Raw genomic sequence first — 144,179 nt, 5'->3', positions numbered from 1 at the left:
CAAGAAAAATACTAAGACGTCATTCAAAAAACGAATTGATATTCAATACTTTGAAGAGTGTGCATCTTTATCTAGAGTGCATACTGTCAATGCATGATCTTTGAGCTCTGTGTCCCAATCATGGAAAAGAAAGAAAAAAATGCTTTGCCCTTTAAAGAAAGCTTCTCAGCCATAATTTCAAACCTTGGAACTCTTCCAACCAGATTTGGTGACGTTCTACCATCCACAGGAGGTCTATGTACTTAGAAATTTGTTACCCCTACCATAACACACTTACATACCCATGCCCAGGTACTTCAAACATAACTCCAGTACGAAATAGAACACCCAATTAGATAATGTTCTTTTGCCTAAGCTGTAACAAATAGGACCTTCTTTTTGTGAGAAGACATGGATCTTGGACATGGCTGTAGCTATGGAGGTTGAAAAGTAGTGATTAGAATCATTGCAACATGGACAAAGGACACTAGTTGTTACTTGAGTGAATTAGGTTCCAAGATTGAATGCTTGGACTCATAAACACAACCTCAAGTAGGACGTGACAATGGCACAGAGTGTAGTACAAAGTATGATAGCATTGCATTGAAAAAATGAATCAAGTACATATCTTTATAGCATTCACTACAAGGATTTAAACCTATAGTGATGGCGGGTAGCGACGTAGGTAGCGGCATCGCTATTGTGAAGCAGGTGGCGACGCAAATAGCGATGCCCCACAGGGAAAAAAATAGGTCGAAACCGAGCGCGGTTTCATTTCGTGCATTTTCGTCGATCGTTTTGAGAGGGAGAGCGATCGTCGTGAGAGAGGGAGAGGAAGAAGGCTTGCCGCCGCCACCGCTGCCGCCATTGTTCACGAAGGAGAGGAGGAGCCTTCATCGCGAAGAGGAGCCGCCAAACCCTCGCCATATCTCATTGGTGAGTCCATTCTCTCCTTCTTTTGCTTGTTTAGGGTTTAATTCTCTTTCTCTTTGCTTGTTTAGGAGAGGAAATGAGAGAGAAAGAGAGGGAGAGGGAGAGGGAGGGAGAGAAAGAGAAAGAGAAAGACAAAGAGAGGGAGGGGGAGGAAATGAGAGAGGGAGAGGGAGAGAAAGAGAGGGAGAGGAAGAGGGAGAGGGAGAGGGAGAGGGAGGAAATGATAGAGGGAGAGTGCATTCTCTCTCTTCCTCTCCCTTTTGCTTTTATAATTTGTGTATATATATTGAGAGAGGGAGAGGAAATGAGAGAGAAAGAGAGGGAGAGGGAGAGGGAGAGGGAGGGGGAGGGAGGAAATGGAAGAGGGAGGGGGATGAAATGAGAGAATAAGAGAGAGGGAGAGAAAGAGAAAGAGAAAGAGAAAGAGAAAGAGAAAGAGAGGGAGAGGGAGAGGGAGAGGGAGGGGGGAGGAAACGAGAGAGGGAGAGAAAGAGAAAGAGAGGGAGAGGGATGGGGAGGAAATGAGAGAGGGAGAGGGAGGGAGAGTCCATTCTCTCTCTCCCTCTCCCTTTTGCTTTTATAATTTGTGTATATATATTGAGAGAGGGAGAGGAAATGAGAGAGAAAGAGAGGGAGAGGGAGGAAATGGGGGAGGGAAGGAAAGGGGGAGGAAGAGAGAGTGAGAGGGAGGGAAAGGGAGAGGAAGGGAGAGTGAGAGGGAGGAAATGGAAGAGGGAGGGGGATGAAATGAGAGAACGAGAGAGAGGAAGAGTGTATTCTCTCTCTTATTTATTTAATTTTTGTATAATTTGTATATAATGTGAGAGGGAGAAGAAATGAGGGAGGGGGCGAGGGAGAAAGAGAGTGAAATTAAAGAGAGGGAGAGGAAGGAAATGGAAGAGGGAGGGGGAGGAAATGAGAGAGAAAGAGAGGAAGAGAGAGAGGGAATGAGAGAGGGAGAAGAAATGAGGGAGAGGGAGAGGGAGAAAGAGAGGGAAATTAAAGAGAGGGAGAGGGAGGGGGAGAGGAAATGAGAGAGGGAGGGAGAGGAAGAGAGAGAAAATGAGAGAGAGAGAGGGAGAGGGAGAGGGGGGAGAGACGAAAACATAATAGGGAAATGAGAGAGGGAGAGGGAGGGAGAAGAAATGAGAGAAGGAGAGGAAGAGAGCAAAAGGAAATGAGAGAGGGAGAGGAGAGAGAAAAAGGAAATGAGAGAGAGAGAGGAGAGATAAAAAGAGAAATATCATTAAACCTAATAGGGAAAGAGAGAAAGAGAGAGCGAGGGCGAGGGAGGGAGAGGAAGAGAGAAAACGAAATATTATGTGCTAGGTACTGAGTACTAGTAGGTACTAAATACTAGTGTTCTATGATACTATATGCTAGGTTATAGAAAAAGAGAGAGATGGAATGAGAGGATAACAATCTAAGAAAAGAAAAGAATGATAACAAAAACAAATTGTTTGTTGTAACGTAGACAAAATGGAAAACGAAAAAGGTCCTGTTGTTCAAGATTGCGAGGCGTATCTTAATCAGCGTGTCCCGTATCCTTGCTCTCAATGCAAGCTAGCAATTAGACGAAAACGCCGATTGTCTATAGAACACATACGACGATTTGGTGAGTTTCAATCTGAGATCATTGATCAGGCAATTGCAGATTTTCAGCAAACGATAATTTGAAGTTAATATCAATTATGCATTGTACTCGCAAGCTAATTGAATGCCATATACAATAAGATTGGGTCTCACTGGCAAATTTTCTATCCAGGGAGGTGATGTCTCGTCCCAAGGGGGAGTACACCCTTTGCGGCCAATTAGAAGAGTACGTGGGCGTGCGATGGATGGAGTGCAGAAGCCGATCCACCACTCGCAAGGCCAATCTATACCGTCAATGCTAGAGGAGACATGCAACCTTCCAGACCTACCTACAATCTTGGAGCCTGAGATGGAGGCAATGATCGATGCATTGATTCCCATGAATGTCGAGACTTCTGATCCACTTAGAGAAAAAGCATCCATACCATTATATGATGGGTGCCGAGTATCTCGGCTGAAGACACTGCTTGCACTCTTAAGTGTGCAAGCAAAATATGGGTGGAGCGATACGAGTGTGACCGAGTTGTTCAGGTACCTTGTACATACGCTTCATTGAATTTTTTTTTCGACACTATTATTACAAACATTTGTGCTTTTTCAAGGTGTTTTATAAATTTTTTAAGGTTATTGAAATATCATATATTACCACTTGCAAATACCATGCCTGAGTCTCGTTATGATGAACGATATATTTTACGGAAGCTTGGCATGGACTACAATAACATCCATGCATGTATCAACGATTGCATATTGTTTCGAGGAGAATATGAGACTATGGAGACATGTCCAAAGTGTGGTGCTCACAGGTATCGACAGGACTTGCAAGGGCAAACCATCCCTCAAAAAGTTCTCAGACACTTTTCGCTCATCTCTTGCATAAACCACATGTTTCGTACGTTCGGCATGGAGAGCTTGACAACGTGGCATGCGTAGAATAGGTCCACGGATGGAGTTCAACGAATATCAGCGGATTCGTGCGCATGAAGCTACATTGACTTAACCTTCCCAGGCTTTGCCCGAGAGCCAAGGAATCTTCGGCTCGGTCTTGCAATGGATGGCGTGAACCCATTCGGTTTGCGCTCAACTTCTTATAGTGTGTGGCCTATAGTCCTTATCAACTATAATATCCCTCCATGGCTTTCTACGAAGAAAGGACATCTCATCCTTAGCTTGCTCGTCCCAAGCCGCTACAAAGTAAGAAATATGGACATGTATCTTCGTCCATTAGTCGATGAGCTTAAGCTTTTGTGGGAGGAGGAGGTCACCCTGTAAGATATGAGCAGGCGCGATGGTTGGCGGTTAGCCAATATTAGAGCCATTCTCATGTGGACGATGCATGACTTTTCAGGATTGGGAGAGTGCTCAGGTGAGCAGGCCTCCATTCTCACTGGTAATATCTATATTTTATCTCGTTCAACCAAGTATTCACTAGGTCATGGTGTTGGAATAGGTTTGGTTACCTCAGGTTATCATGCATGTCCATTGTGAGGGCCACAGTTACACTCCTGAAGGTCACGAACAATGAAGAAGATGGTATATCAAGGATATACTGCTTTCTTGCTGGAGGATCATGAAGTTAGGGAAGGTTTCCTTGGACGACCTCCAACACGTATGAATGCCGCAAGTTTGTACGAGCTAAAAATGATCCACGCGGAATCATATCCAAATGGAATGCGACGATTCTCAGTTTTCTACGAGTTGCCATATTGGACCCACTTACAGGTCATCCCATGCATATTTTCAAGAATGTGGGCAGCTTGTTACGGGACCACATCACAGGAAAGAGAGACACTATAGGGGCATGAATGGATTTGAAGGAGGTAGGTAAGATGGAGGTGCTTTGGCCGCAGTTGAGTGCTGTTGGTCGTGTGCAGTTTTCTCGCACTCCTTGGGTTTTGTCCACTAAAGAAGAGTGCATTGTAAAGCAAGTAATCAAGTCTATCCGCACTCCGACGGGTATGATGCGTTCTCTTAGATCCGCATTTTCTAAAGGTGACCAATTATCAAGGCTAAAATCCCATGACTGACATAAGATATGTCAGGTTTGTACTACAAATGGATTGTAATTAGCATGGGAATTTTGCTATTTGGAATGTAACCATTATTCATAATGCTTTCTCATTTGTGGCAGTTTGTACTACCGATTGCGATCGCAAGATGTCTTACTCCATAAATACGCGGGGCCATTTATAGGTTGTCGACTTTGGTGCAATGGATCTCATAGAAGGAGATTAAGATGTCCTCTATTGAATTCGTAAGACGGGGAGCAGTGGAGACGGTCTGTCTCTTTGAGAAATACATGCCCACCAGCATGCTCACGATACAAATCCACCTTCTTGTGCATCTTGTGGATGAAGTGGAGATTGTTGGACGTGTTTATATGTGATGGATGTTCTTCTTGGAGCGCTTTATGAAAACCCTGAAAGGCTTTGTGCGACAATGAGCTCGGCTAGAAGGTAGCATGGTCGAAGGTTGGTTGGTGTTTGAGGCGCTAGTGCATATTTCACAATGGCTACCAACGGTGGAACCAGACAATGAAATGCTATGGTCGCTGAAGGACGATGATAGACTGACTGGAGATGTGGTGGTTGGAAATGGGATAGAAAAAAGAATGGATGTCTCAATGGAAGAGAAGGTGAATCGCTTTTGTATGTTGTACCACGCCTCTATGGAGACGTGGCTCAGATCGCTAGGCAAGATGGAGAGGAAGCGTGAGCTGAATTCTGATGTAGTACGCATCATCGACCGATTCGATATCCCGAAGGTATGGAGGAGATGCCGCGGTTTATGTCAATGCGATGGTTGCATAGAGCTTTGACCGCAACGTCTCGTGAAGGGACAGATGTCTCAATGGAGGAGTGGGAATTCTCGAGGGGATGTAGTCCAAAGGTGATGAGGGATTTAGAATTTATCGTATCTAAATTTTATATGCGATATCTAATTTGAGTGTTTCAATGTATACTACAAAATATACAGTGTAGCGTGGTCGCACGGACGGCATTTTTGCGTGGATCGTATTGACAAAATGTGCTCCACAATGGATTGTGGTATCATGGCAAGGTTCGAGCAAGAGAGCTGGCGACGAGCAACGGATCCAAACACGGTTGTGGATGAGATGGAGTATTTTAGAAACTTGCAAAGTATTGTTACGGTGGATTACCGTAGCTTCTCCATGATACTATTCGACGTGTAATGGTTCAAAGTGGTACTTGGAAGAGTTGGAGCAACAGTTTGACGAGGTCCATCTGGATTTCTCGAAATAGATTCTGAAAAAAAATGAATGGATTTGTGCAACACCTTTGTGTTGCCGGCCCATTGTGAACAGGTGCATGGACTCATTTGCTTGCTAATTGTATTACGACATGGTTTATGTCACAATGGTTTGAACTCTTTTGTATGTGTTTGTGAATATGTAATCTTCTATCCAATCCCCCGACAACCTCGATGGTGGTATGCTATACCGTCAACTCCTCGAAGTGCGAGAGTATATGATCAAAGCAATGTTTTGAGCATAGATGAAGATAACATGCAAATAGAGGGGTCGATATTGCAAGGGGTGGAGGCCGTCGAAAGCTTGGAGCCAGCATCGGCTAACAATGATGAAATACAGGAGTTCGAGAATTCTTTGAGAACGAGGCGGACTCATTCTTTTGTGGTAACATGTCTATCGACCTTCCAGTGTATGCGGAGTTGTGTCAGGAGATTAACATGGGACCATAGGATACTTCGTACTTGGAGCATCCACTTACTCAATTCGTTGACCAATCGCTTATAAGGGTACATAAGATATGTATTTAAGTGAGATTTTTTTAAATGATTTATATTACTGTGCTTTGTATGATTTAAATTGATTATTCTAACATCATTTTTTGTCTGTGCAGGTGACATTTTCAGGATGAGTCGAGGGATGAGTGATGAGGAGTTATAGGACATCTTCGCACACATGTCTTCAGACCAGATTGCCAGATTCAGAGAGATGGCAGACCAGGAGCTGTCTGGGTCTTCGTCAGGATGCTTTGCTAGATCTGCTTCAGCGTGATCGGATACTTCGGCTTTGAGCAGACGAGCTCGATGCTCACGACTTGGGCCAGAGGAAGGGAGTGCATCAGGATCAGGGGGATGTTGCAGAGATACAAAGGCAGTGAGCCTGCGGTCGACACGGGATACATGTGCGACTCCTCGCTCTCGTGGCTCTTCCAAGGAGTGTGCCTCAGGCTCAGGTGGATGCTGTGGAGACACGGACGCGGTGTCTTCGTCTCGTCGTTCAGCTGGAGCTGCATTACCTCCAGGATTTATCACACCTATGGGGACGTCTACTCCAGTTACTTCGGCTTTTGCGCAGTCGTCAGAGTAGGTGGCACTCTTGTAGGTGCCACTCTGAGAGATATTACTCCCGTCGGTACACCGGATGCACAAGGGTTTCCTGGATATGCTCAGGAGCGTGGACGCAGATGGGAGAGGACCCATCTTAGACAGACTCCAGGGGGTTATGGATATCTAGTCGATCGTAGGTCAGGAGCCATCGTCATGAATGATGAGGGGAGGAGGGTGATGGCTCGCATGAGAGAGTTGTGCCAACAAGTTTTTCGGCACAACTTCTTGGATCATTGGAAGAACATACCGGAGGGGAGCAAGGACTACATAGTAGCATCCTTGCACGAGGAGTTTCCGGTGCCAGCCGCAGTAGATAGATTCTCTACGGGTTGGATGATGGATTGCATGCATGCATACGTGTCACATAGACGATCCCATGCACGCAAGGCAATCAAGAGTGGGGCTGCAAAGCCCGAGTGGTTAGATGCAGACGACTGGCGCCGACTAAGAGAGAAGGCTACAAATTCTCCAGGACATTGGAGTTAGCAGCGCGAGGCGGCGAGCGCACGACTCGAGGCCGGAGTGGTCCATCATCTTGGGAGTGGCGGCCACATAATATATTTGGAAGACTTTATAAGTTTTTCTTTTGTTTTGCTTGTTTATTTTTTTGAAATATTCTTTGTATTGATAATCATGTTTCTAACAGTTAGTATTTTGTTTTCTTTGCAGCACTCCATTACAAATCGCGATCCGACTGGCCTTGAGACTCGATATGCATAGAAGCATGGTTTCACTGCATTGATCGACCGATTGTATAGACGCTGCGGCCCTGTAAGTCACTCATCTTTCTTGTCCGTAGTTACCATGAGATATTTGAATGCATTATTGTATGGTGGACTGATGTGTTGTTTCTTCTTCTATAGAGTCCGTTCGATGCTCCTTTGCGGCGGGACGAGTTTTCTGGGGACGAGGATTTGTAGCTCGCCCTTGGATCCCAGGAGCTCACACACCTTTATTTTTGAGTCGCTTGATCTATGTAGACATTTTCTATGTATTAGTGATATCCTATCATGGTTGTACCAATCGCTTTTTATGCGATTATGTATTCATTTCATGTATCAATTTTATGATTTCAGTATATATTGTTTTTGTTTGCAAGCGCATTGTACACAGTAGTGCAGAAGCTGCCATGCCACAATTTTTTTTTCCCTGTTACCGTCGCTATTAGCGTCACAAATTTTACTGCTCGCGTCGTTATTGGCGTTGTTATAGGCATCGCAAACCGTCGCTATTAGCGTCGGTATTGGCGTCGCATTTGCGACGCTGATAGCGATGCCAATACTGACGCTGATAGTGACGGTAATACCGACTGTTCTATGGCGTTGCCAATAACGACGTTTTTTGCGACGATGGGGGTAAATTTTGTTATTTGCATTTTCGTCGCTTTAAACGTCGGTATAAGACCTATATCTTGTAGTGATTCTAACTTCTCCACTATCCTCACTATGCATATGGGATTCAGGACAGCTCTTTCTGGAGCATACATCATTTGTCATTTCTCAACACCCCCCCCTCAAATGATGAATCTCTATCCTTGCTGGCTTTTGTCTCCCCCTATATGATGACATGGTTTGGGAGACTAGCTCTTTGGCAACCTAGTCAAGTTAAGGCTTGAAACTTTACATTTTTGGTAGGGTTTTTACAACATCCGCCATGGGAAACAAGATTCTTAGAACGATATGTTAGAGTTGTTGATGGTAGCGCAAGTATCTTTTTCTTCTTCTTCATTCATGAATTGACTTTGGTGGTGGTCATTTTGCATCTGCTGTGCTCTTTTCTTGTGGAAGCATTCACTAGCAATATGGCAAGTTTTACCATAGTTATGACATGCCATCTGACTTTTATTGTCGGTATTGAATCCTCGACCTCTTCCTTTGGGTCTAGTAGCTCCTTTGGTGTATATGAGATTTTCCCTTGAGCTACATCTTTGCTTTTAAATTTGCTTTCTCCATCAAGCAGTGAGTGCTCAATGTCTTTGAGTGAGAGACTGGGAACATTACTTAGTGTTGGCACAAGGTTCTCATACGGTTCATGATTAACATTGGCAAGTAGCACTACTATTGCCTCATCTTCATCAATGTTCTTTTTAAGAGTTGCTAGTTGAGTTTTAAGACTCTTGAATTTATTGATGTGTACAGCCATAGATGAACTGTCTTTTACATCTAACTTACAAAACTGCATAAGTCCTTTTATCTTTGAGTTCTTTGCTTATGTACCAAACATTTTATCAAGTTCCTCCCAAGCAGTTCTAGCATCTCTAATGCCAGAGATATGATGTAGCACATCATTACTTAGCTCCCATGCAATGATGCCTAGTGCCTTGTTATTCATCTTCTTCCATTCTTTGGTTTTAAACTGGTATTCTTCAACAAACCCATCTTCATCATCTTCCTTCTTGCTATCTGCATTAACTTCAAAGAAGTCCCACAAGTCCTTTCGCATAAGGTGATACATGGTCTTCTCCCTCCAGGCATGAAAGCCTTTACCATTAAACTTTGCTATCTATTCTAGTTCAATCATCTTAGAAGGAGGTCTTACCATGAGAACCCTCGAGTAGTGTCTGTTCTTTTACAATGAGATTAAGGCTTTCAAGGAATTGGAAAAATTTCAAATTATTACAAACTAAGTGTAGGCTTTGAAGCAGTTGAAATGAGATCACAAGATGATTTACTCTTGATTAAGTTAAAAAGCCTTAAGTGCTAAGAAGCACTTGTTGAGTATCAATAGATATTAGATCTTGATATTGGGCTTGATGTTGTTAGGTAATTTTTTGAGCTTCCTTGGGTACTTCCAGATTTTAGAGGTAATGCCAGAGAGTGATCAAAATCACTATTAATGATGACAGTGAAAAAGGAACAAGGTTGCCAAGCTTTTCAAGTTTCTGGCTATGGCTTCCTCTAGGGTTTCAGACAATTGACTGTTCTTTCCTTTCTAACAGCGCGAGCTATCAATGATTTGGGCTAAGAATTGGTAGGAAGATAGCCTATAGTATAGGCTTTGAATGCCCCATATACATAGGATGAATCATAGCATCCACAGGTAGCGTGGACTGTATGATTGTCATCAGACATAGATCTGACAGAGACGATGAATTTTCACAATGATGCTTCGAAGAAGGGCCAATGTTAGGGTTTATTGTGCCATGATGAAGCATCCTGAACTGGGGATGATGTCTCTAGAAGAAAGGTTGCAAGGATATGCTCTCTATTGAGAGATCCAGCTCCTCCAACAGAGCAGGGTGCTGTTGGCTATGACAGACAGAAGTAGAGAGTGTGAAGATGAAGTAGGAGATGAACTCAAATGCTTGAGCTGAGTTGACCAGAGATTGTGATGGACTGAGAGAGCAGTGATGAGGAAAGCTAGACCATGCCCACCATTGAGAAGACATGGATCTTGGACATGGCTGTAGCTATGGAGGTTGAAAAGTGGTGACTAGAATCATTGCAACATGGACAAAGGACACTAGTTGTTACTTGAGTGAATTAGGTTCCAGGATTGAATGCTTGGACTCATAAACACAATCTCAAGTAGGATGTGACAATGACACAGAGTGTAGTACAAAGTATGATAGCATTGCATTGAAAAAATGAATCAAGTACATGTCTTTATAGCATTCCAGCTTCTCCACTATCCTCACTGTGCATATGGGATTCAGGACAGCCCTTTCTGGAGCATATATCATTTGTCATTTCTCAACACGTTCAAACAAAGCTTGTGGTTTCAACAAATTGGATCTTCTTTTTCAAAGCTGGTAACTCATCAACGAGCAACAGGTAACTTATGAGTGCCAGGTAGCTCATCATTAGTAGGAGCAACAGGGAACTCCTCATCCACCACATGAAGGGTAAGCTGAACCAGCTCTTTAACGTGCTCAAAACCATCATCAATAACCACTTTAGCGGTATAGAAATCATCCATCGCATCACAGATAAACTTGTTCACATCCACCTCGATGGGTAACTAGGTTACCTTGTTCATCTATAATAATCTCTTTTGCCGGGTTGCCGCTAGTGGTGCACACCATATTCTTGCTGGCGGGGTGGACATCTGAGCATGCTTTTTCGAGCTCTCAAACAAGAAAGGGTAACAGCAAGATAAGTATGCAAACTAAGTGAAAAGGACATCCACATACCAACTGTTTTAATTCTTTCTTAAGTTGCTCACCCTGTTCGGTGTGATAGGCTAGCTCCTCTCTAAGTCTACATTTCCATGATTCCAACTCCTTGCCTAAGCACACATTATAAATGCATATCACGTGACAAACCAACATTCATAGATATACAAAACTAATATTATACCTGCACAGTCATATTCTGAAAGCTTGGCCGGCGGAACAAGTTTGGCCCTCTTTCGCTAGATGCACTATATGTTTGTCACACCAAGCCCCGTGGGCCTTATATATTCGATTCGACGTTCGCGAACATCATTCTGAACAGCTCGTCAGTCTCATTTCCTGCAGCGCGCTCAAAAACATGGCGGGCAACAAGAATGGTTCTAGAATATACAGCCCGCTCAAAAGGAAACGCTGCCATGCAGGGCCGGAGCCGCGGCGGACGTAGCCACCATCAACTTTGAAGCGCCTCCGTGAATGAGATTACTGCGATGCGACAAGAGATTAGTGCAACGCGGCAACAGATAAGTGCAATGGGATGCCGATTAAGAACTGGAAGGAAAACAGAAAATGTGGATTTGGTCATTGTGCAGATCAAAGGGAAGTCCCTGATTGATTTTCAGGTTGGTGCCATGCTTGCCTCGTTATCATATCCCATGATGGAAAATTTAATGGCAATAGAGAGCTCGGAGAAGCTTTAACCAGGGCGGGGACTATGCTCACTACACTCCAAACTGTCCTACTTTGCGAGTGTCTCCAGTATATCCTTTCAGGGAAAGCCTTAAATGTGGTTTGCTGCTGGTACCTAATCCATCTACCCCCCTTTATCTGAGCTTCATGGTGGACGTACCAGGTTTAGCGCTCGGACCCCAGCTTGGTGCAGGTCGGCGGACAAGTTTTAATGCTAAGCGGAAACATGTATGATGTCACCTTTAAAGATAGCTCTAGTACTACGGGAAAACGGTTTACGATATCAGAACAAGGCTGAGGGTCAGAGAGGATCACGGAGTATGATGGATATATTGTCGATGTTTTGCTGGATGTTGTGCTGCGTATCAGCTTTAGCCTATTTTGATGAGTAGCTTGTGCTTTTGAACATTTATCTTGCCCTTTACATCTAAACTGACCTTTTTGTGCCATATTGTATGTGTAACATTATTGGAATTAACATATCTAATATGCATAGAGAACACATAACATGTATATTATATTTAAGATGCATATTTGAGTGCATATTAGAACTTGTGTGTGTATGTAGGTATGTATGTATGTATGTACGTACGTACATATGTATGTATGTATGCATGTAATGAGAGGAACTAGGTTTTGAAAAATAGAAGAAGAGTAAGCCATGACATGAGGCCCCAAATTAAAATGCTTCGTAAGAAGAGCACACATTTACCAATGCAAGAAGAGCAGCTTACCAAGGTACAACATGCTTCATAAGAATGGGGCACAATTACAATGCTTCACAAGCAATACAAGGTAAGAGCAAACATTTCAAGCACAACATGCGGCCCATAACAAAATGCTTCACAAGTAGGGCACAATGCTTTTACATTGCTTCTCAACCAATAGCAGCCTAAGGGGAGCTCAAAGGCAGGTTCTACATTTCTAGAGCCCAACTCTATATGCACTTTTTGAACTCAGCAGAAACGAAGATGACTTGTGTGAAGTGGGTCTTTATTTAAGACCAACTACTAGGCTTGAACAAGCATAAGACAGGGCTTGTTGTTGCCAAGGGATTTGCTTAGATATGTGGCAGTGGCAGTGTTGGATTATTCCGAGACTTTTACATCTACAACTCAGATGTCTACCATGATTATTGTTTCAACAAATGACATGGACATTATTGTTCACTACATAAATGTATAATGATAATTCAGTGATGATTCAAATACAATAGTCTCACAATCCTACACACTAATGCTCTTTTTTAACACGAAGATATATGAAATATCATGCATGTATCACCGTGTGTAGGAGATTCCAAGGAAAAGTATGTCCAAAATAGAGGAAGCAATAGTACTAAAGTATCGCTACAGAAGAAAATATTCCAAACTTTTGCATCACCCAAAAAGAGTACAATATCTAGAAAGGTTCCAAGGTTGCTATACCCCAATCTTCTTTTACATTAAAAATGACATGCCACAGCCTCCTATTGGTGTGATCATGATGATGAGTGGGCCAAAACAGACGTGCTAAGCTTTGGGATTCCTGCATACAGGGCATATATTATGTGTTTGCCCTAACACAAACACAAGGTCAATGGGAGTTAGTGTAGGCTGATGTATGACAGTGTAGAGGTTGATGTATGACCATGTGGACCCTGGGTTGAAGGCCAAGTATGTGCATGTACACATAATACATATGTTTGCAGGCAAGAAATGCCTTTTGAGTAGATTCTCTTTTCGAAAATTAGAACAAGTGCATCTAGGCTCTTCTTTGATGTGTATATCATAAGAGCTCTTTGTCAAGACTCGAAATATTGAATGCTGCCTCTCAAGTTCCACACGATGGGCATCCCAATAGAAACAAAGATGATTGGTGTGAAGTCGATCTTTAAGACCAACTACTAGGCTTGAACAAGCATAAGACTAGGCTTGTTGTTGCCAAGGGATTTGCTCTAACAGGGCAATGTTGTTGGAATTCTTGCTTCTTCCACAAGCCTTGGCTTGTGGTAGTGGGAACTCTTTCCACACGGACATGACATCCATTCCCTCAACCCATTGGTGGCAGTGAGACAAATTTCATAACTATTCGTTGGGGGGGGGGAGTGCGGACCATTCCTCTATTACTAGATCGACAATACTCTTCTTTTTGTTTCCTTTTGAGGGTCTATTAGGATAACACTTTCAAGCCATGTCCTCACACATAGCCATGCACATGCAAGCATTTAGATATGTATACATATATACACATTTGTTTTCTTTTGTCAATGCCAATAACACTTATCACACAGGTGCACAACATGATTGTTTCACACGTAAATCACCCCACAAACATCCCAACAGAAGGGAAGATGATTGGTGTAAAGTGGATCTTCAAGACAAACAATTGATGGCTCCTTGAATGAGCATAAGGCTAGGCTTGTTGTTGCCTAGGGATTTGCATTGAGAGGGTAGGGTTGGATTATTCCAAGACTCTCACACACCTACAACTCAGATGTCTACTATGATTTGAACCATCTTGGATCTTACATTCCATTCATCATCAGGGACTAACAACCATGAGTCATGGCATGCTACCATCATAAACTATCACATGCTACAATCATGAACCATGATGAGCTAAAGATCTTTGCCCCTCCAATTGTCTTGCAACAACAATAGGGACTTATGTGAAGAATGCTTGTGAGGGCATTGTATCATGGTGGTCAAAATACAACTCTTGCTTCTTCCACAAGTCTTGGCTCATGGTAGTTGGAAGTCTTCTTAGACATGACATCCATCCCCTCACCCCATCGGTGAAACTTTTATAACCATTCGCGGGGAGTGTGGACAATTCCTCTATTACTAGATCGACAATCCTCTTCTTTTTGTTTCCTTTTGGGGGCCTATTAGGATTACACTTTCATAAGGCATATCCTCACACATAGCCATGCACATGCAAGCATTCAAATATGTATATATATACACACACACATTTTTTTTCTTTTGTCAATGCCAATAGCACTTATCACACATGTGCACCACATGATTGTTTCACATGTAAATCACCACAAACTGTCAGAGTGCAGCGATGCGGAAGCATGGGACCAAGACTGAGAGAGAGAGTGTGTGTAAACGCCCCGAACAACGTAGCATGCTTAACAATTATGATATTCTCTTATTTTCGAGATTTAATATAAAAGAGAATGAACACTTAAAGCTGAAAATAAAAATTACTCACAAAATTATAGCCATGAAAATGTAAAAGTAATGGAGACAAGATTGAGGGTTGAAGATGGGCAACCCCCTCGAAGGAATGAATTTCTGCTCGACCCAAGTCCCTTAGGGAAGAGCTCAGTTACAATCAACCTGAGAGTGAGAAGAAGTAATTCTCACTCTCACAAGATCATGCAAAGATGTACAAACACACATGCATTATCTATTATGCAATGATAAGAACTGATTTCTTTACAATATGAGAGAAGAAAAAGGGGAAATCAGCCTTTCTCCATCGTTGATCAACAGTACATGGATAGGGCTTGCTTCTTGTTGCTAAAATGGAAGAAAGAGCTCGAGAAGGAGATGCTGTAATGAATTTACAGGCTTGCTGTCCTGTAAAACAGCAGTGATAGAAGAGGGAATATGGAGGAATTTGATAATGGAGAAGTGGGGAATGATGATGTGGATGGATGGAGCCAGTTTCTGGCTATCTATGGGTGCTGTACATGAGTTTACAACAAAGAAAAATGATGTTGAATGAAGAAAAACGAGCTCTTATTTATAGGAGAGGGAAGAGCTAGTACAAAAGGGGAAAGTGGAGTAGCACAAGACAAGTGTCCAACCACATGTCATGAGATGTGACAAGTGGTGGGACACTTGGAAACTTGTGTGACAAGTGTCTTGACACTTGTCTCTTCTCTATGGCCTTCCTTTTTGGGTTGAATACTATCAAGAATAGAAACAACCAAATTTAGTAAGCACAGTCAGAGTACAGAACTTACTTATTTTTAGAATGACACCCCTATTTTTTAGGACTAGCATTTTTAGGCTAATTCGAGGCTCCTAAAATTTAGGGATCTCCTAAAATTTAGGGACCCCCCCAATATGGGTGTCATATGAAAGCTTTTTCCGTGTACATCGCAAAAATGGTATCCGGATCTTCATGTGACTTTCCTATGCAAAGAAATGTGCATTTCAAGTTTTCAGCCCACACATGCACATTATACAAGCATTTCATGATCATGTCATCTTGTTGATTGTAACTGTCTGTTCTGGTGGATCTAGCCCACACTTCAAGGCATCAATCCTTTTTGTGTGTGAGTCTAACCCTGATATGCGTGAGTTCTAGTCACAGGCGCCTAATCGGGCCATATAGGTGGAAGTGTGAACTATCTTTTCTCTAACCCACCGCGTGGGTCCACCATAACCTGTGACCACTCATCAGTGGCCAACTCCAATGCACTTTTCTTTATATCTAATTAGTACAAAGGAAATAAATTTAATAAATCATTATATAGACAAATTAATGAAAAATGATACAAATTCTGTTTCTATAGAGTTGTGACAGCCCTCTGGCTTTTATTCAGCTGTCCTCACCTGAAAAGCTTCTTGATATTACTGTAGAATATTTGGGTAATCCTTCATGAATATCAAGGGAAAAATATTCACCGTCAAAGGCGGCGGCTCGACCTAGGACGATTTTAAGCACTAAAGTGCTTTAAAGGTGCCCGAGCGACACTTGTTGATTTTTCATAATTTTTCAAACAATCGTGCGGGTTGAAACGAGCTACTGACCAATGCGGGATGCCAAGCCGGATGCCCAAGATTTTTCAGAGTTCAATTCCGAGTCCGGACGGGGAAATGGCCAAGGAAACGGTCAAGATTTGAAGAGGTGGACATTGGAGTGGCCAAAGTGGGCATGACCTTTGGGAGCCCAATTTTAAATGTCACATGAAAGAAAGGTGGAAAAGGAGATGAAGAAATCGTGGAGAGAGAGAGGAGAAGATCACGCCAGTTTTGCGCCGAAAAATGCGCCATTATGTGGGGAGATCAAGCATGCAGCCTGCAAACAAACTACCCAACAGACATTGGCCCTTGCTTTCCTCCTGAATGCTGACTCTATCGCCGTCCTTCGCTCCTCAATTGATGGCTTGAATGCTGAGATAGAAATCTAGCCTTTCTCTCTCCTCCCTCTCTCTCTTCTAAGGGGGAATTCATGTGTGAAGAGAAAGGAAGAAGAAATAATGATGGAGGCTTGTCCGGCATTGATCGGATTGCTCCACGGGCTGGAAATGGTGATTTGTGATCGTCATGAGCATGAAGTGCTGCTGATTTTCAGATTTGCAGCCATGGACATGAAACCCAAAACACGCAAATAAGCGGTAATTCAATTTTTTCAAAGGAAATTTGAGATTTCATGGCTTTTGATTGATAAAATGTTGTTCATGTGGGCTAAAAATTGTTTATGTTGCTGTTTTCCATGAGTACTTGTTGATCATAGTCAGAAAATCAGAAAACCATGCATCTTGTGACTCAAAATAATACACTAAAACATGTAAAATATGGAAAATCAAGGGAAAATGATGTTTTTGGGCATAAAAATGGAAGAATGAATAGGAACACCAACTAAATATTCATTTTTGTTGCAAGAAGGAACTAAGGTCCACAGCCCATAACCTATTTTGAATTTTCAGTAATTAAATAATGCAAAAAATAAGGAAAATAGAGAAAAACCACTAAAAATAGGGGAAAAATGCATTTTGGGTGTGGAAAATTAATGAAAATTAAGAACAATGTTCGTGAATGTTTGGGGGGACTGAAGCATGAGGATTTGCCTCAGTTCAGTCCCACCTTCTTGTTCTAGTGTATCTTTTTCCGCTTTTTACACATAAAATGATGGCAAAATGCCTTATAAATCTATACAATAATGCAACATTTGATCGATGGGAGGATAGAGTGGTTAAAATGTGTCTAAATGCGGAGTAAAATGATGAAAAGATTTCTGGCTTTTGTTTGCATGCCATATAGGTCGGTGAATAATTATAAAATAGGGGCCTAGTAGCACGAGGGTTTCCTGGATGCTAGGTATGTGCAACACCGCATAAGAACGGTAGTTGAAAATCATTGAAAGGATGTTTTCCACATGTGCACAATATTGATTTCATAATTGTTTGAGCAGTTAGCATCCACAATATGCATAAATCATGGAAATATTTAAAGGTATCAGAAATCTTGGATGCACAGCAATTGCTTTCATTAGGACCTTGACCCACGTTGAGTGAGAGACATGACACCCTAAGCCATAGGCTAGTCGTGGGGTCTAGGGGAAAGAGAAGTAAGGACAATGGTACATTTCTGTATACGATTAAATGGTACCTTGAGTGGATTTTGTACGGAATGTTTATATGTTGAGCGACGCATCGAGGGGCCAATCCCCAAGGTGTAGGAGAGTCGCAGAGGGGTGGCGGCATTCAGCCGTTGGAGGACCCCCTATGTCTGTGCTTCGTGCCATTAGGCAGTGTGTAAGGGACTCCCTCTGAGGAGTAGTGGGTGAGAGAAGAGTAGACTACAAACGACGTAATACAAATGCAAGATGTCTAAGAAGGCAATGTATGTGTCATCAACGCTCCTGGCCGCGAGGCCGTGGGGTTGTTGACCGCGTGAGATAGAGGTCCGGCTAGTGCACGAGCCAGTGCCGGCCCGTTCTAGGTTTTATCAGTGGTGCATCTGTCAGGAGCCGCTTAAAAGTGGCGGTCCTCGAATCCTGGTTGTCTAGGGTCCAACTAGCAGTTTATGCCAAAGGATACTGTGATTGATCCGTTATTTATCAATAAGCATCGTCTAGCGGAGATCCAAAAGCAAGAAAGAGACGAAAGAGCTAGGCGACGTGCTGAAATTTTTAGGAGATATTCCCCTAAGCGTAGTGGTGCTGAACCCTTACGGGGGAGTGGATCTAGTGGTCTTGGAGCCACAAGCAGTAAGTTAGGAGAAGGTGGAAGCTCTAGTGCTCCCCTTTCTTCCATAAGCCAGTCTATATCAAGTGCGGGAGGTGTAATCCCACCGTCCCCTATTCCTAGTGCAAATCCAATCCTCGTCATGGCGCAGCCTATTGCAATTCCTGCAGGAATGACGGATTTTCTGGCTCTAGGTTACCCGCTACCCATTTTTAATGGGCTAGTTGAGGAAGATGCGGAACTCCACATTAGGGAGTTTCAAAAGCTGATGTTTAACTGTCACATTCAAGAAGGACATTTAATGATGTTCTTCAACATGACTCTCAAAGGAAGAGCCGCTATATGGTATCATGGTTTAGAAGCCGGAACCATATTGAATATTGATTCATTTTATGGAGTTTTTCGAAGGGAGTTTGCCCCTGAAAGGGGTGGGCAATATTGGTTGCGTGTACTCAACGTGACCCGCCAAGAACCACACGAGGATATTTGTATTTATGCGAAGAAAATAAAAGAGGTTTTCCGTAAGTTGGACACCTCTATTCCTATCCCCGCAGCTGACCAATTGCAATATTTCCTTCATGGTTTGGACTTTAATATCCAATTGCAGTTGAGTAGTGTCCCCTTGGGGGATATAGATACTGCCATTACACGAGCACAAGAGGTGGAATCTCGACTACAAGCAGCCTATGCTTCTCGAGGCAATTCGAATATGGGTTTAGTATTGGGAAACAATGTGGCGATGGCCAATGGCAGTAGTGGCCAAGGGATAGTGATGGCTAACCCTAATGGGAGAGGGAACATGATGCAGAATGTCCCTTTATTACCAGCTCCCCCTAGCATGTCGATGCCTACGGGCAGTCAAATGGCTCCAAATGGTGGAGGCCAGGTGGTCAATTCTAATACCATGCCTGTGGCTCAACAACCAGTGCCTAATCGAATTGTTAGGCCGATGGAACGACATGGTAATGACTAAGGCTATGAGTCGAGCGCTTCCAATGTTCTTGGCGAGGTTAAGGACATGATGAAGCATTATACCGACATGATTACGGAGCAGTATCGGCAAATAGCCGTTGATGTCAACTTCCTTAAAAAACAACAAAATTTGATAGGAAGTAGATACCCAAATGAGGGTGCACCTTCGAGGTTTAGCTGCAAATGGTGTGGTGGGCAACACTATCCAAGAAATTGCCCAAATGTTAAGTGTGACATCTGTGGAAAATCCGGCCATTTAGCAACTACTTGTTGGAGTAAGATCAGTTCCCTCCAGCGCGGTAGTCGGCAGCCAGGGCCTGTTAATCATTGTGCGCAAGGAAATGATTCCCAGCGAGAAGATGGGCCTAAACAAATACTTCAATGACCAAAGACTATAGTGGAGGAGCTACCAAGTGGTAGTGGGGTTAGTTTGATTGAGGCTGTATGCATTAATGATGCTGAAACCTCTAATTTGCGAGCTGTTCTTACAAGAGGTCAAAAGGGTAGAGAAGCCAACAAGGATAAGCCTGTCGACGGAAACCCTAAACAAGGCGACAAAGGAACGCAAGTTTTGGATCCTGCCATGGAAGGGGGACCTTTGAAGCCCTTAGAAAGTAAAGCCGATAAGAAACCACCAAAGAAGAAGGTGAAAGTTAAGAAAGAGGCAATAAAGCCGGTTCAGCGACCTAAAGAGCGGATGGTTTGGCGTGAAAAGCGAGCTCTATCGAACTATCATGAATTCGATTTGGTGAGCTCTCTCTGCGAAGTCAAGCCGGATGTGAATCTTTTACAGCTTATTAAGCTTTTCCCAGGAGTACGCAAGGAATTTAGAAAGATCCTACGTATCGGGTATATCGTAGAACCTTTGGGTATTGCGCGAGTTGGTGATGATTGGCTCGAGCATGCTAAGAAGCATTGCCCAAGGGTTGCAGCCTATGTCGATGGGATATTAGTAGATTATGCCATTGTCGACACGGGATCATCTGTTAACATTATGAGTTCTGAACTAATGGAAAGGTTGGGTCTTGCGATCCAGAAAGATACCTCCACAATTCTCAGAATGGCAGATGATAGTTTGAGGCAGCCGGAAGGCTGCATTACTAAGGTCCATGTCACTGTTGCAAATGTAGAATGCCTGTTGGACTTTAGGGTGATTCGTTTTGCAGGCCGTCCAAGTTACCAAGTATTACTCGGACGACCTTGGATCTTGCAAGCGGACTGCCAAGTAGATATACCCGTCGGTCAACTAATATTCGGCAGAGGTGCCCAGCGTGTGGTGGTTGATGCTTATCATGGGTCCCCATAGAGTGAGAGAGCTTCTCTATCTTCTACAGAATTGGAGACATTAGAAGACTTATCTGCCAGTGAGACATCATCGAGTGATGAGTCCAAAGAGGGATCCACCACGGAAGACATCTATCAGATCACTTTGAACGAGCCGATAGAGGGCCAAGATCGTATAAGAGATGCAGATGTCATCGAGCTAGACCTTGGTACGCTTGATGATTCACGGCCAATCAAATTAGGTTCTATGCTCAGCACAGCAGAAAGGGAGGACTATGTGGCCTTGATTCAGGAATTCCGTGATATCTTTGCCTGGAGTTATGATGAGCTGAGAGGCATTCCTCCTAGTCTTGCTGTTCATACAATTCCGTTGAAAGAGGGCAGTCGTCCTGTATGACAGAAAGTAAGGCGTATGCCTTTCGAACTGAGGGACGGGCTATTTGAAGAATTACAGAAGCTTCGAAAAGCAGGTTTGATTTTTCCTGTGCAACACACGGAATGATGTTCGCCGGTTGTGATCAGAAAGAAGAAAAATAATCAAATTCGATTATGTGTAGACTTTAGGGAGCTGAATAAGCAGACAGTTAAGGACTACTACCCGTTGCCATTTATTGACCAGATTTTGGATCAATTAGTGGGTAGGGAGATATATTTGTTTATGGATTGCTTTGCAGGATATAACCAGATGGCAATTGCAGAAGAGGACAAGCTGAAAACAACTTTTATTACTGTATTTGGTACTTTTGCGTACCATGTGATGGCCTTTGGTTTATGCAATGCGCCTGGTTCGTGGCAACGAACAGCAGATAAGACATTCGGTGACATATCCCCTGAAGAGTTGAAGGTGTTTATTGATGACTTAGGGGCCGCCACCGTGAGAGAAAGGCAGTTGAGCATTCTAAGAAAATGCTTTGAGCGTTGTAGACAATTCTGCATCGCCCTAAACCCATGGAAGTGTGTTTTTGGAGTACCTTATGGGCTATTGCTGGGTCATGTGGTCAGTTCGGTAGGAATTGCGACAGACCCCGAGAAGGTCAAAGTTATAGTTGCCATGGGTCCACCACGCACTTCGAAAGAAGTGCATAGCTTTCTGTCTTCGGTTGGTTATTACCATAGATTCATAAACGCATTGGCAGAAAGAACGTTGCTGCTTACAAATTTATTGTCCTTTAGCTGTTTGTTTGAATGGGGTGACCCTTGTAAGGTAGCATTTGAGGATGTGAAACAAGAGCTAGCAAGAGCTCCCGTTTTAAAAGCACCTAAAAGAGGTGAGGTGTTCTATATATTCTCAGCAGCCACCATATATAGTATCAGTTGCTGTTTAGCCCAAATTTGGGAAGAGAAGTGGTACCACCCGATTGCTTTTGCTAGCCGAAAGCTGGGGGTATCCGAAATCAATTATACCTACATGGAGAAGTTGTGTCTAGCGATGGTCTTTGGGACCAAGAAATTCAGGCATTATATTCTCTATGAGAAAGTCGTGCTTTATACGAAGGCGGAGGGACTTCGATTATTGATGAATAAGCTACAGCCGCCTGATCATCTAGCAAAGTGGTTGATCACTTTGCAGGAATTTGATTATGAAATCCGTAGTAAGCCACCCAGGTTGCAAGGCATCGTGGAATGTCTTGTGGACTTTGGGGAGCCGAAAGAATCTGTGGCTGAAGGTAGTGATATAGAGTTGTTATTTAAAATAGATACGGCATCTATTCCCTCCTGGTATGCTGCAATAACGCATTATTTATCGACGGGAGAGGCGGGATCCGAATTATCTAAAGCTGAGAGAAGGAAAATTAAGCAGCAAGCGTTAAAGTTTGCCTTGATCGCAGGTACATTATATCGGCAAGGGGTTGATGACATCTATCACTGATGTGTGATGCCTGACGAGGTGCCATTTATTTTGGAAGAGTGCTATGATTCTGCTTGCGGTGGCCATTTTGCTGGACGGCTTACATCACAAAAGGCTTTAAGAGCAGGTTATTGGTGGCCTGCCATCTTCTAGGATGCGTTTGCTATGTTAGGAGATGCGATATTTGTCAACGACATGATAGTTGAGAGAATAGGAAACGACCACTTACCCCTATTATGGCGATACTTCCATTCGAAAAGTGGGGAATAGACTTTGTGGGTCCTATTACTCTGTCATCAACTGCGCAAAAGAGGTACATCATTGTAGCAACTGACTACTTCACAAAGTGGTCAGAAGCACGTGCAACAAGGAAAGATGATGCTAAAGAAACTGCTAGTTTACTTTTAGAGCAGATAATATGCCGTTTTGGTCCGCCGAAAGAATTAGTGTCGGACCGCGGAACCCATTTCCTGAATAAGGTGATCAAAAGTTTGACAGAGACTTGGCAAATCAAGCATAACAAGACAACCCCATATAACCCGCAAGCCAATGGGCAAGTTGAAAGCACCAACAAGCAGCTTGTGGGCATCCTGTCCAAAATTGTGTCGGAAAAGAAACGGGATTGGGATAAAAAGTTATACATGGCAGTGTGGGCCTATAATACGACCTTCAAACGAGCCATTGGCCATACCCCGTTTAAGTTAGTATATGGGGAGGAGTGTGTCTTGCCTTTAGAGATTGAGCTGCCGACTATTCGGTTTGCCATCAATCATTCTTTGAGTGACGAAGACGTGCTTTTTGAGTGCTTGACGACACTGGCACATTTAGATGAGCTTAAGCTGCAGAGCTTATTGCACCAAGAAGTGGCGAAGCGCCGAATGAAGCAGTTACACGACCTCAAAGCCAAGAAATACACCTTCAAGAAAGGATAGCTTGTTCTGTATTATGATGCACGACGTGAATTATTTCCAGGCAAGCTAGAGCCCAAATGGGACGGGCCCTATAGGATCGTTAGAATAGGAAAGAATAAATCCATAGTCTTGTTAGTTGACCTTGAGGGGGTAGAATTTAAAAATAAGGTTAATATTAATAAGATTAAACCTTATTATTTCTGATTGCACTAATACTATGACTGCTTGCAGGTCTAGGCGAGATCGATCAAATATCTACAAGGAAATCATGATAGAGGTTGATGGGTCATCTGATCCCTTATTTAGAACACCCATATTTAGAACAGAGGTATCATCAGGGAAAGCTCATTTGGTGGAGCAAAGGATATAAGGTGACTGAGCAAGAAGGCGGGACATTTATTTGGGAGATCAAGGTCTTCTGCCATCACTGCCTACAAATTTTGACGAGCATCCCTGTTGAATTCAATGATGATGGAGGGATGGAGCCTACAGTCCACCCGTTGAATATGCTGAATTTCGATTACCATAATTACGAGTAGAGTTCAAGATGGCGGGATATGTAAACCCTTTATGGACATACACCTTGTACTTTGATGGGGCATCCAAGGGTGCATGCAAAAAAGGAAGTGTAGGAGTTATCATCCGAGACCCTCAACGATGCATTGTCATGAAGTTAGCTGCTTATCTCGGGGTAAATTTTACCAATAATATGGCAGAATACAAAGCCCTAATTATGGGTTTGAATATTGCAAAGAATGGTGGTATCCGCCAGGTGTTGGTGAAAGGGGACTCTCAATTGGTTTTAAATCAACTCAATGGGACGTACATGGTACGAAACCCCATCCTTTGCATGTACCATCATACTGCCATAGTCCTGCTAGACGAATTTGATAGAGTGTCTTTTCAGTTGATTCCACGGAATTGGAATCAGTTTGCTGATTCATTGGCTAACCTTGCGTATGAAGAAGGCCTCTTCTTTAATTGTGGCCCTTGTCCCGATATATCTATTGATGGTGAGACAGGACCTGGTCGTTTGTGGGGTATGCTTTCTGAACATGCCCTCTTTGGCAGACGATGGTTGATCTAGGTGATGCAGAAGGTAGGTGAGACTCATCTGCCTTTATTATCTTGGACCCACAGATTGATTAGACGACATGTGATGCGAACACCTCTTGCGATATACATAGGAGGGATGGGTCATAATTTAATGCACCTAGTTTAGGGCTACGACCCCTGTTCCCCTGGGAATGGTATGCTTTGATGTCTATCATAGTTGTTTCCAGGAGGATGTTATGTGTAGTATTGGTTGATTTCATTAGGCCAAGAGGGCCGATTCAATTTTGTAGCAAAGTCATGTTTTATTTCATTAGGCCAAGAGGGCCATTTCCCTGTCTAGTGCGGATGCGTTTAATTGGGTTTTTGTTTTAAGTGTTGTGCTGGACAGGTTTTGTGATTCGTGAAATTTGGTGGAGCCCGGAGGAGCCTTTGCTGCGATGGAAGCTTCTTGTGGCCAATCCAGGTGATATCTCTCCTTTATGAGTACATTTCTTTTCTATTATATGTGTATTTTTACTTGTCGAGGGGATACATTTTTGTTGGGGACCGGCAACCAAGGCATGAAGTCCCAGGTTTAGGCTAAGTATGTTTGAGGGAGGTCGGAGTAGTCATTGCCTCCTGTAAAGACATTGTCAGGCATCGAAAGGCCTGTTTTAGAAGGAAGTCCTAGTGGCCCTGTTTTGCTAGCCTGCTAGGCAGCCGTTCTAGGAGTTCTTGTTAGTAGTGAGGTAGTTAGAGAAGCTTGCCATCAGATAATAATGATGATGCCAAGAAACCCTGAACATCCCAAAAGATGAATATAAATACGAAGGTGTGTAAAAAGGAGTTCTAACCCCTATCAAAGAAAAGAAAAGGAATGAAAATATATAAGCAGTTGATCATTGCCTTGCGAAGGCCTGGTAGGTTCCTGGGGACGAATCAGACTCGGGGCCAATACCTTGTCTTCCTAGGGGTGGCTTCTTGCTGGAAAAAAAAAATAAAAAAACAAGGAAGGTTGGAGCGAAAATAAAAGTGAGCATTATAAAAGGATTAAGTGTTGCCTTGCGAGGGCTTGGTAGGTTCTTGGGTGCCGAGACAGGTCCTGAGACCGATGCCCTGTTCTCCTTGGGTCACTACGCTCAGCTCCCTCCTTTTTACATGCCCAAGTATATTAATAAAATAAAAACCCTAAAAGAAGAAATGTATTGAAAGAAAATACTCCTTGATCAGGCTATCGGAGTCCTCGCCTTGTAGGAGCTCCTAGTTGTGTTGTCTTTAGTTGGTAAGTAGTTCAGACTACCACTTAGGGCAACCTCTTTGACAGATTTTTTAGTTTGGCTGTGTTGGAGCAGTTGGTTAGCGACTCACTTCGGATCTTCTATTAGATGATGCTAGGCCTACTCCTTTGAATGTCATGCCTTGGTTCTGTCCAGGGGTAGGGGGAGCATTGTGCTGAGTTTTATTATATATTTGTTTTGTATCAGTTTGATGCTTCTTTGGTTGTTTATGTGCAGATATGTTCGTGGATTCGACGGGCTGAGTCGCCCTATCCCGTGGTCGCTAATGAGAGTAGAATTTTGGTGCCGGGAATTGCTTAAAAATAGCTAAAAATTATGAATATCAAGGGAAAAATATTCACCGTCAAAGGCGGCTCGACCTAGGACGATTTTAAGCACTAAAGTGCTTTAAAGGTGCCCGAGCGACACTTGTTGATTTTTCATAATTTTTCAGACAGTCCTGCAGGTTGACACGAGCTACTGGCCAATGCGAGATGCCAAGCCGGACGCCTAGGATTTTTCAGAGTTCAATTCCGAGTCCGGACGGGGAAATGGCCAAGGAAACGGTCAAGGTTTGAAGAGGTGGACATTGGAGTGGCCAAAGTGGGCATGACCTTTGGGAGCCCAATTTTAAATGTCACATGAAAGAAAGGTGAAAAAGGAGATGAAGAAATCGTGGAGAGAGAGAGAGGAGAAGATCACGCCAGTTTTGCGCCGAAAAATGCGCCATCATGAGGGGAGATCAAGCATGCAGCCTGCAAACAACCTACCCAACAGACATTGGCCCTTGCTTCCCTCCTGAATGCTGAATCTATTGCCGTCCTTCGCTCCTCAATTGATGGCCTGAATGCCGAGATAGAGATCTAGTCTTTCTCTCTCCTCCCTCTCTCTCTTCTAAGGGGGAATTCATGTGTGAAGAGAAAGGAAGAAGAAATAATGATGGAGGCTTGTCCGACATTGATCGGATTGCTCCACGGGCTGGAAATGGTGATTTGTGATCGTCATGAGCATGAAGTGCTACTGATTTTCAGATTTGCAGCCATGGACATGAAACCCGAAACACGCAAATAAGCAGTAATTCAATTTTTTCAAAGGAAATTTGAGATTTCATGGCTTTTGATTGATAAAATGTTGTTCATGTGGGCTAAACATTGTTTATGTTGCTGTTTTCCATGAGTACTTGTTGATCATAGTCAGAAAATCAGAAAACCATGCATCTTGTGACTCAAAATAATACATTAAAACACATAAAATATGGAAAATCAAGGGAAAATGATGTTTTTGGGCATAAAAATGGAAGAATGAATAGGAACACCAACTAAATGTTCATTTTTGTTGCAAGAAGGAACTAAGGGCCACAGCCCATAATCTATTTTGAATTTTCAGTAATTAAATAATGCAAAAAATAAGGAAAAATACAAGGAAAATAGAGAAAAACCACTAAAAATAGGGAAAAAATGCACTTTGGGTGTGGAAAATTAATGAAAATTAAGAACAATGTTCGTGAATGTTTGGGGGGACTGAAGCATGAGGATTTGCCTCAGTTCAGCCCCACCTTCTTGTTCTAGTGCATCTTTTTCCGCTTTTTACACATAAAATGATGGCAAAATGCCTTATAAATCTATACAATAATGCAACATTTGATCGATGGGAGGGTAGAGTGGTGAAAATGTGTCTAAATGCGGAGTAAAATGATGAAAATATTGCTGGCTTTTGTTTGCATGCCATATAGGTCAGTGAATAATTATAAAATAAGGGCCTAGTAGCACGAGGGTTTCCTCAGTGCTAGGTATGTGCAACGCCGCATAAGAACGGTAGTTGAAAATCATTGAAAGGATGTTTTCCACATGTGCACAATATTGATTTCATTATTGTTTGAGAACTTAGCATCCACAATATGCATAAATCATGGAAATATTTAAAGGGATCAGAAATCTTGGATGCACAGCAATTGCTTTCATTAGGACCTTGACCCACATTGAGTGAGAGACATGACACCCTAAGCCATAGGCTAGTCATGGGGTCTAGGGGAAAGAGAAGTAAGGACAATGGTACATTCCTGTATACGATTAAATGGTACCTTGAGTGGATTTTGTACGGAATGTTTATATGTTGAGCGACGCATCGAGGGGCCAATCCCCATGGTGTAGGAGAGTCGCAGAGGGGTGGCGGCATTCAGCCATTGGAGGACCCCTAATGTCTGTGCTTCGTGCCATTAGGCAGTGTGTAAGGGACTCCCTCTGAGGAGTAGTGGGTGAGAGAAGAGTGGACTACAAACGATGTAATACAAACGCAAGATGTCTAGGAAGGCAATGTATGTGTCATCAACGCTCCTGGCCGTGAGGCCGTGGGGTTGTTGAGCGCGTGAGATAGAGGTCCGGCTAGTGCACGAGCCAGTGCCGGCCCTTTCTAGGTTCCATCACATTTATACATGTATACACACACACACACACACACACAAACACATTTGTTTTCTTTTGTCAATGCCAATAGCACTTATCACATAGGTGCACAACATGATCGTTTCACATGTAAATCACCCCACAAACATAACAACAGGAAGGGAAGATAGATGATGTGAAGTGGATCTTTAAGACAAAAAATTGATGGCTCCTTGAACAACCATAAGGCCAGGCTTGTTGTTGCTCCAGGGATTTGGTGAGACGGTAGGGTTGGATTATTCCAAGACTTTTGCACCTACAACAAGGATGTCTACTACAATTTGAGTTATCTTTGCTCTTGCATCCTATTCAATGACCATGAATCATCGCATGCTACCATCATAGACTATCACATGCTCTGTAATCATGACATGACATGGTATGCTAGCATGTCTTGTCTGGAACCACGTCAACCCCCCCATGATGCAATGTGATGCTCCCCTTGGTGTGATCCACACTACATTGTGTCGTCTCCCTTGACCTTGCTATTAGACAATGACATGACACTACCCCCACCATGGTACCCCTCCCCCCTTACACCATGGCACGAGATCCCCAAATCATGGTGTGTTATCCCATTCTGCAGTCAACCTTCAAGTACTTGTGGTCAACTTTGCAACTACACATTGTCATGCTGCTGCAAGTGCAAGTGAACAACCCCACAAGTCTCTGGAGTCACAACTCTTCCAAGTACCTTTTTTTTTGTAACTACATGTTGTCATGTTGCAAGTGCAAGTGAATAACCCCACAAGTCCTTGGAGTCACAACCCTTCAAGTACACCATGGCACAAGATTTCCATATCATGGTGTGTTATCCCATCCTGTAGTGTCAAGCCTTCAAGTACTTATGGTCAACTTTGCAACTATATGTTGTCATGTTGCAAGTGCAAGTGAACAACCCCACAAGTCCTTGGAGTTAGAAACCTTCAAGTCACAAGTCTCCTTGGAGTCACAACCCTTCAAGTACTTGTGGTCAACTTTTTTTCTTAGAAAAGCCTCAACTTGTATGTGGGGGGGGGGGGGGTCCTAGTACCTTTAAAAACTAACTTGTGGTCAACTTTACTCCTCACCAGAATGCACCCGCCGCCAAGTTCCTATGGTCAAAATAATGACCTCCCTCTCCATCAAATTGCCCTTTCCCCACCTTGATCGCAGCATGGCAACCCTCTCCCCCAAACTAGGGAATCGACCATGTTATCGAGGAGTGGGGTTTTTTGTGGTTTGGTGGTGGAGCAGGGTTTTTGGGGAAAGGGGAGGTGTGCCATATCATAGAGGGTGTGGGATTTTTTGGAGTTGGGTGGAGCGAGGATTTTGGGAAAGGGGGGGAAGGGGGATTTGTGTGCCATGTCATCATCGGAGAGTGTGGGTATTTTTGAGGTTGGGTGGAGTGGGGTTTTTGGGAGAAGGGAGTTGAGGGAGGAGGGGAGGGTGTGTGTGTGTGCCACATGGCAAAGTGGAGGTTGGGTGTAGAGGTTGTGCCGTGGTTTTTGGGAGACAGGGTATGTGTGCCATGTCGTGGGGGAGTGGGGTTTTTTGAGGTTGGGAGAAGTGGGTTTTTTTTTTTTTGGGGGGTGGGGGGATGGGGATGTCATGCCATGTTGTGGTGGGGGAGTGAGGTTTTTTAGGGTTGGGGGTGGAGCATGGTTTTTTTGGAAGAAAGAGGGGGGAATGTGCCATGTCGTGGTGTGCGATGTGGGTTTTTTTGGGGTTGGGTGGAGTGGGGTTTTTGGGAAGAGGGAAAATGTGTGCCATATCATGAGAGTGGATTTTTTCAAGTTGGGTGGAGCAGGATTTTTGAGAAAAGAGTGTTTGGGGGAGACAGGGATATGTGTGTGTATATGTGTGTCATGTTGTTGTGGTGGATTGGAGGTTGGATGCAAGGGTTGCGCCACAGTTTTTGAGGAGAGAGGGTGTGTGCCATATTTTGGGGGCGTGGGTGTGTGCCATATTGTGGGGGGGGGGAGTTGGATTTTTTGGGGTTCGAAAAAGTGCAGTTTTGTGAAAGAGGGTTGGGGATGGCTTGCCATCTTGAGGTAGGGGAGTGGGGATTTTTATGATTGGATGGAGCGGGATTTTTGGGAGCAGGAGGGGGGTTGTCGTGTGCTATGTCAAGGTGCGGTGTGGGATTTTTTGGAGTTGGTTGGACGAGGTTTTTGGGAAGAGGGGGGAGGTGTGCCCTTTTTTGGGTTTTGAAGAAGTGCTGAAATTTTTCATTGGGGGAGAGGTGGTGAGGTTTTCTTGGGTTTCGAAGAAGGGCCAAAATTTTGCATGGGGAGGAGGAGAGCATGTTGCGTCACAATATGGTGTGTTGTCTGGGGAGGCGGGGGAGATTTCGGGTTTAGAAGAAGGGGAGGCAAAAATTTTGCAAGCAGAGGGAGAAGGAGAGAGCACATCGCATTCGCAGTGTTATTAGTTGGGGGGGAGGGGGGGGCTATGAAGGTTTAGAAGAACAAAGGCCTAAATTTTGCAAGAGGAGGAGGGAGAGAGAGTGAGTCACATCACAATGCCAAAATTTTTAAGGGTAGAGAGGGGAAGGAGTGCATCACGTCATGGTGTTGAGGAGAGGGAATTGTGCCATAGTGAGAAAGGGGAGAGGGGATATCATAGCAAGGTCTAAGAAACACCGTGTCATGCCAAGTAGAGGTGCCTCATGTGGTATGGAGTAATGTCATGGTTGAAAGGAGGGGGTTGCCATGCCATGGTTGGGGTGGTGGGGTGACAAATGCCTTTCTCAAGCTCATCAGAGTGTAATCAATTTCTTGTATAGATCTCTCCCTTGAGAGACTAGCCATGATGCTGTCCACTTGTGTAGAAGTTCTAGGCTTTGCACCACATTTAGGTGTTGTAAAAATGCCCTTATTTGCCTCAATTTCATAGCTCTTTGCAGCCATGGTTTTCATATGTTCTTGTTTCGAATCATTAAGAACATCATGAGCTGATGACATGTTAGCATATGGGATTTCCACCACGATTTCTATACCATCAAGATTGTAAGCCAAAGGATATGTTGCCTCCGCAAACTTGCATATATCGCCATCCCTTCCCATCTCATCCAAACAAACCATGCCATCCTTCAGATTTGTGCCCATTGATTTCTCCTTCCTGCTATCACAGAAATCATGGGAACCTATGAATGTTTCACTGCTCAATCCCTCACAGCTCCATGCGCACTTCATTGTCAAGCTCTACTCTTGCTAGCTTGGTGGTGTACTCTTGCCAACTTGATGTCACAAGGGTGGCATATCTTTTAATAATGTTGTAAAGCCACAAGAGTGGTGTACTCTTGCTAGCTTGTTGTCAGGGTGTACTTTAGATAGGATGATGTTAGGGTGTATTCTTGTTGTTAGGGTAGTGTTTGAATAGACTCTTGCTAGTATGGTGTTAGGGTGTACTCTTGTTAGGTTAATGTCAATGTCTACTCTTGTTAGCTTGGTTTGAATCCTCCAGATATACTGATTATCATAGGAATAGGTTTGAAGCTATAAAGCTGTAAATCTACAAGGATGGTGTCAAGATGTACTCTTGCTAGCTTGGTTTCATGGTGTACTTTAGTTAAGGTGGTGTTACTGTATAATATTCTCGTTATGGTGTACACTTGTTAGTGTGTACTTTACTTAGGTGTACACCTTTTCAACTATTTTCGGTCATAAAGATCCTCACACTTATAGAGCGATTATATACTTTTTCTTGGTTGAATGATAGTGTTAGGCTATACTTTTGCTAGGTGTGCAAGTGCTTGAGAGTAAAGTTGTAAACCTTTGAAGGTGGAGGGGTGTATTCTTAACAGGTTTGCAGGGTGTACTCTCAACAGGTGTGTAGGTGTATGCTTTTAGAAATAGGTTTGAAGCTATAAAGTTGTAAGGTTGTAAGGTTGGTTTCAAGGTATACACTTGCTAGCTAGGTGTCAAGATGTAGTATTGCTAGCTTAGTATCAGGGTGTAGTCTTGTTAGGGTGGTGTTAGGGCATACTCTCGCTAGCTACGCACGTCTTTACACTTTACTATTTTATAAGGTTTACTCTTGCGAGGTGTGAAAGTGTATGCTTTTAAGAAAATGTGCAATGCTGTAAAGGTTGAAAGATAGTGTCAGGCTATACTTTTGCTAGGTGTGCACGTGTATGCAATGAGAGTAAAGTTGTAAACTTGTTAAGGTAGAAGGGTGGTCGCTAGTGTGTACTCTTGCTAGGTGTGTAGATGGAGGCTTTGAGGAATAGAAGGTGGAAATCTATAAAGGTGCAAGGGTGGTGTCAATGTGTGCTCTTTCTAGGTATGCAAGTGTATGCTTTTAGGTTCAAAACTAAAAGAAAATATGTAACATCGTAGAGCTGTGAGGATGCCTTACAATTCTTAAATTCCCTCATAGCTTCCCTTTAGTTATTTTATGTCATAAGGACACTCAGGCCTTCTAAGAAACCCTTACAACTTTACATCTTGACAGATTTATACCATGTTTTTGCATTATCCCTTTTTTACTTTACTATCATTTTGTCAGGCTCTATCTTGCTAGGTGTGTGGGGTGTATTCTTAGTAGGTGCATAGGTGTATGCTTTTAGGAATAGGTTTAAAGCTATAAAGTTGTAAAGCCACAAGTGTGGTGTAATCTTGCCATCTTGGTGTTAGGTTATACTTTAGCTAGGGTGATGTTAGGGCATATTCTTGTTAGGGTGGTATTTGAATACACTCTTTCTATCATAGTGTCACGGTGCACTCTTGTTAGAGTGGTGTTAGAGTCCACTCTTGCTAGCTTGGTGTCAAGGTGTAGTCTTGTCATGGTGGTGTTAGGGTGTAGTCCCACTAGTTGTACATGTGTATGCTTTGAGAGTAAATTTTTAAAGCTAGGAAGATGCAAGTGTGGTGTCTGGCAATACTTTTACTACGTGTTCATGTGTATGACCTTAGGGTGGTGTCATGGTGCACTCTTGCTAGGTGTAAAAGTGAAGGTAAATTTGTATAGTTGTAGTGCTACGAGGGTGCCTTAGAGTTCTTAAATTCTCTTACACCTCTTTTACTATTTTCTATCAGAAGGATCTCTTCAACTATTTTCAATCATAAGGATCCTCACACTTATATAGTGATTATATACTCTCTAATGTTTGATGAGACATGTACACCATGAGACATAAATTCCTTCTACTGAAAACAGGTTTGAAGTTGTAAAGCCACAAAGTCACTAAGATGCTATCAAGGTATACTCATGCTAGCTTGGTTTCGTGGTGTACTTTAGTTAGGGTGGTGTTAGTGTATAATATTCTCATTAGGGTGGTATTCAAGTATACTCTTGCTACCATGGAGTCAGGGTGTACTCTTGTTACGATGGTGTTAGAGTATACTCTTGCTAACTTGGCATTAGGGTGTAGTCTTGTCACGATGGTGTTAGGGTATAATGCTACTAGCTATGCATGTGTATGCTTTGAGAGTAAAGTGTAAAGATAGGAATCTGCACTCTTGCTAGGTATGTTGGTGTATGCTTTTAGGTGTAAAACTGAAAGTAAATGCATAAAGTTGTAGAGCTTAGAGGATGCCTTGCAATTCCTAAATACTCTTACACTTTTTCAACTGTTTTTAATCATAAGGATCCTCACACTTATAGAGTGATTATATACTTTCGGTGTCATCAAGGTGTACTCTTGCTAGATGTGTAGGTGTATGCTTTAAGGAGTAGATGGTGTAAGGGATTTATGCTTTAAGGAACTTATCAGGAGGGATTTATAAACCTTAGCAAAAATAGTATAATCACTTTATGTAAGGATGTAGAGTGTATAATGATTGTATAAGTCTACAATGAGTGTTGGTTCCCAAATTTACAAACTCTACTTTGAAAGCACACAAGCTATGAAGGTGCAAGGATGGTTTTAGTGTACTTTTACTACATGTTCAAGTGTATGACTTTAGGGTGGTGTTAGGGTGCACTCTTGCTAAACCCTAAAATCCTAAACCCTAAACCCTAAAATCCTAAACTATGTTTGTGCACTATCCCTTCTTACTTTACTTTGATTGTGTCAAGGTATACTCTTGTGATGCATGCTTTTAGGAATAGAATGTGTAAAGTTGTAAAGGTGCAAGGGTATACCTTTGCTAGATATGCACGTGTATGCTTTTAGAGTAAAGTTTGTAAATCTGTGAAGGGGCAAGAGTGTAAAACAAAAATAAAAGGTGTAAAGCTTTAGAGCTACGAGGATGCCTTACAATTCTTAAATTTTCTCACACCTTCCATTCGGCTAGTTTGTACTTTATTGGGCTTGCCCATGCCCATAGTGTTGAGTATGATCAAACATCTTTCCTTACTACTTTAAATGAAAAAAATTGAAAAATGTGTTCTTATTTTATAGTGTATGTAATTTCAAATCTTGAATTTCGACCTCCTCCACACGCACGGATGTGGGGCGGCCCCAAAGTGCCACCTCTCTCACTATCGCCTGTCTTCGACGAAGAGAGAGAAGGCATTGTTCTCACAGATGTGTGTCAATGATCCTTCTGCAAGTTTACCTACGGAAACCTTGTTACGACTTCTCCTTCCTCTAAATGATAAGGCTTAATAAACTTCTCACAACGTCATCGATGGCGGCAAACTATCAGCATCCCCACAAACCGAAAATTTCACTAGACCATTCAATCGGTAGGAGTGATGGGCAGTGTGTACAAAGGGCAGGGATGTAGTCAATGTGAGCTGATGACTCGCACTTACTTGGAATTCCTCATTGAAGATCAATAATTCAATGATCTATCCCCATCATGATGAAATTTCAAAAGATTACCTAGACCTCTTCGCCCAGGTGGTAAACTCATTGAATTCATCAATGTAGCGTGCGTGCGGCCCAGAACATCTAAGGGCATCACTCTATATGTGTGAGGATCCTTATGATTGAAAATAGTTGAAAACGTATAAGAGTATTTAAGAAATGTAAGGCATCCTTTGAACTCCACAACTTTACACATTTACTTTCCGTCTGACACCTAAAAGCATACACAAGTATACCTAGCAAGAGTGTAGATTCCTAGCTTTACACCTTTACTCTCAAAGCATACATGTGCACAACTAGCGGGAGTATACCCTAACACAACCGTGACAAGATTACACCCTGACACCAATTTAGCAAGGGTATAATCTAACATCACCCTAACAAGAGTATAGCCTCTGACACCATGCTAGCAAGAGTATAATTGAACACCACCCTAACTAAAGTACACCGTGAATTAAAGCTAGCGAGAGTATACCTTGACACTAGATGCTTGATGGCTTCACAACTTCAAACCTATTTTTAGTAGAAGGAATTTATGTCTCATGGTGTACATGTCTCATGTAATGTTGGAGAGTATGTAATCACTGTATAAGTGTGAGGATCCTTATGATTAAAAATAGTTGAAGAGGTGTAAGAGTATAGGTTGACACCATAAAAGTAAAGTAGAAAGGGGTAGATAAAAAACACAATGTAAATGAGTAAGGGTGTAAAGGTGTGAGGGTCCTTATGATAGAAAAAAGTAGAATGATGTGAGAGAATTTAAGAACTATAAGGCATCCTTGCAACTCTACAGTTGTACAGATTTACTTTCACTTTTATACCACCCTAGCTAAAGTACACTCGGACACCAAGCTGGCAAGAGTACACCACCCTTATGGCTTTATGGATTTATAGCTTTATAGCTTTAAACCTATTCCTAAAAGCATACACCTACACACCTATTAAGAATACACCCTGCACACCTAGCAGGAGTAGAGCTTGACAAAATAATAGTAAAGCAAAGAAGGAATAGTGCAAAAACATGGTGTAAATGTGTCAAGATGTAAAGTTGTAAGGGCTTATTATAAGCTTTAAGTGTCCTTATGATAGAAAATAAGTGAAGGGAAGCTCTGAGATTGTAAAAGTGGGAGAATCCTTATGATTGAAAATAGTTGAAGAGTGCACTCTAGCACCACCCTTGCACATTCCTAGCTTTACACATTTACTGTCAAAGCTTACACGTGCGCAACAAGCTAGAGTACACCCTAACACCGTAACAAGACTACACCCTAATACTAAGCTAGCAATAGCATACCTTGACACCTAGCTAGCAAGAGTATACCTTGAAACCATCCTTATAGCTTTACAAGTGTACAGCTTCAATCCTATTCCTAAAAGCATACACCTACACACCTATTAAGAGCACACCCTTCCACCTTCAAAGGTTTACAACTTTACTCTCAAAGCATACACTTGCACACCTAGCAAAAGTATATCCTAACACTATCGTTGAACTTAGCAAACATATATAATCACTCTATAAGTGTGAGGATCCTCATGATTGAAAATAGTTGAAAAGGTGTAAGAGTATTTAAGAATTGTAAGGCATCCTCTAATCTCTACAACTTTATGCATTTACTTTTAGTTTTACACCTAAAAGCATACACCGACATACCTAGCAGGAGTGCAAATTCATACCTTTACACCTTTACTCTCAAAGCATATATGTGCACAACTAGCGAGAGCATACCCTAACACCACCATGACAAGCCTACACCATGACACCAAGCTAGCTAGAGTATACTCTAACACCACCAACACAAGAGTACACCTTGACACTACCCTAACTAAAGTACACCCTAATAAGGTATACCCTGAAACCACCCTCACAGCTTTACAGATTTACAACTTCAAACCTATTCCTAAAAGCATATACATACACACCTATTAAGAGAAAACCCTACAAACCTATTAAGAGTATTTAGAATTGTAAGGCATCCTCTAAGCTCCACAACATTATACATTTACTTTTCCTTTTACACCTAAAAGAATACATAAGCATACCTAACAAGAGTGTAGATTCCTAGCTTTACACCTTTACTCTCAAACCATATAGATGCACAACTAGCGGGAGTATACCCTAACACCACAGTGACAAGACTACACCGTGATACCAAGTTAGCAAGAGCATGCTCTAACATCACCTTAACAAGAGTACACCTTGACACCACCCTAACTAAAGTAATTGAACACCACCCTAACTAAAGTACACTATGAAACCAAGCTAGCAAGAGTATACCTTGACACTACCCTTGTGACTTTATGGCTTTAAAGGTTCAAACCTATTCCTATGATAATCACTGTATTCCTATGATATAGCAAGAGTGTATTGGAACACCACCCTAACAAGAATACACCTTAACATCACCCTAGCTAAAGTACACCTTGACAACAAGCTGGCTGAGTACACCACCCTTGTGGCTTTACAACTTCATTGGAAGGTATACCACCCTTGTGACACCAAGATGGCAATAGTAAATCACCAAGCTAGCAAGAGTAGAGCTTGACAATGAAGTACGCATGGAGTTGTGAGAATTTGAGTAGTGAAGCAATCGGAGGTTCCCATGATTTCTATGAGAGTAGGAAGGAGGAGAAATCAATGGGCATGGATTTGAAGGCCATCATGGTTTGTGTGGAGGGCAATATTATTGTGAATGGAAATGCTCTTGTGGATATGTATGCCAAATGTGGTGCACTTGCAAAAGTGCATGAGGTCTTGGATGAGCTTCCAATTTGGGATGTAGTGTCTTGGAGTGCACTTATTGCACGATATCCACAACACAGGCAAGGGAAGGAAGCATTAAAATGTTTTGATAAGATGTGACATGAGGGGCACTCCCTCATTATATTTGTCTTTATTTGTGCCTTGAGAGCATATGTAGATGTCAAAGTAGTTGTAAAGGGTGAATAAATTCATAATGAGACAAATAGATTGGGGTGGTTGGAGAGAAATAGTATGCTTGGCAATTCAGTGGGTGAATATGTATGCCAAGTGTGGTGCATTTGCAAAAGCAATAGGAGCATTGGTATGAGCCACGTATGAGCTTCCTGTTAGGGATGTTGTCTCTTAGAGTTCATTGATTTGCAAGATATGTACAGCATGGGCAAGGTAAGGAAGCACTAAAATGTTTTGACAAGATGTTATGGGAGGATCACATTATTAATGCATGCCCTTTTTTTATCATCTTCAAAGCATGCTGATATAGGAGCCATTGACAAGGGTAAAGAAATTCATCATGACCATTGTCAATGGCTAGCTTTTCCTGCATTTGTTGGCCACTATATTGAGGGGTGCTTTGAAGGTGGCCTTTTATAGAGCAGCTGAGATCTTGACAATGATGCATGTGTACATGGCTTCGTCTATACCTTACAAGAAACTTTTGTACATGAATTTTGAAACCATAATACCCTACACCATACAACTAGCCACATTCTATTCACATGACACATAGTGAACCTAATTGCCTATACAAGAACCGAAGGTTGTCTTGGGGGGAAAGGGGAGAGAGATTGGCTCACTTTTTAATTTTTGGGATTGAATTGGAGAGGCGAGGTAATAGCAGTGCACAAAGTTGTTGTGCATGGAAAGTTGTTAAGAAGGCGGGCACTTGGAAGATTTGAGAGTTGATCTATTAACAATAGCAATGTGAGCTTCCTCCTACAGAAACATTGTCATCAAGGCCTCTGATCCCTCCATTGAGATAAAATTGAGGGCGTTTATTGCAGAATCCATCCCCCAAGGCTTCCAATGTAAGGTCAGCCATTCATTCTTTCTCTCATAATTTGTTCTTGTTTGGCATGTTTTTTGGTTGCCTTCCTTGTTGGGTAGCTAATCGTATGCCTTCCAAAAGTTATCAAATGTAGAAATTGCATAATCATAAACACTTGGGCTAACATAAACCTCAACACAAAACTAAACTAAGACTCTTCAAACAAAAAATAGTTGGTTTCATGTTGGTGTTAGTGTCACTGCTTGCCTACTATAAAGAATTGTACAGATTTACTTTCACTTTTACACCACCCTAGCTAGAGTACACCCTAACACCAAGCTAGCAAGAGTACACCACCCTTGTGACTTTATAGATTTACATCTTTAAACCCATTCCTAAAAGCATACACCTACACACTTATTAAGAATACAGCCCGTACACCTAGCAAGAGTACAATGTGACAAAATAATAGTAAAGTAAAAAAGGAATAGTGCAAAAAAATGGTGTAAATGTGTCAAGAAGTAAAGTTGTAAGGATTTATTAGAAGGTCCGAGTGTCCTTATGATAGAAATTAACTGAAGGGACGCTATGAGGAAATTTAAGAATTGTAAGGCATCCTCACTGGTATATAATCACTCTATAAGTGTGACAATCCTTATGATTGAAAATAGTTGAAGAGTGCACCCTAACAAGACTACATTCAATTACTAAGCTAGCAAGAGTACACCTTGACACCTAGCTAGCAAGAGTAATCCTTATAGCTTTACAACTTTATAGCTTCAAACCTATTCCTAAAAGCATACACCTACACACCTATTAAGAATACATCGCACACACCTAGAAAGAGTAGGGCTTAATAAAATAATAGTAAAGTAAAAAATAAATAGTGCAAAAAAATGGTGTAAATGTGTCAAGATGTAAAGTACACCCTAACAAGATTATACTTTGAAATCACCCTTACAAATGTAACCTTGTCAGGGTGGTGTTATACTCTCGTTAGCAAGAGTATACCTTGACAACATCTTGCCCCTTTACACAACCTATTCCTAAAAGCATACACTTGCACACCTAAGCAAGAATACACCTTGTATTTAGTGAGAGTATACCTTGAAAACATATAAGTAAAGTAGAAAAGGGATAGTGAAATAACTTGGTGTAAATTTGTTGAGGTGTAAAGATAAGCATAAAGCTATATGAGATTTCTTATACATCCTGAAACCATTATTCCACCTTTACAGCTTTACAATATCCTTGCACCCTTATAGATTTAGATATTGTATTTCTAAAAGCATACACTAGCAAGAGTACATGCAAACATTAGCCTTCCACACTTACAGCTTTACAGCTCCTACAAGCACACCTAGCAAGAGTATACCCTGACACCATCCTTGCTCCTTTACAGCACCTATTCCTAAAATCATACACTTGCAAAACTAGCAATAGTATACCCTAACACTATCCTTGCCACTTTATAATTCTTAAAAGGGCAATACCTCTATACCATCCCTTACATGCCTTATATAAGACCTCATAGAAGGACATGTATATGCTTCAAGTTGAAAAGGTGCAAGGATGGTGTCATGGTATCATTCAACCTAGCAAAGGCATATAATCACTCTATAGGTGTGAGGTTCCTTATGATTGAAAATAGTTAAAAAGGTGGAATAGCATTTAAGAAATTGTAAGGTATCCTCTAAACTCTACAACTTTATGCATTTACTTTCAGTTTTACACCTAAAAGAATACATCGGCATACGTCACAAGAGTGCAGATTCCTATTTACACCTTTACTCTTAAAGCATACACATGCGCAACTAATGAGTACACCTTAAGCACCACCCTGACACCAAGTTAGCAAGAGTATACTCTAACTGTCAAGATTGTGGGAGAGAAGGAAGGAGTCTCACTTGTAGCTTTCTTGCTTGCACAATGGGGGAATACACACAGAGGTGGAGGTTGAAAACAGTTTTCCTCTTCTTAGTTTGTGTAAGCCAAAAAAACTCGAGTACAAAGAAATAGAAGAACCCTATATATGGGTCTCAAAACCAAACTCAACTAACTAAGATGGCATACTAACTGAGCCACGAACTAGAGTAGATAAGGATAGCTGTCATGTAGCTATTATTCATGGGCGGTGTACCAACCGCATCTGCAACTGACAAGTCGGTGACATAAATGCACAACGGTCACCCTGGCATATCACGAGTGGAGCTCGATATCTCAACACTCCCCCTCGAGCTCAATCCCAATTCCTGCACACCAAGCAGGTCTCTGAACTTGCGCAGCTTCTCTGTGCCCAATGCCTTCGTGAATATGTCAGCTACCTGATCCTCTGTGCTGACATAAACTAGATCAATAAGACCTAGTAAAACCCTCTCCCGCACATAGTGATAATGCACCTCAATGTGCTTTGTTCAAGCATGATAGACTGGGTTATTTGCCAAGTGTATACTACTCATGTTGTCACAATAAATGACAACTGGCCCATTTGTAGACTGATGCATATCATAAAGTAGCTTATGCAACCAAGCTACCTCACATGCAGCCATTGCTGCACCCCTGTACTCAGCCTCTGTGCTGGACAAGGCAACTGTAGGCTGTTTCTTGCTGCTCCAAGTGACTGCAGCACTCCCAAAAGAGAACACATATCCACTAGTAAATCGTTTATCAGAAATGCTACCAGCCCAATCAGCATCAGTGTATCCATGCAACTGTATCTGAACCCCAATCTCATAAAATAGTCCATACTGCAATGTGGACTTCACATACCTGAGTATGCGTCTAGCCACATCCAAATGCGGTTTCCTTGGAGACTGCATAAACTGACTTACCAATCCAACATCATAGCTCAAATCTGGCCTGGTAATAGTCATATAAATCAAGCTTCCTACTATGCGTCTGTACATAGTAGGGTCTTCTAGAAGCTCACCTGCATCTGCACTCAGCTTCACATTCTGGTCCAAAGGAACTGAAATAGGCTTACAGCCTGTCATCCCATATTTGGACAGCATGTCCAATCCATACTGCCTCTACAAGAGCTGTATCCCACTTGGTGATCTAATCACCTCAATGCCCAAGAAATAACATAGCTCTCCCAAATCCTTCATCTCAAACTTCTTCTTCAATAGCATTTTCACATGAAGGATATCTTCATCACTGTCACCTATCATGATCAAATCATCAACATAAATGACAAGTAGCATAATACCTTTCTCTGTTTTTCTCACATAAAGTGAGAAATCTACCTTGGAAATCTGAAAGCCAATAGTGACAAGATACTGTCCTATCTTGTCAGACCATGCTCTAGGTGCTTGCTTCAAGCCATACAAGGCTTTCTTCAACCTGCAAACAAACTCAGGATGAACATCATGCACATAACCTGGTGGCTGCTCCATGTAGACCTCTTCTTGCAAATCACCATGCAAGAAGGCATTCTTTACATCCATCTAATATAAAGACCATCCCTTTGATGCAGCCATAGCAATGACTGCTCTTACGGTTGCCATCCTTGCAACCAGACTGAATGTTTCTTCATAGTCAATGCCATATGTTTGTGCATACCCCTTGACTGCTAATCTTGCCTTGTATCTGTTCACAGAACCATCTGCATTGTGCTTCACCTTATAAACCCACTTACAGCCAATTGCATTCTTACCTTTAGGCAAAGGTACCAATTCCCATGTAGCATTTGCTTCCAAGGCATCCATTTCTTCATCCATGGCTTTCTTCCATTTTTCTTTTCCCATGGCTTGCTCAAAAGAAGTGGGTTCTGGTTCCTGTATCACTTTGACCATATATGCATAGTGAATGGCTGTAAATCCATCATATTTCAGCCTATCCACAGGATACTTAACTCTGGTAGACCTACGCAAAGTAGGCTCACTTCCAGGTGCTCTCAAAACATCCCTAGTCTTCCTTACTCCAGGTGTAACAATAGAGGGGATACCCAACTCATCATCAATGCTCTGTTCTGAGCCACTGGATTCACCATCCACATAAGAGTGACCTGCATTCACATCAAACATGGGCTGATCAACCTTCTCTTTTCCTTTTCGTGTGACCTGCATACCACTATCTGCATTGCTTTGAGAAGATTCTCCTGATCTCAATCTGCCTGTCCATGGCGAAGAATGTGAACCACTGCTAGAGGACGCTCTAGGTCCACTAATATTTTGTGACTGCTACTGTGAATTCTGTGCAGCATTACCATTTTGTGCATCTACATCATCAATCACATTTACTGGTTTATACCAGTTACTCATCTCATAAAAAATAACATCTCTGCTCACTGTAAACTTACGAGTAGAAGGGTTATAGCATCTATACCCTTTTTGCTGCAGAGAGTAACCAATAAAGATGCACTTCTCAGCTTTTGGATCCAACTTGGATCTCAACTCATCTGGCACATGTACATAGGCAATGCAACCAAAATTTTTTAAATGAGAAATATCTGGTTTCCTACCAGTATACCTCTCCTCTGGAATCATCCCATGTATTGCTGCAGTGGGAGTCTTGTTCATTATGTAGACTGCTGTAGCAACTGCCTCAGCCCAATAAAAATATGGCAGGTCTTTTTCATTGAGCATGGCACGAGATACCTCTCCAATATGCCTAATTTTCCTTTCTGCAATTCCATTTTGTTGTGGGGTATGATTGCATGAATATTGCTGCTTTATGCCATGCTCCTGCAAGAACCTTGCAAACTCATTTGAGAGGTACTCTCCCCCTCCATCTGACCTTAGGCATTTTATTTGCAGGCCTGTTTCTTTTTCAACCATAGCTTTAAGAGTTTTGAAATGCCCAAAAACTTCACTTTTCTTTTTCATAAAATACACCCAAACTTTTCTGCTATAGTCATCAATAAAAGTGACAAAATAATGACAGCCTCCAAGAGATGCAGCTTTAGTAGTCCACACATCAGAGTGGATTAATTCCAATGGCTTCTTACTCTCTTGAACATGTCTAGAAAATGGTTTCCTTGCCTGTTTTCCAAACTAACAGGCTTCACATACCTTACGCATTTCTGCAACCTTGAATCTAGGCAATCCTGCAACAATATTTTGGGCCTGCATTGATTTAAGTCGCTGTACATTAACATGACCAATGCGTTTATGCCAGATATCAATATCTGCAACTACACCGGTCCCATGTGCAAACATTGCTGCACTCAATTCAGTCATGTCTGCATCCAACGTAAACATTCCGCCCTTCTTCTTTCCTTTTGCTATCAAGCGACCTTTATTTTTCATATCCTCAACAAAGCATCCATGAGGATTAAATCTGACCTGCAAGCCCTGCTCAACCATTTGACCAACGGAAACCAGATTCTTGGTGATATTTGGGACATGAAATACATCGGACAGGTATTTCTTTTTCCCATCCTGTATAGACAAAGGAATATTTCCAATCTGCACAATAGGATGTGCAGTATCATCACCAGTCTCCACAAATCCTGGTTTTTCCATTTTCCTTGCATCCTCCATCCATTCTGCATGACCTGTCATGTGGTTTGATGCACCTGAGTCAACATACCACACATCGTTGCTTTCTTCTGCATGACTTGTCATAGAATTGTTCATGTGCTGCACCATAAACAAATGCTCATTTCTGTCATCACCCTGTCTACTAGAAGATGCATAATTCCCTTGTTGCAATTTCCCATTCATGATGTCATTCTGCTTTTTATAGCAGTCTTTAGCCATATGACCCATTTTACCACAGTAGTAGCATTCAACATTGCTGTTTGCATTTTGGCCTCTTTGCCATCCACCACGACCTCTTTGGCTCCCCCTGCCTTTAGAGTTACCACGTCCTCCTCCATAGGACTGGTTTTCTTGAGTCTGCTGCATATTCTAATTTCTACCATAGCCTCCACATCGGCCTCCTCTACCTCTGCCTCTACCTCTTCCAGCATTTGAGTAGAAGACAGTTTCTTTTGAAGTTCCTCCTGAAGAAGATGCACCACCATTTCTCTGCTCCTCAGAAATTAGAAGAGCAATCAACTCCTCAAAATCAGGAAATCTTTCACGGACGAAAATGGATGTTCGGAACTGTGCATAATCCTTTCCTAGACCATTCAGGGTCACAGAAACTAAATCATCATCTTCCACTGGCGACCCAATGGAAGCAAGTGTATCTGCGATCTTCTTCACCTTCATGTAGTAGTCATTGATGCTCATATTTTCTCTTTGCACATTATGCAACTCTTGCTTGAGCTGCATTTTCCTGGCTTGCGTATTTGTGCTATACATTTTTGACAAAGTATCCCATGCCTCCTTTGGCGTACTTGCATCCTGAATATGCACAATCATAGAGTTTGAAATACTGATAGACAGCCAGTACATAAATTTTCTGGCTCTCTCATGCCATGCTTTGAATGCCTGCATTTGCTGTTGATTGGGAACATCAGGAAGAACTGGTTCTTCTTCATTTCCTGCAACAAATTCCCAATATCCTTTTCCCATAAGGAAATTTGTCATTCTAAACTTCCATGCTTGGAAGTTGTTCTTGTCAAGCTTTTCAGTGACAATCTGTGAAAGAGAATCAGACGCCATTACAGAACACTGCAAAAAGTTCTGTCACTGCAAAGAGCACAGCTTCAGCCTCACAAGGGCTAATCTGCAAAATTGACGAAAGTGGTATTTGACCACGCAGTCACTTCCTAGTGACGATTTTGCATCAACAGGCAACAAGGATGATTCTGTAACTCCCAATGTCTCTGCACACAAGCATACGATGCAATTTCTACAGTAACTTTTCACCGACCTGTAGAACAATGGTCGCACAGCATAAAACTGGGCCTTTTCCTGAGTGCATACAGAAAACTTCCGCCTCCAAAACAGGCCCCGAAATGGCCTCAAATCAAAAAAACAGGGTCGCTATGGGCTAAAGCCCTCACCCGCAGCATATACTGCCCTCTTGCTTCACCGCGAAGGGAATCTCAACCTGAGACAATGCACTCTTGCAATTTCCGGCTGTGCTACCTGCAGAGATCTGCTCCCAAAACAGAAAATGAAAGCAACACTGCTCCTCTTACCAGAACACCGCGAGCTTGGCTTGCTTTCTTGAGCTCCTTACCACGAACAAGGCTCTGATACCATGTCAAGATTGTGGGAGAGAAGGAAGGAGTCTCACTTGTAGCTTTCTTGCTTGCACAATGGGGGAATACACACAGAGGTGGAGGCTGAAAACAGTTTTCCTCTTCTTAGTTTGTGTAAGCCAAAAAAACTCAAGTACAAAGAAATAGAAGAACCCTATATATGGTTTTCAAAACTCAACTCAACTAACTAAGGTGGCATACTAACTGAGCCACGAACTAGAGTAGATAAGGATAGCTGTCATGTAGCTATTACTCATGGACGGTGTACCAACCGCATCTGCAACTGACAAGTCGGTGACATAAATGCACAACGGTCACCCTGGCATATCACGAGTGGAGGTCGATATCTCAACACTAACACCACCCTAACAAGAGTACACCTTGCCACCATGCTAGCAAGAGTATACTCGAACACCACCCTAACAAGAATATTATACACTAACAACCATGCTAACTAAAGGACACCGTGAAACGAAGCTAGCAAGAGTATACCTTGACACCATCCTTGCGGCTTGACGGCTTCACAGCTTCAAACCTATTTTAGTAGAAGGGATTCATGTCTCATGATGTACATGTCTCTCATGTAACCTTGAAGAGTATATAATCATTGTTTAAATGTAATAATCCTTATGATTGAAAATAGTTGAAGAGATGTAAGAGAATAGCTGGACACCATAGAAGTAAAGTAGAAAGGGGTAGATAAAAAACACGGTGTAAATGTGTCAAGCTATAAAGGTATGAGGAACTTTATGATAGAAAATAGTGAAAGAGATGTAAGAGAATTTAAGAATTGTAAAGTATCCTTGCAACTCTACAGCTATACAAATTTACTTTCAATTTTTTACAAGAACAAATTCGAAGATGCTTATGCAACTTCAGAGGGTAGAGAAAGAACAAAAAGATAGAGAGGGAGGGAGAAAGACTATGAGAGATAGATGGAGATCATAACTGCATGCAACCTTACTTTCCTAACCAGAACCCTGATATGCTTCATAACAATCTTAAGAACCATAATCAAGACATTCTTTCTCTTACCACAAGCATTCAAAGATTGACATGGAGGGCTCGATGATCAGGTCAAAACATATCAGTAGATATGATTACTAATTGGATTTCATGATTTGATTGGATTCGTTTTACCTCGAGTCTGCAATCTCAAAAGATTGGTATAGAAGACATTGTACCTAGGAGATAGTAGTTGAGTCAAGAGAATCATGGCCATATCCTCTTAAAGATATCATCCTCTCAAGGGATGCAAGCTTGCCCCCATCATAACCTCCAATTTTTTGAGGTGGTCCTTCATGGAAGAAGACTCATCAACACCAACTCACCATGGCCCCATTACCTCTTTGCTTTAGTATAGTTGCCTTTTTTTGTTTTTTAAGTAAGTTAAGAAATATCCGGCACTCTAATAAGACGTGAAACACCCGATGCCATTTTGACCTCGATGTGTGAAATAAGAACAGCCCTGATATAATATGCTTACATGGAGACTTAGGATTTTAGTGATTAATGAAGGGAGGCATAGAGAATAAGTAAGTTTTGCACGGAGAATATCTAAACGATATTTCCATTCTCTGGCTTATGACTGAGCAACATGATTGTAAACTTTGATGAAAAATTGACGCCCCTAGCATACCCTTTAATCTAGACGATTCATATAAAATAGAAAGGTAAGACTGTATCAGAACAAGTCACGCTCGGTGATGAAAGAAAAAATACCTTAAATCCCACATTCAAATGGCAAAGCTATAACATCCATTTGTGCCTAAAGAAATCATGTGGGCAACATCTCTATGATACGAAGACAAGCTTCTTCCACACTTCTATTGGGATGTCTGTGGTAATTTATAGGTGAAGCGATCAAGTTGTGCACCTGTGTGATGAATGCTATTGACATTGACAAAAGAAAACAAATGTCATAGAGTAGAGAGAGAGAGGGGGGGTACCTTGTTTTTAGAATGTCATAGAGCCTCGCCAGAGCCTCTGCATAGGGCATGAGTACAATCCGATCGAATCTTGTCAGATGGAGCCTACCATAGAGTTGCATACTAGAATGAATAGGGAAGAGGGTTAGACTTGAGTTCTCAACCTAGAATAAGATGTACCCAAGGACTTTCTCAACCATCCTATGGCAGCACCACCCAACCCCTCTCTCATGATTTATAGTACCATGGGCTCATAAATTAATTCCTCTCTCTCTCTCTCTCTGACCCAAATAAGGATGTTTTTATGTCTCAAGAGTTAGCATGGGAATGAAAGAGCTCCTAATATCATCAGACTTAAACTAATAAGGCTCAAACTCAGACTAATATTTTCAGACTAAGGCTGAAACTCAAGAGATGATGGTAAACCATGCATGTCTATGCTAACACACCCTCTCACATCTTGGATGTGGCTAAAGGCCAAAGGAGAGCCAAATCCAAGGGTGGTAGGAAGAGTATCAATGTTGATGAAGCTTGTCAAATGAAGAATGCCAACCAACAAGGAGCATGAGCCCCTCTCCACATGAAAGCCCTGATGAGACCATCATAGACCAATGGAAATGGAGGGAACTCAAACTAGAATGAAGTATTTGATAGAGATTACTCCCACAATAACTATTTTTTAAGTCTTTGGTTGCTCCGACAATAACTAATTAAGTATTTGGGTAGAGGTTGCTCCCACAGTTAATTATTTGGCCCATTGTTCCCTCTGTGAGGGCTCTTTCAAATGGATCCTCACAAGCAATACCCTTCAATATACAATGGACTTATACCCTTACACTATCCCTTTCACGATTTGTTTTACAAACACCATTATTAATGCTTGAGAGTGAAGGAGAGGGATCCTCACAACAAGCAATACCCTTCAGTACCTTGGACTTATACCCTTACACTATCCCTTTCATGATTTGTTTTACAAACACCATTATTAATGCTTGATATTGAAGGAGAGGGGGAGAGAGAGAGTGTGTATATCCTAAGGGTGAGGGACTCGAGTGCTGAAGCTCCCTTCAAATTTGATTTCTCTTTCTCCATTCCCCTTGTGGCTAGCCTTGAATAACAACAAGAGAGTGTACTCCATTGAATGATGATAAAATGAAAATACAACTTGGAATTGGATAGGGAAGGGGAGATTTTCACTAGAAGGTAAGGATGATACCCACAGTCCATATACCTCTACATGTTGATATTTTTCTTAATCTGTGTGAATTTCCTTTTCCCTAATTTGCAAAGCTTGGAAAGAATTGACTCCCTTAGTAAAGACCGTTATTGCCTTAGAACTTGTGCTACATGTCATTGAGATTTTTAGACATGATGGCGCTTTTACGACACCGCTTTTCGGGTGTAAAAGAGAATTGTTAGCCTCTTCTTTTTCACTTTAAATATAGCTCTTCTAAATTAGTCCATGGTACTTTTCTAAACAAAATTATGGTGACCATTGACATATATATACAAGAACTCATGCTTGTGTTTGCCCTAGGTTTGGCCCCCAAGAAAGAAAAACGTCCTCCAAGAGATGTACATGCCATGCTAGGAGTGAACAAACATGATGTGCACATGGTGAATGGAATAAGTTTGTCAAACATCCCAGACCCAAAAGTGAGGATGCAAGGAAAGATGGTCCATGCCCTCTTCTCAGGACAGAAGTACAACGAATTGATGAATAGGTTTGACATGCCACTATTGGAGAGAATAGGTGTAGGGTCCCTTGAAGAAGTGGATTGGAATAGGTTTGTCTTAAAAACCATCAAGACCTCAACCGCCATCCTAGACATAAGCACAACACCATTAGAGGGGAGTCCCTAGCCTCAACGGCTAGATCAACGCGTAAGAAGCTTGCCTCCAAGGCCTCCACAATCAAATTCAGCAAGGTCTTAACAACAATCATCCAAGAAGAAATAAAGGAGACAGAAGGAGTTGAGAAAGAAGTGGGAGAGACACCCCATCAGTCACCTCGGCCTAACATAGAGCAATCAAGTGAGAGAACCATTAGTAACTAGGGAGAGCAGGAGGTGCAGACTAACCAGAAGAAGGCCATGAAGCCCCAACAACAAAGGAGAGAGGAGATGACAAAGCAAGAATGGGAAGAGTTGAAAAGAGCCCAAAAAGAATCCAAAAGGGTGAAAAAAGAACGAAGGAGAAAAGAGAAGGAAGAAATGAAGAAAGTGAGAGAAGAATCACAAAGGTCCAAGGAGGAGAGGAGAAGGAGAGTGAAAGAAGAGGCTGAGGAGCTAATTGGTGCATTCATTAGCCCAAATGGCATGACTATGTAGGCAAATACACCCCATTTGGTCACAAATGTTGTCTTATGTCTATAGTCAGGGTGTATTTGCACCTAGTTCTAGCTTAAGAAGTTGTCTAGGAAACTGTAGGCTTTCTTTCCCTCTACTCTTTTGAGCATGTGCTCCATGTAGAGTAGGAGATAGTTATCCCTCTTAGTTGCAACATTGAAATTTGGTCTTAGGTGGTTGGGGTATCTCTAGATTTCTCTCGAAGCTCACTTTCCATTCATAGTTAAACTCACAACCCTCATTGGAAGAAGGAGTTTCCCCTAGGTGGTCACAGCCTTGAGGCTGATTTAGTTCTAAAGAGTGGTGCGGTACTTGGTTGAACTAATCCAGCTTGCTTGTAGTCCAACACACCTAAGTGGTTCAATTAAGTACGATCTCATTCCATCTTGAAGTCTCCTCTTTCAACCCTAAGGATGTTGGCTTTCTATGTCTTGGAGTCTACTTGTATCTATTTGATCACTCGGCTGTTCATATCATACTCTATTGCATCAATCTCTTCCTCACTTTCCTCCTTCGTAGAGTAACAATCTTCGTACTTGTTGTCCAAATCATCATATTTTGACTGCTCATCATGTCTTGGGCTTCTACTCTGAGCCTTCTTTCCAATGGTGATTAGTGCCCAATTGTACAATAGATTCAAGTCATGCATTTTGGTCCATTACCACTTCAACTCATTCATGAGGTCCTTGAGGGGTTTGAGATTGGTAGCTGGGTTACAGTGAGCTCTCTTGTCAAGTATTCAAGAATCCCCTAGAGTATTGAGTTTGTTAGATGGGACATGGAAAGGGACAAGTGCTAGTTGATTGCTAGGGCTCCTGGCCGTTATGCAAGAGCTCCTAGCCATCATGCAAAGTGGTATTGATGGTGGGATCCTACTCTTTGACAACTAAGATGGTGTGACTTTGTGGGACTCCCTAGCTACCCTGGTAGCTTGCTTATAATCCTCCGAATCATCTGAGAATGGCACATCAATGGTGGCTAGCACATGCATCCAATCTCGCTCATCCTCGGGGCAAGGGATATACATTGTTACTGGCACATAGGAATTGCTGACTTCTGATTCTCCTTTCAAGATGGCAGAGATGGCATCTAGGTCGACTGATGTGGTCTTCCAAGTATCCATCTTGACTCTCACAGCTTCTGATCATCTGTTGCCTAAGAATATTAGATCATTGCCCCAGTCTTTTATCATTGGTGCTCTTCGCATTCAAGGTCGGCCTAGGAGGATGTTGTAGCCCACTCCCTTCATCATGACTATGAAGTTCACTAAGAACAGACTTCATCTATCTTTAAGGGCCAATCTTTGAGTACTCCCAATGACCTAACCTTTATTATGTTAGTTAGCATGACATTAAACCTAGCGGTCTCCATGGGTGGGTTACCCTAAGCCTATCGGTTTATATGGCTGAGCACAATGACTCTTGCTCATGTATCTACAATTTCCTTCATTGTGGCATCTCCTAATGCATTGATGGGTAAGACCGCATGATAAGGATATCCTTTCTACTCTAAAGGGCATCCAATAAAAATACTTCTTTCAACCTTTGGATCAAGATCCTTTTGCAACTCATCTAACACATGAATATATATAATATAGCCAAACACTTTCAAGTGTGACATATGGGGCTTCTTGCCTATAAAGCATTCTTCGGGGGTCATCTCATGAACTATAGGTGTGAGAGTTATATTTATAATATATACATCAATATGAATAGCTTCGAACCAAAAGTATTTTGGCATATTCATTTGAGCTATCAATGTCCACCCAACATCTGTAATATGTTTATTTTTTCTTTCTACAACCCATTTTGTTATGGGTTATACATACAAATAAACTGTCTCTTTATCCCACGAGACCTCAAAAAGTCACTAAACTCATTAGAGAGGTACTCTCCCCCTCCATCTGATCTCAAACACTTAACTTTCAAGCCTTTTTCTATTTCAACAGTAGCCTTGAAAGTTTTGAAGTGCTCAAATACATCACTCTTTTCCTTCATGAAATATATCCATAGCTTTCTTGAACAATCATCAATAAAGGTGACAAAGTATTTGCTACCACCAAGAGATATGTTCTATGTAGGCCACCAAACATTTGTATGCACAACATCAAGTATGTTTCTGCTCACATCTCTATCATGCGAAAAAGGTTGTCTTGCCTACTTGCCAAATTGACATGCTGCACACACTTTATGAAATTTTGCAACTCTAAAAGCAGTTAACCATGTAACCAATCCTTTAGACTGCATTAATTTCAACCTTTTCCCATTTGCATATCCAATATGTTTATGCCATATTTCAATGTCTACAACCACTCCTTTTCCGTTAGCATTCATAGTAGGAATTCCAACATCTAAAGAGAATATGCAGCCAACACTACTTTCTTTTGCAATTAACTTGCACTTATCGTTAAAGTCTTCTATAAAATAACATTTTGCATTAAATCAAAGCTATAACCCTTACTCTACCATTTAGCCAATAGACAATAAATTCTTGGTGATTGATGGCATATGTAATACAGCTGACAAACTCTTTGTCTGGCCATCATGAAAGGACAAGAAAACCTTTTCAATGTGTGAAATTGGGTGACATGAATCATTAATAGTTTGCACATAATCTAGATTTTGTAAATCCTACATCTCTCCAAACCATTCAATATGACTAGTCATGTGATTAGATGCACATGAATCGATATACCATACATAGTCATGTATCCCCTTTCCTATAATAGCATTCATCATATGCTACATAATAAACAAATGCTCATTTTTATCTTCATTCTAGTGTGAAGATGATGCATAGTTTCCTTGCTACAATTTACCATTGTGAATATTATCCTTCTTAGCATAACAATGGATTACAATATGACATGTTTTGCCACAATAATGACAAACACTATTAGAATTATCAAAACATTTGTTCTGCTATCTATGTCTTCCTCTAGAGCTCCCCTTGTCTCTAAAGTTTTCACAATCTCTTAAAGCATGCATCTCATCGAACTACTGATTTAACCTATTTTGTTGATTATCAGCAGCATGTCCTATACCACGACCTCTTGAAAAGAATCTACCACATCTCCTTCCTGAACTTAAGTAAAATTCTTGGACATATTCACCACTTCTTTTAGGTGATTCAATCTTGCAACTATTTTTCAATATCTCAAAGGAGTTTTCAATATCTCAAATGGTAATGACATATTCACTTTCCTTAAACTCCTCCATCTATTTTTCAATATCTCAAAGGTGTTTTCCATCTTCACTCGACCTCTAGCTATCTTCTTGTTGAAAATGTCTTTTTGTCGAAGGTCATGTCCTCCTTTTTCAATTCAAATGCCTTTTAAAAAAAAACTGATGGGCTTATACACCAAATCCCCTACAAAATATGGTCTAATTTCATGCACCTACATGCGTATAATTGATTTGCTAAGCACCTCACAAGACTTCATTTGTTAAAATATTTTTTAGCCCTTGAAAGTGTGTGTGTGTGTGTTATTGTCATTGATAACATAAATGTTTTTTCTCCATTTATATCATCACATCAATATGACTCGAGATGTGTGTCCACTTTCAAGGGAGACCATGCCATGTTGATCGCATAGACTTTGGTTAAACTCTACAAGAGTTAGTCAAAGACACCATGTAAGCCTTTGCACACAAATGTGTAGGTCTCACATAGATCTTTCTTTGTATTGTCATTCAAATGAAAATGACACGTTTGATCGAGTGCATTCTTCACAATAATTGCCATCTCTAAGAATTTAAGCACATAGAATGTCTTCCATTATTAGTAATAGGAGTTTCATGAGTCTTTTAATGCTACAATGTTAAATTTCTCAATGGTTGTAAGTCAAATGCACCCATTGTTGCATATGGGAGCCATAATCCCTCACATTTTTGAAATACCACCTGATGATCAATGTTTGCTTGAACCACCAAGGAGTGATCTTCCTATGGCAATGTCCTTTCACTTTTACATAATCTTCTTGAGATGGAGGTTCATCCACCACTACATGTACATACAATCCAAGAACTCACAACCTTTTAGAAGTGAATAAAGCATGTTGTCATTGCCATACAAAAATATGGAGTTGTGAGTCAAACACTATTTGTGGTTTGACAATGGGAAAATATTATTGTTGGTCTGGAAAGGTTTCTTTACCTCCCCTTTAAGAACCACTAGAGCCAATTGCAAAAGGTTGAGGTACCTCGAGACAATACATACCTATTGGCAATGAAGTTGCTGCTGCAATGCCTAGGCAAGGTGATGATGATATCTTGCAACATTGTGACATAAGGGGGCATAGAAGGAGTGGTGTCCATGTCTCCATATCCAACTTGCATAGAAGCTACATGCCATTGCTTCATGTTCTTCTTTTCTCCAATGGCAAAGATGGGCAGCACATGAAACTCTTATACACTACTATGGCCTTGGATATCCCTCCAAAACTGGTGCCATCAAAGAATATATCACATGCAAATGCAATATTATGCATTCTGTTTTCAAATTCAATTGGATACTATCATGTGTTTGATGCGACATGGAAGGTTGTTTTACCAGTTCATGGTTGATTTGTATTGCAATGTAGAGCAGTCCAGGTTGACTTGTTATTGCCTTGATCAATCTAATTTGCATGGAAATGTCTATTTTGGGCTTCCTGATATGATTGCTACAAATGATGGTCACTATGCTATTCTAGAAGATCTGTTGGTAAGCACATTGTGCTCCCATTGTCTTTTACTAACGGGCTACATCGCATGTACCAGTTGTACCAAGATGCCATGCCAGTTGTTTGTAGTAGAGGTGAATTTGATGTTTTCATTATGTTTACATGCATTACGAGATGAAACAAAGGTTATGGATGAATTGTTCCTTGGCCAAATGGTGCATGACAGATTGGATTTGACCATGAGGTCTTTTATCAAAAACACATAAATATGATGGTTTCTATTTAGAGAAAATTTTTATTTAGCAAAGTTGAGGGATACATAGTGTGGAGTTTTGGAAGTGTGGCTCGCCTTACTCACATACTTTGCAAATTTTGGAGTGCAATTATAAATTGAAAGATACAAAGCACTATGATAAACTAGTTTGCATTGATTTCTTGAATTGCATGAGACTATTGTTTCTTGAAATATGCATGGTCCTTGTGAAAGTCTGAGAGAAAATAGACCATGCATAATGAATTGTAAGTTTGAAGATATTACCGTTGAAGCTTCACACATACTAATGTGGATGATGAGCATGGTTATTCTGTTTTCCTTAGAAGAAATGATACCAAAAGGGTCATGGTTAGAGATGTGTACCTTGATAACCAATGGGTGGTGCCTTACAATACATATCTTTCTTGGAAATACAATGCACATATCAATGTCAAGGTTTTCTCAACCATATCTACTATGAAATATATTTACATGTATGTTTATAAAGAGCATGATCGCACTACTGTGAGATTCTAGGTTATGACATGCACATTCTCGAATGCAACAAATGACCCTAGATATGGTGATAGTGTTGATGCTTTTGAGGCATACTAAAGGATCTATTATTAAAATTTGCATAATGGGAAACCTGATATGCAATGCTTGCAAATACACTTCCCAAGACAAAACGTGGTCACTTTTCATGACAATGATAACATTAGAGAACTAATTAGTGGTGATAACATTCAATGAACAACCTTGATAGAGTGGTTTGTTTGCAATTAGTCAAATTTGGATGCAAATTAGTTGTTGTACTAGGATTTCCCCACAAGTGGATTTGGAATGTAAGGAAATTGTGGACTAGATGGAAAAAGGTGATACTTGTGCATGCATCTATTTTGTTCCACCTTTTGCAGGGAACTTTATTACCTTCGTATGCTTCTTATAGACTATGAGGGATGCAAATATTTTGAAGAATTGCACACTATGGATGCAATTTTATACCCTTCTTTCAAACGCCAAGGGTTTTTTAGAGAGTGATCATGAGTGCTTCATATGTATGGAGGAATTAGTGATAGTGTAGATGAGTGGACAATTGCAGGCACTTTTTGCTACTTTGTTGGTTTCCTATGACCTAGTTCATCTTGGCTAGTGGTGGGAATGGTTTTAAGTGTACATAATAGAATACATATGATATGGATTGGTTGCTAATAATCATGGTGATCTTCTTGTCACTTAAGAGATGGCCTTCAATGTTGGCTTGATGTGCTTAGAAGACATCTTCTGGAAACATGAATGAAGGCTTGATGAGTTTGAGGGGATGCTTGAGATAGGTAGAGCATTGACATCGACTTTTGGTAGCCATTTTATTTGTGGGAAATGGATATAGATAGAGAGCCATTGTAGAGAATGACATGCTCGATGGAGTCCAATTCAAATCATGTCAAAGGAGGGCATTTCTAGAAGTTTTTTGTGTCGTGAATACTATCCAAAATGTTGTGTTCTTTTCTGATGGCCTTGGGGTTAAGGGAAAATGTACTTCTACAATGATCTCTTGGAAAAATGGGGAAGGAAAATTCATATTTGTGACAATATCATTTGGAATTGAAACAGTATGTTGCCAAAAGGATGTGTTGCTACTCAAGATTCAAGTTACCACTGAAGATAAAGAGTACATCTTACTGCAATGTACCTATTCAAGGGCATCTCATGGATTTGCTACTAGCCACTTATTTAGGATGAAGCACCTATGATGAATTGTTTTGCTTTTGAGGCACTAGAGATGACTTTAAGAGCTATCATAGGATATAACTTGCCAATCAATGAAAATGCAATTCTTTTTTGTGGTGATTTTCATCAGATTTTATTGATCATTCCCATGGGTGGCCATGAAGAGACAATGAGTGCAACTCCTTTCCTTCTCCTCTTTGGAGCCGTATGTGAATATTAAAATCGACTAAAAATATGTAGGTGACAATGCATGGTATCAAAAATGACAACCAAAAGCTTCATTGCTTGGCTTCTTTCACTTGAAAATGCTAGGAACTATTTTCATGGTAGTTGTTGTGTTCTCATTCCATAACACATGATTTTACATAATGCCACCATGGATAATCCCATTTCACATATTTACATGGACATCTTATCTATTCAAAAATGTGCAACTTTCTTTACTGGGTAGAGCTATTTTGGCATCTCAAAACAAGGATGTTAATACATTGAATTTTGTAGCATTGTGCAAAATGCTTGGGGATGCTCACATGTGCTACAGTGCATATTCCATAACCAAGAGTGATGCTAATTATTTCCTTTGCTCAACTGAGTATCTTAACTCTATTGATCTTGGAGGTAGGTTCCTCCCCATTTTTGGGTGCTTTAAAAAAAAACCACGTTGTTCTATATTGAACAATCTTAATCCTATGATGAATTTATGCAACGGTTCAAGGTTGTGGTGCAAATAGTTCCGTAGAAAGATAGAAGCCCAAATTATTACCAGAACAAATATTAGTGATATAGTTTTTATTCGAGAACCACATTTATTCCCATGTTAGTAGATCTTCCATTCATTTATGAGAATGAGACAATTTTCCATCCAATTTAGCATATGCAATGACTATCAACAAGTCCCAAGGATAGACTTTGAGCTAGATGGGCTTGCACTTCATGACTCCAGTCTTCTCTCATGGACAATTATATGTTGCATTCTCATGGGTAAAGTCTCCCAATTCAATCAAAGTCCTATTGTCTAATAAGAGAGTTGAATTGCATTCCATAATACGTATTGTATATTAACATATCTTGCAGAGATCAAGATACTTTTGTGCCAATATTTTTTTCCTATTCAAACAAAATACTTTTTACCATTGCTTAAACTAGACCGTCCTATTCAAAAGTTTGAGTCTTCCATTTGGCAACCACCTTGTGCTATGCATGTTCCTTGGTGTATTCTTGTGCTACCCATTGTGATGAGTGTTGCTCATAAATATATTTCCATGATCTGTCAAAACCTAAGCAGAACTAAATGTTGGAAATGCAATCCACACTTGGTAGAGAAAACTGCCTCACTATCGGTGCAACGATGATGTGTTGAGACTAGGTTTGAATTTTAGGCCTAACGGAGGAAGATGTCCATAATTAGATAGATTGGAGGTCATCCATCACCTTAAGGTTTTGGGGACTAGATGGCTAGCCCAATCATGGAAAACTTTTGGTTAAGTGCACATTGGTGTGAACAATACTGGGATGGGTGACCTCCTAGGAAGGGGAGGTACAAGGGCCCCCACCCAATTTCTAAATTGGTATCAAAGCTCACAGTTTTGAGCTTGGGCGGAACTAGGACCTCAACCAAGGTATGGCTTGAGGGGGGGGGGGGGGGGGGGGGGGTGTTGTTGTTGGAAATGCAATCCACACTTGCTAGAGAAAACTAGCTCACTATCGGTGTAGTGACGATGTACTGAGACTAGGTTTGAGTCCTACACCAAATGGAGTAAGATTTCCGTAATTGGATAGATTGGAGATCGTCCATCGCCTTAAGGTTTTGGGGCTAGATGGCTAGCCCAATTATGGAAAACTTCTAGCTAAGTATGCATGGGTGTGAACAATACTAGGATGGGTGACCTCCTAGGAAGGGGAGGTACAAGGGCCCCCACCCAATTATGGAAAACTTCTAGCTAAGTATGCACGGGTGTGAACAATACTAGGATGGGTGACCTCCTAGGAAGGGGAGGTACAAGGGCCCCCACCCAATTTCTAAATCTAAAAAAATAATTTATATGAAATAATAAAGCATCAAGCCATCCATATGCTTACATTGAGGAGATTGTTAAGATGTGGCAATTTAGAGAATTTGAAAGACAACAATCAAGAATATTAAATTGTGTCATACCTCATTGAATGCAAGATATGTTGATGTGCCACTACTACATCTTTCCTCAAGTCAAATGTATTACTTTTGCTAGGAGAGGTAGTAAGAACCAAATTTGGGATGGTCACCACTACTTTTATTTGTATTTTAGTTTTCAATCACACAGTTGTTAGTGACAAGAAAGAAGGAACATTACACTAGCTATAGAAGAAAGAAGAACATAGGCAAACACACGTTGCAACCTTGAAGCATTGAAGATTTTTAAAGTAAGCAATGAATTCCTCAATGTCATGGGATCCTCTTCAATTGAGCAAGATTTTTTTTAAAAAATAGCGATCATGTTCATGCCACCATGGAATGTTTGACTAAGGAAATGCAACCTCAAATTGCCTTTTTGTGGCGTTCTTCAATAGATACAAAATGTGCATCTTAACCTTCATGGCATCATTAATGATTTGTGGCTGAAGTAAAAGGCACCTACAAATGATACATACGAGACAAGAGCATATGTTGATGCCATGGTCAAGGGAGTGTTCCATGTGGTCGATGTTTTAGAGATTGAGACAAATAACATGGAGTATGGAAAGGAATGCCATGTGGCATTTGTTTATTTTTCAGAGCAAGTGTCCATCATGCAAAAGAAAGTTTCAAGTTTGAAAATGTCTATGGTTAGGTTTAATAGTTTGTTGACACATGAGTCGATGTCTCCTTTCTACTTTTGATACAAAGTAGATTTCTTTACACCAACAATATGTATCTTTTCAAGTACAACAAAGTTTTTTAAGACCAATGGGACCACTATTAGACATTTCATCCATTCATATGACAAACACATTATTTCTCCAATGCTTAATAGTATAGAGGTACCATTGGTTTCAAAAAAAAAAATCAAAAAGAAAGATTTTTTAGAAAAACTTTTTGTGCATTGCACATCTTTGTTGTTCCTTTTCATATGCTTTTGTACTCACACTACTTAGCACTTCAGCTCTTTGCCATCGTTCAACTTCGAACTCCTCCATTGCAATTGTGGTTTGTCATCTGCATTTTCTTTATAAATGTTGGAATGTTTATTATTGTCTTTTGAGACATTACAGTGCATCAAAGAGATGTTTAACTAGCTCCCACTTTGACTACTTTTGCACATTCTACATGTATCTTATTTGTGTTCTCTTTTATATAATTTCATTGCAATTCCTTTAAAACTAATTCTATTAGACAAAATAACCTTTGTGATATGGATGCCGATATTTTTGGAATACCCAATTTATGAATGAAGCAATTTCTCAATTTTCTCTTTGCAAACTCCACAATTGACATTAAGAGACCCTTCTTATGATAATACATTATTTGGAAATCTCTCTAAAGATAAGCATGGAATATTAATAAATTAGATTGCTCACATCAAAATCATTATTTTATAATGTTCACATCCGTAAATAAAGGTGCACAAATAATGGAATGATGTGTGCACACAGGCACACACAAAGTCTTCACACATTCAATCTCTCACAAGCAAATGCATTATTGCATGTAAATAGACATGCGTTGCTTATTATAGTGCACAAATATATTCAATCTCTATAGGTTAGCCTTTCTTATTATTGCACACTTGTTGCTTGCATGGTCAAAAACCATTGCACCATGAACACATTGCCAATTATATTTGACAACTGTCCTCCCTATCACTTTCCTCTATGATAAAGAATTAATTATTGCCAACCAATGGTAAAGAAATAACTCTCGTTGCTTTATCTCCAATTGAAGCTTTGTAGACGCATCCTTATCAATCCTTTGACATCATGTTCAATGTCTAAGTGATCACCATGCAATTCAATCTCCAATAAAGCATTCTCTATAATTATAAGCAATTAGCCTAAAAGTTGAGTTAGGCTTCAAAGTCCAAGAAAATGATATATAAAAATGCAAAAACATCTAAATTATTTGAAAAAGGGTACACGTTGTACAAATGTGCATCCTTGATAAAGGGACATCATCACTTCGTTGAAGTTGGGATGCTTCAAATGCTTATCTAAGGCCTTTCAATATGCCATTTGGGCTTACAATTGTATGGTAGATGTAGTACAATCAACATAGGTTAGGCAACAAGAACAAAATAAATAGTGAAAAGGCATTATTCTTCTTTAGAATGGTTTCCTTTCTCATCATTGATATCCATCATGATTGCCATTTGAGTCTCTTGCTATGTAGAACACCTTCGACATAAGTTTGCACCCATTGTGTACACAAACTCTAGCCATGTGGATGAACTTTTCGCATGCAACAATATGTTGCTTCTCTTGGGGTTATCATTGTTCCCCTCCTTGCAAAAAATGGGATGTTGATTCTAAATAACTTTGTCATTGAGTTATCTTGCCAACTAAAGCCGATGCACTTATTGCTGACATTAATGACTATACTATTAAAATTTAATACAAGTCTTTGGCAAAGGAGACTCTTCTAAGTTCTAGCACTCTCCACAAAATGCTGGAGTTAATACATTATAGAATAAAATGTTTGACAAAGGTTTTCTAAAGTGCACTACCTAGAATGGTGAGCAATGTGACTTGGCTTGTGGACAAGATGGTGATACAAAAAATGGTTAGCGGTCCAGGGCCACAACAGGTCCCAAAATAACCCGAGAATGATGGGAGCAAAGTTGGTTACCCTGATAGGGCACATTGGATGAAGAAAAATATCTGTGCAGTGTGAATATACCAGAGCAAAATGCGCTAGTCATGTGGGCCGGGGACAATGGATAGGGGCTGGCCCAAAAAAATGCCACATCAGTTGAAGAATTTCTGAATGTCTTCCAATGTTTTGCCTTTCGTTTCCGGGACGTAAGTTGCCACAAACACTACTGTGAATGCAGAGACGCCAGTAAAAATGCCAAACGCACCTGCATACAGCAGGGAAGCATTATCGCCCAGCTCGTACAAGAAGCTCAAAGATAACCGATAAACCTTTGACATGCTTACCTACAGCACTCCAGGTGAGGAGAATATTAAAAGTGAGAGTGACAAGCCATGCCGAAAACCAATTCAGAACGGTTGCAATGCTCCCTGCTAGGCCCTTCACATTTGGAGGGAACACCTGCCAGAAACTGATCATGAGAAACCCAGCCTTTGATGTCTTTGTATTTCCTTCTCAGAAGACCTGGGGACCCCAATCACACCACACAGCAAACCCATGGACAACCTTTGATGTCTTCGTATTTCCTTTTCAGAAGACCTGGGGAGGGACCCAACCACACACCACACAGCAAACCCATGTCAAGTTATGAATTTGAATCCGGTTTACCTCAGACATCACAACCCAAGGGACAGCACCGAGGCCAAAGGAAAAAGTCGCCACAAATACCTGATCACCAGAGCCCCACCTCAGCTTCATACCATTAGATTCAATGAAGTAAGCTTCACCATTTTCGTTCAGAATTTACCAGTAGACTTGCAAGAGATAAGATGGCCATGTAAGTTTCAACAGTTGCAGAAGAAGAATGTGCCTGCCATAGTCCTTGTGTTCAAGGGAAGAATTTGAAGCAGCTAAGACATGATTTCAGTTCTTAATACAAAGCATACAATTGTACCATAGTGTAAATGTGATTGAAACAACGAATCAATGCTAGCACCACAATGTTGTTCCCTTCAGTGGTAAAAGACGCATGTTTCAGGTATGCTACATTTCAAGATAAATGGAGCTTATTGCGTACTTGTCCTTCTCTTCTTGCAGGTTAAGTAGTCTACAAGGTTATCTTATTGGCTGGGTGACAGTATTACGAGCAAAGCACTAGATCATATCTTGATCATGTAGATGCCAATAACTGATTACTGTCCCGCCATTTGACCTCTTTTTGTGCCTCTCTCCTTGATAACAGATTCTGGAGATGAGTTTGTAAGCAATTCCATAGAAGTCTATATTTGTATGGGTAAGTATGGAAGAACGAGGCAGAAAACTCTTCTTCTCTACTGTTGGTAGCAGCAGGTCTTTTCTAGCATGCGCTCACTGAAGTGGCAAAAGGCTGCTATACTACTTTTTCAATGAGGGAAAAAAATACTATACGAGAAGGTAATTGGAACACATTGAACCCTTTTCAATACAAACAATAATCAGTAACTGCTTCTCTTGTCTGAAAACATAGAGAAATCTGAACCTGAAAACATAGATTAACCTGCTTTAAAACAGATGAGTTTTAACACTTCAGTTTGCTGTTGAGTACCCTCAAATAGTAAGATAGTCCAACAAGAAAGCAGCTGATTGTTGTCCCTGCTGAAGAAACCTGATCAGAGCAACAAAAGAAATGCAGTATCTCTAGGCGTCTTTCATTCGTAGCATACTTAAGAACCAAATTAACTATAGATTAATTTCCTTGCTTACCATTAAGAGAATCCGCCGTCCAGCTCTATCTACCAGAGCTCCTGACACACCGGTCATTATAACCTGCAAAATAAATTTATCATTACTAGTTCAGAGCCAGAAAGTAAGAGAATGGCGTCTAGACCATTTGATCAGGACAACTCAAGTTGTTTAAAAACCTGCAGAACGCCAATCGACAGGGAAGCCAAATTCGATGATGAGACACCTATAAAAACCATAAAAGAAAGGGTTCAGAATAATAGGGAAAGACATGCCGGAAGCTAAAATTGCACCTAATCTTACCTGCTGACGCAAATATTGTACTAGCATAAAATACAAGAGCATTTATTCCACCCAATTGTTGCAGAGAGAGAAGGCCTATACTGATCTGCAAGCAAGCCAAAAGCACTCAAATTCAATAAAGCTCCATGAAATTTCAAACAAAGAGAAGTAAGTCTGTACATATTTACAATAAGTGGCCGCATATATCGCTTGTGAAGTAAGTCTGAAACTTTTACATTTGCTGCACTTTGATCCCTAGCTATAGCATCCTGCGTCCAAAAATTCACATGTTGATGGAAGTGGCTTGGGTAATGCAAAGAATTGCAACATTTAATGTTTATATATACCTTATTGTGCACAAACAAATGCTCTGGACCAACATGCATGTGTGGCTTTCCAACAAATTATTAGCAAAGAGAATTTACAGATAATCTTTCGACACATATGCCAACATTTGGAAGATATTGCTATCTTCCTTTGAGGGGGGCAATATTACAAGAATGGCCTGCATTCTGAGATTTTTCATTCATCTAGGAGTCTTGCTATTCTGCCATTGGAAGAGGTGTACCACACCCGCTCCCTGGCCTGGAACCCAAGAAAGCAATTTCCACAATGGTCACCTACTAGACACCCTAAATTGTTCAAAGGCAAAAGACACCCAAAATGGTTTAAAAGGAAAAGGCTCCACCAAACAAGCTTTCCACAAATCTTCAATGTGACTAGCGGCCAACTCTAGAGCTATATGGATGGGCACATGTTGCATAAGGTAAGATGTGCAATCAGCCATATTCAAACCTGAAATCTAAGTAAGGATTGAGATAGGAGGTGCGAAAATATAGTAGGGCTTGCAGAGAAAACATAGTGCATGAACAACCACATGAGTACCAATGAATTCAATTGAAAAGGCAATGAAGGGAGTGAACCCAAAAAACCAAAACGAGTATATGCAAGGTATAAGATACAACACATGCTCAAGGAATGAAGGCTATCCAAAACCTGCTGTCTCTCAAGGGAGCAGGCTGAGGGATGCCAAAGGAGTATGTCTATTTTCTACTTTGACAAATCCTAAGGCCAAGCAGCATCAAAGCTTGATGATGAAGGAAGATTATATCTCTGGCAACAAAACACAACACCTAGCTGTAGTCATGATGAATCCTAAGGGCTATCAACAGGTGGTAGCAGCAGTGTCACTGAAGAATGCAGCAGCAGGATGTCTCTGAAGCAGTCACCCAGCAACCAGCTTGCATCTGGAGCAGCAGCAAAAGTCATCTGGTCTCCTAGACAGCCTTCAGCTGATGAAGAGAGAGAAGATAGGCACCACGGCTGGCAACAATTGCTGCAGACAGGAAAGAAAGAAGATGGTGATGTTTTCATCAAGGAAAGGGATAATAACAAGCATAAAAAGTTGGCCTATCGATAATCCCCTTCTATAAAACTTTTTGAGCTAGTTTTCCTACAGATTTCTAAATAGATTCTATGGTCGGTCAATGCTCAGCTGCACGCACATGCACACACACACAGTGAAGAGCAAGAGAGAAGTGAGATTGCTAGGTCGTCACATCCACTAATACGAGAGTGATAGAACGAAAGTACAATCCCCAAGGTACTATAGTACCATGCCCAAAGAGTATTCACACTGGGAAAAGACCATTCTCCAGCTATAAGGTAAAAAGTGCCCATGCATAAGGGAGTGTTCAGACCAAAACAATGCAAGAACACGATACCCTCTTGGAGCAAATTATGTGAATGCATGAGAGAGAGAGAGAGAGAGAGAGAGAGAGAGAGAGAGAGAGAGATAATGAATGCTGAAGGCTGAAATCTGAAAGCAGAGTATGTACACCGTATGAGATGTAATATACACTCAGCCAACCTCACAATGTCTCTAACGAATGTGTACATGACCACACAGCTAGGCAGCTATACAAAGCTAGCAATAATGATCAGAAATGATCACGTCGACCACACTGAAAATGGCCAAGCTGCTGCAATGAAAGTGTTGCTTGCCATCTGACTGCCTGCTGCCCAACTTCCCTCACTGACCTGCCCGAGCTACCTGACTGGCTGCCTGTACTACCCAACTGGCTACCTGCACTACCTGACTGCTGGATGTTGCCCGACTGTTTGCCTAGCTGACATGCCTGCGCTACCCAACTGGCTACCTGCACTACCTGACTGGATGTTGCCCCGACTGTTTGCCTAGCTGACATGTTGTCTGCCTGTCCAAGGTATGATCCACTAACAAGATAACATAGTACACTAGGCACACCTACATGTCTACTGCTGGCTAATCTCAAGATTAGGCTAGCAAAACTAGCAGGTCGGGTCCTCCTAGGGAGGGATTTACTCCATAGTGACCAATCTATATCTGTAGTTGGTGTGCGGATGGGCAAAGCTGACCAATGGCACACCATACTCCATGGGACAGCTATGTATCCATGTATCTCAACTGAATCATCAAACCATCAAGACATAGATGTTACCAAAGTAATATCCTAGGTGTCAGAGTGTTTATTGTGGGTGCCAAGGCCCACAATTAGTGTGCATTTCATTTTTGTGACTGTGTAATTTTGGTTGGGCTGCATTTATTGCACCTACAATGCTAGCTGATTGGTCATTTACAATGTATTATCTTAGCCTTTTTATAAGTTGTCCCTCCTTCACTGTTAGTTAGTCATCAAATACTTATCCTACAACACATCTACATCCTAGTGGAGAGAGAGGGAGTCTAGTGCACTTGATTGGCTACACACTCAGCCCATGCCATTGTACTACTCTTGAGCCTCGATGTATGGATACCATTTCCCTAGTCTATTCTCTCTAAGTTCTCTTATTCTTGTCTATTCTTTGTATTCATTGTAGGTTGAGATTCGGGCTTGCCTACACCACTCGGTCAGCACAATAGCTCACTCCCAAGATGGAGTACGGGCATGTTCTGCATACGTGGATGGTTGATGCTCCTTTGGCTATCCTTCATTGCTTGTAGGTTGAGATTCAGGCTTGCCTACACCACTCGGCCAGCACAATAGCTCACTCTTGAGATCGAGTATGGGCATGTTCCGCATATGTGGATGGTTGATGCTCCTTTGGCTATCCAGCTAAGGGGTGTCTTGACTGTCTTCATCATCAACTTCATTCTTCATCATGGTTCTCGGCACCACACGAAGATGGACATTAAACTCCTTCTCCAACATTGACATCCATGGTTGAGAGGGGGTTTCTACATTTCATTTGTATTTATAGGTTTCGGCATTGTCTTCAACATTCGATTCCCTTCCCTATTGTACCTGCGCTAACCACCACTCAGCCAATCCCTTTTCTTGCAAGTTTGAACCATCAACTCTCCCTCCAATGGCTGTCCGGCCCATTACGACTACTGCTACGTCATCCACAATCCCTGACACCATGGCCATTGATGTGTTGGGGGTAAAGGTGCTTGTGCCTAATTGCCCGTGTACTCATTACACTAACAATATCCTCACACCTATACATTGCAGGTGGCGACCATCCATTACTGTCACTTCATTCTTTATTCTTTTAGTGGCATTTGAAATAGAAAAGACTGGTCACACATTGTGACTATTGGATTTCCCACATACGGTTTCTCTCAATTGCTCCATCTGCCATAGCTCTTACTTTGCTCTTGCTTCCACTTGTGTGCTTCCACTCGGACTCCACCTTTAAATTGGTATCAAAATCAACCATTCGAGGAGCCTCTTCATCCTTTGCTTCAGCTCATATTCAAAGCTTCAACTCAAGGTTTCATGGTAGCCATTATTTCTTTCTCTCGAGGTATGCATTGAGTCTTTCCTTCTTTTGACTTGTTCGAGCTTGCTCCTCACTTGTTGAGAAGCTTCCCAAGACTAAGCTGAGCCTTTTGAGTGTTTATTGAGCCAGGGAGCAACCATTTTATCCATTTTGAGTGGATACAAAGCATGTTGTAGAACACTTGGATAGCTATGGCAGCTTCACAACATTGTCGTATTTTGACCACAACTTTTATATACAATATCGGATTTAGACGTTCTATACCTAGAAACAAAGAGCGTGATGAGAACTATAAATCTGGGCACTCATAAAGTTGATTCTATGTAGTTTTCTGTTCTCCATTTCACACAAAACATAACAATTCTAGTTTGGACAGCAAACAATAAATTCCATAATGCATGTTTGATGCTTTGGGGATACTATTTTGGTGCCTGGATGGTATGGTTATGGTTTTGGGACTGATTTGAGATTGAAATAGCTCAAATTTCACTGTCATTTCAATACTGTAATAACAGGGCAACAAGCATTTATTAGTGAAAAGCTTATGTCTAATGCTCATGGATGCTTTACGAGATACTTAATGGATGTACCGCTACTTCAGTTGTTATGTATACTTCCCGATATGCTATAGCATGCTTTTGAGCTAAGATTTGGATTCCGTTACATTGATCTTGGTTGTGGTTACATGCCTTGTTTACTTCAATGTCTTACACAGTCACAGGCTTGAAGAATTTATTGAATTTTATGCTCCTAACTTATGCTTCATGTATCTTAGATACTCGGATGTCATAAACTTGATGTTTTGAGCTTGCATTGCTCATTTGGCACTCAATTTTGTCTAGTGGGAGCTACCTGTGTTACTTTGAATGTTACATAGAGCTTTTGGATTTATGCAATTGAGCTTAAGCTTAGTTTTACCAAGACTGTGGAACACTTACTTCATGTACATGCTCTCTTGATATGTATTGGATGTAGTTACTCTACAATGGGCTAATTTGATCACTTACTTTGGACTTGACACTTATGTCTATTAGTGTTGTCAATGATATTTATATACTTGTATTGAGCTTTGCTCAATGGATTATGCATTTGGTAGTTCTCTTCTCTTTACCCTGAGATGTCCTTTGTGGATGATGTCTACTACATGTATGGTTACTGGCACACTGTAGCTGTGACAACTTTCAGTGCCGGTTGTTCCTAGTCTTTTTTTCTTGGTTGCTCACAATATTGCTACAATTTATTATAGCACCCTGTCATTTCAGTTTTATGCATTCTATTTGAGGGAAATCACTTGGATTTGATAGATACTTGATTACAATTAGTGGACAAATCATCCTTTTGGCAATTTCTCTTGCTTAGCCCTTGACTTAGCTGTGATTTTGGGGCTGTTTTGCTGTCAATTACAACAGCCTATTTGTCTTGGATTGTGCTTTTATCTCTTGCATTATGGTCGGTGGGTCGAATGACAGTGCTCTCTTTAACATTGAGAAGTTGGATGGCACAAATTATAGCTATTGGAAGGTACAAATCTCACAAGTTCTAGTGCAGAAATTGCAAATTAAGCCATTGAGATATGAGGGTGTAAAAGCCTGAACACTTTGATACAAAGGATTGGGCTAAATTGGATGAGTTATGTAAATCTACAATTATTTTGTCACTCTCTAAGCAAATTTACTATAATGTTGTCTTTGACGGGTAGACCACTTGGTAATTATAGGATAAAAGTCGCAATGTCTATGATAAGCAGAGCCTTACCTCTTAAATGTATTGGTTGAAGCAACTCATGGACCTTCGTATGCAGGACGGGACCTCCATGTTTGCCCACTTAAATGAGTTTCGTTCTATTTTCATACACTTGTGTTCGCAAGGAATTACATTTAAGGACAATCTTCCTCCCTTATTCTTGTTGGTCACATTATCTAAGTCATGGGACATATTTTGTATTGCTATGTGTGCAAATATGTCGACTGATAAGTTGAAATTGCAATTTGTAGAGGGTCCACTCTTGAATAAAGAGGTTAATAGAAAAAATATCGATGCTTCCTGCACCTCGCATGCTTTGACAATTAGAGGTAATAATGGTAGGAGAGGTAATGTGACCACTGTGAGAGAAACTCTCAAAAGTCTTGTTTTCAGTCACATAGATAGTTTCACAGTAAGTTCTTTAGCTATAGACGCATTGATTTGTCACTATTGTGGAAAGCAAGGTCATATTCGGTCACAGTACCACAAAATATGTGATGACACATACAAAGAAAAGGAAAACGATAAAGTGCAAGAAAAAATTTATGATTACAACATTATCCCTAGCAAGTCTAGTGTCAAGATTGAAGAGATGAATGTCGTACATATTGATTCTAATAATAACTACATGCAGTTTTTTCTCTTGATGTTTCACAGTTAATTGATATCCCCTCTATTTATGCTCAGTATTGGCTGCTTGATTTAGGAGATTCATTTCATGTCACCCCTCATCGAGAGTGGTTCCACTCCTACCGCAACATAATAGGATCTGTCAGATTGGGCAATGACTTGGGATTGAATATTGTTGGTATTGGAGATGTCCAACTGTAGTCTCCTTCAGGCAGTATATTTACTTTGTATAATGTATGCCATGTTACGACTTTGACTAAAAGCCTACTTTCAGCTGGAAAGTTGGATGATATAGGTTATGTTGTCTCTTTTGGTGATTCCACATGGAAGCTTGACCATGGGAATCTTGTCTGGGCACGAGGTGCCAAGTCTGGCACTCTTTATTCCTTGTCTCTGGGTCTATCGACCATGTTTTGACACTGACTGCAGTACCACATGTATCATTATGGCATCTCGCCTTGGATACATATCCTTAAAGGAAATGAAAATGCTTACCCGTTTATAGTATCTTCTGTCCCTTGACTATAAGTGTTTTGATTCTTATGATTATTATATTTATGGCAAGCAAACCTATAGTTCACATAAGAAGTCTGGTATTACACGTATGGGTGAGCCTTTGCCTCTTGTTCATTCTAATATTTATAGACCTATGCTCTACAATTCTTTAGGTGGCATGAGTTATTTCGTTACTTTCACTAGGATCTAGGCATGCCCCATAAAGCAGAAATCAAAAGTCTTAGCTACATTTCAGTGTTGGCTTGCTTTTGTTGAGAACCAGTCTAGGTACAAGTTGAAATGTCTATGATTTGATAATGGGAGCGAGTATGTATCCAAAGCCTTCGAGCAATTTTGTGATGAGAGAGGTCTTAAGCGTTAGTTGACCACCCCATACACCCCATCCCAAAATGGTATAGCTGAGTGCAAAAATAGGACAGTTCAGGAGCGAGTTTGTAGTATACTTAGCCAAGCAGGTCTACCATAGCACATTTGGGCTGAGATAGTTACTACTTGTTAGAGATCAGATCATAGCCTGATCAGGGGCAGCAAGGCAGGTGGCCTGGTGTAGTCGGACTGCACAGTCGGACTGCCACATGGCAGTCCGACCTGCAGCAGGCAGTCGGCTGCATTAAATGCAGCTGACTAGGCATTTCTGGTGCCCTGTTTTTTGTCCCGTTTTCGGCTATTTATACCCGACTTCTTTAGCAGTCTGGTATACTTCTCTGCTCGCAGATTACAGACCGGTGACACGCACAGATTCCGTCTCTGTTTGCAGATTTCAGACAGGAGACAGTGCAGACTGCAGCGGACTTCGAGGTGAACAGCAGGTTGCATCGTCGAGGTGGAGACACGCAGTCCAGCGCACTGCGCCCGTGTATATATCTGCATATCTTTGTATTCAGCACTCTTTATACAGCAGATCTTCATCGTCCACTGTCTCTTTCTCTCTCTTCTCTCTCTGCGTTCTCTCTCTCTCAGTCCTACGCTTCCGCACCGCTGCACTCTGACATGGTATCAGAGCAGTGTTTGAGGGCTGACTGAGTGCAGAATCAACCTGAAGAGGAGTTTCCATCGTGACACAAATTTGCGTTTTTTGTGTTTAAGGACAGACAGGAGGGCTGCGCCTTGGAACAAGGCTGAAACGAGTGTGAGCGCACAGGAAAGGAGTACAGGTGGTGGATTTGCTACTGTTTACTGCTGTTTGACGCGGAGGAAGTTTGAGTTTTCAGCCTACAAGTGGAGGTTTTGCTTTTTCATCGCCTCCGGCAGGTGAAGAAGGTTCAGGACGTGGAAGAGCCGTAGCAGGCTGAGTTTTCCCAGTCAGAGGGGGCTGCTTTTGCATTTATGATGGCATTGCAGGTGAAGATGTCTACAGAGATTGACTTGGAGTTCCAGGCGATTATGGACCGGAAGGTGCCTGTCTTACCGGCTCTTCCTGCAGATCAGAAGCTCGACGGCGACAATTACCGCATTTGGCGCGTCGTGATGTTGGCCATCCTTGAGTCCTATGATTTGGCGGAGTTGGTACAAGAGGAGATTGACCGGCCCTCGGTAAGAGATGAGTCCAAACTCTCTTCCGATGCTCGTGCATAGTTGGCCAAGGCCCAGTCTCATTGGGACAAATTGAATGCCAGGATTCGATCCTTTCTCTTTCTATCATGCAGTACAGCCGTGATCGCTCACATCGAGCACTTGATGGTGGCTCGGGAGATATGGCTGGAGCTTGATCAGATGTACAATCAGATGACCCTAATGAAGCGGGTTTCTTTGGAGGTACAGATGCGGACCTTGTCCGTAAATAAGTCTTCTTCGCTGCGGGAGCACATTAACAAGCTAAGGCAGCTTCAGATGCAGGTTCAGAATGCGGGGAAGCCGATTTCCTCCGAAGACATGGCGATCACACTATTGTCTCAGTTGCCGCCACGATTCGGTACATTTTACTCTGCCCTTATTGCTTCGGGGCGAGAGTCTACTCTTCGTTGGGAAGAGTTGGTTCCTATGGTCTTGGACCAAGAGAAACAGTTAAAGGGACAGAATGCTTCCAAGTCGGAGGCTCTGACAAGTCAAGCCTCTCAGAAGAAGGGGAAGGACCAAAAGAAGAAGAAGGGGGATAACAAGTCCAAGAAGGACAAGGAGAAGGACAAGGACAAAGACTCCACATGCCATATTTGTGGAAAGACTGGCCATTGGAAGAAGGATTGCCCTGACAAAGACACAAAGGACACCAAGGATTCTGGAGCAGTGGTTGCACCCTCATCAGCTGCATTTTTCATCTAGCTGTCTTTGAGGACGCTTCACCGAATGCTTCTGATGTTGCGATGACGGCTCCCCAGGCTCGAGAGTGGATCATTGATAGTGGTGCCATCTCCTTGCAGTTCATAAGATTTGCTCCCTTGGTCTTTTGGTGGAGTTTGACAGTACTACGGTGCGAGTCCTTGATCGTGGATCGAGGAAGGTTCTCTCATCGGGATATGAGGAGAACGGCATTTACAAACTGAAGTCTTCCACCGCCCTCTCTACTCTTCTTCTTACCTCTCAGTCACAGTCCTACTTATGGCATGCTCGGTTTGGTCACCTGAACTATGACTATCTTCGGAGGGCGTCACGTGGACAGCTTGTTCGAGGGTTGCCGGATATAGTGGTGAGCCAGCAGCCATGTGTCTCCTGCATTCGGGGGAAGCAGCATAGGGATGCCATTCCCTACACAGCTTCGCGGCGGTCTACTTCACTGATGGAGCTAGTATCTACGGATCTATGTGGCCCTATGAGGAACGAGTCCTTGCGTGGGAGCTCGTACTTCATGCTGATCGTGGATGACTACAGCAGGATGACATGGGCCTACTTTTTGGCATTAAAGTCAGAAGCTTTCTCGCACTTCAAGGATTGGCTTCTCTTTGAGGAGAACTGATCGGGCCGGAAGTTGAAGACCTTGCGATCCGACAAGGGAGGTGAATTTGTTTCTAATGAGTTTGCTCGGTTTTGTGCAGATAGAGGAATTCACCAGGAGTTTGCCAATACCAACACTCCTCAAGAAAATGGTATTCTTGAACGGAAGAACCGCAGTGTGATCGAGATGGCACGTACCATGATGGAGCACCGACAGACCCCTCAGGTTCTGTGGGCCGAGGCTGTGGCTGCTGCAGTCCACATCCTTAATCGATCCCCTACTTCGGCCGTGGAAGGGATGACCCCATTTGAGACTTATTTTGGGACAAAGCCAGATGTTTCTTACTTTCGGGTCTTTGGGTGTGATGCCTATGTTCACATTCCCAAGGCTCATCGTGATAAATTTGAAGCAGCTTCCCGAAAACAGGTATTTGTTGGCTACAGCTCCCAGTCCCAAGGCTACCGACTGTATGATCCCGTCAAGCGGGATGTGTACACTAGCCGTGATGTGCGGTTTGTGGAGGTTCCGGCTACTTCAACGGGTGAGGAGCATCCCGTTCTTGGAGATCTAGGGGAGAGTTGGGCTCCTTCTACAGTTCCACTGGAGCCCGTGCCTTTTGATTATGATTCTGTTTCTGACACAGAGTCTACTGTTCCACCGAACACCTCTGAGGAGTTACCACCGGTGGATATTCCATAGTCCTCTGCTGATGGAGAGAGACGAGGGGAGGTTCGGCGTCCTCGCTAGGCCCGTGACACACTCCGTGATTCAGGGATCGAGGGGGTTCCTGAGGATGATGACCCGTGTTATGCAGGATCGAGAGCCCACCTCCGTGATGGAGGCTTTACAGTCCGCACCATGGAAGAAAGCTATGGAAGCCGAGTTGGAGGCTATTGAGAGGAATGGCACTTGGTCACTCATGCCCCGCCCCCCGAAGAAGAAAGTGATTGGAGTCAAGTGGGTTTTCAAGACCAAATACCTTAGCGATGGTTCTTTGGATAAGCACAAGGCTCACCTTGTTGCTAAAGGTTTTGCACAGCGCCCAGGTATTGACTGTCATGATACTTTTGCCCCCACAGCTCGTATGGCGACCATTAGAGCTGTTCTTGCTTTGGCTGGCCATAGGAGATGGCCTGTTTACCAGTTGGATGTGAAGTCGGCCTTCCTCAATGGTGATTTGAAGGAGGAGATCTGTGTTGAGCAGCCTCCTGGCTTTGGATCTTCAGATGGGAAAGTCTACAGGTTGAATAAGGCCTTGTATGGCCTCAAGCAGGCTCCGCGTGCATGGAACGAGAAGATTGATTCGTTCCTCCAATCTCAGTTGAGATATCGGCGGTCCAAGGCCGATCCGCAACTGTATGTTCACACATTCGAGGATGGTTGTGTGCTTTTTGTCTTATATGTTGATAATTTGATTGTCACAGGTGATGATGCACAGCAGGTCCAGGAGACGAAGTCAGCTTTACATTGGACGTTCGAGATGATGGACTTGGGTCTACTCCATTTCTTTTTGGGCCATGAGATTTATCAATCTTAGAGGGGGCTCTTCATCTCTCAACAGAGATATGTACAGGAGCTCTTGGTGTCTTTTGAGATGGAGGATTGTCGGGCCCTATCTACTCCTATGGATCCGAACTTGAAGGCCACTTCCCATTCAGCTTCTCCTTTGGTGGATGCGTTCCGCTATCGTCAGTTGATTGGGTCCTTAATTTGGCTTCTCAATACTAGGGTTGATCTATGTTTTGCTGTTGGGCTCTTGGCAAGGTTCATGAGTGAACCTAAGACGGTGCATTGGCAGGCTGCTCAGAGGATACTTCAGTATTTGAGGGGGACGTCTGATTTAGGGATTCATTACCCCGCAGGGCCAGATGGGTCAGATCTTGTACTTGCAGGTTGGAGCGACTCTGATTGGGTCGGTGATGTGGACCACAGGCGGTCTACTACAGGTTACTGTTTTACCTTGGGTGCAGGTGTTATTTCATGGAGTAGCAAGAAGCAGCCCACGGTAGCCCTTTCGTCTACTGAGGTGGAGTATCGGGCCGCGTCTTCCACCACATGTGAGGCTGTGTGGCTTCGGAGATTATTGGAGGAGCTTGGGTGCCCCCAGACTCGTCCTACTTTGCTGCAATGTGACAATGAGAGTTGCATTGCCTTGGCAAGGAACCCTGTTTTTCATGCCCGGACGAAGCACATAGAGATCCAGTACCACTTCATCCGAGAGAAGCTTCTGGATGAGACCATCACTATGGAGTACTGCAAGACGGAGGACAATCTTGCGGATTTGTTTACGAAGGCACTTCCTCAGGCTCTACTTCGGAGACATTCCAGATCCCTCAGGCTTCTGCCCTGCCCAGGTTCTGAGAGGGGGTGTTAGAGATCAGATCATAGCCTGATCAGGGGCAGCAGGGCAGGTGGCCTGGTGTAGTCGGACTGCACAGTTGAACTGCCACGTGGCAGTTCGACCTGCAGCAGGCAGTCGATGTAGCCGACTGGGCATTTCTGGCACCCTGTTTTTTGTCCCGTTTTCGGTTATTTATACCCGACTTCTTCAGCAGTCTGGTACACTTCTCTGCCACTCCTACCGACACGCCGCTGCCCTCACCCCCGTCATCGCAACCTTGTCAATCCCCCTCCCCCCTGCTAACTGGCATAGCGCCCCCTGTCTCTCTCGCCTGTAGTGTGCCATCGCGGTGCTCCCCCCGTCTCAGCGTCAAGCTGTGCCACCCATCCTTGCCACCTCGTTGTCCCCCTGCGCCCTCCTCTGCCTTAAGGCCTGGCCAGGCAAACACACCACCTGACTTGGAAAACAGCAACTCTCTCTCCCCCCCCCCCCCCCCCCCCCCCCCCGCCATTGACTCCCTCCCCCTCCAGTTGCTCCCTTCCCCTACACCAACTCCCCCCTCCGATAGCATAGCAATATGATAGGTAGGTTCTCACTAGGGACACACAATGGAAACCTCTGGTCAGACGTTGACGCATTCTACGAGTGCCCCCCAATCAAACACCTTGCGCATCATCCTCTTTGAGAAACAACTCTTAGCCGTCCGTGCCATAGAGCTAGAGTTGAAAGAAACAACGATCTTTGGCCAGATCGTTGGACACTTCCTATTGAGAGTCCAACTACGTGATTGGCTCCACTCCACACTGCGCATGGGCACAGCACAGATCGAGGAGGCAATCCTCATGGGCCAAGGGTTCTTCATGGTTTGACTCACCTCTGCAAACACAGCTCGTGAGTTAGTGGAGAGCTCATCCTATGCCTCCACAAGGGGGGTCATTTACATGGTTCCCTGGTATAGCGGCTTCACAGTGGAGACACTTGTGCTCCATAACAGATTTCTCAAACAGCCAATCACCTTACTTCTCCCCATACTGCAAGAGTCCCAAAGGTACGAGTAGCCGTGAAAGACACAAAGAGTATACCAAAGTTCCTGGAGATTGAGGCTGGAGATCACTCCTTTAGGCAGTAGGTCATTGTGATTGGGAAACCAGGGCAATGCCTGCACTGCCACGACTTTGGGCATCAAGTAGCAGATTACACGTGTTTTGGAGCCAAGGCGGCTTCGCCGGCTGCAAGTGGACGCTGACGGCTTTACATGGGTCCAAAGACGTCAAAGAGGGAGATGGAAGAGGAGGCCGCACGCAGCTCCTTAGACACATCCTCGGCAGGGAGCAGGAGGGCGAGCAATGCCCCACCTCCTCAGTAGAGCACTTTATAGTCCACTTTGCCCATCCCACCCGGGAAGACCACAATCCCTCACATCCACCACCCGCGCCACAAACTACCTCACCTGAGATCCCACAACCCCCACACCCACCTCCCATGGATCCCCCACTAACTCTGCCCACAACCCCCCCTTCCAGGGCCACCAGCCACCCCCCCCCCCCCCCCACACCCACCACGTACCTCCGACCATCCCTCAATCTTCTTCCCCCCCACCACCTCCCCTGCCGAGCACCCCTCCCTGATCCGCACCCGGTACAGATGATCTCCCCCACACACCCCCCTCCTCCCACAGGAGGAGATGAGCCACACATGCCTACATCTGCCTCACACCAATAGTTTCGCCCTCCCCACACAACCACCAGCTCATCTGCCTCTACCGCCCATCACACTTTCCCGAGATAGGCATAGCTGTTACCACATGAGTTCTTCTGCGGTGGACCACGGTACTACCTAAGAGTTGCGGAGCGCGGAGAGTTTCCACTACCTCTAGAGGTGGGGATCTTCATGGTTCGTAAGTCCAAAAGGGGCAAGGTCCATCTACTAGCACCACCGAATGGACCAAACTACATATTCTTCCTTCAGTCCTCTCACTCAGGGGATTGGACGACGACACAAATAGAGGAGGAGATGAAGAGTCAGGTGGCGGACCACATCTCCCAGTGGATGGAGAAGAAAGACTAGCATTGTTTGCACAACAATGGCCACGTTGCATGATGGACATTAACTAGTGGGTTGGTGTAGAGGTCCCACACTTGAGCATTATCTTTTGAGCCCCTCCACAGTGGAGAGCTCCGATGGATGTGATCGAGTGGCCCCTGGTGCAAGCGGCCCGTTTCTAGCAATGTACAGAGTCACGACTCTCAGCATGGCTGATAGATACATTAGTAGTACCACCTAAAGCATCTATCACCCCTATAGTCCAGCCCGAGGGCCACCATAGGGAACTTGAGCTCGCCGTCCAGGCCTGCGGCAAAGTGTACTTACATGCCCCATAGTTCTTCCTCATCAACAGCTTCCACAGCAAACAGATGCTTGTTCGGTCAATCACAAGTTTCCCCATGAGGTTACACCTCACATCCAAGAATGTGAAGAGTCTCCACTACAATGGGGCACATGGTTCTAGGAAGTTGATTGTTCGGCAGGAGTTGCATCCGGCCCTTGTGGGACGGATAGACATCCTACTTCTGCAAGAGCACAAGCTCACCCCTGCCCAGGCCCATCGGGTAGGGAAGGTTCTCCCAGGCAAGTCACACACCTACTGGGAATACGCCATCGGTGCCTATGGCAGGAGTGGAGACGTATGCACATCTATTAGCTTGAGTCTTACCACCTGCGTACAGGATCATGGAGCCATTGTGGTAGGGAGGGTTCTATGGGTCAGGTTGGATATTGGGGACTCGTGCCTCGGAGTCCTCAATGTCTGTGCCTCCATTAAGGTCAGGGTACATAGCAGGTTCTGGGTGGAGATTGCAGCAAGACTCCCAGAGGTGGACTCTTGGATTGCTGAAGGAGACTTCAACAACTTGGAGGCCTTAGAGGACCAGCACGGTAGAGGCAAAAACTACCAGGGCATGGCTACGGAGGAGCAGGAGGCATGGGAGGTCTTCCTACTGGCAGTAGGAGCTCGCGATGCTTGGAGAGACCCAACTTTCCACAGGAGGAAAAGGTCGTTGGACTTCTCATGGGGATACAGGTGGCTAGGCGGAATCTTGCTAGAGCGGTTGGACAGGTTCTATATGGGAGAGTGGGGATGCTCTCACAGAGGCCACATAGGGCAATTGGCTGGCACCACTCTATCCAATCTCTATCCGTTCCTCCTGACACTTGATCCCCCAGCATCTTCCCTAGGTACACGATGGTGTCGGATCCCTGACTCGATCTATAGGAGAGAGGAGGTGAAGAGATAGATTGAGCAAATTTGGACTAGGGAGTGGAGTAGCAGGGACCCGGTCATAGAGGAGGTTGCAGAGGTCCTAGCCGAGTCAAGCAGTATCTGTCCCGAGGCAGCCCTATAGGCCAGGCAGCAGTGTTGGGAGGAGGAGAGAGCACTCCGGTGGGACCTAGCAGCCACACAGAGATTATTACAGCAGACACCACGGGATCCCATCCTCCATGCACAGGAGGTGCGCGTACGAGCAGCCATTGCCAACCTAGACGGTAGGCGCTCGAAGTTCTCATTCCGCACCTCAGTAGCCTTCTAGGCGTGAAAGGGGGACATGATGTGCAGGGAGTTCTTTCGGCACACCAGCCCTACACCTCAGGAGAGTAGATACGCAACATTCGAGATCAATATGGGAGGATTTACTCTAGCCCAGAGGAGGTGATGGAGATTGCCGCCGACCATTACAGATGCCTTTTCTAGCAGGAGTCAATCTCAGCCAGAAGACAACATTACAAACAATAGGTATGGGATCACATTCTGTCTCTCATCACAGAGGAGATGGGACACTCCCTCCTTGCCCCCTTCATAGAAAAGGAATTAGAGGAGGCTTTCCACACACAGGACGGGCAGAAGTGCCCGAGAGAGGATGGCCTCTCTAAGGCCTTCTTCACCACTTTCTGGGAGGTAGTGAAGGACCCCTTACTACTAGCTTTCCAAGACATTTTCAGTTTAAGTCAGATGCTAGGGAGTTTATCAACAGGTCTTATCAATCTCCTCCCCAAATGGGGAGACCGGTTGGAGCTATCCCAGTGGAGATCGATCACCCTGTTGCCACTGGCCTATAAGGCACTGGCAAAGATGATTGGTAGGCGACTCTGCCCGGTGGTTCCAAACATCATTCATGACACATAGACAAGCTTTGTCCAGGGTAGGAGCATCCTAGACAATGTCTTTACCTTCTTTGAGGTGACAGACTGGGCCCAGCACAGTGGTCACGGATTGACTGTACTACTGAATTTTGAGAAAGCCTATGACAGGGTCGACTAGGACTTCTTGGAGGGCACCATGGAGGCGTTGGGATTCCCCCAGACATGGATCCATGGGGTCTCTAAACTCTATAGATCGGCTACCAACAGAGTTCTCATAGATGGCAGGAGAGGGGAGGAGTTTCGGCTGGAGAGATTGGTACAACAAGGCTGCCCATTGGCCCCCTATCTGTTCCTGGTCTTCGCAGAGGCGATGTCTCACTTCCTCAGATAGCGTGTGAGTGGGTTACGTGGCCTCCAACTTCCAATGAGAGAGGAGACAGAGCTATTAGACTCAAAGTATGTAGATGATACAACACTTTACATAGAGGATGATGAGTTGATACTGGAGAGAGTAAGACTAGCTCTCGAGGTGTTCTATACTGCAGCAGAGTGAAAATCAACTAGCGGAAGTCGGTTGGTTTCCTTTCAGACCCTGACTCTAGTACAGAGTGGGCGTCCACTTGGGATTTAGATGGGTGTGCAGAGGGCAGACCATCCACTACCTAGGGTTCCAAGTGGGACTCGACATCACCCTGCCTAGCTGTTTCTCCCAGTCCTCGACTCTATTCGAAGAAAGCTAACCTATTGGAGTATTGCTCGCCTCTCCCTAGCGGGCCAAGCCCTGGTGGTCAACCAGGTCCTCCTAGCAACGGCTTGGTACATCGCCTCATGTTAGTGCTTCTCCTCATCATGTGTTGCTCAGCTTCGCTGCTTGTGCAGAATTTCCTTTGGATCGGGTCGTCAGATGGTTCCAGGGACTCTCCGGCCAAAGGTGGCGTTGGCGACCATCATCTGGCATCGGTCAGAGGAAGGGCTTGGGATCATTGACCCAGAGTATCAGAGTATGGCCCTTTTGGGCGCTTGTAGTCCACGGTCTCACACTAGGAGGGCAGACTTGGAAGGTCCTACTACAAGAGGGTCTCCAAGAATGCAGATCGAGGCTTGGCGGGGATTGGAGACCATCTTTGAGATGGATCTTCACGACGGCCCAGATCATGCCCCCCAGATTCCCCTTCTTACGTAGCTTACTTCGTGTGTGGCAAGGCCTCTATAAGACCCTAATTCAGAGCCCCCTAGGTTGCCAGGAGGAGATAGACCGTCAGCCAGTGATTTGGAACCCCCAAGTCAAAGATCAAGAGGGGTTCAGATCAGCGAGCGCCCCCACATCCAGTGGGATGGTTGGGAGGCCGGCCCGGGTCGCACCATCAGGACCTAGTGGGAGGTGTACAGGTTGGTGGACGAGGAGGTATTGCAGCAGGCATTAGGTTGCCAAAGAGGAGCCAAGTTGAGAAGGGAGATTGATGCAACAATACCTCAGGAGTGGCTTGGCCCTCCGGTACAAGAGGCAATAGAGTCAGGGAGGTATGGACCGCTAAGTTTTCACCGACAGGTATCCCCCTACAGGTGGCAGATAGAGCGGGCGGCACTCCGCATGGAACCTTCTTCACCATTCAGGAGGAGGAGCGTCTAGCCCTTGACAAAGGGCAGCAGGATGAGGGGATAGCTGTCCTCTCGTGGAGGAGGATTCGGGTGGTGGACCTTCAAGGGAAGACATGGCGGCTGAACCCCTATGTTTTTTGGATGGAGCTCCGAGAGTGGCGCCTCTGGATTTCGAAGGATAGACCACTTGATGAGTTGGAGTGGGATCTAGGAGAGTGGCTATAGCCGGCCATTACGGTTGCCAAGAAGCCACCGAGGTTCTTGCAGTACACAACCAGGCTTTGCAGACACGTGTTGATGCATGAGGACATAGACTGGGCACCATTGTGTAGTAGGTACTGGGCGGAGCACAGCATCACGGATACATTCTGACGGACTTTCTAGCGCCGCCTGTGGGATAGCTAGAGGCCAAGGAGGGTATCGTACTTCATATGGCTGGTGGCACATGGAGGCTTGGTGATAGGGAGTTGGTTAGCCCAGATGGAGAAGGATGGAGGATGTAAACACTGTACATAGCAGCTTCTGGAAACTCCAGAGCACTGCCTCTGGTCGTGTGAGGCGGCGCAACTAGTGTGGAGAGAAGCATGCCTCATCCTCCGCCGCATAGTACCCAGCCTTGGATGTATCTCATGGGGAGCTTTCTACTGGCAGGCAGTCAGCTAGGATTGTCACCTTCTGTATGGGGTTGGGATACAGGATACGATCTTCCTTATTGAGGCTGGGTCATGTGCAGTATCCGACTTGGAGGCTCTACCCATCCGTCAGGTATTGTAGCCCACAACAGATCGCTCTGAGGTATGGGAGAGCATAGAAAGTTTCACTGGATGGCATATTTGGAAGGCGAGGTGTCAAGAGTTTTTTGGAGGAGAGAGACTTTCTGTACAGGCGACTTTGGCAGAGCTCTGGACCTCCATCATCCACTCCCTTTGCAGCCGATGGAACCAGATGCAGGGCGAGTCTCGAGCTCGTCACGAGCTCCATCTTCACTTCATGGGCACTTGGGGTTGTCAGGACTTGTTTTTCGTGATGCAGCCAGGCAGCCCCAAATGACAATACATCCCTCCTCCATGGCTTCTTGCCCCCATCCCTCCTAGACTACCCTGAGAGGCATGTATATTTGATATTTCTGTGACTCTGTATCAACTCCAGCTAGTCTGTTGAGCAAGAGTACTTCTTTGTATTCAAGGTTTTTTTCCGAAGTAATATAATTAGCCACATTTTATTTGCCAAAAAAAAAGATATACAAGTCCAAGAGTATCCTTGGATGCCCTAAGCTAGTTGAATTCGATGAGTCTTCTCTCCTATCATCAAGATGACTACCCTCTTTTTTTTTTTTGCAAATAAAGTGTGGCCAATTATATTACTTCAGAAAAAACCTGAACACAAACAAGTGCTCATGCTCCACAGACTAGCTAGAGTTGATGCAAAGTCACAGATATATTAAGTATACAAGCCTCTCAAGGTGGTCTAGGAGGGATGGGGGCAAGAAGCCATGGAGGGGAGGTGTATCGCCATCCGGGGATGCATCATGAAAAACAGGTCCTAGCTCCCCCGGTGCGCAAGAAGTGAAAATGGAGCTCCTCGAGCTCGAGACTCGCCTCGCACCTATTTCCACTAGCCACAGAGGGAGTGGATGATGGAAGTCCAAAGCTCAGCCAAAGTCTCCTGTACTAAAAGGCTCTCCCTGCCAAAAACCTCTTGAAGCGTGCCTTCCAAATGTGCCATCCAGTAAGACTCCCTACGATCTCCCATACCTCAGAGCGGTCTGCTGTGAGCTCCAGTATTTGGTGGCTAGGTAAAGCTTCCAGGCCGACCATTGCGCAAGACCCAACTTCAATAATGAAGATCGTGTCCTACATCCCGGCTTCATACAGAAGGTGACGGTCCTGGCAGACTGCCTACCAGCAGAAATCTCCCCACGAGATGCATCCAAGGTTGGGTGCTAGACGGTGGAAAATGCGGCATGCTCCTCTCCACAAGAGCTGTGCCACCTCGCATGACCAAGGGTAGTGCTTTGGAGTTTCCAAAAGCTGCTGTGGGCACCGTTTACACCCTCCATCCTGCTGCATTTGGGCTAGCCAACTCCCCACCGCCAGTCCTCCATGTGCCAAAAGCCATAGGAAATATGATACCCTCCTCGGCCTCCAACTGTCCCATAGGCGGCGCCAGAAAGTCCGACGGAAGGCATTTATTTGTGATGCTGTGCTTTGCCCAATATCTACTACGTGAAGGCGCCCAATCCATGTCCTCCTGCATCAGTACATGTCTGCCAATCCTGGCTGTGTACTCCAAGAACCTCAGTGGCTTCTTGGCAACTGCAGTGGCCGGCCATAGCCACTCTCCAAGGTCCCACTCCAGCTCATTGAGTGGCCTACTCTCCCATATCCAAAGGCGCCACTCCCGGAACTCCTCTCAAAACACACAAGGGTCCAAACACCAAGTCTTCCCTTGAAGACTAACTACACAAATCCTCCTCCAAGGAAGGACAATGATCTCCTCATCCTGCTCCCCTCTGTCGACCAAATGCCCCCCTCTTGCACGGTGAAGAAAATCCCATAGGGGGTACCACCTATTGTGCCTGTCACCTGTAGGGGATACCTGTCGGTGAAAATCTAGCGGCCCATACCTCGCCAGGCTCTATTGGCTCTCGGATCAGGGGGTCAAGCCACTCCTGAGGTATCGCTATATCAATCTTCCTTCTCCTCAGCTCCGCTCCTCTCTGAAACCCTGATACTTGCTACAGTGCCTCTTGGTCCACCATCCTGTACACCTCCCACCATGTCCTAATAGTACGAGTGGGGATGTGGGGACACTCGCCAATCTGTATTTGGTTCCTATCTCTGACCTAGGGATTCCAGACCACCGGCTAGCAGTCTATCTCCTCTTGGCATCTTGGAGGACTCTGAATTAGGGCCTACGGAGGCCTTGGCACACACGAAGTAGGCTGCGGAAGAAGGTGGATTTGGGAGGCGTGATCTAAGCCGCGGTGAAGATCCATCTCAAGGATGGCCTCCAATCACCACCAAGCCTCGGCCTATACTCCTAGAGACCCTCCTACAATAGGACCTTCCAAGTATGCCCTCTTGGTGTGAGCCCACGAACTACTAACTTGCCCAATAGGGCTACGCTCTAGAACTCTGGGCCTATGATCCCAAGCCCTTCATCAGACCAATGCCAGATGACGATTGCCCATGCCACCTTGGCCCTAGAATCCCTAGAACCGTTTGAACCGCCCCTAAGAAAATTCCACACTAGGCAGCGAAGCTGAGCTACACAGAACGAGGAAAAACACCAGTATGAGGTAATGTATCATGCCATCACTAGGAGGACCTAGTGGACCACCAGGGCTCGGCCTGCTAAGGAAAGGCGGTTCCGCCTAATAGAATCGAATACAGAAAGAAACTATTGGGCCGTGTCGAGTCCCACCTGAAACTTGAGGTATCGAACGGATGATCTACCCTCTGCACACCCATCTAAATCCCAAGTGGATGCCCCACTCCATGCTAGAGTCCAGGTTCATAAGAAAACCAACAGACTTTCGCTAGTTGATTTTTGCTCCTACTGTAGTGCAAAACACCTGCAGAGCTAGTCTCGCTCTCTCTAGCATCCGCTCATCATCCTCTATATATAGTGTGGTATCATCTACATACTCTAAATCTAACAGCTCTGTCTCCTCCCTCACTAGAAGTTGAAGGCCACGTAGCCCGCTCACACGTGACCAGAGGAAGTAGGAAGATGACTACCTTATGCTTGGTTTTGGCTTTGGTTGCATAGCTCGATTTGGATCTATGTTAGATAGATGTAAAGACAACTTTCTTATGTAGGGACTTGCATGATGAGATTTATATGCAACAACCTAAGGGCTTTAAGGAAAAAGGCAGGGAACACCTAGTTTGCAAGTTAAGAAAGAGCCTTTATGGCCTTAAGTAGGTACCTAGGGAATAGTACCACAAGTCAATGCTTTCATGCATTCCCAAGGATATACTCGTAATAATATGGATCTGTGTTTATACATGAAGAAGGCGCGTGATGGCAACCATAGTTGATAATATATGTTTCGTACTTCCATGCGTATATAGGTATGAAAGTATGATTAATGTATAATTCAGGCCTCTCGGCTATTTCATACATTGCCCTAATTTTTGGCTTTAAAAACTAGAAATACGTAAGAATGATAAGATGAACCTTGGTAAGAATTGTAAACATTTCAAAAAAGTTTACACTCTAAAAAACAAGCATAAAAGACAATCAAATTTGACAAGGGAATTGTATCAATTTTAAGAGTGTAGACTATAGAGCACTTAGAACTACAACACGAGAGAGAGGGAGAGGATGAGGCTGAGCACTCAACAATGAGCACACTGCAATATACATGGGTTGAACACACACTACCCTATTTTTGCACATGTTGAGTACATTGCCCTAAATTTGAATTTTTGCATATGCTTGTAGGGGATAAAGGTGCCTGTGCCTAGTCGCCCATGTATTAGTTACATTGATAGTACCTGCATTCTCACATATCTGTACACTACAAGTGACAGTCGCCCATCATTGTCACTTCATTATTATTTTTTCTGTGACATTTGAATAAAGGAAAGACCGGTCACACATTGTGATTGTTGGAATTCCCACATCTTGTATACACTACAAGTGGCGGACACCCATCACTATCACTTCATTCTTTATTCTTTCAATGGCATTTGAATAAAGGGAAGGCCAATCACATATTGTGATTGTTGGAGTTCCCACATCTTGTATCTCTCTCTCTCTCTCTCTCTCTCTCTCTCTCTCTCTCTCTCTCCTTCCACCATAGCTCTTACTTCTGCTTTGTGCTTCCACTTCAAGGCTCACTCCCTTCTTTTTCCAGAGCTTGAGCCCAACCTACCGGTATTGCTTCAACTTGTGGAGAAAAGCTTCATATGCTTGTTGGGGGTAAAGGCACCTGTGCTGATGACCCCAAAATCAATGCAAATATAGGCACCAAAATGTGCTCACATGGAAACAAATTTTTGTAAAATGACTAATTGCAAATGTACCCCTTTGTCAAATTTTCAAATATAAAGCAATGTAAAATGTGTAGTCCAAAAGGCTCACATTAAAAAAATGTTGAAAGGAAAGGAAGGGTCAAACACCTTCGTCTCATTCCAAAAATTGAAGGGTCTTTAGACCTTAGCCAAGATGTACGCAATTCAATTTTATAATATCAAGAAAGGAAAATGAGGAGGCTTATCAGGTGATTTGAGAAGGTGGGAGGTTGAGGTGGTTACACCCTCTCTCTTCCTTTATCTTCTCCTCTCCCGCTTCATTTCCCTCTCTCTCATTTTGGCACAACACTTGCCTTCTTGTTCTTGCTTCCCTCTCTTGTGCTCCTTTGCAAGATCTCATGGAGAGTGAGGAAGAGGAAGAGAGTGAGAATGGAAGAATTTCTCTCAATTTCTTGTGTGCCATTCACTTGTGTGTTTTGGAGCAATGGTTCTTGGTGAGAAAGAAAGGTTTCTTGCAAGTTTTTGTGGCCAGCAATGTATTTGCAGCCTCTACCTAGCCGGTTCGTGGTTCTATTTGTGCCATGGAAGGGTCCTCTTCATTTGGTGCACTGGCCAAGAATAAGGTGGTCATGGAACTTGCAAGAAGAAAGGATTTGCAGGTGCATTTTTGCCATAAAATATGATTTTTCTTTGTTGCATTTCGAGGAAAAGAGCGAGGGATGAAGACAATCTTGTTGAGATGCTAGAGGAGAATGAAAGAGAGGATCGACGAGGCTATTCAACGGGCTTCATGCTACTATTGTGCGTGCTACTGGCCTCGACCGTTCTTTCTCCCCCCCTCCAACACACCCGTGCCTACCCCTCCGATTCCTCCCACGCTTAGATTGAAGAAGAAGATTGAAGAAGCAGAAGGGGTGATAGTGTGCGTGGGGGACATCCATGGCTATGCAGGCAAGCTGCACAGGCTATGGCGCAATCTGGAGTTGCGCCTTGGCACCCCGACCTTCCTACTATCCACCTTCATCTTCCTAGGGGACTAATGAGATAGGGGGCATGACATGTCCCTGGTCCTGGACTTCCTATGCTCCCTCCCGTCCACCTACCCCTCGCGGCGCCATGTCTTCCTCTGGCGGCAACCATGACTTTGCATTCGCCGCCTTCCTTCACCTGCTACCACTCTTCCACTTCCTCCTCCTCGACTATGGCCGTCATTCCCTCTCGTCCCCTCCTTAACAACGGCCACTTCCATCCTCACTAGCAGCTGCATCAAACGAATGCAAGCCGTTCGTGTTTGCTTCTACCAACAAACAAACACCACCCCTATGCCTTACTCATTCTCTCCCATCATTCAGCCTCTCTCCTCGCTATGCCAATGCCTCACAAGAGGAAAAGAAATTGTTGACCCATGGCACACTTGTAGGCCCTCCAAGATGTGCTCTCTATTCGCCATGTCCCTATGTGGTGGTTTCCGCTGGAGCTGTCACGAGAGTCATCACTTCAGAGCAGCAAAAGCACCCATCGTCATATTCGTACCTTATCCTCACCTCTTCTCGTTTCCATGTGTGATGATTTCAGTTCCTTCCTCGTATCCATTTTCAAGATAACCATTAAAAAAAATGCCTTGATAATGAAGCTTTTCAACACAACCTTGTTGGTGGTTCACATGCATATCCTCTTGTTACCCTTCAGTCAACCCTTCTTTTACCAAGACCATCATCCATTACACATAACAAATTTCCAAGAATTTCCTTTTTGTCAAATTTTGTTCTTTTATATTTTCATAAAGCTTACATTCCTTTCCTTTTCAAACATAAATTTATTTTTCGGGTGGGAGAACTCCATTGTAAAATCCTTCATAAGGGTGTGCTTGCGTGTGATATCCTTTTCGGGTTTTTATTATTGTGCTTCACGGTGTGGTTGTCTTTCTCTATCTTGGGTGTGATGTCATCCTTGTAAGCAAAATTGTTGAAGAGCCCTATCTTTTGAGTATTTTCTTGTAGTTTTATTTGGCATGTGTTTAAACCTAGGCTCCCCGCCCTAGTTGTGTGTGTATTTTTGTGTGATTATTTCCTTTTTCCTATCCCAAGGCAATTCAAAAATCCAGAAAGAAAAAAAGACCAAAGATAAAGATGAAGATTTTTCAAGTGCTGATCGTGGTTCTTCTTCGAATTTGTTCGCGGAGACGCTTCACACTTAAGTGTGGGAGTAATAATGACCCCCAAATCAGTGCAAATATAGGCACCAAAATGTGCTCACATGGAAACAAATTTTTGTAAAATGACTAATTGCAAATGTATCCCTTTCAAAATTTCAAATATGAAGCAATGTAAAATGTGTAGTCCAAAAGGCTCACATTAAAAAAATGTTGAAAGGAAAGGAAAGGTCAAACACCTTCGTCTCATTCCAAAAATTGAAGGGTCTTTAGACCTTAGCCAAGATGTATGCAATTCAATTTTATAATATCAAGAAAGAAAAATGAGGAGGCTTGTCGGGTGATTTGAGGAGGTGGGAGGTTAAGGTGGTTACACCCTCTCTCTTCCTTTATCTTCTCCTCTCCCGCTTCATTTCCCTCTCTCTCATTTTGGCACAACACTTGCCTTCTTGTTCTTGCTTCCCTCTCTTGTGCTCCTTTGCAAGATCTCATGGAGAGTGAGGAAGAGGAAGAGAGTGAGGATGGAAAAATTTCTCTCAATTTCTTGTGTGCCATTCACTTGTGTGTTTTGGAGCAATGGTTCTTGGTGAGGAAGAAAGGTTTCTTGTAGGTTTTTGTGGCCAACAATGTATTTGCAGCCTCTACCTAGCCGGTTCGTGGTTCTATTTGTGCCGTGGTAGGGTGCTCTTTATGTGCCTAGCCAGCCGTGTACTAGTTACACTTACAGTACCCGCATGCCCGTACATCTATACACTGCAGGTGGGAAGAACCCATCATTGTCACTTCATTCTTTATTCTTTCAGTGACATTTGAATAAAGGAAAGGCCGGTCACACATTGTGATTATTGGAGTTTCCACATCTTCTCTCTCTCTCTCTCTCTCTCTCTCTCTCTCCACCATAGCTCCTACTTCCGCTCTGTGCTTCCACTTCAAGGCTCACTTCCTTCAACTAGTATTAGAGCCAAGTATTAGAGCCATCTTCCTCAAGAGCTTAAGCCCGACCCAACATTGCTTCACTTGTCGAGAAAAGCTTCAGTTCAAAGTTTCAATGGTAGCTATGGATTCATCATCGAGGAATGATTTCGTGCTTTTCTTCTTCCCAGTGATAGCAGATCTATTGAGAACTTGCTTCAAGCCTTCCCATGGCCCCAATGTGGGTAGAAAAGGCAACAACAACAACATCAACGTAATTTGTGTCTGTTTGTTGTTGTCCACTCCCTAATCAATCTACCCCATCCCCCAAGCTCCTGGCACTCTTGGCATCCCTAGTGACCATTGGAAACACCCCCCAGCACTTGTATTTGGTATTGGGCATCAGTTGGAGATCTTGGGATCCTTTCACAGTTTGTGACAATTTACTGTCATATGGTTTTGGACAGCCCTTCACTCATTGTTTACTCATTGTTTGGAGGTCACTTATGCTTCCCAAGATGTCTATTTGATACTGGATCATTTGGGATGTTATGCCAATGTATTGAAATGCTATAGGACTGATTTGAGCACTCTTATGCTCAGTTTTATAGAGGTTTTTTACTATTGTAATACGCAGGGCTGAATGTTATTTTATCAATGAAAGCATATGCCTATTGCTCCTAGGTGCTTACTAATTATTCGGGGTGATGTACCGATGCTGATGGTTCATGTTACATGCTTGGTTATGCTACCGGATTGCTTTTGAGCTGAGATTGAAGCTTTGAATCTTGGCATTGGTTGTCATTTACTGTTATGTATGGTTATTTGATGCTCCATTATGCGCTTTTGCAAGTTACTTGGGTCATATGCTCCCCGATATATGCCACTTAGATGTTGGATGTATGGATGCCTTCCACATGATGTTTTGAGCTTTGTTTGCTCGTTTGACATTCGACTTAGTTATAGTGGAAGCCACTTCTTTACATTTTGAATATTACATTGAGCATTTGCTTATGTAGTTGAGCTTGAGGCCATGGGACTTGGTGACATGTACATGCTCTTGTCATGCTCTATGTACACAATTGATGCTTAGTGGGCTGATCTGTCATTACTTTTGAGCAAACACCTATCTTTTTCATGATGTTGTCAGTGATGTATGCATAGTTGATAACATACGTTTCATACTTCCATACGTGTATGGGTATGAAAGTATGATTGCAGTATACTTCAAAACCCTGGGCTGAATCATACGTTGCCCTAATTTATTTCTTTAAAAAATAGAGAAATATAAGAATGATAAGTTGAACTTTAATATGAATTGTAAGCATTCCAACAAAGCTTACACTTCGATAAGCAAGCATAAAAGACATTGAAATTTTACAAGGGAATTGTACGAATTTTGTGATTACAATCAGCCCACTAAGATCCCCAAAATGTCATGATTCTTAGTACTCTAGACTCTAGACAACCCAAGAGACTGAAGGATAAAGGGTCAAGAATCTGAATTTCTGCATATGCTGCCCTCCATAGTGCACAATCGAATGCCCAGGCTTAGGATTGATCTTGCTGCTTTCACACGAATAGATTGAGGCTTGAGCATGCAGGCTGCACATGCAAGTAATCTGCAGGAGAGAATGCCAAAACTATAGGGAAAAACTTCCTAGGCAAAAAGTGGTAGCTTTAACTAGTCAGAAGCCATTTTTAAAAAACCCAAAAAATGGCCAAGTATGAAATGGCTTTTCATACATTTGCATATCAAACATCTGGTATGCTGAATCATACATATTTGAATCCAACTATGGATGTATGCATCTTGGTTGGTTATGTATTGAGCTTCCGTTACATTGCTTAGTCCGTTGTGCCTCTAGTTGGTCTCTTTTGTTATCCATGAGACTCATTCTATGCATGATGGTTATGCCTATGGGATGTGTCTCGGTTTGACACATCGATTCTTTGATAATTCTCAGTGCCAATCGTATATTTACTCATTGCTCATTGGAGCTATTTCCTAGCAGTTGGACTTTGTCTTATATTAGTGATTGCCCCTCTTTCACATTGATTTCTTACTAATGTACTTCATCTTCAGCATGTTGTAATTGCAGTTTACTACACTATTTATGCGAGTAGTCACCTTCATTTGAAAGTTTTTTGCATTGAGCTTGTAGACAATTCATTACTTGGTTAGTACCTCTTGTTTTCAGCTTGATTTAGCGGTGGTTTTAGGGCTGTTTGTCATAGACTCTTAGCAGTCTCACTCTCAATCACGTGAAAAGTCTCGCAGTAAGTCCCGTGGCCGTAAGTCCTCATTGACTTGTCATTACTGTGGGAAAGAAAGGAATGTTAGGCCTACTGCTATAAGATGTGCAAAGACAAGCGCAAAGAAAATGGCAAGGCTAAAGTATAGGACAAAAATGATGATTGCAATATTGTCCCTAGCAAGTCCAATGTTAAGATTGAAGACATTAATGTTGTGTAGACTAATTCTAATGATGATTTCATACCTGTAGCTTCTTCTCTTGATACTTCCCAGTTGACTAATGCTTTGTCAGGGTATACTTAGTATTGGCTGATAGATTCAGGGGCTTTCTTTCATGTGACCCCTCATAGAGAGTGGTTTCACTTCTATCGTAGTTTGACAAGATTTATCCATTTGGGTAATGACCTGGCATTGGAGATAGTTGGTATTGGTTATGTCTAGTTGCAGTTTGGTTCAAGTTACATGTTTAATCTTCATGATGTATGTCGTATACCGGCCCTCACGAAGAGCCTTATCTCTATTGGTACTTTGAATGATACAAGTTATGTGATTTCTTTTAGTAGTTCCTCATGGAACATTACCCATGGAAATCTTGTCATTGCACATGGTGTTAATTCCAACACTCTCTATCCTTGCTTATATCTGGGTTAGTTAATCATATTTTGGAAGTGGATGCAGTTTCACATGTATCTCTATGGCATCATCCTGTTGGGCATATGTCCTTGAAAGGAATGAAAATGCTTACTTGTTTGCAGTATCTTTTGCCCCTTGACTATAGTGTTTTGAGTCTTGTGATCATTGTTTATATGGCAAGCAAACATGTAATATACATAAAAAGTCTAGTATAACACACATGGGTGAGCCATTGGCTCTTGTTCATTTGGATGTATGTGGTCCCATGCCTTGCTGGTCCATAGGCGGCACAAAGTATTTAGTTACTTTCATTAATGACTATACGCAGAAGGTTTGGGCATATCCTATTAAGCAGAAATCGGAAGTCTTGGCTACATTTCATCGTTGGCTTGCTTTGATTGAGAACTAGTCTGGATATAGGTTGAAATGTCTAAGGTCAGATAATGGGGGTGAGTATGTCTCTAAAGCCTTTGAGCAGTTTTGTGACGAGAGGTATTAAGCATTAGTTGAGCATCCCCTACAACCCACCCCAAAATGGTATGGCCAAGCACATAAATAGAATAATTCAGGAGTGAGTTCATAATATGCTTAGCCAGATAGGCTTACCACAACATTTTTGGGCTAAGGTAGTTAATACTACCGTATACTTGATAAATCGGTTCATATGTACTACTATTAACTATCAGGTTGTAGAGAAGGTAGGGTCTGAAAAACCTCCCTCATATGCTCATTTGCATGTCTTTGGTTGTAAGGCTTTCTACCATATACCCAAGGGCAAGTGCAATAAGCTGGATCCTAAGTCTAGGAAATGTATTTTTCTTAGTTATAGGGATGCAGGTGAGATGAGCTATCGCCTATGGGATCCGCGGGCTCAAAAGGTTATCGGCCACAGTCATGATGTTGTTTTTCATGAGGAGAAAATGTATAAGCAGCTTAAGTATGTTGTTGAGGTGAGTAGGGTGATATTTTAGAAGGAGCCCCCTGCTACTGTACAACCAGCTAGACAACCTACAATAGCAACTGATGCCCCAGTGGCCCAAGTCCCTGATGTTCTACAAAATGTATAAGCCCCACAGTCAATTTTGAAGCAGTCTTCTAGAGATAGACGACAACTTGCATGGTTTAAGCCCTCTATGGATTATGTTATGGCGACATATACTGGTGGGTCTCTTACTTATGATCAGGCTGTGCACATAGGTGATAGTCACTCTTGGAAGAGAGCCATGTAAGCAAAGTATGATTTGCTACAAAAAAATCATAGATGGGATTTGATTCCTTTGCCTTGTGGCAAGCGTGCTTTGCCATGCAAGTGGATATACAAGTTGAAAAGTACCCCTGGATGCCCCAAGACGGGATACAAGGCCAGATTGGTTGCTAACGACTTCAAGGAGGAACATGGTGTGGACTTTGATGAAGTCTTTTCTCCTATTGTGAAGATGACTACCATTACGCTTGGTACTGGCTTTAGTTGCTCAGCTTGACTTGAATTTTTATCAGATGGATATCAAGACACATTTTCTTCATAGAGACTTCCATGATGAGATTTATATGGAGCAGTCTAAGGGCTTTGCAAAACATGACAGGGAACACCTGATACGCAGATTAAGGAAGAGCCCTTGTGGCCTTAAATAAAGCACCTAGGAAATGGTATCACAAGTTTGATGCATTTATACACTCACAAGGATATTCCCGTAGTGACATGGATCCGTATTTATATACAAAAGAGGCTCGTGATGGAAATCTTAGGATTTTGATCCTCTATGTGGATGATATGTTGATTACTGGAAGCACTCATGATAAGCTAGATGCCTTGAAAGGTCAGCTCAAAAAGAGCTTTCAGATGAAGAACATGGGACAGATCTCACATATTCTTGGGATACGCATTACGTGCGATCGCTTTAAGGAACTCCTCTACTTATAACAGAAGGAGTATATCCAAAAGGTCCACGAGTTGTTTCATCTACAAGATGTTAAGCCTATTGGCTATCCTTTACCTTCTTACGTGAAGGCTAGTCAAGCCGATTATCCACAATCTAATAAGCAAAAGGCCGAGATATCTAAGATCCCTAATGCATCTACAGTGGGCAATTTTATGTATGCCATGATAACCTATTGGCTATCCTTTACCTTCTTACATGAAGGCTAGTCAAGCCGATTGTCCACAATCTAATAAGCAAAAGGCCAAGATATCTAAGATCCCTAATGCATCTACAGTGGGCGATTTTATGTATGCCATGATAGCTACTCATCCTGACATAGCATTTGCAGTGGGAGTTGTGGCATGCTATATGGCTACATCTAGCCGATGGCATTGGAATACTGTCAAGGGTATCATGAGGTACCTAAATGACACAATAGCTACGTACATCTGTTATGGTGACCAAGATACAGGAGTCATGAGATACACTGACTTTGACTATGTAAAACATGCAAGCAGTAGAAAGTCCGCCTCTGGCTATGTCTTCACCTTTGCTGGAAGTACTATTTTTTGGATGTCCAAGGTGTAGAAGTGCATGGCCCTATCTACTACAAAGGAAAAGTATGTTGCAACCACCACTGAGGCTTGCAAGGAGATTCTAATTAGGCCCCATCTAGTGGCAGACCTTGACCTTACTAATGTGGTCCCTACATTGCATTTGGATTCTGAGTGCTATTTAGTTGGCCAAGAATCCGGTCTTCCATGCGAAGACGAAGTACATTGAGATACATTATCACTTTATTCGAGAGATCGTTGATGACAACTCTATTGAGCTTGTTAAGATCTCAACTAACCAAAATCCTATAGATCTACTCACTAAAAGTCTCTCAGCACAACCATTTTTCTTCCTTAGGAAATTAATGGGCATTGAATTAGATGATATATTTCCTCATTCCATTGTACTTATGTACATTTGTACTATCACTTTTTTTCTTTCTCTCTCCTCACGAGGGGTACATTCACCTTTAAGTGGGAGGTTGTTGGGGATAAAGGCACCTATGCATAGCCACATGTGTATTAGTTACACTAATCGTACTTGCATACCCGCAAACCTATACACTATAGGTGGTGGACGCCCATCACTGTTACTTCATTCTTTATTCTTTCAGTAACATTTGAATAAAGGGAATGCTAGTTATATCAAGAATCGCATGGTGGGGGAACTTGCTTGAGGTGCTGCGCCAAACACACACTGTATACATAAGAGGAAGCTCACTCAAGTACACAAGAAAAGAGATGGAGGCCAAAACGTTTTCTTACTGGTTTTTTCTTATTCTTCTACATGCTATACAATGTACACAAAGTATATATAAGATACAACATAAAGGAAAGTGACATTCTAAGTCAAAAACTGTATAACCAACTACACTAATCGACTGGGGTTATATCTTTGCCAGCTATAGGTAGATGTAACAAACTAAATATAATAAGTGATAAGTCAGTGGCCATGTGAGTATCATAAGGACCACCAATGTGCAAAGTGTAGACATGTGGACTCATCTAGCCAGGCAATCCATCTGTAACGTGCCCGCTCCTCAAATTGCGGGACACGTCTTAGCAGTCCATCGAGAGATATATCTAGAAGACGCCGCCCGACACTCCTAGGGAATGACACGCGGTTTGCCAACTAGGGTCTCTTGAGTCTGCCCCGCAACGGAACTTATCCGACTGTTCCCACTAGGATCGACCTATGTCCGGGTTCCTTGTAATCGGGTCTCCTAACAGCCTTCTAGTGTCGGTCTACAACTGCTTCACTTTGCGCAGTCACAACTGGGCCAAATCAAACTCATACTGCACTTGGTTCAAAGAGAATGGGAAACGAGAGGGATGCATCACTCGACCTCTTTGCACGTAGAGCATAGTCCCATTCCGGTCCCCTAAAAGGGTATGAATCAGGATTCTAACCAACATTGTCTAAGGTCATCGTCCGACCTTTCCTAACATTCCTCGTTAACATTTCCTTTGAGGAAAGCTCTTGGCTAACCGAGACCATCCTGTCGTAGGATAGACCCATTGGTCACATCCACCACACTTCCCTCGGGGATTGTTTTAGTTATCTAATTACCTACCACATTATGTTTGACACATAAAAGCAACTTCCTTAATTAACCCGTTAATCACAGGTTCCTTTACGTAATTTAGGGCACAGACACAAAGACAAGATAAAACAAGATCAAACACTTTCTTAACTTATCTTCAGATTAATGTTTGTCTCCCACCCATATAGGAGAATTAAATGTTCCTTTCTGCCTCCACAGAAAAATCCTTCCGTCTCCCGGCAATAAAAACCGAAGGTTTATCCTACCAAGATTCCGCCTTGTAACTAGTATCAAGGCCTCGAGATCCCATCTCGAGTCACGTAGAACACTTGTGTAGAATCCGGAGGCATTGGGATTTACGGCCAAAGCCCCTACTAGCACCCAAGCGTCCTCCTACGCCAAGTAATTTTCACGGAGAGACCTCTCGTGGCGGGTTCGGTCCACATTCCCGGCGCGGATTCATTACCCCCTTGGTTAGGGTTTGGCGGTTTGCAGGGGGTAGCTATAGCACCATCCTTCCTTAATTATCCCTTTAGGAAATCAACCACAGCTGAAGCAACCAGCTTAAAAACAATTACTAGGGAAAACATCCCTTTTGTTTCCATGGCAATCAGTCATCTCAGACCTAGCCATGCAATCATCAATCACACGCCACTTGGGTTAACATCCAAAACCACATTAACAAACAGTTGAATGCACAACCTCTTGCTTCAAGGCATCGCAATCCCAATGCATGCACAGCCAGAATTTAACTTGAATGTATCAAAACACTTGCTCAAGGGATTTACGACCTTTTCAAACAACCAAGCATAACTTGGGTCAACAATCCATCTTTAACAAGATCAACCTTCGTTAAAACCATTTCAACAGTTCCAAGCAACATGCTTAGCATAAATCAACTACCATAAAGTCCACTCTCCCCCTTGGGTTAGGGTTTATACCCTGTTGACCCCAAATTATCACTACCTTAGGTTTCCCTATGCTATAGTCAAATAGTTTCTGGACAATCCCGTCGTCCTAAACTTGGTTGGTCAATTTGCTTTCTTGGCAATTCACAACTGCCCTAAATCCATAGGTCTAATGGACTATATCTTGGACTCAATCTAAGGTCCCTTTGTCTTGCGCGGCCCTCGACGGTTGCGACTTACTTTACAATCTGTCTAGTTTATTGAGTTTCACAACCATAGAGCATTTGATGGACAACCCTTTGTTGGAAAAGAAACGACTAAGTCCTTGGAGTTGGGTTCTTAGGTTTTCAAGGTATGGCAATAAACCCTCCTTGTTGGTCATCAGTTGGACATCAACTTTAAGTAAATGCAACTTCTTCTAACCTTCTATCTTTAAGTGTGATACTATGCAGAATTTTTACCCTTTATCTTTTTCTTTCCTTCCGCCTAAGCCATGAATGCAATAAACATTCGTACACAGTGTATGTTAATCAAAGGGCTATGATTCATTTAACTCTCAATGAAATATAAATTATGATTGCCTTATATCTTCCTAATGCAATTGTGGTACCTTCCTTTTCTGTCTCACTGCATCCCCTAGTGCACCCTTATCTTTCCATTCCCAATGTATGCAATGTAACTTGAATATCCTCCCTCCCATCACCTAACTTATAATTTCCCAAGAAATAATATGGCTTCATCAGTTTATGCAGTTTTGTACAATAGCATCGCATACAAAATTTCAACATAAAATCTATCATCTTTTGTTTAAAGAAAGCTATCATTTCATTCAGGTCTATATGTCCTTTTCCTTTTCTATGTACTTTTATCATGCAAATCTTCCTTTCCTCATGACTACATGATATGGAATTATTTTCAATTTCAAAGATCTATTTACATGTGCTACTATATGATTGAGAGCAAGGAACCTGGCCTGAGCGGTCAGAGGGGGGGGGGGGGTGTGACATGTTATTTGCATTCCCGCCAGTGTTTCTAACCGCATTTCCGTCGACTCATGATGATCCTGCAGCTCCAGTCGTTTCCACATCTCTCAAGCTCTGCCTTTGGGGAGGGGCCATAGCTCCGAGTGTACCTCTCTCTCTCCGCCCTCTACTCTATCTCTCCCTATCTACTTCTCTTCTTCTCTCTCTCTCCTCTTCCCCTCCTTCCCTCTCTCCCTCCTTCCTCTTCTTCTTCTTCTTCTCTTCTTCCTCTCCTCTCTCTCTCCTCTTCCTCTCCTTCCCTTCTTCTCTTCCTCTCTCTCCCTCTTCTTCTCCTTCTTTCTCTCCCTTCCTCTTCTTCTCCTTCTTCTTCTCTCCCTCTCCTTATCTTCTTCTCTCTCTCTCCTCTTCCTCTTCTTCTCCTTCTTCTTCTTCTCTCTCTCCCTCTTCTTCTCCTTCTTCTTATACTTCTCTCTCTCCCTCTACTTCTCTCTCTCTCTCCCTCTTCTTTTTCTTCTTCTCTTCTTCTACTTCTTGTCCTCTTCTTCTCCTACTCTCTCTCCCTCTCCTTCTCTTCCTCTCTCTCTCCTCTTCCTCTCCTTCCCTCTCTTCTGATCACGACACTGAGGGGAGAGAGGGGGGGGTACTGCCATGTCCAGGCGGAGGGGGAAAGGCATACTGCCTCCTGAAACAGAGGGGGAGGGAGGAGGCTTGCTGCCATCCGCTGGGCCACCAGGGGTCCGTGCTGTGCCTCAGCAACGAGGAGAGGGCTTCTTCGGGCTGCCAACGAGCCGAGGAGGGGGGTCACCTGTGTCTGTCCGCAGAGAGGGGGGAAGCTTCTCCTAGACCTCCAGGAAGGAGGGGCCACTTTGTTATAAGGTGGGGGGTGGGGAGGGAAGGACGGCACCTCCTGTCACCTGGGGGGTTCATGCCCCCCTACTCCACATTACTCTGACTCTCTCTCTCTCTCCCCGCCATACAGTCGGCAAGGGGGGAGAGAGGGAGTAAAAAATTTGGAAATTTCTTTCTTACGGGAGGGGGAGATTCTCACGGAGGGAGGCACGGGGAAGCACGAGGGGAGGGGGGGGGGGACATTACACCATCATCAATGTCTGCACGTGTTGATCTTGCCATCTCAACACTCCCCCTCAAGCTCAACTCTATCTCTGCAACTCCAAGTAAGCTTCGGAACTTTCAGAGCTTCTCTACACCCAATGCCTTTGTGAAAATGTCAGCTATCTAATCCTGTGTGCTAACATATACCAAGTCAATCTCTCCTGCAAGTACCTTCTCTCTCACAAAGTGGTAGTACACCTCAATGTATTTTGTCCTAGCATGGAACACTGGATTCCTAGCTAGCTGTATGATGCTCATGTTGTCACAATGAATAACAACTGGACCATCTCCCTGCACGTCCAAATCACCTAATAACTTTTGCAGCCATACCACCTCACATGCTGCCATAGCAGCACCTCTATACTCAGCCTCTGTGCTCGATAAAGAAACTGTAGGTTGCTTTTTATTCCTCCATGTAATTGCTGCACTACCAAGGGAAAACATGAATCCACTTGTAGATCTTCTGTCTGACATGCTACCAGCCCAATCTGCATCTGTGTATCCAAAGACCTGTATATCCTTACATGCCTCATAAAAAAGTCCATAATGTAAAGTGGACTTCACATATCTCAATATACGTCTAACTGCATCCAAATGAGGCTTTCTAGGCATCTTCATAAACTGACTGACAATGCCAACAGCATAGCTCAAGTCTGGCCTTGTGATAGTCATGTGAATCAAACTCCCTACTATCCTCTTGAACATAGTAGGGTCTTCTATCTCATCCCCAACGTGAGCACTCAACTTCACATTTTGCTCCAATGGTACTGAAACAGGCTTACATGCTGTCATACCATACTTGGATAACATATCCAAGTCATACTGCCTTTGGGACAGCCATATACCATCATCACATCTGATCACCCCAATACCAAGAAAGTATCTCAGCTCACCCAAAATTTTCATCACAAACTTCTTCTTCAAGAAGTCCTTAACTTCAGCAATCCCATTGTCACTATCACCTATAATAATCAAGTCATCCACATAGATGACTATGATGACCAAACCTGCATCTCTCTTTCTCACATAAAGTGAGTGATCAACATCAGAAATACAAAATCCAATATTGACAAGATACTCTCCAATCTTATCAGACCATGCTCTAGGTGCTTGCTTCAGTCCATAGAGTGCCTTTTTTAACCTGCACACATATGCGGAATGCTCTAAATCCTCATAACCTGCTGGCTGCTCCATATACACTTCTTCTTGCAATTCACTATGCAAGAAGGCATTCTTAACATCCATTTGCTGCAAACTTCAACCTTTGGATGCTGCCAAGGCAATCACACACCTAACAGTTGCCATCCTAACAACTGGACTGAATGCCTCTTCATAATCTATGCCATATGTTTGAGCATAGCCTTTTGCAACTAACCTAGCCTTATACCTGCTAACTGAACCATCTGCATTATGCTTGACTTTATAAACCCACTTACAGCCAATAGCTTTCTTATCCTTAAAAAAGGGTACCAAATCCCAAGTCTTATTGGCTTCTAATGCAACCATCTCCTCATCCATTGTTGCATCCCAATGAGCATAACCAACAGCATTCTCAAAATATGTGGGCTCAACATCCTCAACTAGTTTCACCATATAAGCATAATGGTGAGCTGCATAACCTTCAAAACCAAATCTTTTAATAGGGTATCTGACCTTGCTAGATCTGCGTACCACCGGATCACTCAATGGAGCCTTTACATTACTATAAGCTCTCTGTACACCTGGTGTCCTAACTGAAAGAATGCCAAGCTCATCATCCAAACTCTCCGAACCACTAGAATCTCCATCAAATCCCAAACGACTGGTAGATGCATCATTACCATCCAACACTTTCTTCTTTCCTTTGTCCTTCCCTGCAACACTTATAGATCCACCTAAAGATGTGGGGCTACTCCTTAGTCTCCCAGACCAAGGGCTCACTGTAGATGTAATACCAGATGATGTTTCTAGTCCACTAAGACTCCGTGATTATTATTTATCTTTCTGCACATAGCTGTCCTGATCATTATCATCATCCAAAACATCACCAACAGGTGTATACCAACTTCCCATCTCATCAAAGATAACATCCCTGCTCACTCTGAACTCACCTGTGACAAGGTTATAACAACGATACCCTTTCTGCTCTAAAGAATATCCAATAAAAACACATTTTTCTGCCTTTGGATCAAGCTTCTTCCATAGCTCATCTAGCACATGAACGTATACAACACAGCCAAATACTTTCAAGTGCGATACATCAGGCTTCTTGCCAGTAAAGTATTCTTCAAGAGTCATCCCATGAACTGCAGCTATGGGAGTTCTATTCATAATGTAAACAGCAGTATGGACAGCCTCAGACAAAAAATGTTTGGGCATATTCTTTTCAACCATTAATATCTATGCAACTTTTGCAATATGCTTGTTTTTTTTTTCTGCAACACCATTTTGTTGTGGGGTATACCTACAAGTAAATTGCCTCTTTATCCCATGAGTCCTCAAGAAGCCACTGAACTCATTAGAGAGGTACTCTCCCCCTCCATCTAATCTCAAGAACTCTACTTTTAAGCATGTTTCTGTTTCAACAACTGCCTTAAAAGATTTGAAGTGCTCAAACACATCACTTTTTTTCTTCATGAAATATACCCATAACTTCCTTGAACAATCGTCAATAAATGTGACAAAGTATTTGCTACCACCAAGAGATACATTTTGTGTAGATCCCCAAACATGTGTATGGACTACATCAAGTATTTTTCTACTCACTTCTCTATCATGCGAGAAGGGTTGTCTTGCCTGCTTACCAAACTGGCATGCTTCACACACTTTATGCAATTCTGTAACTCTAAATGAAAGCAACCCTATAACTGATCCTCTGGACTGCATTAATTTCAGCCTTTGTATATTTGCATGTCCAATACGTTTATGCTATATTTCAATATCTACAACTATTCCTTTTCCTTTAGTATACATAGTAGCATCCATTACAAGAATTCCAACATCTAAAGTGAACATTCAGCCAACTCTACTTCCTTTTGCCACCAACATGCACTTATCATTAAAGTCTTCTACAAAACAATCTTTTACATTGAATCGGACTTGCAACCCCTGCTCTACCATTTGGCCAATAAATACTAGATTCTTTGTAATTGATAGCACATGTAAACATTTGTCAGACTCTTTGTCTGGCCATCATACAAAGACAAGGAAACCTTTCCAATGTGTGAAATTGGGTGGCATGAATCATCACCTGTCTGCACATAACCTGGGTTTCGTAAGTCTTGCATCTCTCCAAACCATTCAACATGACTAGTCATATGATTAGATGCACCTGAATCGACATACCATACATCATCATGTGTCCCCTTTCCTGTAACTGCATTTATCATATGCTGCATAACAAACAAACACTCATTTTTGTCTTCATTCTGTCGTAAAAACGATGCATAGTTTCCTTGCTACAATTTACCACTGCAAATATCATCCTTCTTTGCATAGCAATGGGCTGCAATATGGCCTGTTTTGCCACAGTAATGACAAACAATAGCAGAATTTTCAGAACCTCTATTTTGCCATCCACCTCTTCCTCTAGAGCACCCCTGCCTCTAAAGTTTCATCTGTCTCCAGAAACCTGCATTTCACCAAACTATTGATTGAACCTGTTTTGCTGGTTATCGCCAACACGTCCCATACCACAGCCTCTCGAAGAGAATCTACCACGCCCCCTTCTTGAACTCTAGTAAAATGCTTGGACCTATTCACCATTTCTTTCAGACGATCACCTTGCATATTGATCTCTTCAATAATCATGAGAGAGATCAACTCATCAAAATTTGAAAATGGCTTCCGTACATATACTGAAGTAACAAATAATTTCCATGCCTTCTCATTGTTAAGGCCACTCAAAGTGGATGAAATCAAATCATCATCATCCGGCATTGCATCAATCGCTGCTAAAGTATCTGCAATGCTTCTCACCCTCAACACATACTCATTGACAGACATTTTCCCTTTCTTCAAGGCATTCAACTCTTGCTTGAGTTGAATCTTTCGTGCCTTTGTATTTACTAAAAACATGCTCTCAAAAATTGTCCAAGCTGCATGTGAAGTTTCTGCATTCTTAATATGTCCCAACATAGTATTATCAATGACTGCAGATAGCCAGTACATTACCTTTTTGTCTTTCGCATTTCACTATTTCCATGCTTTTAACTCATCTGCAGTTGGAGAGATACCTAGCTCTAGCTCCTTTTCTTCACCTGAAACAAACTCATAAAAGTTCTTTCCAATGAGGAAGTTCGTCACACGAAACTTCCATGAAAGGTAGTTGTTCTTGTCGAGCTTCTCAATAATGGGATTTCCACTGTTCTCTGCCATTATCATAAACAAGGATACAACACAGCAATCTAGTCTTCTGTAATCTTTCACAACACGTACACAACAATACACCAAGCAACCTTTTTCACTGATTGTTCAATAGTACATGTAATCTGCAACCTGTTTGCAGATAAACTTTATGTTTGCTTCCTGCAAACACCTCAAAAATTACAGATTCGCATTCTGTAACTTATGTGTCCACTTTTGGTCAATACAACCGAAATCACAGTGTACCCTAAAAATGTTGTCTGCAACCTTGCAGCTCTAAAAGGGGGCCTGAAACGGCCTCAGACGCCCAAAATCTCACAGCAATCTCATAGCAATCTAAGATTTTTTCTCAGCCCTGCTTTCGATGCCTCCACAAGCACTATCCAAGAGAGAGAGTGAAAGAATGGGAGAGCTTCTTACCCGTTGCTTGCTTACTCGAACCTTGCTTCGTCTCCTTCACTTCAACCTTCGAAATCAGCCTCTCTCAGTGGTGCGACTCTGATACCATGTCAAGAATAAAGTGGTAGGGAGACTTGCTTGAGATGCTGCGCCAAACACACATTGTATACACAAGAGGAAGCTCACTCAAGTACACAAGAAGAGAGATGGAGACCAAAACGTTTTCTTGTTGGTTTTTTCTTCTTTCACATGCTATACAATGTACACAAAGTATACATAAGATACAACATAAAGGAAAGTAGCCTTCTAAGTCAAACACTGCATAACCGACTACACTAATCGGCTGGTGCTATATCTTTACCAGTTGTAGGTAGGTGTAACAAACTAAATATAATAAGTGATAAGTCAATGGCCATGTGAGTATCATAATGACCACCAATGTGCAAAGTGTAGATGTACGGACTCATCTAGCCAGACAGTCCATCATCAATGTCCGCACGTGTTAAGCTTGCCATCTCAACAAGTTACACACTGTGATTGTTGGAGTTTTCACATTCTCTCTCTCTCTCTCTCTCTCTCTCTCTCTCTCTCTCTCTCTCTCTTCTTCCACCATAACTTTTGCTTCCGCTCCGTGCTTCCACTTCATGCTCACTTTCTTCAATACTGCCCTCATTCTGCACAATGCATAGGTTGAGGATTAATCTTGTTGGTTTTACACGAACAAGCTGAGGTGCATAGGCTGCACATGCGGGTAATCTACAGGGAAAAATATTGAGACTATAGCAAAAAATTTCATCAAGCAAAAAGTAAAATCTTGATAAGTTGCGAGCCTTTTTTTTAAAACCCAAAAAATGAACAGGTATAAAATGGCTTTTTATACATTTACATACCAAATGTTTACAAATCTCTAGTATGCTAAATCATATGTGTTTGAATCCAACTATGATGGTAGCCTTAAGATTTTGGTACTCTATATTGATGATATGTTGATTGCTAGGAGTGCTTATGATGAGTTGGATGCCTTGAAAAATCAGCTCAAAAGAGCTTTGAGATGAAGAACATGGGACAAGCCTCACATATTCTTGGGATGCATATTACACACAATTTCTCTAAGTGTCTCCTTTACTTGTCATAGAAGTACATCCAAAAGGTCTTGAGCGATTTCATATGTAGGATGTTAAGCCTATTGGCTGTCCTTAACCTTCTCATGTGAAGGCTAATTAGGCCGATTGTCCACAGTAGTCTGATGAGCAGAAGGCCAAGATAGCCAAGATCCCTTAGGCATCCGCAGTGGGCAGTTTGATATATGCCATAATAACCACTCATTCTGATATAGCATTTGCAATGGAAGTTGTAGTATGCTATATGGCTATACCTGGCAGGCGGCATTGGGATGCCATAAAGAGTATCATGAGGTATCTTAAGGGCCCTACAAATATATGCATACATTATGGTGGCAAGGATACAGGAGTCATAGAATACATTAACTCTGATTATGCAGGACATGCAAACAATAGGAAGTCTACCTCTGGCTATATCTTTACATTTGCTGGAGATGCTATTTATTAGATGTCTAGGGTGCAAAAATGCATAGCCCCATCTACTACAAAGGCAAAGTATGTTATAGCCATTGAGGCTTATAAGGAGACTCTCTGGTTAGACCATCTAGTCGCAGACCTTGGTATTACTAATGTGGTTCCTACATTGCATTCAAATTCTACAAGTGCCATTGGGCTGGCCAAGAATCCAGACTTCTATACGAAGACAAAGCAAATTAAGGTGTGCTATCACTTTATCAAAGAGGTGGTGAAGAAAAAGTCTATTAAGCTTGTCAAGATCTCGACTGATGAGAATCCTGCAAATCTACTCACTAAAAGTCTCTCAGTGGAACATTTTGTCTTCCTTAGGAAGACGATGGGTGTAGGATGAGATGATGTCTACTTTCATCCTGTTGTACTTTGTTACTTTTTCCTTGTTCTCTAGCGGGCACCAATCACTATTACTTTATTCTTTATTCTTTTAGTGACATTTGAATACGGTCAAACATAGTGACTGCTAGAGTTCTCACATACGATGTCTCTCTCTCTTAATCTCTTACTCCATCTGCCATAGCTCTTGCTTTGCTCTTGCTTCCACTTTTGTGCTTCCACTTGGGCTCCACCTTTCATGCTGCCATCAACTAACTCCAGCTGTGTTGGTGACTAACTTCTGCCCCTTTTGATAGCTACATTGAAAGTTTAAGCAGGTCCCCTTATTATCCAACCACTTTCAATGCATGTTGTAGCTTGCATTTAGTGTAGTGCAAACCCAGTCAACATCATCTTCACCTTCCTCTATTGTTGCCTAGCTTGCTACTACCTCCGATGATTAGCTACCATCATCTTCAAGCGGTTACATTGTTGCATTTTGTAGTTACAACACTCCACATTCATCTTCACCTCATCTCAATTCTGACTAGTGGTCACAACACTCATGATCCGTCACCAGTGGATGACACATATCAATACGTCACTCAGCCACTCCCAAAAGATAAACTCGTCGTTGGAGAGTTCTGCCCTTGAGCATCTTTACACTTTTTCCTTCATTTACAACATTCATTTGCTCGCTTTAGAGTTCTCTTCCTTCTTTGTTTATGTTTTCATTTTTGCATTTTGCAATTTTATTTGAGTTCTTTGTGTTTTAGTCGTGGCCGTATACTCAATGTTTTTTTTTGCAAACCCTAGCATATCTCCACAAACTATTCTCTACAAGCTACCTCTAGAGTTTGATGGGGCAGCTAGTGGCCTACAAGCCCAAACATTTGTCACACCTATCAGTATTGATCATAAGACCTCTATGTTGCTTGAGCATGAGGCTTCTTTGCATGTGGGGGAAACTATCTTGGTCTAGTGGCAAACAAGAGGCTTTTGCAACTTCAGAGAAGGTTGCAAGAAGAAGAAGAAGAAGAAGAAGAAGAAGAGTCAGTGCTACCACTGTGGCAAGAAGGGGCACCTCTAAAAGCATTGCAAGAAACAGATGTTGCACAATTGGTCATTTTATGATGTATTATTTTAGCCTTTTAAAGGCTGCTCATCCTCCACTATCATTTAGTGTACATCAAGCTTACTTCCTAGAAAAGAGTGAGGGAGTCTACTGCACTCTACTAGCTGCATACTCAACCCATGCCATTGTACTACTCTTGAGCCTTGGTATATGGATTCCATTTCCGGAGTCTCTTCTTTGAGTTCTCGTGTTCTTGCTGTATTTGTCTATTCTTCTATTCATTGCAGCTTCTATCAGTAGTATCTCTTTGCTTCAGTTGTTCCACATTTTTCTGCCAACAGATGCAGAAGATGCTTTCAGCAAAAGGCCACATTGAGCTCTAAAGAAGGAGAGTCCAAGTTGTACTATAGAGGCGGAAAGTGATCCACAGGTAGCCCATGTAGCTGCAGCCAAGTGTTCATCTTAAGTATACTAGCACTTAGTGTCACCACATAGTGCTAGCTGACTAGCACTTAGTGTCACCACATAGTGCTAGCTGTCTAGATGACTTTAGAGCAAGTCTAGAGTATCTTTGTCTCAGGAGGTTCCCAAAGGCTGTGAAATGTTCCAAAAAAACCTTGGCCACCATAGATGATGCTCCCATCTCTGTCCTAACTATATTGTCATGTGTACACAAAATGATGAATGTCACTGATTTATGGTACATCTTGTCATGGGTGAAAAACTAAAAAATGTGTGTGTGTGTGTGTGCGTGTGTGTGTGTGTGTGTGTGTGAGATCGACTAAGGGGAAAAACGATGGGCAAACAAAAAAAATGAGAAAGAGATGAGTAAAGTCAGTTGAGAGAGGATAGAGGCAAAGAGGAGATGATGACTTGGTGAAGGGAAAGGTATGGACAGTATGTTGGAAGGTCACAAGCAAGAAGGAGCTCATTTTGCTATCAATACTTGGGCTTTTGCTCTTTTCAGCTTTCAATGGGACCATTGATTTCTGGTCATCACAACATGTTGCTCTTTTTACACTTGAGAGAATGAGTTCTTGCAAAACATACCCACCACCTCGTATTATCTTACAAAACATTGACTAATGGGAAAGGGATCCATGCATGTATGAGATGGTATCATTGACATCATGCATATAACAATCCATGTGTACACCATTGACATTGTTAGGCATCAAAAAGTTGAAACTGTGGACCTTTTTGCTTCTAGGGAAAGAGACACAACACACCATGAATACTGAATACTTACCTTTGTAGTTCCAACTCATACAATCTAGATATGTATTATAGCCACATCAAAAATATAAGTTTAGTAAATATCTACATGCAGCTTGTAAAGAACCTTGATGTATTCAACTTCTATTCTGATATCGCTCTTTTTCCCACGAAGTACTTGAAGGGAGGCCTCAAATTCACCATTCCACCCAACCTTTGCCTGCATGCAAAATATCCAGACTTAAACTAATGTAAAGCTCATCAAAAGTGATATTTTAGATGTACCATCCTGAAGTTAATGTAGAGAAATTGAACATAAGATTGTAGCTCATTTTGCAAGGTACGAACCAGCCATCTTGGAGATTCAGGGATGAAGAAAAGCCCAATCATTAACAAAGTGCATGGAATCGCACCTGTACAAAAACATGTTAAGCTACCATTGTCTCACAGAAGAAAAAGGTACTCTTGATTCAAGATTATGATGTGACAAATCTAAGAAGAATGTGTTGTTAAGTTTCAAAGTGCACAAGTTACAAAGACATATTATCAGTAAAGAGGGCTATTAAACAAAAGGCCATGATCACGTTAGGAGCAACATTGCTAGTGTTGGATTATCACATAAACGTCCACTACCTTTTTGCTTGAAAGTGCATCTGCAACAGGGAGCAAGAGCTTGTCTATTGTAGTATCCAGAATAATGCAGCAAATGTCTTGACAATAGCCTTCTGTGTCCTTCAATTATTCAGCTTTGGGGCTCCTGAGGCATTTTGGAACTAAGAGAGGGTGTTAGCAGTATGGTCCTATTTGATCTAAGAGAGCACATTGGCAGTATGGTCCTGTCCAGCTTGAGAGCCCAATTGCTGAATCAATGGGGAAAATTAAGAGCTCTATCTGGTTATAGGTTATAGGTCTTGGGGCCACCCTGTTAGTTAATAACCTGGGGTTGTCGGTTGAGCACCCAGACTTTCAAGTTTTGCTGTGCTAAGGGAAGTTGCCATCATGGCGAATTTGTACAGTCCAAACAGCACTATTTCTCTTTCTTGCTCATTCGCTCATTCTTGCATCCAATTGGTTACACAGCTCATTCACCAAGTCCAGAAAATGAAAAAGAATGGAAGGCTTGATGCCAGGTAGAACACCCATTCCTTCTCACAACACTCTTGCAGTGGAAGAGGAAAGAAACATGAAGCTCCAATGAAGAAGATCTGAAATCCAAGGGCTATCAGTTGCATCAACTGGAAAGAGGAAGGCACAAGCATTGAGGAGAAATGACAAAAGAGGAAGCCCATATATATGCAAAAAGATGTGCAGTAAGACCAGCTTTAAATAGTGTTGGTCAAAACCCTGCAGCTGACCAGCCCCAGCACCATGCCACTCCATGTGTACATGCCACGTTGCACAGCTGACTCCCCTCTCCAGACATCCAGTAGTTACCATCAGACTTGACTCTTCACTGCTCCTGCATCCTTTTAAGTCCACTCACAGCTCTTACCTTTGTATGCACAGTAAGATGCCAAGTTCAACTCTAGAGGGTCTAGTGCCAAGTCTCTTGGTCCTGTCTCTTACATGTTTGGTGCTCATGCTTACCCATTTGGAGCTTATAAAGTAGCAGCCCATATAACATTTCATTGATCCTCAACCCATCAAGCAAGTTTCTTGCAGGTCATTTATTTTTGCAAGAGTGTATGTCAAGTTCCTCTCTTCCTCTGATCTATGTAATCTCCCTCACCATAGCTGCACCTAATTTGCCAAATAATGCCACTTTCACTAGTTTGTTTCCCGAAGAGCAGTAAGACTATTTACAGCAGAAAACGTTAAAATTCTCAAGAGCCTCTTACTCACCAGCAACTGCAAGCATCCGCCATTCAATTGCCATCCCTAGTATATATGCAAGCAGAATTCCAACTGTTACAGAGAACTGTTGAGGTTTGCCAACATTGCAAGTGAATCAAAAACACTAATTTTTGAGGGTCAAAGCTAGCCCATTGATGGATCCTATGTAGCCATCGATGGATGCTATATACAGCAGAGAAGTTCAAGGAAAGATCACAGAAGTCAACCCACCTGATTTGCTGTACCAAGAGTACCTCTCAACTGCATTGGAGCAATCTCACCAATATAAATGGGCACCTGAAAGATAATCTAAATATTATCATTTATTTCAATATGCAACTTGAATCAACTGTTTATCAAAGCAGAGAGCGTACTGTGAAAGAGATGACACCAACACCAAATCCCACCAGAATCCTTCCAATATACAGAGGGGTAATTGTCTACAGTAGATCGTCAGAATAACAAACAAATATGGTTGTGAACTGCAAGTTAGGTCAAATCAGTGATAGAGCTACCTGAGACAATGCAATTGCTACCCAACCACATACATTTGGAACTGCTGCTGCTACTAGAGCCTGTTTGAAATAGAAGGTCTTAACATGAGAAATGGCTATCCAGACAAAAGTTCAGCCACTAGAAGTTGAATATGCTTACCCCTTTCCGTCCAAGTAACTCAGCAAGCTGACCACTCACTAAAGCTCCAACCATGCCACCAATATTAGACATTGAACCGAAAAAAGAAAACTGCACGGGCATCCAGATCATGTTCACATCGTGCATGTGATGCCAAGAGTGACCTCGCCACAAGGACAGGTGATATGTGAAACATTAATAAGGTGCAGGCATCTGTTATCCATGTAAGCTTCTAAAACCTCCATTGACATCACATGAATCAAATGGTATCTATGAGGATTTTGGATAAATACCTGAGAAACACTGAGGCTTAGATCATTTACCATAGCAGTTTGAGTTGGAGATGTGTATCCATTCTACAGCAACAGCAAGTCCCAAGCATGCAAATCGAAAACAGACAGAAGATTTCAACTAGCATTTGATAAGATCCCTTTATATATAGTGAGGCCACAAAATGCTGCCTATAGGGCATAACAACCAATAATGGAACCACAAAAATCTGTCTTTACTTTGTTCTATTTTATTTCTTAAAGACATCTCAAGAAAGAAGCAAATCGTTCTTTATGCTAGCATAGAATGTTAATTGTCTCACAAATGATACCCAACAAAGTTCAGAAACTACAAATCCTGCAAGAGCTTGCCAGTCTCTATAACATTGTTAGAGTTCTGAAACTATAATAATTGTTGTGCTTGGTTTCCATAATGAGGACAAGTTGAAAGGCAGCTTTTCCAGTACAAGCATGCAGAATATTATTGTATGGAACTCTACCTAAGCACTTGATCTTCTTTCATGACAATAGGTCCCAAGAAGATCAAATGCCAAACAAGGATTTAATAATGAGTATCATTTTGCACTCACACAGAATCCATATTGTACAGGCCCCAGTGCCACGACAACAGTGCAGGCAAGGGCGATGGCCACGCTCTCGCCGAATGCCTTTCGAGAGGAGCTGTTTCTCAATCTCTTCCTCCCGGCCGAAGAAGACGACGGCATGAAGGCCTTGTCATGCTGATTAATGGGAAGAAGAAGCTCCTGCAAATCGGATTCCGTGCTTCCCATATCTGATCAGAATGCAGCGGCAGCCACAGCAAGCCGATCGACAGGAGGAGGTTGACTGTGGGACTGTGAGCTAGAGAGAAGAAAAGAAGCGAAATTGGAGATTCAAGCACAGTCAAAGGAGAAGATGATGAAGACGAAAATGATGATGGTGATGATGATAATAATGATGATGATGATGATGGTGAACAGGAAGAAGAAGAAGGACAGGAATTGGTTATGGCCATTGGTCTCATCAGCTTTTGCACACGAAGGCTCAGAATACTGTAGCCATGACAGCTATGAGATCTCACCGTCTACAATTGTTTTCTTTCTTCCTTGGTTCTTAGTCTCTCATCAATGGCGACCTCACAAGGTAAACAAGAGAGAGAATGCACGTCTCTCTCTCTCTCGGCCCACCCACCATCCATGCATAACGCTTTTCCCCATTACACGCACAATACCTTAATCCTTTCACGACTATCAACTTGAACACATGCATGCATTGAAAAGAGAGTTTGCAAAGCCTTGGAGGTTGGTATCACCTTTTTATGTAAAAATTACCTTAATGTTCAACCAATATCTATGGAGCAAGGATGGGAAGAAAGAATGAATTGCAATCAGCTGGGAACAAACAACTGGCTCCACAGATGAAGGGGAACTTGGACTTGAGAAGCTTATGGACAAAGCAAGAAGGTTGCTCTTTCAAGTGTTGAAAAGGCTCCACAGATGAAGGGGAACTTGGACTTGAGAAGCTTATGGACAAAGCAAGAAGGTTGCTCTTTCAACTGTTGAAAAGGCTAGAGGTAGATTAGCCTTGGACCCAAATAGCAAAGTTCTTCTAGAGTCACGCCAAAATTGTCCAAAATAGATAATCTAACCACACACTACCCTAAGATAATTATGTGCACAAGAGTTCAGCTTTCTCTTTGTCAATCACATGCGGTCCATACATTAGCATATTCTTGGTGAAAGAGGGATTCTTCCCTTTATCAATCTATTTAGATGCAACACTAGGCTAATAATCTCTCCAAAATCTATCTCATGGATTGTTAAGAAAGGAATTTTGTGCTAGATAGATCTTTCAAACTATGGGAAACTCAACTCAATTAGAGGTCATGGGCCTAGATTTGTAGAGAGTTTAATCTCATGAACAAGGAGGTTGAGTGGCTGTTGGAGATGTTTGCAAAAAAGAAAGATGAGTAGCCCTCATTATACATGGTAAGGTATGGCAACCTCTTGAGTGATTTAGTCTTTTTTGGGAAATATAAATCAAGACAAGTCAAGAAGAGGAAGTGTCTTATAAAGCCAAACAACAAGTTGATTCTCAATCTTCAAAAGTCTTTCAACAAAATTTTCCCCAATGACTTAGTGAACGCATGAAAGAGAAGGGTTTTAAGAGCATGGAAACCCACACCATTAGGTAGACTAAATTTGATAGTGTGGAGAGTATTATTTCAAAAGCAAACTACTAAGAATAAGGTAAGCAAATTTTGTCATTGCTAACTACTACATGTCTAGGCAAGATGGTTGAAGATGTCCATCACTTGTGTTGGAGTTGTCCACGTGTAAGGTCATTGTGGAGGAAGTTTGAGAAGATGATGTTCTAGGCTGGGCTTGCTTGGGTGCACTATGAGCAAATACTTTTTGGGTGCTTGTGCGGGGATACTTGAGGCGAAATATGGACTATTATTAAAGTGATTGTAATAAAGAAAATCTAGACCATAAGGAGCAAGAGGGTGCATGGGGTTCCTTGATTTTGTTCAGTTGACATACATAGTGCCTTGAACAAGTGCCTATCCAAGATCAAATCTATTTTTAGAGTGATTGTAATAAAGAAAATCTAGACCATAAGGAACAAGAGGGTTCATGGGGTTCCTTGATTTTGTTCAGTTGACATACATAGTGCCTTGAACAAGTGCCTATCCAAGATCAAATCTATTTTTAGAGTACTTAGAGACTTTGATTGGGTGCATAAGGTGGCTTCTAGACTTTTGGTTAGCCCTTGCGGCGTTGTATGTACCTTTTACTTTGATAATATAATTTTCACAAGGTGTTTGGATTTTAAAAAAATTTACCTTGATATAAGCACCATTACAATGAAATCATAGTCACAAACTTAAATTTACTACATGTGCCATGCCTTATGATGCATTTTCTCTAATCACGCAACACAATATCTTAATCACAAAACTCATCTTGCTTAGTTGGGTTGATTTAATAAAGGAGCTCGTCTCACACAACTTTTGCTCATGAGTTCCCCTAGTTTATAGTTAATAAGATATTATTTGTATTGCTTTTTTTTTTTTCAAACCTATTCTTCACAAAGTTGTTCATGAGTAAAAGCATGAAAACTTGGCCTCTTCTACTATCATGAAATCATAACAAGGTACAACAAAGGGTCTCCAAAGTCTATAGTACTTCTAAATAAATTAGTGCAAACTTTGCCCACTTCCTTTTTGTATTTATGTCTTTTCAAATACATATGCCAATCTCTCCACAATCATATATCTGTACTAATCACTAACTTTTAGTATGATAAAGTGAGTGTATTGTTGGGTTAAGAAATAATAAACTTCTATACAAAATCTATCTTCAAATTCCTTGGATGGTTTCTCATGATTATGTACAAAAGTTTATCACACTTCTAGTTTGTGGAGGGGGTGACAATGTGGTCGTGTATGTAAAGCTTGTCGCGAGGACACATCTCAATGAGATCTCAATGCCTCCAATGTACAAGCTGCTTGATTAAAAGCATGCCTTGAAATCTTCTTACAAGGGGGACAAGAAAACCATGGCCATTGGCCATAATTGAGCATAAATAATATTAGGTGAATCTATATGGTAAATATAATGTATAACAATATGTATGTGTACAATATTATAATATATATGCATGATATTGTGTACTATTAAAATTATTAATATATTTGTGAATTATAATTTTAAGTTTCTTTAGTGGTAATTTCAAGTAAATCATTGGTCTTAGTTTTATTAAATTATATGATTTGATCTCTTTAATGTAAATAATATTAACGTATTAGATTGAAGAAATATTTTTATCAAAATAAGTGTTCTTTATATAATGCTTTGTTATTTTCTTTATATAATTCATTTTTAGGAAGCTTTTCTAGCTTTCTTTATAAAAGAAACAAGATTGTGCACAAAACAAGAGAATAGGGTTTATAAAAAGTTAGTTTTGTTGTTTTTTCCTCATTTGAAGTTGGAATTTAAAGCTTTTTGAGTTTTTTGGGGGGTTTTGGTATGTTCCAAATGCAATGATGATGTTAAAGCATCATGATTCGACACAAAGAATTCTCTCCCTGGGAAGTGCACCTTATAAAATATGTAAGATACCATGTGAGCTCAAAAGAAATAATATTTGATTTAGTACAATTAAGAAGATTATATTTACAAAATTGACTTTTTTTGAATATGAAAAAAAGTGTAAGTTTACCGAAGTAAAAGGGATCATTTTAAGGTCGTATAAAATACAAAGAAATGATGTTTCTTACTACCTCTTGAATGTAGGTTATATAGATTAATTGTTATAGATGCATGAAGTATTTGTAGTATTTGCTGCATTTTCTTAGTAGTTGGATATATTATATGAATGTAAATAGCTATCAATCTTTCATAATGGCCAATGCCAAACCATGGCTTTTGTCATGGAGGAGGTTGGGCCCTATAGTCCATTTTTATGTTACTCTTTGTGAATTTATTAACTTATCCAAATTCTTTTATGTTTGATTAAAGTTTGAGATGATAGATTCGCCACATGTACTTTGCTTCACAAACTCCTTAGCCCTCTTCAATTTAATCTTAGGTACACTTTGGCCAATGTCACATTGCAGTGAATGAGTACTGCATAGACCATTGTGATAGCACAATGATAAGATTACAACAATATTATTGTGATCTTCTAAGCCATGTTAGCTGACTAAAGAGAGCTGCTTACTTGCCACAGAGTACATCATCAACCCTAGCCAACTTAGATTAGTGCCTTGACCATTTCACTAAGCTAAGTCTTACAAAATCCATAAGATCCATTAAGTAGCAAAACATTATGTAATCATGCAACATTATAGTAAACAAAAAAATATGGCATAAAAATAAGAAAGCCATGTCAACATTCTTGTGATTTGGTTAATACCAAGGCACCAGAGTTGATAGGAGGTGGAGATAAAAATCTAAGAACCTTAGTGGCCACACAAGGAATGCAAGTAGATGTCAACATTGTTGCAAATTGGTTAATACCAAGGCACTAGAGTTGATAGGAGGTGGAGACAAAAATATAAGCACCTTAGTGGCCATACAAGCAAAGCAAGTAGATGAACCGAATTAGAGCCAACAAAGCAATCACTCAAGGCAATCGTAATTGCTCTTAGATAAGGTTTGGCTAAAATTGTTCAATCCAATCAATTAGGGCTTAATATATAGAGAGAGATTTTACTATCCTAGGTTTTAGGACCTATCCCACCAAGAAACACTCAAGCCTTGTAGTAAACTCTCAATGGAGTTCCTCGTGATGTAAAGGAGACCTTAGATGGATTAAAATACATTGGTTGTATTAGCAATAGGGGAAAGATAATCAAAGGACTTAGAGACCATATAATACACCTCAATAACACCATTGACGGATTCATTATAAAGCTTCTTGCATTTCTAGAGGAAGTAGTAAAGAAGAACAAGGACATGTGGGACAGCTTAAGATGACTTAGAACGAAGACATGAAAAGTTAGATCACCCATGGATACAATCACTAACATTTTCAAATGGTGTGTACTATTTAACACAAGTCCTATAAATATCAATGCTAGAGTGATTGTAAACTTATCAAATGGACTAGGAGCTCACATACAAACTAGAGAGAGTACCTCAAAACTTTTAATCATTATTAAACAAGTAGATAGGTATAGGATCTATAGAGAATGACTGGTATAGCTTTCTGGAACATCTTGGACAAGTTTGTGTAGCCAAGGTTTAGTGATAAATGATAAAAAATCTCATGCATTTGGTATGTGCTTAGGAGACAAGAGTGAAGCTTAGTTCACAAGCTTAAACAATATAGAGAAGGCTATGTTCTCCACCTTGAAGGATTGATTTATTAAGAGGTTCATAGATGCTAATATGTAGAGAATCTCTTTGTTTATGCAATAAAGGTGGCCTAAATGGAAAATAAGTTTATAAGAGACTACATCTTAGAAGTCCAAAGCATGCATAAGAGGAAAACCACAATAGTGTAGCTTTGTTATAGAGATATAGCCAAAGTCTTCATCAAAAGGCCTCACGGAGAAGCAATTGTACAACTCTGGCTTGAACTAGCACTCCTTTAGTATAGTCTTAAAGGAAGCCATCAGGGATGATGAGAGAGAGAGAGAGAGAGAGAGAGAGAGAGAGAGAGAGAGAGAGAGAGAGAGAGAGAGAGAGAGAGAGAGAGAGAGAGAGAGAGAGAGAGAGAGAGAGAGAGAGAGAGAGAGAGAGAGAGAGAGCAAAAAGAAATAAAGATGTATTAATGTCTACAAGAGACAATTTTTCCTATGAGATTATCATGTTTCCAAAGTACATAGATAGCTGAAGTTCCAAGGACTGTAAGAGGCAATTTGTCTTTTGAGATAAAAATAGATACATCTAAAGTTCCCAGAACACACACACACGCACATATACAGAGCCAACCATGACTACAAAGGATAGTATCCCATCAAGAGAAATAAGGAGGACAAGGAATTTAAGTCATGAAGATTGAATAAAGCCTTAGCCTAAGACTAGTTTGCATATCCAACCTATAGTGTATCTATTCTAGAGGAGCCTACTTGCTAGCAAGATGCTTGGGTCTGAAACCAAAGGATTGGGCTAAATTCGGAAGGTGCAAGCATAGTACTCAAATTGTAGAGCTCATAGGCATTTTCGTATTAGAATTGATATGCTACAAACCAATACTCAAGAAATAGAGAAATGCTAATAAAGAGCAGAAGAAGGGAGATCAAGTGTTAGTGATGGTGGGATTCAAGAGAATCATTGACGAGCAAACCCATTGAAGCATCGACAAAGGTCAAATAAGTAAACTTAGTGGGAGAGGGTGAAAAGCTGAAGTTACATAGCCCAATACCTCACACTTGAGAAGAGTCAAAGTTGATCACTTTGGTCAAGATATTTATAGATAGCCCAAGATCTGAGGCTTGATAAGAGTCAAACTTATCACCCTAGTCAATATATTTATAGACATGTTCACCTAGGATTACTCATGCCTCAAAGGAATGCCTTCTTTTGTATTAACTTCCATGAACCCCTTGGTTCCAAAGCTGAGACCAATCAATCAAAGGCCTTACCCTTATTGAGAAACACGGATCTAGAGCTAGTTGGCTATGGTGGACGCAAATCAAACACATGATACATTATTAGAGTGAGAGATTGTAACCCAAATGAATTAGGTTCCAAGATAGATTAGCTTGGACTCATAAAGGCAGTTTTGAGTGACTCAAACTAATAGTGTCATTGCATTGAAATGAGTGTCAAGTACATGCTTATATAGCCTTTTTGGATAGTACCACTCTTCCTCTCTGTGCTTATGGGATTTTGGACATCTCTTCTGGAGCATACAACTTTTGTCATCTCTCTTATACAAAGCCTCTTCTAGGCATACATAATTTGATTTCTCAACACCCCCCCTTAAATGATGAGTCTCTACCCTTGCTGGCTTTTGCCCCCCCTGCATGAAAACATGGACCAGGAGACTAGCTCTTTGGCAGCCTAGTCAAGTTAAGGCTTGAAACTTTACATCTTTGGTAGGGTTTTTACAATATCCACTATGGGAACAAATTCCTTAAAAGAGTTTGTCATAGTTGTTGATGGTAGCGGAAGTATCTTTTTCTTCTTCTTCATTCATGAATTGATTTTGGTGGTGGTTATTCTACATCTGCTGTGCTCTTTTCTTGTGGAAGCATTCATTGGAAACATGGCCAGTTTACCACAATAATGACATGTCATCCGATTCCTGTTGTTGGTGTTGAATCCTCGACCTTTTCCCTTGGGTCCAGTAGCTCCTCTAGTGTATAAGAGGTTTTCCCTTGAGCTGGTCTCTTTTACATCTTTGCTTTTAAATTTGCTTTCTCCATCAAGCAGTGAGTGCTCAATATCTTTGAGTGAGAGACTCGGAACATTACTTAGAGTGGACACAAGGTTCTTATATGGATCCTTGTTGACACTTGGAAGCAGTACAGCTATTGCTTCATCTTCATCAATATTCTTTTTAAGAGTTGCAAGCTAAGTTTTTAAACTCTTAAACTTATTAATGTGTATGGTCATAGAAGCACTGTCCAGTTTATAAAATTGCATGAGAAGTTTTACCTTTGAATTTTTTACTTGGGTACCAAACATTCTATCCAGTTCCTCCCAGGCGGTTCTAGCATTTCTTATGCTAGATATATGGTGTAGCACATCCTCACTTAGTCCCAGGCAATGATGCCTAGTGCTTTATTATTCATTTTCTTCCATTCTTTGGATTTGAAATGGTCTTCTTCAACGAACTTGTCTTCATCATCTTCCTTCTTGTTATCTGCATCATGCGATTGGTACAATCATGACAAGATATCACTAATACATAGAAAATTTCTACATAGATCAAGCGACTCAAAAATAAAGGTGTGTGAGCTCCAGGGATCCAAGGGAGAGCTACATATCCTCACCCTCTGAACGCTCGTTCCACTACAAAGGGGCATCGAACGGACTCTGCAGAAAAAGAAACAACACATTAGTCCACCATACAATAATGCATTCTAATTAAACATGGTAACTACAGACAAAAAAGATCACTACAAGGGACTGGGGCAATAGCGACGCCGATTAGCGACGGCGTTTATCGGCGTCGCTATTGGCGTCGCTATATGCGTCGCTATACGCGTCGCTATTTGCGTCGCATTTGCGACGCAAATAGCGACGCAAATAGCGACGCATATAGCGACGCATATAGCGACGCCGCAGGGAAAAAAAAGCGCGGCCGAAACCAGAGCGCCGTTTTCATTTTGTTTTCTTCGCCTTTTGAGAGCGAGAGCGAGGGAGAGAGCCAAGGCTTTGTGAAAGAAGAGGAGGAAGAGACTTGTTGCCGCCGCCGCCGCCACCGCCACCGTCGTTGTTCGCGAAGGAGAGGAGGAGCCCTCGTTGCAAAGAGAAGCCGCCCACGCTCGCCATATCTCATTGGTGAGTCTCCCTCTCTCTTTCTTTTACTTGTTGAAGGTTTAAATCGTTCTCTTTTGTTTATTTAGGAGAGGAAAAGAAAGAGAAGGAGAGGGAGAGGGAGAGAGAGGGAGAGAAAGAGAGGGAGAGGGAGAGAAAGAGAGTGAGAGTGCATTCTCTCTCTCTCTCTCTCCCTTTTGCTTGTTTAATGTTTAAATTACTTTCTTCTTTGCTTGTTTAGGAGAGGAAACGAGAGAGTAAGAGAGAAAGAGAGGGAGAGGGAGAGGGAAAGGGAAAGAAAGAGAAAGAGAAATAGAGGGAGAGGGAGAGGGAGGGGGAGGAAATAGGAGAGGGAGAGAAAGAAAAAGAGAGGGAGAAGGAGGGAGAGTGCATTCTCTCTCTCCCTCCCTCTCCCTTTTGCTTGTTTAATGTTTGAATCACTTTATTTTTTTCTTGTTTAGGAGAGGAAATGAGAGAGAAAGAGAGTGAGAGGGATAGGAAGGGGAAGGAAATGAGAGAGGGATAGAAAGAGAAAGAGAGGGAGAGTGCATTGTATCTCTCCCTCTCCCTTTTGCTTGGAGGATGTTTAAATCACTTTATTTTTTGCTTGTTTAGGAAATGAGAGAGAAAGAGAGATAGAGAGGGAGAGGGAGAAAAAGAGAGGGAGAGGGAGAGGGAGAGGGAGGGGGAGGGGAAGGAAATGAGAGAGGGAGAGAAAGAGGGAGGGGGAGGGAGAGGGAGCGAGGGAGCGAGGGAGAGGGAGAGGGAGAAAGAGGGAGAAAGAGGGAGGGAGAGGGAGAGGGAGGAGGAGGGAGGAAATGAGAGAGGGAGAGAAAGAGAACGAGAGGGTGAGGGAGAGGGTGAGAGAAAGAGAGGGAGAGGGTGAGGGAGAGGGAGAGGGAGAGGGAAGGGAATGAAATTTAAGATAATATACGTATCGATAATGGTATGCAATGTGCTTTGCATACGGCCACGTACTTCATCAAAATTAACCCAAAATTATTGTTATAGAAGTGGAGATCCCTTAAATTGAGTATAGGATAATTTCTCTCAGGTCTTATGACTATGAGTAGAATTGATTGAAATAAATTTTATTACTATAGTTGTAAAATTTCATAGATGGCGCGCATTAATTTTAAAATGGATTACTTATACTCAAAGCCGAGATATAACAAAAAATTATCTACCGGGACAAACAAATCGTTGAGCATGATACAAGGCCGAGATATAACATCGGAAAATCTCTCGACTACTATATACAATGCAAGGTTTATGGTCAACTTGCAAGTTGACGTACATCTCCAAAAAGCTATCCATTTAAGCCTCGTTTGCTGTAATGTAGATAAGATGGCAAACGAAGAAGGTCCTATTGTTCAAGACCGCGAGTCGTATCTTAATCAGCGTGTCCCATGTCCTTGCTCTCAATGCAAGTTGGCAATTAGACGAAAACGTCGATTGTCTATAGAACACGTACGACGATTTGGCGAGTTTCAACCTGAGATTATTGATCAGGCGATTGCAGATTTTCAGCAAACGGTATTTTCAAGTTAGCATTTTTCATGCATTGTACTCTCAAGCTAATTGAAAACCATACACAATAAGATTGGGTCTTGTTGGCAAATTTTGTGTCCAGGGGGGTGATGTCTCGACCCAAGGGGGAGAGCACCCTTTGCGGCCAATTAGAAGAGTTCGTGGACGTGAGATGGATGGATGGCAGGAGCCAATAGACCACTCGCAAGGCCCATCTATATCGTCAATGCCAGAGGAGACAGACAACCTTCCCGACTTGCCTACAATCTTGGAGCCTGAGATGGAGGCAATGATCGATGCATTGATTCCCATGGATGTTGAGACATCTGACCCGCTTAGAGAGGAAGCATCCATACCATTATATGATGGGTGCCGAGTATCTCGGTTGAAGACATTGCTTGCACTCTTAAGTGTGCAAGCGAAATACGGTTGGAGCGATACGAGTGTGACTGAGTTATTCAGGTACCTTGCATACAGACTTCATTGTTTTTTTTTTAAACAGTATTATTGTAAATATGGATGGATTTTTCAAGGTGTTTTATGATGTTTTCAGGTTATTGAAATATCATATATTGCCACCTGCAAACACCATGCCTGAGTCTCGTGATGATGCACGACATGTTTTACGGAAGCTTGGCATGGACTACAATAACATCCATGCATGTATCAACGACTGCATATTGTTTCGAGATGAATACGAGACTATGGAGACATGTCCAAAGTGTGGTGCTCACAGGTATCGACAGGACTTGCAAGGGCAGACCATCCCTCAAAAAGTCCTCAGACACTTTCCGCTCATCCCCCGCATAAACCACATGTTTCGCACGTCTGCCATGGCAAGCTTGACAACGTGGCATGTGCAGAATAGGTCTACGGATGGAGTGCAACGAATATCAGCAGATTCGCGCGCATGGAGCCACATTGACTCTACCTTCCCAGGCTTTGCGCGAGAGCCAAGGAATCTTCGACTCGGTCTCGCCATGGATGGTGTGAACCCATTCGGTCTGCGCTCGACTTCTTACAGTGTGTGGCCTATAGTGCTTGTCAACTACAACATTCCTCCATGGCTTTCTACGAAGAAAGGACATCTCATCCTTAGCTTGCTCGTCCCGGGCCGCTACAAAGTAAAAAATATGGACGTGTATCTTCGTCCATTAGTCGATGAGCTTAAGATTTTGTGGGAGGAGGGGGTCACGGTGCAAGATATGAGCAGGCGCGATGGTCGGCGGTCAGCCAACATTCGAGCCATTCTCATGTGGACGATGCATGACTTTCCGGGATTGGGAGAGTGCTCAGGTGAGCAGACATTTGTTCACGCCGGTAATATCTATATTTTATTTCATTCAATCAAGTATTCACTAGGTCGTGGATCGCCTTGCAGGTCTCGTTACCTCAGGTTATCATGCATGTCCATTGTGTGGGCCACAGTTAGACGCCCGAAGGTCACGAACCATGAAGAAGATGGTATATCAAGGACACGCCACTTTCTTGCCGGAGGATCATGAACTCAGGGAAGGTTTTCTTGGACGACCTCCAGCACGTATGAACGCTGCAAGCTGGTACGAGCTGAAAATGGTAAACCCGGAATCACATCCAAATGGAATGCGACGGTTCTCAGTTTTCTACGAGTTGCCATATTGGACCCACTTACAGGTCAACCACTTGTTGGATCCCATGCATATTTTCAAAAATGTGGGCAGCTTGCTATGGGACCACATCACAGGAAAGAGAGACACTATAGGGTCACGAATGGATTTAAAGGAGGTAGGTAAGATGGAGGCGCTTTGGCCGCAGTCGAGTGCTGAAGGGGGAGTGCAGCTTCCTCGCGCTCCCTGGGTTTTGTCTACCAAAGAAGAGCGCATTGTGAAGCAAGTAATCAAGTCTATCCGCACTCCGACGGGTATGATGCGTTCTCTCAGGTCCGCATTTTCTAAAGATGACCAAATGTCTGGGCTAAAATCCCATGATTGGCATAAGATATGTCAGGTTTGTGAACAGAATGGATTTTAATAAGCGTGGACATTTTGAAATTTGAAAAGTGACCATTATTCTTAATGCTTTCTCATTTGTGGCAGTTTGTCCTACCGATCGCGATCGCGGGATGCCTAACTCCAGAAATTCGTGGGGCCATTTACAAGCTGTCGACTTTGGTGCAATGGATCTCACAGAAAGAGATTAAGACGTCCTCTATTGAATCCGCAAGGCGGGGAGCAGTTGAGACGGTCTGTCTCTTTGAGAAATACCTGCCCACTAGCATGCTCACGATACAAGTTCACCTTCTTGTGCATCTTGTGGACGAAGTGGAGATTGCCGGACCTGTCCATACGCGATGGATGTTCTTCCTGGAGCGCTTCATGAAAACCCTGAAAGGCTTTGTGCGACAACGAGCTCGTCCGGAAGGTAGCATGGCGGAGGGTTGGTTGGTGTCAGAGGCATTAGTGCATATCTCACAATGGCTACCAACGGTGGAACCAGACAATGAAATGCTATGGACGCTCAAGGACGATGACAGGCTGACTGGAGATGTGGTGGTTGGAAATGGGGTAGAAAAAAGAATGGATGCCTCAATGGAAGAGAAAGTGAATCGCTTTTGTATGTTGCACCATGCCTCCATGGAGACGTGGCTCGCCAAGTACCAGATTGCAAGGCAAGATCGAGAGGAAGCGCGAGCTGAATTCCGACGCAGTACGCGTCACCGACCGATTCGATATCCCGAAGGCATGGAGGAGATGCCGCGGTTTATGTCAACACGATGGTTGCATGGAGCCTTGATCGCAGCATCCAGCGAAGGGGCAGAGGTCTCAATGGAGGAGTGGGAGTTCTCGAGGGGATGTAGTCCAAAGGTAATGAGGGGTTTAGAATGTGTCGTATCTGAATTTGTTTGCTACATCTAATTTGAGTGTTTCAATGTGCAGTACAAAATATATAGTGCAGCGTGGTCGCGCGGACGGCATTTTCGGGTGGAGCGTATTGACAAAATGCGCTCCACAATGGACTGTGGTGTCATGGCAAGGTTTGAGCAAGAGAGCCGGCGACGAGCAACGGATCCGAACACGGTTGTGGATGAGATGGAGTATTTTGGGAATTTGCAAAGTATTATTACGGTGGATTACCGTAGCTTCTCCATGATAATATTCGATGTGCAGTGGTTCAAAGTGGTACTTGGAGGAGCTGGCGCAACGGTTCGACGAGGTCCATCTGGATTTCTCGAAATAGATTCCGAAAAAAAATGGATGGATTTGCGCGACACCTTTGTGTTGCCGGCACATTGTGAACAGGTAATCTTCTAGTCATTTGCTTGCTAATTGTAATACGACATGCTTTATGTCACAATGGTTTGAAGACGGTTTGTAAGTGTTTGTGAACAGGTAATCTTCTATCCAAATCCCCGACAACCTCGATGGTGGTATGTTATACCTTCAACTCCTAGAGGTGCGAGAGTATACGATCAAAGCGATGTTCCAGGTATAGATGAAGAATATATGCAAATAGAGGGATCGAAATTACAAGGGGTGGAGGCCACCGCAAGCTTGGAGCCCGCATCGGCTAACAATGATGGAAATACAGAAGTCGTAGAATTTTTTGAGAACGAGGCAGACTCGTTCTTTTGTGGTGACATGTCTATCGACCTTCCAGTGTATGCAGAGTTATGTCAGGAGATTAACATGGGACCATAGAATACTTCATTCTTGGAGAATTGTATTACTCAATTCGTTGTTTAGATCTTCCATAAAGGTAGATAAGATATGCATTTTAAGATGGATTTTTCAAAAATGATTTATATTAATGCGCTTTGTATAGTTTCAATTGATTATTCTAACATTATTTTTTATCTCTGCAGGTATCTTTATTTTCAGGATGAGTCGAGGGATGAGCGATGAGGAGTTTCAGGAGATGATGGCACATATGTCTCCAGATCAGCTCGCGAGATTCAGAGAGATAGCAGATCAGGAGCTGTCTCGTTCTTCGTCAGGGCGCTCTGCTAGATCAGCTTCAGTGCGATCAGATGCTTCAGCTTCGAGCAGACGATCTCGACGCTCGCGACTTGGGCCAGAGGGAGGGACTGCGACTGCAGGAGGATCAGGGGGGTGCTGCTGTGGAGACACGGACGCGGTGTCTCCGTCTCGTCGTTCAGCTAGAGCTCGGTCACCTCCAGGATTTGTCACACCTGTGGGGACGTCCACTCCAGTTACTCCGGCTTTTGCGCAGCCGTCGGCAGATGTCACGCCTTTTGGTGGCACTCCTTTTGGGGGCACCCCCTCTGGTGGCACTCCTTTTGGTGGCACCCCCTCTGGTGGCACCCCTTTCAGTGGCACTCCGGGAGAGGGTACCCCCGTCGGTACACCGGATGTTCAGGGGTCTCCTGGATATGCCCAGGAGCGTGGACGGAGATGGGAGAGGGCCCATACGAGGCACACTCCTAGGGATTATGGATACCTAGTGGATGGCAGGTCAGGAGCTATCATCATGAATGATGAGGGGAGGAGGGTGATAGCTCGCATGAGGGAGTTGTGCCAACAAGTTTTTCGGCACAACGTCCTGGATCATTGGAGGAACATACCGGAGGGGAGCAAGGAGTACATAGTAGCATCCTTGCATGAGGAGTTCCCGGTGCCAGCCGCAGTGGATAGATTCTCTACGGGCTGGATGATGGATTGCATGCGTGCATACATGTCACATAGACGATCCGACGCACGCAAGGCAATCAAGAGTGGGGCTCCAAAGCCCGAGTGGTTAGATGCAGAGGACTGGCGCCGACTGAGGGAGGAGGCTACAAATTCGCCAGGACGTTGGAGTCAGCAGCGGGAGGCGGCGAGGGCACGAATCGAGGCCGGATCGGTACATCATCTTGGGAGTGGCGGCCACAGGACATATTTGGAGGACTTTGTAAGTTTCTCTTTTGTTTTGCTTATTTGTTTTTTTGAGATATTATTTGTACTGACAATCATATTTCTAACTGTTAGCATTTTGTTTTCTTTGCAGCACTCCATTACAAATCGTGATCCGCAAGGCCTTGAGACTCAATATGCAGAGAGGCACGGTCTCAGATCATTGATCGACCGATTGTACAGACGCGGCGGCCCAGTAAGTCTCTCATCTTTCATGTCCGTAGTTACCATGAGATATTTGAATGCATTATTGTATGGTGGATTGATATGTTGTTTCTTTTTCTGCAGAATCCGTTTGATGCTCCTTTGCAGAGGGACGAGCTTTCGGGGGACGACGATTTGTAGCTCGCCCTCGGATCCTTAGCGCTCACATACCTTTAGTTTTTAGTCGCCCGATCTATGTAGACATTTTCTATGTATTAGTGATATTGTTTTATGATTGTACCAATCGCATTTTATGCGATATCATGTATTTATTTCATCTATCAGTTTTATGATTTCAGTATAGATTCTTTTTGTTTGCAAACGCTTTGTATGCAGCAGTGCAGAAACTATTTTGTATGGCTCTCATACAGCACACAGTGCTATATGTGGCAGGGCAGCTTGCTGCCCTGCCACAAAATTTTTTTTTCCTCTGTTACCGTCGCTATTTGCGTCGCAAATTTACTGCAGGCGTCGCTATTGTCGTCGCTATCAGCGTCGCAAATTGTCTGCAACCGTCGCTATATGCGTCGCTATTTGCGTCGCTATATGCGTCGCAAATGCGACTCATATAGCGACGCAAATAGCGACGCATATAGCGACGCATATAGCGACGCAAATAGCGACGATTCCATGGCGTCGTCAATAACGACGCTTTTTCCGACGACGGGGGCAAATTTTGTTGTTTGTATTTTCGTCGCTTTAAACGTCGCTATAAGGTCTATATCTTGTAGTGGATGAGTAACTTACAGGGCCGCCGCGTCTATACAATCAATCTATCAATGAAGTGAGACCGTGCCTCTCTGCATATTGAATCTCAAGGCCAGTCGGATCGCGATTTGTAATGGAGTGCTGCAAAGAAAACAAAATGCTAACTGCTAGAAACATGATTGTCAGATTTTGCTATATGTTTCACTTTAATCATCTTTAGTAGGAGGTCTTACCACGAGAACTCTCGGGCAGTGTCTATCCTTTTACAAGAAGATAAGGGATTCGATAATTGTGCAAGCAAATAATTTCATGCGAGAAGGTCTTACCAAATGGCAATGTCTAATCCCAATTACACAGTGCTTTGACATATATTGGAATAGATGCACTAGTACAAGTGTCAACAAACCCTTGATGACATAGATGCTCAATTAGTTTTTGCAAAGATTCAAGCACTTTTTACAAACTAATGGAAATCAATTTGAGTGTGTATGAAAGTAAAGCTTAGTGTGAGAAAGGATTGGTGTGAAGAGGCTTTAGTGATAAGGATTTCCAAACCTTAGATTTTTTTTAAAAAAAAGAAAGCATAATGAAAGTAATTGTGACAAATAGATATGGCCTCCAACAAGAATGGCGCAATTTCAAATAGGTCGCAATTTCAAACAGAGATTATATTTCAGATTATTTCTTCTCGTCTTCTCTTTGACTCGTCTTCTCTTCTCTGTCTCTGTTGCAGACAAAAGAAGATCTTCTTGGCCATGTCTGATTCCTCGGTCGATGCAATCATTTTCTTTTTCGTGTTTGCTGTAGCCACCAGGCAACATGGGGATTGACAATCTCGGTTCTCGGAAGGGGCGTGGAAATGAGGGACGGCGTGCGTCAAGTGCTGTCAGAGGTCCGTCCCGAGGGAAAAACAGGCGCACTTCTAGGCTCCCCCTTGATGTTTGCATGAACTGTCGCCGCTCTGGGAACTTTGCTAGGGATTGCCCAAATGCAGTTCTATGCAACAATTGTGGACTTCCAGGGCACGTTGCTTTAGTTTGTAGGAATGAACATGTGTGTTGGAATTGCAAAGAACCGGGGAGTGTTTGTAAGGGCTACAAGTCGAACCCTTTTACCAGGATGGTCTGTCAGCAAGACAGATCAGTCTGATTTGAGGTAGTTCCAGAATCTCCACCTAACAACCCAAACACCAAGCCTTCTCAACTTGAGCTCTCTTCCTTCCTCTCTATTTCTCTTCAATAGAACTCTAAACTGATCTTCTTGAGTAGAAGCACTTTCTTCCTTGAGCTCCTTTGGTAGCACCTCCTTCCTTAAGCTTCTTCTCCTCGTACACACAATGGATATTGGATGGTTTGAAAGATTGGGATTGGAATGAGCTTGTAGAAGGAGAAGAATGAAGTAGGGAAAATCCTAGAGCATGCACAGAAGAAGAGATTCCACCTACTAGCTTCCTAGCTCAGCCACAGCTCTGATACCATGTTGAGAAACACAGATCTAGAGCTAGTTGGCTATGGTGGATGCAAGTCAAACACACGATACATTATCAAAGTGAGAGATTGTAACTCAAATGAATTAGGTTCCAAGATAGATTAGCTTGGACTCATAAAGACAGTTTTGAGTGACTCAAACTGATAGTGTCATTGCATTGAAATGAGTGTCAAGTACATGCTTATATAGCCTTTTTGGATAGTACCACTCTTCCTCTCTGTGCTTATGGGATTTTGGACATCTCTTTTGGAGCATACAACTTTTTTCATCTCTCTTATACAAAGCCTCTTCTAGGCATACATCATTTGATTTCTCAACTACCCTAAGAATCTTTGGTTTTCCCAAGTAGTAAGGGATTACTTACTAGTGCCAGGAGGAAACTAAATGAATAGAATGGGCATCGCCCATTGTGGTTATCATTATGAAGAATGGTAGAAGAGTGTGTGCCAATTATAAGAAGTTGAATACATCCACCAAGAAAGACAAATACCCTTTGCCATATGCCATGCATATGCGAGATAGAGTGGCAAGTAAGGAGCACGTAAGGAAGCATATAGCTCTTGACTGGATTTTCAAGATACAACCAAGTGTAAGTCTAGTTGAATGATAGACAGAAAATTACATTTGCTACCAAATGGGGGTATTTTGGGACATTGTAATGCCCTTGGGATTGATCAATGCACATGTCCACTTTTCAACCTTTGATGGTGTAAAATCTTTAAGCATTGTGCTATGGGTGTTTGTAGAGGTCCTTTTGGATGAACTTTGTGTGAATTTGGGATGGGATGAACATCTTGACAAGTTAAGGAAACTATAGGAGACATAGAGAATCCCTTGAAATGCTAGTTTCATATCATCTAGAGAAGGTGCAAAGAGTTCAATGGTTCATAAGTCACATGGGATATTATTAAAACTTTGTCTCTAAATTATCACATAATCATAAGACCCTCGTACTAAGTATTGATAGTGTTTTTGTAGGCCAAGGAATACCAAAGAGCTTCAAATGCTTTAAAGAAGGTTATGAGTTCATAAACTCTCTTACAAGCCTTTGACTATACAATCAATTTTCATATGCATATATAATATATCAAAAATTGATGTAAGGATAGTGTTGTGCCAACTTGGTGAGTGAAAGAAGACTTTGTAGTGAGTTTTTCAAGTAAGCAATTCATTGACATTGATGAACTATTCAAGAGTAGAAGGACAAGGATTAGGCATGGTGTATGTGGTGGAAGAGTTTTGGAATCACCTTTTAGGAACATCATTCATGTTCTTCATTGACCATCAAGTAGTTTTTATTTATGTTAATAAGCTTTATACTCTAGGATGCATAACTCAATGACTTCTATTACTTCTGGAGTTTTATTATAGTTGTAAGTTAAGGAAAACAACACTAAATAGGCGATCATAGGCTATACATTACTAATGGATAACTAGCTACGAGAATGAATGATGATATTTTAGATGCTTAAATAACCAATATTTGTCAAAAGAGTGGAACTTTTGTAGTAGACCTTAAATTAGATAGGAGTGGCGGACACACCTTAACTAGACCTAAGGATCCTCAAGTTAGAGATACCCAATGGCCTTAGTCAATCCCCTGAACATCTTCTCTGGTTCATACTCTAGGTCATAAGAAAGGATAGCTTGGGTCTGATCAATAGACCTATCACCTCAGAATCCACTATGCAACCCAACCATCATTGTACCAATTGGGTTCTCATGTATGGGATCAATAAAGAAAGAAATTTCACTTGCCTAGCATTACATCCATCTTCCACTTGTATACGCACCAATCCACCTTGTATGGTAAGTTTACTGACACCCTTAGAGAGTGCACTTGTAGTTGCAAAAATAGCTTGGCAAGGCTTGAGCACCATTGACAACATAACCTTGTTTGTAGCTATCCTTTTCTCCCATTATAGCCTCTTTGACCCTTCAACTCAAGCCCCCTATATTTCTCATCTTTGGTGCTTGCTAGGGTCAATAGCAAGTGCTAGGGGATGAAGACTCAAATAATAAAGGGAAGGGGGGGTAATTTTACTCCAAAACAATGACAACTACAAATCAATGAAAAAGAGATAAGTCAAAGTTGTTTAAAGCAAAGTCAAATGGAGTGAATTGATATCACCCCCAATCAATGAAGAAACCATATTGGAGTTTAGAAGTGAGAAATTGGTAAAAATATCGATTTTTAACATAACATTTTATTAAGATGAAGAATTACTAAAAAAATGAGTTCATATTTTGAAGGTGATACTACAAGATACATGCCTCATAATAACGTTCAAAGCGATGAAAATGTTCAAAAAAAATTTCCCCCATCGTTCGCTAAACATGTCAGTATTAACGATGCAATAGAACCGTCGCTACACCAATAGTAACGGTTTGCGACACAAATTGCGACGATAATAGCAACATATCCAGGTAAATTTGCGATGCTAATAGTGACGATTATAGAGAAAAAAAATTGTGGTAGGGTAGCAAGCTGCCCTGGCACATATAGCACTATGTGCTATATTTGGGCCATACAAAAGGGTTACAATAAAGTGTACAATGGTCATCAAAATGAAGGCAAAGTGTACTTGAATCCACAAGACTGATACATAAAATAAATGCAATATCGCTTAATGAAATCGCTCGTGGAATCATGGCAAGATACAAAGGATGATAATAACATAGTGCATAGAAAATGCCTACATAAATCACATGATAAAAAAAGAAGAGGATGTGCGGTCCATAGATCCAAGCACGAGCTATAGATCCTTGCCATCCGAAAGCTCGTCCCACTGCAAAGGAGTATCGAATGGACTCTGCAAAAAAAGAAACAACTACATATCAATCCACCATAAAATAATTCATTTTAATTAAATTTAGTAACTACGGACAAGAAAGATGAGTGACTTACTTGGCCGCCGCATGCATACAATCTATCGATCAATGCAGTGAGACCATGTCTCTCTGCATATTGAGTCTCTAGGCCAGTGGGATTGCAGTTTGTAACGGAGTGTTGCAAAGAAAACAAAATACAACAGTTAGAAACATGATTATCAGTACAAGCGATATTGCAAAAAAATAAGCGAGAAGAACAAAAGTAAAAATTACAAAGTCCTCCAGATAAATCCTATGGCCGCCACTCCCAAGATGATGGAACGCTCCTGTCTCCAGTCATGCCCTCATAGCCTTGCACTGCTGTCTCCAACGTCTTGGAGAATTTGTAGCCTCCTCCTTAATTTGGTGCTAGTCATCTGCGTCTAGCCGCTTGGGCTTTGAGACCCCATTCTTAAGTGCCTTGTGTGCATCCGATCGTCTGTGTAACATATACAAACACATGCACTCCATCATCCAGCTTGTGGAAAACCTATCTATTGCAGTGGGTACCGAAAACTCCTCATGTAAGGATGCTACTATGTGGTCCTTACTTCCCTTCGGTATGTTTTTCCAACCATCCAAGACGTTGTGCCGAAAAACTTGTTGGCACAACTCTCTCATACAATCCCCTCATCATTCATGATGATGGCTCATGTCCTATCATCTAGAAGGTATCCATACCCCTCTGGGGTATGTCTAAGATGTGTCTTCTCCCACCTGTGACCACGCTCCTTGGCATATCCAAGAGACCCCTGTACATCTGGTGTACCCACGGGGGTGGTATCTCTCGGAGTAGCATTCATAGGGGTGCCACCTGTGGACGACTGAGCAAAAGCTGGAGTGATTGGAGTAGACATCCCCATAGGTGTAACAAATCCCACAGGTGACGCAACTCCAGCAAAACGATGAGACGGAGACACTACGTCAATATCTCCACAACAACCACTTGAGTCACCCTCTCTCGAACTTGCACGAGAGTGAGGAGTAGCACCTGTATCTTGAGCCGACCGCGGGCTCACCGCATCCACATCTCCACAACATCCCCCAAAACCACTCCCTTCGTCTGGCCCAAGTCTAGAGTGTCGACCTTGTCTACTGAAAATCGAAGCATTAGAGCGTGCTGAAGTAGATCTAACGGAACGGCCTAATGGTGTACAAGACCTGCCATATCTCTGAATCAAGCCATCTAATTTGAAGACATATATGTGAAGATCTCCTGTAGCTCATTGTCGCTCATTCCTCAACTCATTGTGCTATCCAAATATCCACCAAAGGTCACCTGCATAGACAAAAATTGATGTTAGCATAATCAATATAAAGATTCAAGCAAAGCACGGTAATATAACTCTTAAAAAAATGATCTTACTTAAAATGCATATTCTAGAGTACCTTTATAAGTGATTAATCAACGAATTAAGTAGGTGGATGCTCCAAGTATGACGTAGCCTAGGGTCACATGTCAATCTCCTGACACAACTCCGCATACACGGGAAGGTCAATAGAAAGGTCACCACAAAATGATGAGTCCACCTCGTTCTCAAAGAATTCTTGGCCTCTTGTCTTTCCATCATTGTTACCCAATTTTGCCTCCTCTACATGCTCAAAGATTTGGGTGGCCTCTACCCCTTGCAATATCGACCCCTCTATTTGCATACTGTTCTCATCTATGCTGGGAACATTGCTTTCATTATATACTCTCGCACTTCGGGGAGCTGAAGGTACAACATACCACTATCGAGGTTGTCAGGGGTTCAGAAAGAAAATTACATGTTCAAAATCCCATACAAGAGAGATTTAACATTTGTGACATATACCATGTTGTAATAAAATTTTAAAAAACATGAGTTCATGCACATGTTCACAATGGGTTGGCAATACAAACATGTTTCACAAATTCGTCTAACCTTTTTCAGAATCTATTTCGAGAAATCCAGATGGACCTCATCAAATAGTTGCCCTGGCTCCTTTTAGTACCACTTTGAATCACTGCACATCAAATAGGATCATGAAGCTATGGTAATTCACTGTGATAATACTTTGCAAGTTTCCAAAATACTCCATCTCATCTATAATAGTGTTTGGATCCGTGGCTCACCATCGGCTCTCTTGCTCAAACTTTGCCATGATACCACAATCCATTGTGGAGCACATTTTGTCAATACGCTCCACGCGAAAATGTCGTTTGCACAACCACGCCGCACTGTATATTTTGTATTGTACATTGAAATGGTTAATTAGTTGTCACATATAGAATCTAGATACGATAGCTTATAAAACATGTGGTTACCTTTAGACTATATACCCTCGAGAATTCCCACTCCTCAGTTGAGATTTCCACTCCTTCGTGAGAGGCTGCGATCAAAGCTCCATGCAACCATCGCATTGACATAAATTGCGGCATCTCCTCCATGCCCTCGGGATATTGAATCGGTCGATGGCACATACTACATCAAAATTCGGATCGTGCTTCTTCTCGATCTTTCTTGCCTTGCTTTTATCTAGCGAGCCACGTCTCCATGGAGGAATGGTGCAACATACAAAAACGATTCGCTTTCTCCTCCATTGCAGTATCCATCCTTTTTTCTACCCCATTTCCAACCACCACATCTCTAGTCAGTCTATCATCGTCCTTTAGTGACTATAGCGTACTCTTGTCTGTATCCACTGTTGGTAGCCACTATGAAATATGCAATTATACCTCAGACACCAACCAACCTTCAGCCGTGCCACCCTCTAGCCGAGCTTGTTGTTGCACAAAGCCTTTCAGAGCTTTTATGAAGCACTCCAAGAAGAATATCCATCACATATGGACAGGTCCAACAATCTCCACTTCGTTTAAAGATGCACCAAGAGGTGGGTTTGTATCATGAGCATGCTGGTGGGAAGGTACCTCTCAAAGAGACAGACCATCTCCATTGCTCCCCGCCTTGCAGATTCAATAGAGGATGTCTTGATCTCCTTCTGTGAGATCAATTGCACTAAATTTGACAACCTCTAAATCGCCCTGTATATTTCTGGAGTAAGGCATCCTGCGATCGTGATCGGTAGTACAAATTGCCACAAATGAAGAAGCATTACAAACAACAACTATACTTCGAATATAAAAAAACGTAGGACACTTTCAATCCATTTGTAGTACAAACCTAATATATCTTATACCAATCATGGGATTTTAGCCCTGATAATTGGTCGTCTTTAGAAAATGCGGGTTTGAGAGAACGCATCATACCCATTGGAGTGCATATAGACATGATAATTTGCTTCACAAAGCGCTCTTCTTTAGTGGATAAAACCCAAGGAGCGTGAGGTAGTTGCAAGCAACCATCAATACTCGACTGCGGCCAAAGCATCTCCATCTTGCCTACCTCCTTCAAATCCATTTGTGCCCTTATAATGTCTCTCTTTCCTGTGATGTGGTTCCATAGTAAGTTGCCCACATTCTTGAAAATATGCATGGCATCCAACAAGTGGTTGATCTGTAAGTGGGTCCAATACGACAACTCGTAGAAAACTGAGAACTGTCGCATTCCATTTGGATATGACTTTGTATGGACCATTTTCAGCTCGTATAAACTTTGGGCGTTCATTCGTGTTGGAGGTCATCCAAGAAAACCTTCCCTTAGTTCATGACCCTCTAGCAAGAAAGCGGCATGCCCTTGATATACCATCTTCTTCATGGTTCGTGACCTTCAGGAGTTTAACTGTGGCTCACACAATGGACATGCATGATAACCTGAGGTAACCAGACCTGTCCCAACATCTCTATACTATGAATACAAACATAAACGAGCTATGATAGATATTACAACGAGAACGAAAGCTTACTTACCTGAGCAATCCCCGAATCTCGAAAAGTCATGCATGATCCATATGAGAATGGCTCGTATATTGGCGGCGGACCACTGACCATTACGCTTGCTCATATCTTCCACGGCGATCCCCTCCTCCCACAAAATCTTAAGCTCATCGACTAATGGACAAAGATAGATGTCCATATTCTTGACTTTATAGCAGCTAGGAACGAGCAAGCTAAGGATCAGGTGTCCTTTCTTCGTAGAAAGCCATGGTGGGATGTTGTAGTTAACAAGGACTATAGGCCACACACAGTAATAAGTTGAGCAGAGACCGAATGGGTTTACACCATGCATAGCAAGATCGAGCCGAAGATTCCTTGGCTCTCGTGCATAACTTGGAAAAGTAGAGTCAATGTGGCTCCATACATGTGAATTTGCTGATATTCGTTGGACTCTATCTGTGGATCTATTCTATACATGCCACATTGTCAAGTTCACCATGCCTGGCATACAAAACATGTGATGTATACAAGGGATAAGTGGAAAGTATCTAAGAAATTTCTAAGGGATGGTTTGACCTTGCAAGTCTTGTCGATACCTGTGAGTACCACACTTTGGACATGTCTCCATAGTCTTGCATTCTCCTTGAAACAACACGCAATCATTGACACATACATGGATGTTGTTGTAGTCCATGCCAAGCTTTTGTAAAACATGTTGCGCATCATCACAAGACTCAGGCATGATATTTGCAAGTGGTAATATATGATACTTTAGCAACCTAAAAAGAAATTACAAAACACCTTGAAAAAGCGCGATTGTGTTTTATAATGGTGCCGAAAAGAAATCAACGAAGCGTATGTAGAAGGTACCTGAACAACTCGATCACACTCGCATCGCTCCACCTGTATTTTACTTGCACACTTAGGAGTGCAAGCAGCGTCTTCAAGTGAGATACTCGGCACCCATCATATAATGGTATGGATGCTTCCTCTCTAAGCGGATCAGATGTCTCAGCATCCATGGGCATCAATGCATCGATCATTATCTCTGTCTTAGGCTCCAAGATTGTAGGAAAGTCTAAAAGGTTGCCTATCTCCTCTGGTATTGACTGTATAGATAAGATAGTGCCTTCCAAGTGGCGGATTGGCTCAGGCACTCCATCCATCACATGCCGATAAACTCTTCTAACTGGCCGCAATATGTGCACTCCTCCTTGGGATGAGACGTCACCTCCCTATAATAAATTTTACGGCCACATCCAATGTTTTTGCATATGATGTTCAATTAGTTTGTGAACACAATGCATGATTGATATACACTTTTCTTACCGTTTGCTCAAAGTCTGAGATCGCTTGATCAATGATCTTCGATTGAAACTCGCCAAAGCATCATACGTGTTCTATAGACAATCGACGTTTTCATCTAATTGCCAGCTTGCATTAAGAGCAAGGACATGGGACATGCTAATTAAGATACGCCTTGCGATCTTGAACATCATGACCTTCATCATTTTCCATTTGGTCTACATTACAACAAACAATTCATTTTTGTTCTCATTTTCTTTTTCTTTCTTAAATTATTTGAGAAGGGATTTCTTCTCTTGTAACTCAATAGAATTAATGTCAACTAAAGTCTTGGTTTTCTCCCCCTTTCTTTGTACCTTTCTTTTTGCTCTTCATTTTATGTTCTCTCCCCTTTCTCTTTCATGTTCATTCTCTCTTTCTCGTTCTCTCTTCCTCTTCCTTTCTTCTTCTCCCTCTCTTATTTTCTATGTTTTTTTCTCTCTCTCTTTCTTTGCTGCCCCTCTCTTTGTTTATCTTCACCCCCTTACGGGCAGGCCTATAGTATGTAAAGTCTAATATGCTATGCATGGGGGCGAGGGACTAGCTACCCTACATTAGAGTGTTCCCCATTCCGTAATATTGCACCAGACCTTGCTACCTTCTTTCCTTTGTGTGTGACTCGATATGCAAAGCATAGGAGGAGGTAGCTCAAAGCATGTCAAGAAAACCATCCATTCACCTTCAGTCCAATCTCTCTTTTGCTTTATCGGGCCTAGAGACACAGGCCTTCCGCGCCTTCCCGAAGCGTCGAACACGCCTAAGGTACACCTTTAACAAAACCTCTCTCTCTCTCTCTCTCTCTACTACTACTACTACTACTACTACTACTACTACTACTACTACTACTACTACTACTACTACTACTACTACTACTACTACTACTACTACTACCACCACCATTGCCACCACCACCACCACCACCACCACCATCCCACCTTTCATATATTACTTAACAATTTTAGAACACGAGAGTATAGTAGACGTGACAACCATTTGTCTCTTCCTCTTCCTTTCTTCTTCTCCCTCTCTTATTTCCTATATTTCTTTCTCTCTCTTTCTTTGTTGCCCCTCTCTTTGTTTCTCTAGCCAATAAGGAAAGGTTTGCAATGGTTATCTTAAGAAATTCCATACCAAAGCAGCTAGGTTATCGGACAAAGGGTGCATGTCGCTGCCCAGTGCCTACTTATCTAGCCTTATTTTGGGCCTAAGAGGGGGTGTTGTGCTAAGAAATGCACTTAGTCACTTAAACAGCTCCAAAACATGCTTATTTTAGGCTTATTTTAGCCAAAATCCTAAAATGGGGAGCGGATCGAGAGAGTTAAGTAGGAGAGGATCTAGAACCCTAATTTTCTTGGTAGGACACCACGGCATGTACCCTAATTTTCTTCTTATAAGTTAGGTATCCCTCTGTCCTAATTTTCTTTTTATGAGCTCCTTCTGTTTTCTCACTCATTCTCGACTCTCCCTCCCTCTCTCTCTCTTTTCCCATTTCTTTGTTATATTTCATGTTTATTCTCTCTCTCTCTCTCTCTCTCTCTCTCTCTCTCTCTCTCTCTCTCTCTCTCTCTCTCTCGTTCTCTCTTCCTTTTCCTTTCTTCTTCTTCCTCTCTCGTTTCCTATCATTCTCCCTCAATGCACCACATTCTCTACCCTCTCTCATTTCTTATCTCATTTCCTCTCTTTCTCCCTCAGTGTACATCATTATTAAAAAAAAAACAAATAAGAAAAGAAGAAATTAAAGAACACGAACAAACCCTCTCTTTGTTTTTCTCTACCCCCTCGTGTTTTCTCATTCATTCTCCTCTCTCCCTCCCTCCCTTTCTCTCTCTCTCTATTTCTCTCTTTCTTTATTATGTTTCATGTTTATTCTCTCTCTCTCTCTCTCTCTCTCTCTCTCTCTCTCTCTCTCTCTCTCGTTCTTTCTTCTTCTCCCTCTCTCATTTCCTCTCTTTCTCCCTCAATGCACATCATTGTAAAAAAAAAACAAGCAAAAAAAGAAGAAATTAAAGAACAAGAACAAACCCTCTCTTTGTTTTTCTCTACCCCCTCGTGTTTTCTCATTCATTCTCCTCTCTCCGTCCCCCCCTCTCTCTCTCTCTCTCTCTCTCTCTCTATTTCTCTCTTTCTTTATTATGTTTCATGTTTATTCTCTCTCTCTCTCTCTCTCGTTCTTTTTTCCTTTTTCTTTCTTCTTCTCCCTCTCTCATTTTCTCTCTTTCTGCCTCAATGCACCTCATTCTCAACAAAAACAAAGAAAAGAAAAGGAGAAAGAACAAGAACAAACCAAGAGGGAGCAATGCACTCACCGCAAAAGCCTGAGAATGGATTCTTCGTCTCCTCTTCGTGACGGTGGCTCGTCTTCGCCCTTCGTGCACTTCCTCTGCTTCTTCGTGAACGGCGACGATGGTGGTGAGAAACTCTTATTCTCTCTCTTTCTCTCTTTCTCTCCCTCTCCCTCCCAAACACACGATCTATTTCATTCTCTTTCGCTCTTTGCGGCAAAATGCTGCACTCGAGTTTTGGTCCTTTTTTTTTCCTGAGTATTGTCGCATTTGCAACGCAAATAGCGATGCTGCTAATATGTGTTGGAATTGCTCATCACTATTCCCTTATATCCTTGTAGTGTGAGGATATTAAAAGAAGGCTAGTCAATTGCCAAAAAAATATGAAAATAATATCTAGAATGAATTTATACCTCAGTATTACCTAATTCAATATGTCTATAGTCTATTTATAAAACTTACAATATGTGGAGGGTTTTATTGTAAAATTTCACTACTTTATATTAAAAACTTAAGTCTCATATATGTACATAAAAGCTCCACATGGATACTCTAAATCCACATGCATGTCAAGTCAGTTTGTAATTATAGTGCCCATTATATGGATAGTTTAAAATCTTATGGGGTAGTTATAAAGGCCTACAAGCATTGTGTGTAGGCTAGAAAACTAGTCAAGATAGTGGAAAATCATTAAGGATATCTACCTGTGTAACCCCAAAACATTTGAAGTTCAAAATGAATAGAACTCTCTCTACTTAAGTGTGCAGTTTTGAGAGCTTTGATTTGATCCTATTTTCCTATATATATATATATGTATATATATATATGTATATATATACATATATATATGTATATATAGATATGTATATATATACATATATATATGTATATATATACATATATATATGTATATATAGATATATAGATATATATATATATAGAGAGAGAGAGAGAGAGAACAATAAATCGAGAAGGAAAAAGTCAAAGCACAAGTACTTGATTTATTTTCTAAAGTTTTAATGTATTATTTTGAGCACTAATAGTACTTTATGGACATATTATATTTATTTTTGTATTATGTCATGAGAGCCAAGGTCACTCTTGTGGACATTGTATTACTTCCCATGGTTGTATTTGATGGGCCCACAATTGTTATGTGAGTTGTGCACATGAAATTGTAATATCAATAATCTAGGCTGATCCAAATTTTTGTATGAGTTTGTGAGATTGTGATAGAGTGAGAAATTTGGCATGATGAAGTGTTTTTGCTTCGTTTTCTCTATTTTTTTTCCTCTCAATATGGATATAGTTAGTATTGGATGCAAAGGAGTGAAGACATTTGATCGTAGCACTTGGATTATTGAATCATTATTGAGCCCCTAAGGCAAGATATGCGAGTTCACTATATCTCGACCTTGTCTTGTGTTGTAGTTTTCGAGGGTCAGAGGTAAGAATGAAAGGTTGGTTAAAGCAGAGGGTCAAGATAGCAAGGTAAAGGATAGTTGTCCGAGGCCAATCATAGCTTTTGAAACAATAGAAGTCCATCCAAATTCCCAATAATCTTATGTTTAGCCCATCATTTGGTCTAATACCAAGCTTCTCACACTCCGCTGGTGTAGCAGAATAGGAGGTTTTTTTGCTTGAGCGCGGATGGGATTAATGAGAACATTGATTGAAATGGAAAAGATTAGATTAGAAGATTTGGAATGGCAATCAGTTCCCTTGTCGACGCAACGTAAAGGACGCTGGCAGTTGCTGTAGCTGTTGGAATTGCGATTGCTTCAATAGTAAAACGTGACTGACATTGGCGACTCCACGATGCTCACCTCGACTGCGCACACAAGCCCGGTTTCATCGCCACCCGCACCATGTCACCACTCCTCCACATGACATTAGCCTCACTCTTGCACCTTACAAATTTAAAGACACATGAAGTATCTCATGTGTGCCCCTTGAGGTTGAGCCCTCATGCACATCCGGTGCCTCACCCTCTCCACATGCATATACCTACTCATGCACTTAGTTTCAAGTGCACTCCACCACATCACCTAGTCTAGGGCACCCCTACACGCACGTTAGGGTTCTTCGTCCACACGAACCCACAATGATGATCCACTATTGCACAAATGCTAGGTCAGGGCATCACTTGTGGTTACTTAGGTTAATCACTCACACATTGATACTTAGTGCAAGGGTACTTGTGTACACTGGGCTAGAGCACTTTTTGCACTAAGTATACACCATCTTAGGCCATTTCCAACATATAAATCAGAGTCCATAACTAATTAACACTTTTGCACAAAACATTAGCTACGAACACCCAGCTACACCAATACATGAAAGCCTTTGAGCACATAACCTAGCCACCTTTGCACTCTTACATATGATCATAGGACTCGTAATTCACGTAGTTAAGGCACATAGGGTAGCACCTTTATACACAAAGGATGGATTCACACAAACACATTAGAATGCACACTCTTCCACATAACAAAAATGTGCTACGCTTGCATAATAGAAGGTACACATTGATGAGCACTCATTTGCACAATTGAGAGGCTAGACTTGCACAAATGCTAGTCTAAGCCGCCCCACACTTACACACTTCGAGTAGTCATTTAAGAATTTTAGTACTAGACATGCACCACTTAGTCATTGTACACATCACAATCATAGTGCAATGGCACATAGCTAGCTTAGTTTCTATTGCACATAATTAACTTAAGATGTGTGCACCTACACCTAGTCACCTATACTTAGGTCACACTAAACCATAGTTGAGGAGCACCCAATTATTTGGGATGTTTTTTAAAGGAACATTCCCATCTATCCACTCACATTTATACATAAGCACCACTCCTTAGAGTACAAACATAACACCAAGCTTGTTCCCCCTAGCACCCTCCCTTTCCTAAGCTCACCACACACACACCCTAGGCACTTTCCCTTACGTCATCCCCATTACTACTTAAGGCATTGGAACCCACCCCACTTTAAGAGCATGTAGATACTTACCCAATCACTCAACTCAAGGTCCACACATCCACCCCCATGGGTCATAACTTTGCCCACTTCCTTTTTGCATTTATGCCCTTTCAAACATGTGTGTAATTTCTCCACACTTATACATTTGTATTAATCACTAACTTTCCGTATGATAAAATGAATACCAATATGCATTATTGGGTCAATAAACAATAAATTTTTTTACAAAATTTATCTTTAAATTCCTTGGATGGCTTCTCATGATTATGTATAGAAGTTTTATCAAGGTTTAATCATGCATCTAGTCTATGGAGGGGGCACAAATCTTGTAGTCTTTTCCTATGGTGGTGTATGTAAAGCTCATCACCAGAGGACACATCTCAATGCCTCCAACGTACAAGCTTCTTGATTAAAAGCATGCCTTGAAATCTTCTTACAAGGGGGACCAGCAAATTGTGGCCATTGACCATGCTTGTTGAATTCGAGGTTTATTGATTTGATGTTACACCTTTACCTTTTGTGGGTTTCAAAGGTCACGTCAAAATAATAATTGTGTTACCAAGTTATGCATCTGATTCTATATAATAGATGAGACTTTTTGTCTTATTTTTTCAAAAAAGTATTCTTGTCTACATGAACAATATAAATAGTAGTTGGTAAAAACAATCAAATCTTTCCTATAAGATCCAACTCTTACATTTGTGTCACCTACAATGATAGCTCCATCATTGAGAACAATAACTCCTTTCCTCATTAAAAGTCACATCTATTATGTCTCATCTATAAGTTATGTTTCATTGTATTGTGCATGTGGTTGTTTCTTCTTGTTTTCTTCTTAATTCTTCATTATTTTGCACACCCCATGTAACTCTTCTATCATAATATCAAGGTTTCTTTATTGTTCCATAATACAAACAATCTTCTAGTCTAGTTAGAGTAGATAAATAAAAATTAGAAGATAACAAAATTTGTCTTAAGATCTCACCCATAAATATGATCTCTATGCAAGATTTCAATCATTCAGGAAGATAAACCCTCTATCTTCAATATGATAATCTTCATTTTTCATTAAATTGTCAAACCTTCAAATAAAAACTCTTTGCTTGTTTGATTCAATATTTTACCTAATTGAATGATCACATTTTTTCTCCAATATCATTCATGGGGTCTTATAAGACAACTTAGGGGTACATGACAATCTAGTTCAGTTGTGTTATACTTCTAAGTCATAGTAAAGAGCTAGTGAAAGCAAGACATTGCAATGGGCTCAATAATTCAAACTTAACATCATTATGGAAGCCAATATCATGTTGCAAAGTCATCTTCATCATTCTAGTAAGAAACTCTATTGAATAATAAGTTCATGAATCATAAGTATAACATTAATTGCAATTGACATACTACATATTCAAATAAGTACCAAATTTTGTTGATTTTTTCTCTCTTTTTCTCTCATGTAGGGCCAAGATGTCACAACAATGTGATGTGCAAGCTTTTCCCCAAGTGTAACCTTTGTCCTTTTTCCAATGTGCATAATAATGATACATATATTTTCAACAGTAGCTTGAAGTGTGTAATGATACTTGTTACCTTTTGTTACCAAGATTATGGAGTGAGGTCAAAGAGATGGAAAAGAATCATGAAGAAATGACAAAGTAAGGGCACAATAAGAGAAGGTAAAAAGAAAGGGACAAAAGCATAAGAAGCAAATAGGATGGTTGGTGCATGCAAGACAAGTCCTAATAGAGCATCAAGCGCTTACATGTGCAAATTGTATTAGAAGATATTATAAAAATTTGGTAGGAAAGTTGTGAAGGCCTTCAAGCATTATAGATAGACAAGAGGGGCATGAGGGTTAAGGTTGCCCACCATTAAAGAACCTAATGTATTCAAAATGAATAGAGAAAGCTCATTCTTATGCTCTAACTTATCTTTTTCTTATCCTCTCTCTCCCACCATAGCTTGTGAGAGAGTGAGATTAAGTGAGCATTGAGTGAGTGAGAAAGAATGGGAGCTTCCCTCCACGTCCTCTTCTTCTCTTCTTTCCTCTTTTTATTCATGGGTTATCAAAGCTTGAAGCCATTGAATCTTGGATTTGGAGAGCTTGAAGGCATTAGATGAAGCTTGGATTTGGAGAGCTTGAAGGCATTAGAAGATAAGAGGATTGAAGAGCATCGAATGCAATGAAGGGAGAAATAGATTTGATAAGCATATCACCCTTTGTGTGTGTGTGTGTGTTACTTGTGGATAAGAATATATTTGCATTTGGA

General features: G+C 42.2%; 1 protein-coding gene across 5 annotated transcripts; it reads right to left on the bottom strand.

The window, feature by feature from the left end:
* Positions 1 to 60,979: 60,979 nt before the first annotated feature.
* On the bottom strand, positions 60,980 to 112,032 carry LOC148036141 (sugar transporter ERD6-like 4). 5 transcript variants are annotated; one of them, XM_087678147.1, is made up of 18 exons: positions 111,464 to 112,021; positions 110,898 to 110,960; positions 110,626 to 110,715; positions 110,487 to 110,546; positions 110,346 to 110,411; positions 110,203 to 110,268; positions 109,981 to 110,056; positions 108,487 to 108,551; positions 108,248 to 108,358; positions 63,827 to 63,907; positions 63,660 to 63,744; positions 63,536 to 63,582; positions 63,378 to 63,440; positions 63,220 to 63,279; positions 62,443 to 62,505; positions 62,304 to 62,363; positions 61,982 to 62,096; positions 60,980 to 61,902 (listed from the first exon to the last, which is right to left on the bottom strand). In XM_087678147.1, exons 1-18 carry the CDS (start codon positions 111,662 to 111,664, stop codon positions 61,790 to 61,792), a joined length of 1,485 nt encoding a protein of 494 aa, XP_087534273.1. In that variant the 5' UTR covers positions 111,665 to 112,021; the 3' UTR covers positions 60,980 to 61,789. The 5 variants fall into 5 exon arrangements, 2 of the variants coding, with proteins under 2 accessions (XP_087534273.1, XP_087534274.1); XM_087678148.1 differs by having other exon boundaries at positions 60,982 to 61,902; positions 108,266 to 108,358; positions 111,464 to 112,016; XR_015690914.1 differs by having other exon boundaries at positions 61,880 to 61,902; positions 62,443 to 62,516; positions 111,464 to 112,030.
* Between the last annotated feature and the right edge of the window lie 32,147 nt (positions 112,033 to 144,179).

Source organism: Lygodium microphyllum, chromosome 5, assembly GCF_053477565.2.
Source record: "Lygodium microphyllum isolate KBCC chromosome 5, Lygodium_microphyllum_v1.1.10, whole genome shotgun sequence".
NCBI lineage: Eukaryota > Viridiplantae > Streptophyta > Polypodiopsida > Schizaeales > Lygodiaceae > Lygodium > Lygodium microphyllum.
Note: the sequence above shows the minus strand (reverse complement) of the source record. Positions and strands in the feature narration are given on the sequence as shown.

What these genes read in the sequence shown, in the direction of transcription:
- LOC148036141 (XM_087678147.1), bottom strand. Translation starts at nt 111,664, where the DNA reads ATGGGAAGCACGGAATCCGATTTGCAGGAGCTTCTTCTTCCCATTAAT. An exon ending in CTCTTGGTACAGCAAATCAG is followed by an intron (nt 110,057 to 110,202) that starts GTGGGTTGACTT and finishes AAACCTCAACAG; the next exon opens with TTCTCTGTAACAGTTGGAAT. An exon ending in TATCTCTTGCAAGTCTACTG is followed by an intron (nt 62,364 to 62,442) that starts GTAAATTCTGAA and finishes TCTGGTGATCAG; the next exon opens with GTATTTGTGGCGACTTTTTC.